Source organism: Rhinatrema bivittatum, chromosome 3 (genome assembly GCF_901001135.1).
Source record: "Rhinatrema bivittatum chromosome 3, aRhiBiv1.1, whole genome shotgun sequence".
NCBI lineage: Eukaryota > Metazoa > Chordata > Amphibia > Gymnophiona > Rhinatrematidae > Rhinatrema > Rhinatrema bivittatum.
This window is the reverse complement of record NC_042617.1, coordinates 572,886,387-573,030,565: the sequence shown is the minus strand read 5'-3', so window position 1 is coordinate 573,030,565 and position 144,179 is coordinate 572,886,387. Positions and strand designations below refer to the sequence as shown.

At 44.5% G+C, this 144,179-nt stretch overlaps 1 protein-coding gene across 1 annotated transcript; it reads right to left on the bottom strand.

The window, feature by feature from the left end:
• Nucleotides 1-40,506: 40,506 nt before the first annotated feature.
• Nucleotides 40,507-103,130, bottom strand: MYCT1 (MYC target 1). The gene is made up of 2 exons (XM_029596562.1): nt 102,944-103,130; nt 40,507-44,143 (listed from the first exon to the last, which is right to left on the bottom strand). Exons 1-2 carry the CDS (start codon nt 103,005-103,007, stop codon nt 43,617-43,619), a joined length of 591 nt encoding a protein of 196 aa, XP_029452422.1. The 5' UTR covers nt 103,008-103,130; the 3' UTR covers nt 40,507-43,616.
• Between the last annotated feature and the right edge of the window lie 41,049 nt (nt 103,131-144,179).

The window sequence follows — 144,179 nt, the reverse complement described above, 5'->3', positions numbered from 1 at the left end:
AGCCTTTCCTCATAGGGGAGCTGTTCCATCCCCTTTATCATTTTGGTTGCCCTTCTCTGGACCTTCTCCCTCGCAACTATATCTTTTTTGAGATGCGGCGACCAGAATTGTACACAGTATTCAAGGTGCAGTCTCACCATGGAGCGATACCGAGGCATTATGACATTTTCTGTTCTATTAACCATTCCCTTCCTAATAATTCCTAACATTCTATTTGCTTTTTTGACTGCTGCAGCACACTGAGCCGACGATTTTAAAGTATTATCCACTATGATGCCTAGAACTTTTTCCTGGGTGGTAGCTCCTAATATGGAACCTAACATCGTGTAACTACAGCAAGGGTTATTTTTCCCTATATGCAACACCTTGCACTTGTCCACATTAAATTTCATCTGCCATTTGGGTGCCCAATCTTCCAGTCTTGCAAGGTTCTCCTGTAATGTATCACAGTCTGCTTGTGATTTAACTACTCTGAATAATTTTGTATCATCCGCAAATTTTATAACCTCACTCGTCGTAAACCTTTCCAGATCATTTATATATAATATTGAAAAGCACCGGTCCAAGTACAGATCCCTGAGGCACTCCACTGTTTACCCTTTTCCACTGAGAAAATTGACCATTTAATCCTACTCTCTGTTTCCTGTCTTTTAACCAGTTTTTAATCCACGAAAGGATATCGCCTCCTATTCCATGACTTTTTAGTTTTCGTAGAAGCCTCTCATGAGGGATTTTGTCAAATGCCTTATGAAAATCCAAATACACTACATCTACCGGTTCACCTTTATCCACATGTTTATTAACACCTTAAAAAAAATGAAGCAGATTTGTTAGGCAAGACTTCCCTTGGGTAAATCCATGTTGACTGTGTCCCATTAAATAATTTCTTTCTATATGCTCTACGATTTTGATCTTGAGAATAGTTTTCACTATTTTTCCTGGCACTGAAGTCAGGCTCACTGGTCTATAGTTACCCGGATTGCCCCTGAAGCCTTTTTTAAATATTGGGGTTACCATGGCCACCCTCCAGTCTTCAGGTACAATGGATGATTTTAATGATAGGTTACAAATTTTAACTAATAGATCAGAAATTTCATTTTTGAGTTCCTTCAGAACCCTAGGATGCATACCATCCGGTCCAGGTGATTTCCTACTCTTTAGTTTGTCAATCTGGCCTACTACATCATCCAGGTTCACAGTGATTTTGTTCATTTTGTCTGACTCATCACCCCTGAAAACCATCTCTGGAACTGGTATCTCCCCAACATCCTCATTAGTAAACACGGAGGCAAAGAATTCACATTTATTTTATACAGAACAGGATTTCAGATGCTGAAATCCATGGAAATCCCAAGCCATTCAGGTCAGATTATTAGAGTTACTGAGGTTAAAGATCTACTAGACTATCAAACAAATGTGCATGCTTTGGTGATTGACGAATCTGGGAGTTTCTTTTATCACTGCAGCCTCCCACATATTGTGGCAGCAATGGGATTCAACTGTTGCGCTGCCTTGGAAGGGAGCGCTACGGGGCGCTCCCCATAGCAGGACAAGGGAAGTGTGCCCTTGTGGTGAGATGAAGCCTTGTCTAGGAATGGAGCTAGAAAGTCCGGAGACAAGACGTGGAGCTTGGAACTCTGAATAAAGATGTGGAGCTTGGAACACAGGGGATGAGACATGGCGAGCAAGGTCCCTCCAGCGCCTTAAACAGCCCGTAGGCTGGTCACAGACCACACTGTCCTCTGCGTGCCCTAAACAACCTGATGGCTGGTCATGGACCATGAGTGGAGCGGGCAAGCTCTGGACATAGACACAGGTCAGGACAAGTTACCCCTTGGATCCTCCGCAGTTGGAACAGGATACAGTCTTTAAAACATGGAACTTGGAAACCAGAAGCTCGGATCATGTAAAAACAAGGAACCTCCAAAAGCACGGGTACTCAGGACCTGAGACATCAAGATGAGGACATCAGGATGAGGACATCAGGAACTTGGACATCAGGAACTCAGATGCCAGGCAGGAGCAAGATGCAGCAAAGTCCATGAAGAAGAAGCTCCCAAAAGGACTGGCTCCTTGCCAAGGCCAGGAGCAGTATGCAGATGAGCCTTCCGGTCCTCCTCTACTGCAAAGGGGGCGGGGCCTCTGGAAGCTGGGGCTATGGATGTCAATCCCTGGATCACTTGCAGTGACTTCTGGACTCCTCTCCCGGGAGATGCTGGAAGCAGTATGCAGATGAGCCTTCCGGTCCTCCTCTACTGCAAAGGGAGCGGGGCCTCTGGAAGCTGGGGCTATGGACGTCAATCCCTGGATCACTTGCGGTGACTTCTGGACTCCTCTCCCGGGGGATGCTGGGAGCAGTATGCAGATGAGCCTTCCGGTTCCCCTCTACTGCAAAGGGGGCAGGGCCTCTGGAAGCTGGGGCTATGGACGTCAATCCCTGGATCGCTTGCAGTGACTTCTGGACTCCTCTCCCAGGGGATGCTGGGAGCAGTATTCAGATGAGCCTTCCAGTCCTCCTCTACTGCAAAGGGGCAGGGCCTCTGGAAGCTGGGGCTACAGATGTCAATCCATGGATCGCTTGCGGTGACTTCTGGACTCCTCTCCAGGGGGATGCTGGGAGCAGTATGCAGATGAGCCTTCCAGTCCTCCTCTACTGCAAAGGGGGTGGGGCCTCTGGAAGCTGGGGTTATGGACGTCAATCCCTGGATCACAGCAGGCCAGGGTCTTCAACTAATCAGCCTCCTCCCCCTTGGGTTGAGCATACAGGTTCTGGTGACTGGTAGGACTTCTCTAACAGGATACTAAAGACAGAGGTGAAGGCCAACTGTGGTCAGGACTGAGAAGTCCGAGGCAAGAAGTTGTAAAATAAGCAGGAACCGGTACAGGCAAATAGTCAGGGGCAGTGCTATACAGGAAACAGGGCAGACCAGGGGACAGGACCCAGAACAAGGCAAAATAGGGCAGTAGAGGGGAGGAAAGGAAGGAATGGAATACTATGTATATGTAATAGCTTTCTCTCTTCTACCTCCCTCCCCACACCAAATAATCCACACTTTCTTTTTCTCCCACCCATCACCTGTCCCTCCTCCTGAGATGACTCAGCATACTTCCCCCTCTTCTCTCCCTCACTCTAGCACTCTCTTTGCTCCTCCCCACCCCCAATTAGTCTCAGCTCCATGACTTATGCATCCTCACTCTACCCTTAGCTGAGTGATTCCCAAGTCCTGGAATCACAGCTGCAGACTGAGTTTTGTGTCTATTGCAGCCCCTCTCCAGTTTCTCCCCACATGCTGCCTGCACTGTCTACTCTGCCTGCAGTGTCTACAGAGAATCCCTGACATTTTCTAGTGTTTTTCCTGAGATCCTACAATTGATGCAAATTCCCTGAGTCTCAGGATTAAATCCTGAGAGTTTCCAGGTATGGACAGGTCAGCACAGAGCAACACATGGACAAGGAAGGCCACTGAGAAGCCCAAATAAAGGATAAGGGCAAGCAAGGGGTATACTAACTTTAAGGACTACTGAGGGGCCCACAGGGAACAGGAAGGCCACTGGGAGACTCATACGGTCAGAAGGGCCACTCGGAGGCCCCCAGGGAGCAGGAGGGTCACTGGGATACCCACAGGGAACAGAATGTCTACTGGGAAGCCCATAGGAACAAGGGAAACAGATAAACAAACAGGGACAAGACAAGACAACACAAGAAGACCTCTAACAAGCTACACTAGGAACAAGGACAAGGCAAGGGACACACAGGCAAGGAAGGCTACTGGGAGACCTAGAGAGGACAGAAACATGGCATGGAACACAAGAAGAAGAAAGGTATACACATAGGCAAGCTAGGCCACCAGGATACCTAGACAGGACGAGGAACATAGGAGCAAGGCAAGGAAAACAGGAACCATTGGCCAGGCAGAGCCAAAACAAGGAACCAAAGCAGCTCAATGATGAGGCCCTGAACTAAGAGTGAGGGAGGTTATATAGGACTGGCTTTATTTCGTAATGCAGCCTTCAAGGCAGAGGATAGAGCAGGTTTGAGGGCAGCTCACTGAGGGCCCCTGCTGGCAGGGAGCCACCTAGCAGCCAGTATTGTTGCAATATATCTTGTTATCTTTCCAGGAAAGTAGAATACCAAGGCCTATCTCATTTCTGGGGAAGGCATGAAGATTTGGACTTTTTCAAGTATCCTGAACCATCTTTAAAGGGAATTCTGTAGCAACTTTTAACAAACTACATACAGTAGGATTGATACAGACCTGATTTTCAGACGTATCCCCTTCTCTGCTTCGGCATACTCCCAAAGCCATTCTTCCCTATGTCGTTCAACATGATTGATGATGTAGACCAGTGTGAATGGATATCTCAGTGCAATTAATGCCCATGTCTTCCTCAGGACAAGATGATCAGCTTGTGAAAGCCTGTTAAGTGTGTGAAATCTCGAAAACATGCTGGGCACCACCCAGGATGACTGAGAAACTCCCACGAAATAGGATGGTCAAGTACATCCGTTGACACCAAACTACCAGTCCCATTAGAATCCAATATAACATAGTAACAGTAATGACAGTAAAAAAAAGGACCAGACGGCCTATCCTATCTACCCAGCAAGATAACATCTGCCGCTCCTTGCAGGTTATCCCCATGCAACCTCTTCAGGGGTGGCTGAAGGCAATCTGCTGCCTTGAGGCGAAGAATGAAATGGTGACCCCCTACCACCACCACCATGACCCAGTACAGGTGAAATCACAGACGGCCAGGGCAGGGGGAAGACAATTGAGGGTGAAGTGATTTGCCCAAGGTCACAAGGAATGGCAATAGGATTTGCGCCCTGGCTTCCTTTGTTTGCAGCTCACTGCTCTAACCACTCAGTTTTTGGGCCTGTTATTTTTTTGTTCTCAATCTTTGGCATCTACACTAGAGGACACTGGAGAAATGTTTAATGGGGCGGGGCGGCCTTTGGCCACCCCACCCCCCGGGTCTAGAAATAGGCCTCCTCCATTCCCTATTGCCCGCCTCCCACCCTTCTCCAGGATCTGCCCCCTGGGGGTGTGAGAGGTTGGTGAATGGTGAGAGTCTGTGTGTGAGAGACACTCTCTCTTAGGGCTGATACAAGGGTGTTAGATGCCCCAGACAAACCTTACAGCCTTTCATTCCCCCTCCTGACATAATTAAAACTTAATCAATCAACAGAAGCTTAATGTCCTCACCACCAATTTACTCAATACAAAAAAGGAGGATGTGTTATGATCTTTTTTTATACATATTTTTTAAAATGCTAAATAAAGTGCTCATAAACTAATTATTTGTTCCTACTTAATTAGTTTATGAGCACTTTATTTAGCATTTTAAAAAATATATATAAAAAAAGATCATAACATAATTAAAACTTATGCATTCTTCTCCATTTTAAAATGTATTAACTACCCCAACCTAAAAAGGCAGATTTCATATGGAAAATAGACATTCAAAGTACAATCTTCTGAAGTAAAAATATCACTTATAACAACATTAATATTATATAGGCATACACTGCAAAAAATCACACTTTCAATAATAATAGTTTAATAGACTTAATAAAGTACCTTTCTCAGAGTAATCAAGGCAGTTTACTGGATCCCATATGGTATTAGGCCTATGGTAAAGTGCACTGGGTGTGGACTTGGCCCACAGAAAGCCAGGAATAAACTGAACTACAATTCCAATATAGTAAGCCTTCCATATCATAACTGCCAGCACTCAGCCTATGAAAAAGTCATACTGCAAATATTACATCAGGCCCTAAACACCAATACACCTCCTATCAGGAAAACAGATTAAAGCCAGGTTGTTGTAAATCCCTACACAGAAACTACATGCTAGCAGAATACCTAAAGCCTCAGTCACACAAGCAGAACACAGATAGACTCTCAGGAAATACAGAATAAAGAGATCATAAAATATAAATTGAAACGTGCAGAGAAAAACTGAACTGGAAATCACAAAAAGCCAAACTCTGTAAGCAATGCAAACACAATCAAGAAATATAAACATTAAACGTACCAATAAAAAGAATGTCAAATCTGCTGATAAATAGAACAGCCAATTAAAAACACATATAAAAATGTTTAAAATATTACCAAACAGTAATAAAATATTTCAAACAGCAGATACCTCACATCCAATAATTAAAACTAACAAGGATAATAAAAAAAATCTCCCACTCTCCATTCCTGGGAACTTTAGATTTCCAGTCCTCCTGAGATTGGTGTAGATTGGAGGAGAGTGAACAAACTTTAACCTCTCTCACACACATATATACAGGTACTCTCATATACACACACACACACACACACACACACACACAAATGTATACACAGGTACTCGCCCTCATAGACACACACATATACATATACACCCCACAACCCTCTCGTACACACACACCATCCCACCACCCTCTTATACACACACACACACACACACACACAAAAAAAAATTGTGCCTTTTCCCATTCTTCTGCCACCACTGACCTAGACTCTGGCAGTGGCCCATGGCCTTCTTTAACTTTTCTTTGAGCGCCACTGGCTTGGATTCTGGCGGCAGCTTGCAGCCTCTTTTTTCCTCTCGGCCGTCACTCTCCCGGGTTCCAGCAGCAACACTTGGGCTTCTCTTTCATTTCTTCAGCCAGATCTGTAGCTCGGCAATTTGGTGCCTATGTCCATGGTGTCATGTGTTGTGTAAACACATGACACCACGAATTGGTAAGATTCTGTTCAACATTTGTACAGCGATGCCCATGGCCAGTGCAAGGGGATTAGAGGCCCTAGGAAAACTTTACAGCCTTGTACCCCCCCACCCCATCACACCCTCCTCACACACAATTAAAAACTATGCATTTATAATAACAGATTTTACATGAAAAAGAACATTCAAAGCACAGTCTTCTGAGGTAAAAATATCACTTACAATTAGGAATGTGCATTCGTTTGCAATAAAATAGGAAATAAAGATGATATTTCCTATTTCGTTGCATTTCGGGGGCCTGACGAACTGATAGGAAAACCCACAAAATTTTGTGTGGTTTTCTTATCATTTTTTTGGGGGGAGGGGGGGGGAGAAAGGGCACATAAAAAAAAAAAAACCAAACCCACCCCAACCCTTCAAATTCAATTAACTACAAACCTCCCACGTTCCCTACCTCCCCAAAACTTGCCGAAAGTCCCTCGTGGTCCAGCACCCCCAACCCCCTTCTTCATTCCCATCCTGACGTTAGTTCTGAGTCGTCCCCCCGGAGTTTCATTTCATGACCCCTAGTTCCATTGTTTCCTTTCTGACAGAAAAGTTCAAAGTTTGTGCATCATTAAAACCTTTCAAGTATCTAAAGGTGTGCATCCTATCTCCCTTGCACCTCCTCTTCCAAGATTTACCTGATGCTCTTCAAATTAATCAGTGGTGATACCTCCCCCGGATCAAATGCTCTGCTTCACTTATATTGTTAAATTCAAGCATTGATATCTTCACAGAGGGGTTTACAGGATATCCCCTCAGTTAAACAAGGTCGCTTGTCTTATACAAGATTTTATGGATTCTCAGTAGTTGCACCTATGCTGTGGAATTCTCTTCCTACAAAGACAGACTCTGTAAAATTATTTAAAACTATGTTGAAACATACTTTATTATACAAGCCTTTTTATGCACAAGTTTTGTTATGTAGGCCTTGAGTCAGATCTTCATTATGGCAACTAGTGATATATCAAGTGATGAGTCTATTGATGTTTTTGTTTTATTTTGCTTTTATTTGCTTTTATTTTGATGGATTTTGATGGATTTCATTTTATGTATCGTTTGACTTTCTATTTTATGTAAATGGTATTTATGTATGTTCTTTTGTACATCGCTTAGAGTTTTTGCATTAGCAATTTAAAAATTCTAATAAAGATAAAGAAAGGCCTACGTAAAATGGCGTGACCCTGAGGCACATCTTCGTAGCCTTTGCCTCTCCCAATGCAAATTCTTGCATGTGGAATTTAAGGGCTGGGCTGGCAGACATCTGTATCTTCATCGATGGCTCAAACCTCCTCCTCATCCCTCAGCAGAGTTTGACTAGTGCTCATGTCCTCTCTACTGATAATTCTTACCCAATCTCAGCATTGCCGAGTCCGACCACCGTAATTATGGGCTCCGACATATCTAGGGTGGAACAGGCCTCTGGCAGAGTCTCAGCAAACCAGAGGTATGACTTTCCACACTGCAACTTTCAATGCTAAGACTCTACAAACCATCTCATCAATTACATTCAATAGAAAAATGCATTCTTGAAGTGCCCACAATAAAGACAGCAAGATTGGATCTGACAAGTAAGTGTGCATTTTCAGTCGCTGGTTTTATGGAACTCTTTACCAGAAGACATCCGTCTCATATCCAACATCAAGGAATTTAAAAAAGCTTTAAAAACCTATTTATCCACAATTGCTTACAACATCACATAGTTACAGATTTCATGTCCTCATACTCTTATTGTTATTGGAATATCTTAATTTTAAGGCTGATTTTATGTACCCTATTTATGTTTTAACTATTTAATCTGCTTGTTTATCATTTTTTCCGCTTTTTACTAAATTGTTTCACTTTGAATTTTATGTATGTTTTAAATTGTAAACCGCATAGATCAATTAACCAATTGTATAAGCGGTATATAAGAATTTTTAAATAAATAAATGTTCTCGTCCGACTCAATAGCGACAGGCATACTAGAGCCCCTCCAGATCATCATATGGGTCCTAGCCCTTACCACCGCTTATTCGGTTCACACTAGTCCAGCACTGGCATCTGATTCAAAGAACATTGGGGAAGCACATCTGCAGCACTGCAGTGCCACGGGGTGCAGTCATTGAAATGTGTGGCATTCCGCACACTTGGCTGCTCCCATCTTGCCACAACCCACCAGGACCAACTGTAAATGGCCCCAAGGGTAGAACAGTTGCATGCCCACCGTGCTTGCTGTGAACATCATGCTGCCCCTCGCCCCAGCCACACCCAGATGGGGTACACTGCTTGCTGCTTCACGAGTCTCCCAGCACCAGTGACTTGACCGGACTCCTGGCACAATGGCTGGGCATCATCTCTCTCTCGGGAGGCAGATAGATCCAAAATCACTCTCCGAAAGCTCGGTCAATTTATTGCTGCACTCAGCTCTTCTAATTCCAACACTCTTTGCTTGAAGTTCACGAGCTGGGCCACCATGCACACTCTTTCTGCTCTTGACCTCATGCTGGCCAGGATCTGCAACCTTCCCAGAAAAATTGGAGCTCACAGAGTGGCTGGTTGGCAATGATTCTTGAATTGATGGCATGGCATTGGGCACCAGCAGCTTTTTCTCCAGATGGTGGCACAAATTCAACATTTCGCCTTTCCCAGGGCAGGAAAGACACCATCTTGCCAGTCTTTGTGGTTTCGGATTAAAAACCACCAAATCCAAAAAAAAATGGTCAAAAATAGATAAATCTTCCTCGCATTCTATTCCATTACACAAACACCTTCGGGTCTCTGTTTGGACACCATCCTTAACCCTTCTCTTGGTTTTGGGCCACCAAATCGAAAGGTCACAACAGAAGCTCCCATATCTACAAAACACTCTTTCGCTGCACTTTAGCCCCGGGGGGGCCAGGGTTCTCCAGCAGGGAGAAGGCCTAAGCCTCTGGGACCCTAAATGCTATAGTGGGGAAACCCGAATTCACAGTCACTCTCACCTGTAGCCCATTACTCATGGTGAGGGGGGTCTGATGATCCAAAGACACACGTGAATAAAGAGGCTCAGAGTCTACAGGTGGTGTTCAAATAATAAAAATGTTTACTTGAGCTTGGAAAATGAAATACAGGCAATGACTCCCAAAATCATAAAGAGAAAAATAGAAATCAAGAAAAAGTAAGTTTCTCTATCCATAGAGCCTCTTTTGTTGACCCTCTGCTGTTAGCTGTGTCCTGGGCCAAAATGCCTTCTCCAATGAAGGTAAATAAAATTTTCCCCCCAGCTTCAAAAATAGATTTCAATTTCAAGCTATTTCTCAAAAGGATCCAAATTTCAGAAAAACTTTCTTTCAGAAACTTCATTCTGTCTTCCACCTTACTGTTTGCTGGATGCAAAAACAGGGATCTAGTAATTTCCTCCAGGCGGTCCTCTTTCTCTCTCTCAGGAGCTGATCCAAATTTCCAAAAATCCTGTCCCGAAATCTGAAAACTCTCAGTATTAAAAATTCTTCACTGGATTAGGCCTCGAGGACCCTACCCAAGTCTTCTCCTACACTGTTAGATCCAAGGATGATCTCTTTACTCGCTTCTGTATCTCCTAACCCTCTGCTTTCTGCAGGCTTTGCCTTCTCTTTGCCTACTACACATGCTCGCAGTCAATTTATAGTACTGAGGCTCATCCCAAAAAGAGGATGGCCCAAAACGAGGGAGGTGCAAAATAGGCAAAACCCTATCTAAAAACTCTTACCATGACCATTGGGAAAATATTAGAGCCGGTTCTAATCCTCGCTGCACATGGAAAACCTGCCGTGCTGATCCTGGAAGATCTTACAGCTGCCGAGACTTCAGGTAGCACCAGATTAGCTGCTGAAAGAAAGGCTGAGATAACAAACCTGACAGCAAAAGGACATGGTGCCAGTTCCTTTAAATTCCTACTCCAAGGAACACTAAATGCTGCTTCTTTCTGTTATAATTCTGTTCATCTGACTGCTGAAGAATGTGATTTTCCTTTATGATCTACTTAACTGCTGGAAGTAAGTCATTTTGTGTGCTGAACTCTTTAAAAACTGCTTATGGTGAACGGACTGACTACTTCTCACACCATATCATCCTTCTACAGAGATCAAGTCATTGTTATGACTGGCAGGCGCGGACAGAGAAAATGTCATCACAGGACCTGCTGGTGGTTAAAAAAGCAGTGTGGCTGGGGAGGATCTCCAGGCCCTGACAGCTGAGTGCTAGGATGTACTACTTGGGGCATTTGCAGTCCTTCTGCTGCCTCTCCTGCTGTCCCAAAACCACTCCTCCATTTGCTGACTCCACTGTCTGCTGTGCAGGCGGCAGCACAGAGGCAAGGCAAGGATGCAGGGCTGGTGCTTCCATTAAGCAAACCCGGCAGTCCCCTGGAGTGCCAAGATTTTTGGGGAGGAAAATCCTGTCCGCATGAGGTTCAGCCTGGAGCCAATACCACCAGAGAAGGAAGCACCGCGCTGGAGCCACTACCACCAGCAGGAGGGAGCGCTGTGCCGGAGTTGCCTCCAATAATTAAGCTGGAGGAAGGGGAGGTAAATGGCCAAAGGTTTGGCTAGGGCACCAAACATTCTTGCACCCGCCCTGCAAGGATGAGAGCCTGGGGGAAAATGGAAGGAAGGAGGAGTTACAGGGAGGGCATGGACAGGGTGAAGGGAGAAAAAGAGAGAGGAGAAAGCATAGGAAGCAGAGATGATGTAAGAGCATGGAGCAGTGGAAGGGGGGAGAAATGAGAGCAAGAGAGTGCAAGGTGGGTAGAAAGACGGTGAGGAGTGGAGTAGAGAGAGTTTGGGTCCTTCTATAATATCAACTTTCCACCCCGAGCAACTCTAAGACACCCCCCCCCCCCCATCCCACAAAACCACATACAGAGAGCAACTGTAGCACTACCTACATCCCCACGCACGCCCTCCAACCTCCCACCACCCTCAGTCACTGCTGCCATGCACCCAATCTTCCCCACAGCTACCACCACCATCACCACCACCCCCCACCCCTCTTCCTGGGAGAAACTGCAAGATAGACACAGTCAGAGCAACGGTAGCACACACACATGCAGGTCATGGAGTTATAAAACACATGTTTAATTATAGTCTTGGTTATTTAAAAAGTACATATTCATTTTGATGATACCTATGCAATGGAGGTGATAATTGTATGCTGAATAATGAATGGGTAGATTGCATTTCCAAATGCAAGGGTGCAATTAGAAAACACATTAGGGACAGAAAGCAAAAGACCTAAGGTGGGCAGGCAGATTAATGTATTCATTATTGTCCACCCCAATTTCCATTAACACATAATTACTGCAAGAAAATCAAGTCACCTTTACGGGATTTTAACCTCATGCTTAAAACATTTTTTATTTATCAAAATTCGGATTTAGCTTAAAGTTAATTGGACACTCTTTGCCTCATACCAATGTCCTTTTCAGCATCCTAATGAAACAAAATGAGCTTGTATCTGAAAGGTTAAAAGTTTCACAGACGTCCTTTTGAAAACTTTACTTGACTTTTGAATGAGAGAATGGCCTAAATTATTATTTTAAAAAATAGACCCACATGCGAAAGAACTAAATTGGAGGGGATTCACTTTTATTATTTATTTATTTTAAATTATTTCTCCAACGTACGGGGCAGGGTGCAATATAAACATACATAGAACCAAGTCATAATTTACAGACAGAGTGTTACAATTCTGACAAAACAAATCATGTAGGGCTCTTAACAGGGACTCTTACTAAGAGTGTAATTCAACCACTGCAGTCACATAGGAAGAAAGGTTCTTCAACGATGACCTTCATTACTAGGCGGAGAATTCCCTTTCGTGACTGTAACTGCTATACCAACCCTTCATTCAGACCCCAGTTAAGGCCAAAATGAAGTCTATCTTGGGACAATCTGAGGGAATATATTTCAAGCATTAGCAGATGGCAAATCCATTTAGAAGCAGTATTTCAAGTGCTTCATGGAAATGTTTTGCCCTGATGTAGTTCAGTGAGGAGCACCACAAGATGAGGGGGATCTGAGTCTCCCTTTTCATGTAATACTGCATTTTACTACTGCAGAAACAAGTGCCCTGGATTATCAAACACCACATAGTCATAGACAGTGGTTTTACAAGGGAGGAAAAAGACTTCAAATGCCAAATATAAAAGCTCTAGGCTTATAATTTGGTGTATAAAAGAAAAATCATCAGCCGGAAAAAACTCAAATTTTTTGGAATTTTAAAAGCTTAAATTGTGACAAGAGCGCCCACCATACGTAAAATCATTTCAAGTGATCAAAACTTAATAACAAATACTTAACTTACAGGCATGAGAAATTCAGCAGATGGATGCATGGGAATTTGAAAAGTTCAGGGGGGAAGCAATCTTAGCTATACTTGATTCTAACAAGCTCCAAGCATCAAGTCACAAATGTTCTGAAGTTGGCCAGCATTTCGCCGAAAGGCTTCGTCAGGAAGAAATTCTAATGTTTCTAATCGTACCTACATAATAAACATATATGCTATGATATTGTATGCCTATTCAACAAATTTAAAAGGAGTATAAAACACTTACTACAGACAATGTGTTTACTCCTCATATCCTGCAGTTCTGAAGTGACTTAAAGTCTACATGGTTTAAATTCAAAATGGCTGACAGGCAAAACCGGGGAGTTTTTATACAAACTTTCAAAACCAATCATATGCCTCTTACAGGCAGACCTATCCCAATTGTTAAACAAGATGCCAATCATAGCAATGCTCTCTAATGAAATGTTCCTTATATCAATGGACATTCAAAAGAATGTCAAAAGATAAAAATGTTGTAGAAAAATATAATGCAAAACTGATTCCCAGTTTTACTGCCAACTGGAAACTGAAGAAGCACTGTGTTTTATGTGACTTCATATAACTTAGACTGAAATTGCTTTCCCTTGGGAAGTTTTCTCTCCCACTAAGAGATTATAATTTGATTGTAAAAGGTCCATGAATTATTCAACATATATGCTGTTTCTAATGATTTCTGTACCAGTCAATATATTTTGCATGATGATGACTGACTTTACTTACACATTGTAGGTTTTCTTTGAAATTTCATTTAATATTTCAATTCTATCTTTCACGGCTGATTGATTACTTCAAGGCAGATTACTGTGTGGTGTTGCACGTGTGGACCCTTGGACTGAGCTGGAGTTGGAGCAACCTGTCCTATAGGTCCCCACTGTCAGCTGGCGGAGCTGACTGTGGCAGAAGCCCATCTGGAGCTTCACCCTTAGGTTGAGCCCTCGTGTACTGGGGCCAGCAGGTCTTAAGCGGAGGCCTCTGCTGAAAAGTTGAATGTCTGTGGAGACGGTTAGGTCATAATTCAGGGTCCAAGGCAGGTTGAGTTCAGGCGTAGTCAGAAACATGCAGTGGTCAAGGCAAACAATGTTCAGATGTGGTCAGGAGTCAGATAGTGGTCAGTGGCAGGCAGCATTCAAGCGTAGATGTGAGTCAAACCGTAGTCAGTGGCAGGCGGAGTTCATGTATATTTATTTATTTATTTTATTTATTTAAAATCTTTTCTATACCATCGTTTAGTAGTGCACCATCACAACCGTATAGTTAAGTATCAACCAGAGATTCGTGCAAGGGAAGGTGTGATGGGTAGGCAGGCAGGGAGACAAGGAGCAGCACTGGCAGGCAGGCAGGACACAGAAGACACTGAAGAACTGAAGACTGACCACAAGACAAAGACATGACGAAGAGCTGAAGACTGATCATAGGATGAAGATGACCAGAAACTGGGGAACAAGGACCAGGAACTGAAGAGATGATGACCAGGAACACAGAAACCAAGACTAGGAACACAGGCAGAAACACTAAGGCAACTTGCTCTTCTTCGCAGTAGTGGACCTATTGCCGAAGTGTTTACTGCAAGGAGAGAGGCCCTTTTATAGGGCAAGGGCTGTAATGTCATCTGTGGATGCCGCAGGGAATTTTCCACTGCGGGCCCTTTGAATCTGGAAAGGTTGCACGCACACTCGCCTTAGGAATGGCATCGGGGTGAGTCAGTAGCGTCCTTTCACAAGTGGCATTGGCTTTGCTTGAGCATAGCGGCCTGTCACATCACAGCCTTGGGGGGGGGGGGGGGGGTCTGTGTCAGCATCAGGGCTTGAGGTAAGAACAGCGGTCCACAGGGTGGACCTGTGGACCGCTGAATGCAACAGTGATAGACTATAGTGGTGTGCTGGGCGAACAAGCCAGCACTACTGTTGCCCTTGTAATTTGAAAATTCAGTAGCTCTAGGAAGAGTTTGTATTCCTTCCTATGTGAAACCTACACTTTTATGGGAGTATAGCATCTGGAGTATATATTGCCTAGAAGCATGCTCAGAACTTCAGAGAGTTAGGCGTAGCTTCTCCTATGGACATTTTGGTATCTTTATGAGGTCTTCTACCTCTAGTATGAGCAGTGAGAGTGAAGAGTGGAAAGATACGTCAAGGACCCCAGAAGATTATTCTTCCTTCCCATCCGGACTGAACCTGGACCAGTACCACCCCAAAGCAACAGATAAAGCACCAAACTTGGGGACCAGTTACAGTGGTATATGAGGCCAAAAGATAGGGGGTATTACCTTACAAGGATGCTTATTGTGAATTACAATCTGTTAGGTTAAGTCAAAAGTTAGGGGGTAAGGTAGATTATAGAGAGGTGTCTTATAATAAGATAGTATTAGGGAAGTGGTTGTTGGGGACTCACTTCTGAGGAACACAGAGACATCTATCTGCCCACCAGACATGTTGTCCTGGGAAGTGTGCTGTCTGCTGAGTGCCAAAATCCAAGAAATTACAAACAAAATGTCGAGAATCTTCAAGCCTACTGACCACTGTCTGATAATGCTCATCCATGTTGGCACAAATGTTACTGCGAGGTACCACACGGATCATGTCAAAAGTGACTTCATGGCTCTGGGAGAGAGGGTAAAGCAGATAGGTAAATAGATAATATTCTCATTAATCTTCCCAATTAAGCATAAAGGTCCAGGCAGGGAAGCTCACATTCTGGAAATAAATGAATGACTGCGTAGATAGTGAAAGCAGATATTTTAGCCTTAAGGTCTTCATTCAAAAATTGGAAGAAAGATCCATCAGAGGAAAACAGGATAAAGCATAATCATTGGCAATTTAAATGTAAGACATTGATAAGACAGGCTAAGAAAGAATTTGAAAATAATTTAGCCATAGAGGCAAAAACTCATAATAAAAACTTTTTAAAATACATCTGAAGCAGAAAGCCTGCAAGTGAGTTGATTGGACTATTAGATGATCAAAGGGTTAAAGGGGCACTTAGGGAAGATAAGGCCCGTGTGGAAAGACTAAACAAACTCTTTGTTTCAGTGTTGACTGAAGAGGATGTTGGGGAGGTACCCATTCCAGAAACAGTTTTCAAGGGTGATGATTCAGATGAACTGAACCAAATTATGGTGAATCTAGAAGATGTACTAGGCAAGATTGACAAACTGAAGAGTAGTAAATCACCTAGACCGGATGGTATACACACCAGGGTTCTGAAAGAACTCAATGAAATTTCAGACCTATTAGTAAAAATTTGTAACCTATCATTAAAATTGTCCATTGTACCTGAAGACTGGAGGGTGGCCAATGTAACTCCACTATTTAAAAAGGGCTCCAGGAGAGATCTGGGAAACTATAGACCGGTGAGCCTGACTTCAATGCTGGGAAAAATCGTGGAAACTGTTATAAAGAATAAAATCACAGAACAGTTAGAAAGACATGATTTAATGGGACACAGCCAGCATGGATTTATCCAAGGGAAGTCTTGCCTCACAAATCTCCTACATTTTTATGAAGGGGTGAATAAACGTATGGACAAAGGTGAACTGGTAGATGTGGTATATTTGGATTTTCAGAAGGCGTTCGACAAAGTCCCTCATAAGAGGCTTCTAAGAAAATTAAAAAGTCATGGAATAGGAGGCAATATCCTTTTGTGGATAGCAAATTGGTTAAAGACAGGAAACAGAGAGTAGGATTAAATGGCCAGTTTTCTCAGTGGAAAAGGGTAAACAGTAGAGAGCCTCAGGGATCTGTACTTGGACCGGTGCTTTTTAATATATTTCTAAATGATCTGGAAAGGGGCACTTGGACCGGTGCTTTTTAATATATTTCTAAATGATCTGGAAAGGGGCATGATGAGTGACATGCTTAAATTGGTGGATGACACAAAATTATGCAGAGTAGTTAAATCTCAAGTGGATTGTGAAAAATTGCAGGACGACCTTGTGAGACTGGAAAATTGGGCATCCAAATGGCAGATGAAATTTAATGTGGACAAGTGCAAGGTGCTGCATATAGGGAAAAATAACCCTTGTTATGGTTACACAATGTTAGGTTCCAAATTAGGAACTACCAACCAGGAAAAAGATCTAGGTATCATAGTGGATAATACATAGAAATCGTCAGCACAGTGTGCTGGGGCAGTCAAAAAAGCAAACAAAATGTTAGGAATTATTAGAAAGGGAATGGTGAATAAAATGGTGGATGTCATAATTCTTCTGCATCGCTCCATGGTGAGACCACACCTTGAATACTGTGTATAGTTCTAGTCACTGCATCTCAAAAAAGATATAGTTGCAGTGGAGAAAGTACAGAGAAGGTAGACCAAAATGAAAAGTGAATGGAATGGCTCCCCTTTCAGGAAAGGCTAAAGAGGTTAGGGCTGTTCAGCTTGGAGAAGAGTTGGCTGAGGGGGGGGGGGGGGGGGGGGGGGATATGATAGAGGTGTTTAAAATCATGAGAGGTCTAGAACGGGTAAATGTGAATCGGCTATTTACTCTTTCAGACAATACAAGGACTAGAGAGTAGTCCATGAAGTTAGCAAGTAGCTTATTTAAAACAAATCGGAGAAAACTCTTTTTCACTCAGCATGTAATTAAGCTCTGGAATTCATTGCCAGAGGATATGGTTACTAATCAGCAACTAACCTCGTTCTCTTTGGGCAGGCAGATCCGAACTCATAAGAAGCAGTAATGGCGGCAGCCTAGATAAGTATAACAAAAGAAAAAACGCTGGAAGGGTCGGATAGACCACCGGGGAGAAGTAAAGTAAAAAAATGGACATATAAAAAGCATTCAAAAATACTGAGTAACTAATAAAGAGTAAAATACGGGGCTATCAAGAGGGACAATCACAAAGTGATTGTCCTTAAATATAGCCACCGCACATTACCACAGAGCAAGGGGTTCCCTTGAAGTGTGGGTGTTGTAGAGAGGATATGGTTATGGCAGTTAGTTTAACTGGGTTTAAAAAGGGTTTGGATAAGTTCCTAGAGCAGAAGTCCATAAACTGCTATTAATCAATAAGGATTAGTAGTTTGGGATCTATTCATTTAGAGGTAGATCTTCAAAAGATACATGAGTGCGTACTTTTGTTCGCGCAGCAGGCGCGAACAAAAGTACGCTGGATTTTATAAGATACGCAGGTAGCTGCGCGTATCTTATAAAATCCGGGGTCGGCGCGCACAAGGGGGTGCACATTTGTGCAACCTGCACGCGCCGAGCCCAGCGCGCGCTGCCTGTTCCCTCCGAGGCCGCTCCGATTTTGGAGCGGCCTCGGAGGGAACTTTCCTTCACCTTCCCCCCAACTTCCCCTCCCTTCCCCCTACCTAACCCACCCCCCGGCCCTATCTAAACCCCCCCCCCCCTTAACTTTGCGCGCGTCGGCCGGCTGCCCCGCTCCGTGGTCCGGTCCCGGGGCCTGTTCCGGAGGCCATGGCCATGCCCCCGGAACGCCCCCGGGCCGAAACCACGCCCACGTCGCCGCCCCCTAAATGCCACGCCCTGCTCCCTAAACGCTGCATCATCCCGCCACGCCCCCGACAGGAAGCCCCAGGACTTTCGCGCGTCCCGGGGCTCTGCGCGCCGGCGGCCTATGCAAAATAGGCCGCCGGCGCGCGAGGGCCCTGCGCGCGTAAATCCGGAAGGATTTACGCGCGCAAGGGTTTTAAAATCCGCCCCTTAATGTTTGGGTACTTGCCAATGTGACTTGGATTGGCCACTGTTGGAGACAGGATACTGGGCTTGATGGACCTTTGGTCTGACCCGGTATGGCATATCTTATGTTCTTTTGTTCTTATGTGTTGATATAAGTGTTTTGGCTTCCTGGATCATGGGATGATATTTCAAGGATTGTGGATGGTAAGTCTGTAAAAAGCTTTCAGACATGTGAATTTGCCACATTTAAAGCCTTCTTGAGAGGTTGTCAGATATTGGGAGAGTAATTTTGAAAGCTTTTTATGTAAAAAGCCCTACTGAAAATTACCCTCCCCCTCCCGTCCACAGACACACAGACACACACACTCATACACATACACATGGGGGTGGAGAAATGGCAGAGAGAGGGAACATACGCAAAGGGGCTTTCATTTGAAAACCCTGTGTTTGAGAGGATCGACCGCAGCCGGCTGGATTTTCAGAGGGAAATCTTGTGTTGAGATTCTATTTGAAAATATGCTTGCAGTCCCGCAGATACAACTGCAAGCCCCTTCTATTATTTCAAGTGTTTGATTGTTTTCCAGGTTTGTGGTCCATGCAGTAGGCGGCTACATAAAGCTCCATAAAGTTCTACAGATGCATGAAGATCTTTTTAGACCCCGGGCAGAGAAAAGTGTATTATGTAATGATACCCTGGTGGAATAAAAGCATTAAAAAGACAAACACAATTACAGAAGTAGTGTGCATAACTTATGCATTCATGCACTAAAGTTACGCCTGTACTTTCTAAACAGTGCAGTGGGAGCCACACAGTTTATAAATTGCCATGTATTCCTGTCCTAAATATACTTGCACATTTTTTTATGCACTTGTCTTATAAATGTGTATGCATCTAGTTTATGTATTAAATAATTGTAATGTGTATGTAATAATCTTCAATTTATGTGCAGAGCCAGGCATTTTATAAAGCTGGCTGATGTGTACTTTGCTTATGAAAATATTATTGGTGGAGGTCTCACTTGGCGCATGGAAGTATGTGCAAAAGTACATTTTCCATAAGCAGGAATTTCTTAAATCTGATCATGCAGAACGATGACTCCAGACTCCAGCGAATCTCCGGGCAGATCAAAAGTTGAGACAACCACCTTGTCCAGAGAAATTCCTGCTACTTATTTTATTTGATTTTATATTTTGCTGTTTATGATTATGTATATATTTTTTTATGTAAATCACTTAGATCTTTTGTAAAGGTGGTGTATTCAGTATTAATAAACAATCATAAATGTACCCTTTGCTGAGGTAAAAAAAAAATTTTTTTAAAGCAGCAGAGCATACTAGTGCTACTGGATCACAACTTCTTCAGAGCATATCAAAGGCAAATGAGCCATCAGTGCTGTGACAGCTGTATTCCATCACAGTCTTCCCATAATGTTATGAAGTGTCCAGAAGTCTGTGGTCTGGCATGTGTCATTTCCTTACTGTGCACAGATATTGCCAGGAAAAGCAAGTTTATACTAAAGTATGGATGTCTGCATGGCACAGATGCATGTTAAATGAAGAACAAATTTTCCTTATTAGATTTAGCCCAGAAACAGCACACAGAACAGAAAAATTGAAAGCAGTGAAAGAGTAAGCGGTGAAGGATTTCACAATAGAAAAATGTCAAGGAGTTTCACTAGAATCTAAGAATATGGATGAACTGAATAAAAAATGCAATTAACACAACTGATCCCTCCCTTAAGAGAAACATGGGGGTAACCTGCATGGAGCGGCAGTTACTACCTTGGGAAGCTTGCTGGGCAGACTAGATGGTCCATTTTGGTCTTTTTCTGCCGTCATTACTATGTTACTATGTTATATGATAGCAATAATAAAAATATGTGTTCTTTTATAGCATTTCCATCCAACGCATGCAATATTTCTATTTACCACTTTTTACCCATATGTTCCTAGGAAATTGACTTATTTAATATGGTGATATTTTTTTGTTTTGTTTTTTGTCTTCTTTTTGCAAAGCCAATATGTTGCACTGGAGGTGGACCCTTGGCCTGGTGCAGAGTTGGTACAGCCCTCTGGTCGGACCCGGAGAGCGCCTGCTACCAGGAGGCGGAGGACACAAGGAGATAGAGGCTAACTGGAACTTCACCAATAACAGTCCGGGGTTTCCGCAGGTTGAGTCCTTGGATACCCGGACTGCCTGAACTTAAGTGGGCCTCGGATGGTCTCCCGGAGAGGTAGCGGAGTAGATAGACAGGCTGTGGTAAGGCTTGGAGAAGATGGCATAGTCGGACAGGCTGAGGCCGGGCTTGGAGAAGATGGCGTAGTCGGACAGGCTGTGGTCGGGCTTGGAGAAGATGGCGTAGTCGGACAGGCTGTGGTCGGGCTTGGAGAAGACGGCATAGTCGGACAGGCTGAGGTCAGGCTTGAAGATGGCGTAGTTGGACGGGCTGTGGTCAGGCTTGGAGAAGACAGCATAGTCAGACAGGCTGTGGTCGGGCTTGGAGAAGACAGCATAGTCAGACAGGCTGTGGTCGGGCTTGGAGAAGGTGGCAATCTGAAACAGAAGAATGCAGGAACTAGAAGACACCTGGAGACAAAGGACACGAGGAACCTTGTTGCAAAGGCAAGCTCTGACAGTCAAAGCTTGCCTTAAGTAGGCCAGGCGAGATGACGTCATCTGGAGGAGCCAGCAGTCTTCGGGTGCCGTGGCCCTTTAAATCAAGGAGGAGGGCGAATGCGTGTCTGAAGAACCTCAGGAAGGAGGAGGGATTGGCAGCGGCGGCTCTGCCGCAGAGAAGATCCGCGGGGAGGACGACGGCGGCAGCGGCGCCACTGCATCGTGAAGACGAGTACTGCGGGCCAGGCCGGCGAGAAAAGCGCAGCGCCGACGGCGCTCCCTTCCTGTCGTGGGAGCCGAAGGTGAGCGAGGCCGGCCGCGGGACCCGTGGCCAGCCGCCGCAACACAATGATTTAAAAAGCAATGTGCTTCAATACAGAATAATAACCCAGAGACTGATTCATCACTCCCACCCCCTCCCTCCTTCCAGCAAGACGTTTGGGCCTTTATGTAGCTTCTAGTGGGCAAATATCAGATTTCCTGGACATATCTTCTAATAAAAAGGGATATTTGAACAATATCTGGTGTGTTTTTAAAGAAGCAAATAGTTAGTTGGGATAAGTCAAAAAATAAATATTGGGAGCACCCGGGAGACTGATCCACCTGCACTCCATGATCACGCCTCATGTCGCCCATGGCCTTATGAAGTCCTTTTGTGTTTGTTTCAATCCTAATTTCAAATGTTTCCCATCCTTGTGTGCTCCTAAAGCTCTTAATAAGGACTTTGCCTTTCTCAGAAATGATCAAATATAGTCCCTTTCAATTGCAAAGGTTTACTGTCTTATCCGGAGGCGTAGTCAGACAATTTGGCGCCCATGGTCAAGTGAAAAACTGCGCCCTCACCCATTACTCAACACATGACACCATGAGTTGGGAGACTCTGTTCAATGTTTGTACAGCGATGCCCATGGCCAGTGCAAGGATACTAAGGTCCATAGGAAAACTTTACAGCCTTCCAGCCCCCCACCCCCCCCCCCCCACCCAACACACCATCACACCCTCCTCACACACAATTAAAAATTATGCATTTATAATAATAGATTTTACATGAGAAAGAACATTCAAAGCAAAGTCTTCTGAGATAAAAATATCACAATACGTCAGATTTTATAATTCCTTGCATGTAAGGAATTATAAAGTAAGGAGCGGACTGGGAGGGAACTTCCCTACCCCCAACCTAAACTCCCTCTTCCCCTCTCCTTCCCACCCCCTAAACCCTACCTTTTTTTTTTTTGTTTTTGTTTTAAAGCTTATTTCAGGTCCCAAGGTTAAAGTAAGTTGCGCACACCAGCCGGCTGCCAGCGTGCAAGTCTTCAGGACAGAGATCAATGGTGCTGTCCCAGCCCATGCTCCGCCCCTCCCTGCCCAGACCCCCCCCCCCCCCCCCGCCTGCCCCTTTGAAGACACCCGGCATTAACTGCCCGACTACGCCATCTTCTCCAAGCCTGACCACAGCCTGCCTGACTACTCCGCTACCTCTCCGGGAGACCATCCAAGGCCCACCTAATGTTTTGAAATATTTTATTGATAATTGGAATATTTTTATGTTTTTAATTATTGAATGTTATTCTCTTCATTAACGGGTAGATTTTCAGGGGTTTACGCACGTGGTGGGCCTTGCGCGCACCAGGTGACTTTTCAAAGAGGCCCGGCCACGCGCATAAACCCCGGGATTTCCGTGCGTAAACCCCTGAAAATCTACCCATTGATGAATAGACTAGCACTCAATAATTAAAAACATAAAAATATTCCAAATGTCAATAAAATATTTCAAAAAAGACATTTTACATCAAATAACACCCAGCAATTAAAATAAAGATTTTAAAAATTTTTCTGTTATCCATACTTTTGATTTCCAGATGTCCTTCAATTGTCATGGATTAGCAGGCAGAGAGTAACTGTGATAGTTGTGCACACACACATGCTCCCTCTCATACATGCACATGGCCTCTCTCACTTCCCCACATACGTACACATACACATGCTCTCTCTCACTCTCCCATACACAAGCACACGTTCTCTCTCTCACTCTCCCACACACATGCACATTCTCTCTCACTCTCCCACACACACGCACACATGCTCTCTCTCTCACTTTCCCACACATAAACACACATGCTTTCTATCACTCTCCTGCACACATGCACACAAGCTCTGTCTCACTCTCCCATACACATGCACACATCATCTCTCTCACTTTCTCCTTGATGTAGCAGGCAGCAGCAGGCTTCTTTATCCCCGTGGTCAAGGGAATGACTCCCAGCCACAGGGCCGAGCCAGCTCTAACATTGGACTACTTCCAGCAGGACAGAGTGCGCTCCTCCTTCTCCGACGAAGGAGTGCAGCCCCGCCGAAATTGACGGCATGGTAAGCATGGCCTTATTAAGTGGAAAAGCACTGCGGCTCCACCAGAATCTGCAGCGTTGCCAGTGGGGCCGTGCCAACCACACTGTCAATTTTGACAGGGCTGTGCTGCTTTTTCTCTTGTTGCAGAGCCACCAGCCGCACTGCTCTCGTCGGAACATGGCAGTGATATGGCGCATTTTGGTAGCAGCACCTATGGACATGACCATATTGGCCATAGACAAGCTACGACTCTGGTCTTATACCCTCTGGCATTGGTCCCCTCCCCCTTCCCTTTACTGAGCTGCAAGATAGGCTCGGCGAGCGCAGGGGGAGGCAGGGGTAGGTTTTCGGGGGTTGCGCACGTATCTTACGCGCGCAACCCTTTGAAAATCTACCCCATAAGGTATTAGGACTATTGTAAAGCATGTTGGGTGTGGGCTTGGTCCTCAGAAAGCCATGAGCAAACTAAATTACAATTACAATATTATCTACCTATTTATTTATTTATTTACAATTGTTATATTCCGTTAGTTTAACAAAGTCATTCCAAGCGGATTATATACAAATACAATTCTTTATAATATAACATATAAATTAAATACAGCTAAAACAATAAACCTCCCATTCCAAAACAGCACTTATTGTAAGCATGCAAACAGTTACCTCCCTATGAAAAGGTGACCCAGCAAACAGGCCATAAAACACAAATACCCCTCCTATTAGGAAAAACAAAACAAACCACGCTTCTGTAGATCACTGCAGAGAAATGACACATTCGCAGAATACTTAACCTCAATCACACGTGCAGAACAACTGCCCCTATTCAAATACAGAATAAAGTCACCATAATGTATAAATGAAAAAAGTACAGACATAAACTGAACTGGAAACCGACGATAAGCCAGACTCCATATGCAGTGCACAATGGAAAAACAGAAACATCACCATTACTCAGAAAACATCAAATACTAAAATCAAGAAATTAAAGCATCAATCATAATAGCAAAGCCATATTAATAAAAAGAATTAATATTTCAAAACAGTGCATGAAAAGAATAACATCCAATAATTTAAAACTCATAATATATTTTTAAATTTCCCAAATACCAATACAATATTTCAAAACAGCACACACATCGAATATCACCTGATTAATTAAAATCAATAAGGATTTTAAAAAAACATTCACTCTCTATTCCTGCCGACGTTTGACTTCCATTCACCCTGAGATTGTCATGGAGTAATGGGAGGAGAAAGGAAGCACATAAACATTCTCCTATCTCATACAAACACACATATTCATCCTCATGCTCACACAGACACACACAAAACTTTTTAAACTCACACGCTCACACCACTGGCTCCCTCTCTCTCAGGCACATACTCACATACACATTGGCTCGGCTCCCTCTCTATCAGTCATATACACACAAATTGGCCCCCTCTCTGAGGCTCACACATACACTGGTACACTCTCTCTCTATCACACTTATGGTGGCTCCATTCCCTCTCTTCCACACCCACACACATGCTAACTCCGGTCCCTTTCCTGCATACACAAACGCACACACACACACACGCCAGTTCCAAGCCCTCTCCTCCACATATATACACACATGCTGACTCTATTTCATAGTAATATAGTAAAGACGGCAGAAAAAGACCAAAATGGTCTATCTAGTCTGCCCAGCAAGCTTCCCAAGGTACTAACTGCCGCTCCATGCAGGTTACCCCCCAAGTTTCCCTTAAGGGTAGTAACTGCCGCTCCGTACCGTTTAGCTTTTTTATTGATTCCCATCCTCTAGCCTTTTAGGGATCCACAGTGTTTATCCCATGCCCCTTTGAAATCCTTCACAGTTTTAGTCCACCACTTCCTCCAGAAGGGCATTCCAGGCATCCACCACCCTCTCAGTGAAGAAATATTTCCTGAAATTGGTTCTAAGTCTTCCTCCCTGGAGTTTCAAATCATGACCCCTAGTTCTACTAAATTGTTTCCAATGGAAAAGGTTTGTTGACAACCATGGATCATTAAAACGTTTCAAGTATCTGAATGTCTGTATTATATCACCCCTGCTCCTCCTCTCCTCCAGGGTATACATATTCAGGTTCTTCAACCTCTCCTCAAAAGTCATTTGATGAAGACCACCCACCATTTTGGTCGCTCTTCTCTGGACCGCCTCCATCCTGTCTCTGTCTCCTCTGAGATATGGTCTCCAGAACTGAACACAGTACACCAGGTGAGGCCTCAACAAGGACCTGTACAAGGGGACTATCACTTCCCATTTCTTACTAGATATTCCTCTCTCTATGCAGCCCAGCATTCTTCTGGCTTTGGCTATTGCCATGTCACATTACTTCATTGACTTCAGGTTGTTAGACACTATCACCCCAAGGTTTCTCTCCTGCTCTGTGCACATCATCCCTTCAACCCCAATGCATGTAGTTCTTTTGGATTACCACGTCCCAGATTCATGACTGCATTTCTTGGCATTGAATCCCAGCTGCCATATGTTCAATCACTCTTCCAGCTTCCTTAAATCCCGTCTCATTCTCTGTACTACTTCCGGTGTGTCCATTCTGTTGTAGATCTTAGTATAATCCACAAATAGACAAACTTTACCTTCTATCCCTTCTTCAATGTCGCTCACAAAGATGTTGAACAGAACCGGTCCCAACACCGATCCCTGTGGCACTCCACTTAACACCATTCTCTCTTCAGAGTAGGTTCCATTTACCATCACCCATTGTCTTCTATCCATCAACCAGTTTGTAATCCTCGCCACACCTTGGATCTGACTCCCAATCATCTCATTTTGTTGATGAGTCTTCTGTGTGGGACCATATCAAAAGCTTTACTAAAATCCAAGTAAATTACATCGAGCGCTCTTCCCTGATCCAGTTCTCTAGTCACCCCATCAAAGAAATCAATTAGATTCATCTGACAGGACCTTCCCCTGGTGAATCCATGCTGCTTCTGATCGAGCAACCCACCGGATTGTAGATAGTTCACTATCCTTTCCTTCAGCAGAGTCTCCATTAATTTTCCCACCACTGAGGTGATGCTAACTAGCCTGTAGTTTCCAGAGTCGTCTCTGCTCCACTTTTGTGAAGTGCGACCACCGTCACTCTTCTCCAATCACTTGGCACCACTCCCGTTTCTAGGGATCTATTGAACAGGTCACATAATGGACCCACCAGCAGATCTCTGAGTTCCCTCAGTATTCTGGGGTGAACCTCATCAGGACCCATGGCTTTGTCCACTTTCAGTTTTCTTAGCTCTTACCATACATTATCATCCATAAATGGAGTTTCGTCTACTCCACCCCCTTCTTTAGTCTTGATAACAAGTGACGGCCCTTCTCCAGGGTCTTCTTTTGTGAACACTGGACAGAAGTATTTGTTAATATTTTTGCTAATTCATCATCTCTCTCCACCCATTGATCCTTATCCCCTTCCAATTTCACTATACCAGTATGTACCTTTCTCCTTTCTCTGATGTATCTGAAAAATGTTTTGTCACCTCACTTTATCTCCTTGGCAATCCTTTCCTCTGCCTGACCTTTTGCTTTCTTGATTACTTTTTTCATCTCCCTCAGTTTTGCCAGATAATCCTCCCTGTGTTCCACTTTTTGGGATTCTTTATATTTCTTAAAAGCTGCTTTTTTTTACTTTTATTACATCAGCCACCTCCTTTGAGAACCAGATAGATTTCTTATTTCTCTTGCTTTTGTTTACTTTTCTAACATATAGATTTGTTGCTTTTGTAATTGCTCCTTTTAGTTTGGCCCACAGTTGTTCGACCTCTCCCATTTTCTCCCAGTCTTCAAGTTCTGCCTCCAGATATTTCCCCATTTCTACAAAGTCTGTTTTTTTTGAAGTTCAAAACCCGGGGCTTTGTGACACTTCTCCAGATCGTATTTGCAATATCAAACCATACTGTTTGATGATCACTGGTGCTGAGGCGAGCACCCACCCGGACATTAGAGACATTATCCCCGTTAGTGAGCACTAGGTCGGGTATAGCTCCCTCCCTTGTGGGTTCTGTTACCATTTGTTTGAACAGAGCGCCTTGCAGGGCATCCACTATCTCTCTACTTCTGTTAGATTCTGCAGAAGGGATTCTCCAGTCCATGTCCGGCAGATTTTTTTTTTTTTTTACATTTTTTATTTATCTGCATTTTAAAATCCACAGGTAAATCTTGTTGAGAAATTACAGTGCTACATGGCAAAAAGAAAATAAAGAAATATTAGATTGATATTCAACATATTAGTAAAGCACTGAAAAAAAAAAAAAAGAAAAATAGGAGGGCTCGGAATCCTGAGCGCTATATTTAGGAAAGAAAAAATAAACATCAATAATGGCAGCCTGACGAGACTCTCAACATTTCCTTAAAACACACACACACACATACAGAGAAACATTCACAGGCTGATTCCACTTCCTTTCCTCCACACACACACAAATGCTGGCTCAAGTCCACGGCCGGTGCTAGCTTTTCTGCTGCCCTGTGCAAACATTTACTGTCCTGCCCCCCCCTCACACACACACACACACACACACACACACACTCACGATTCATTCAGTCTCTGTCCCGGGCTCATCAGTAAAGCCCAACTCCATCCAGCAATCTATATGTTTAATAACTGATACCCACCCAACCCCCTCATGGAACCCATGGTGAAGGGAAGGATATTAGGTACACTAGGCAAACCCCTATCCCCATCCCACACACAATCAGCCTCTACACACACACACAATTAAATTATGCATTTATAACAAATTGTAGATGAAAAAGAACATTCAAAATACAATCTTCTGAGGCAAAAATATCACTTACAACATGCATATTTTATTTACATGAACTGCTGTGGTGTCAACCAGAAAACTCTTATGGAATCAGACTTTTTGTAATGAGTGTTGGGTATGGACTTGGCCCTCAGAAAGCCATGAATAAATTGAATTAACATCACAATTTAATAAACCTTCCATACTAAAACAACCCTAACTGCCAGCACTCAAAAAGTAACAACCTTATCTCTGAAAAGGCAATACTGCATTTATTACACCAGGCCCTAGAACACCAATATACCTCCTATTAGGGAAACAGAACAAATCAGACTGTTATAGATCCTTACACAGAAACCTGCATACCAGAAAAATACCTCACCTTGGTTACACATGCAGTACACAGACAGAACCTGACCAAATACAGAATAAAGAGACCATACCATATAAATAGAAATGTGCAGAGAAGAACTGTTCTGGAACCCACAACAAGCAAGCCTCTACATGGAGAACAATGGAAAAACAGAATACCATTCTTCATAAAACATGAAATAATAAAATCAAGAAATATAAAACATCAATCATAATAATATATTCATAAAAAGAATAAATATTTCAAACCATTTAATGAACAGAATATCCAAAATTTCCCAAATACCTCATAAAATATTTCAAAACATGTAAAGAATAAAAAATCCAATAATTAAAAAATGTTCTATTTCCCCAAAAAAGCAATAAAATATTTCTAAACAGTAGAAACATTAAATTATACCCAATAATTAAATCTAACAATTAAAAAAATCTCCTGCTCACCATATCTAGGATCTTTTGATTTCCAGTCACCCTGAGATTGTCGTGGACTGGAGAGATAGGGTGGCACAAGCTTTATCTCTCTCTCTCTTATCCACACTCAGCAACATATTCATTCTCTCACATACTCCCTTTCTCATATATATTCCTATGCTCTCACACCCATTCCCCTCTCTCACACATACATAGACTCTCTTTCCATCACAGACACATTATAGGCCGGATTTTAAAACCCCGGCGCGTGCAAATCCCGAGGTTTACTCACGTGGCCTGGTCTTACGCGGGCCAGGCCAATTTTCAAATGGGCTCAGCCACGCACGTAAACCCCGGGACGTGTGTAAGTGCTGGGGCCTTAAAAGGGGGCGGGCAGGTCGGGCCCTGAAGTAACTTGCAAAATAAAAGGTAATAACATTTTAGAAAGGGTTTTAGAGGGTGGGGAGGAGAGGGGAAGGGAAAGGGAAGTTAGGCTAGGGGGTAGGAAAGTTCCCTCCCAGGAGCGGACTTGGAGGGAACTGGGGAAGGCCCCGATGTGTCGACCCTCCCTTGTGTGCACCGCCACTGATTTTATAACATGCGTGCACTGGCGCGCGTGTGTGTTATAAAATCACGCATCCATGTGTGCGCGTAGGGTAGCGCGTGGACATGGACCCGCACGCACATCTTTTTAAAATCTACCCCATGTGTGTGTGTGTGTGCGTGCCTGTGAGAGCCTATGTGTGGCACATAGGATCTCAAATGCAAACACACACACACATGGACATACACACAGAAACACAGGCACAACACATGCACATAGGCAATCACAGACACACACATAGGCTGTCACACAGACACGCACACATTCACACAGGATGTCACACAGACAAACACACAGAAGCACCCAGGCTCTCACACAGACACCCCATAGGCTCTCACACATGCACACAGGCTCTCACACAGACACACATACAAACACACACAGGCTCTAATACAGACACACCCAAGCTCTCACATAGAAAGACACATACACAGGCTCTCACACAGACACACATACATACACATGCACACACGGCCTTCTCCTGACTTCGAGCTGTGTTGGGATGAGCTCCACCATGGCACATCAGCCTTTCTACACCGGGGGGTTAGGGGGGGGGGGGCAGTGAATGTGGAGCGGAAGCTGTGCGCGCCTGCAGGAAAAGTTGTGCACGGGCACAAACGTACATAAGAGGGAACACCACGGCCTCCTTATTTTAGGCTGCTGGCAGGTTGGGCTCCACTGGCAGCCCCGTGGCCTCGTTTGCTGCCACTGCCACCCTCAGGTGTGCCGCCCCATGTAAATGCACGGTGTGCACATCCAGTTTGCCAGGACTACTCCACTCCTTCTCCTTCAGTTGGGCTGCTGAGCTGGATGGGATCAACCAATGGCCGCAGGCCTCCTACATTTCTGCCAGCAGATGGGATGGGATCTCCCAGCGGCCACAGGGCCTTTTCTTGGCTGAGCAAAATAGGATCCCCTGCCCTCGGACACCCGCAACAACCTGATGCCTGGGGGGGGACGACCTTGACCCCCTCAACCCCCTTGCTACATCACTGGGTTGTAGTGAAGGAGTGAGGGGATTATGGAGAGCTGGGATGAAGGAGGTGGGGGATTGTAGGGGATAGGAGGAAGGAAATTGAGTGAGGAGATTGTGGATGGAGGGCATGAATGAGTGAGGGGGGACTGTAGGGGTTTCATAGTGAGTGGATTGTAGGGAGATGGAATGAAGGGTGTGAGTGTATTAAGGGGGGTTGTAGTGAAGGAGTGAGGGAATTGAGGGAGGTGGGATGAAGGAGGTGAGAAGATTGTGGGGTGTGGGAGTGAAGGAGGTGAGTGAGGGAGCAAACGATTGTATTGGGAGAGAGTAAATGAGGGTGAGTGAGGGGATTGGGGAAGGGCAGTAAATCTAGGAGGATGGGGGGGATCAGGTAGATGGAGGGGTATGAAGGAGATAACAGGAAGTGAATGAGGGACAGTGAGGGGAATTATTCTTCCTGCACAAAGTTTTAATTTGAAATTAATATTATATGGTTTACCTAAAGACTATATGTAGGAGAATGACATTGGAGGGTTAAGTTAGAAGCAATTTGCAAGCCCCCCCCCACCATAAATGTATTCTGCAGCTCCTGCCCTTGGTGATGTTCTTGTTTTCCTGACTTCCCTGGATAATAGGGAGGTGCGTTTGTTTCAAACAAATGGGTCATCTAAACTGAATTGACTCATTTGTATTTCAGTTTGGATTACCCCAAATGAAAGCTCCAGACATTTTTTGGGTGTTTTCATTTCAGGGAATAGTGAACACTATTTCCCAAGCAAAACACTAACTGGGCAGGGACCTTCCCAGCTGGGACCTCCATGGGCCTCTCTAGCCCCCACCCCTCATCAATAAGACGAATGTTTATATGGTGCCGCATAAGAAAGTGGCCACTTTCTTATGCCGCACTTTGGAGACTCTCAGGGCAGGGCTCTGTTTTTATTTATTAATTTTATTCATTTAAAATTTCTTGTTACCTGCCTCCCTGATTCCAAAGAATAATTACAAACCGAAACAAAAAAAATTGTGGCCTGCACATCCCTCCTGTAGAAGTTGTTCCCACCCTTCTCACAAGTTATTGTCGAGTTCAGCAATATCTCAGGGTTTAAGGTTAATTTAAGCAAATCTTGCTGGTCTAATGGCCCTTAGCTCCTATTCTACATTTCTGTATCTCTGTTTCTTATGAATTATGAACTGGTAACAGAGAGGCCCTTAAAAATCATAAATCTCCTTTGATAGTTACTGAGAGTTCCATTAAATATCTTGTTGTCCCTGTTAGCTCAGACCCTGACATTTTTATTTAAATGAAATTACCATAAGATCAAGCAACAAATTACTAAACATTTGAAGCTGCATTAGCAAGCGGGGTTGAATGTCTACCATTAAGATGAATATTCTCCCTTGGTTATTTTATCTATTTTCTATGATTCCCACCAAGTTTTTTAATTTATAATTTGAACAGTTTGAACAGCTCCAAAGTACGAGAGTAGCCTGGGCTTTCCAGATCTTAAGATGTATTACTGGCTAGCTGCTTTTCATAAGATTTTGTGCTGATATAATTGCCATATTGCAAGTCCTGATCTTCAGGCCCAGGCTAATTCCTCACATTAATACAAATTGCTCATTACTACTAAAGCAGGTAGACTCATGCAGCATTCGCCTTTGCACAGCGGCGTCTATGTCTGGAAAATGTTAAAAAGCTTTTGAATATTCCTGCTGACATCTCTCCTTGTACCATATAGTATTGTTCTACATTGTTTTATTGTAGCTTTTATGTGTACGTTTTTTATTGTTTATGTAACTTTAATCAGAAATTTACCTTTAAGAACTTTTAAAGCATGTTGAAAGCCAAACAATTTCTATTAGTATTATGTGTTGTCACAGAGTATTTTCTTTTTTTTCAATCATAAGGAATCTTTGGCTGGCAGGTGAGGTTTCGTCAGCAGCTACACAGCTTCTGCTCTCTTCAGGATCCTATCACAAGCTGTCAATAAGAGATGTATTTTTTTTCTAATTTCCTAATCTTCCTGAGATCTATTCATCCCATAAATTCAATAAAATAGTCACAATTTTGTATGCTCCTAACTCTCTTCACGGGTATGCCTATAAATTTCCCAAGTAATCCTCTTGATGTAGTGACTATCTCTACATCACTTTTATCAACTGGAAAGTAATTCCCCTCAGGAGCAAATACCATCACTCATAAGAACATAAGAACATGTCATACTGGGTCAGACCAAGGGTCCATCAAGCTCAGCATCCTGTCTCCAACAGTGGCCAATCCAGGCCATAAGAAACTGACAAGTACCCAAAAACTAAGTCTATTCCATGTTACCATTGCTAATGGCAGTGGCTATTCTCTAAGTGAACTTAATAGCAGGTAATGGACTTCTCCTCCAAGAACTTATCCAATCCTTTTTTAAATCCAGCTACACTAACTGCACTTCCTCTGAAGTCCTTCCACTTTAATTTTTCTAATAGTCCCATGGCACAAGGCACTGGTTAGCTGGCAGAGCTGCCCTTCTCTGCCCATGCTGCCAGGTTTCAAAGCTTCCATTTTTCCACCTTTAAGCAGAACTTATAAGTTGGGCCCATTTATTGCATAGCATTTTGTACATTTAAAAAGCACGGATATTAAAACCCGTGCAGGTGCGCATGTATCTCCCACTACGTGCACAAATCATAAAAATCAAAAAGAGGTGGGATTATGGGCGGCCCAAATCTGTAAAATGAAGTCAGCGCGTGAGTATTTACATGCACAAACGCGTGCCGGGGTCCCCTACCACGTAACTTTACTTCTGCTATAGATGGTGCGTAAGCCACGTAACAAAAAATATAGGGTAGTAGGCGGGGTCTTAAGGGTTAGGGCTAATAGGGTAAAAGTGAGGCAAGTTAGCTAGGGAGATTAGGAAGTCCTCTCCTTTACTGGGGCAAACTGGAAACGAACTGGGGCTATTGTGTCAGCACGCGTAACTACGGTACTAAAACCCCCCCCCCCCCACTTATACGCTCAAGGCTGCATTTGTGTGCACATGCCCGCGTCAATATAAAATCGTGGGCACATGTATGCATGTATAGCTGATTCTACAACACGCGTGCGTATATCCGCATATAGTCACATATGTTATTAAATTGCCGTGTCCATATGCTTGCGCCGGAAAATGCGCCCATATATGTGGCCACGCACGGGTCTTAAGATTCATCTGTAAGTGTGTAAATTGTGGCTTTTAAAATCCATGTTGCTCACGTGTAGCCCACATACACATGTATGTGGGCATTTTTGCATGAGCAATGCTTTTAAAATCAACCTCATAGCTCTTTAAAAATAAGAAGTGAGAAGTGAGATAATCAAATTTGCAGATGATACAAAATTGTTCAGAGTAGTTAAATCATAAGCAGATTGTGATAAATTGCAGGAAGACCTTGTGAGACTGGAAAATTGGGCATCAAAATGTCAGATGAAATTTAATGTGGATAAGTGCAAGGTGATGCATATAGGGAAAAATAACCCATGCTATAGTTACAGAATGCTAGGTTCCATATTAGGTGCTACAACCCAAGAAAGAGATCTAGGCGTCATAGTGGATAACACATTGAAATCGTCGGTTCAGTGTGCTGCGGCAGTCAAAAAACAAACAGAATTATTAGAAAGGGAATGGTGAATAAAACGGAAAATGTCATAATGCCTGTGTATCACTCCATGGTGAGACCGCACCCTGAATACTGTGTACAATTCTGGTCACCGCATCTCAAAAAAGATATAATTGCGATGGAGAAGGTACAGAGAAGGGCTACCAAAATGATAAGGGGAATGGAACAGCTCCCCTATGAGGAAAGACTAAAGAGGTTAGGACTTTTCAGCTTGGAGAAGAGACGGTTGCGGGGGAATATGATAGAGGTGTTTAAAATCATGAGAGGTCTAGAACAGGTAGATGTGAATCGGTTATTTACTCTTTCGGATAATAGAAAGACTAGGGAGCACTCCGTGAAGTTAGCATGCGGCACATTTAAAACTAATCGGAGAAAGTTCTTTTTTACTCAGCGCACAATTAAACTCTGGAATTTGTTGCCAGAGGATGTGGTTAGTGCAATTAGTGTAGCTGTGTTTAAAAAAGGATTGGATAAGGTCTTGGAGGAGAAGTCCATTACCTGCTATTAATTAAGTTGACTTAGAAAATAGCCACTGCTATTACTAGCAATGGTAACATGGAATAGACTTAGTTTTTAGGTACTTGCCAGGTTCTTATGGCCTGGATTGGCTACTGTTGGAAACAGGATGCTGGGCTTGATGGACCCTTGGTCTGACCCAGTATGGCATGTTCTTATGTTCTTATGTTCTTACTTATAGTAGCAGTGTAGACAGTCACAGAATCTATTACAGTAGTAGAATAATACAGCAGATAAATCAGACAGACTAGATGGACCTTATTTACTTAAACAATGCCTTAGACCACAGATATTCTCTGGATTTCCCTTTAGCTTACACATCTCCAATGGGAAGTTTACCTGTTCATTAGTCACACTTTCAGTGAAGAAAGCTCTCCTGATGTTGCTCCTGAGTCTATCCACTTTTAGCCTCTAGGATTCTCTTTCTACTGAAAAATGTTTTGTGCTTTATTTTTGTCTATTAGTTAAATGACTAGCTTTTTCATGCTCCCTTCTCTATCCTCTTCTCTAGGATATACCTATTTAGGTCCTTAAGTCCCATTGCATGGAATCTCTGCAGATCTGGCACTTTCATGGTAGCTTTCATTAGATTGTCTGTCTTCAGTAACTGAATAATTATCTGACCACCTTGGGACCTGGGGTAAGACCCATGTGGTTACAGACTTTGCCTATGACCTTCCTCTCTCTGGCAGCAACACCACCATATAGTTGGTTGAAGACAGATTTTCAAAGATAGCCTATTTCATTCCTCTTCCTGGTTTTCCATCTGCTCCTAAACTGGCCAAACTATTCATCCAGAACATCTTATGTCAACATGGACTACCTTGCCACATACTTTCAAATCGTGGGGTCCAGTTCATGGCCCATTATTGGAGAGCGTTGTGCCATAAATTTGGGATTACCAGACTGTATTTCCACGTATCACCCAGCAAGCTTCCCATGGTAGTACTGCTGTGCAGGTTACCCCTATATGTAGCACGTCAAGCAGCACTGAATGGGGGTGACCTACACGGCAGATACTACCATGAGAAGCTTGCTGGGCAGACTGGATGGACTATTGGTCCTTTTCTGCTGTGATTTTTATGTTTCAGAGCAACGATGAGACCAAATGGGTAAACTAAGAGCTCAAGACATTCGTGCGAGCTTATGTCAATTTGAGACAAGATAACTGGTCTTCTCTACTCTCCTGCACTGAGTTTGCGCATAACAATTACATCCATTCTACCCTGTCTTTGGACACCACCCTTGGATACCCAAGCCTCTCCCCACCATGGATACCTGTCCAGCAGTTATCCTAATGGGGCAATAGCTGCATACTTTATGGCAAAAGCCTTTTCCTGTAGTGAGGCAGTTGGGTACAATCACGTATTAACTTCGCTTACCACCATCCCTCGGAGTCACAATTCATTTTATGTCTCCTTACTTAAAACAGTCTCATTCTCATGGCCAAGGAACCATTGCTCCTGGATTCACAGATTATAACAGAAGATTCACAATACGAGGTAGAGGAAATACTAGATGCAAGATGGGTCCAAAACAAACGTCAGTATTTTCTTTCATGGAAAGGATACGGCCCAGAGGAAAATTTGTGGAAGCCGACCTCCAATCTCCAAGCACCCCAATTGATTCAAGAATTTCACCAGACGTTCCCCAAAAAACCTAGGCCCAGAGTTCGGGGGGGGGGGACGGGGGGACTTTGAAGAGGGGGTATTGTCAAGTCTGGTGGCTTCTGGGACAGCACCTCAAGCCGCCACACCTAGCACTGAAGCCTCCGTGCTGGCCTCCCAGTCCCAGATGCTGCCATCATGATCAGAGCCGCTTCCGGTAACAGAGGACGCTGCCAGCTGTCGTAGCTCCTGGGCCTTCCTACGTCACGCGCGTGCACTCAAGCCCTGCTCTTATAGGTGCCGCAGTGGGAAAATCCCCACGATGCCCTCGGATGACGACAGCCAGCCCTGTTACTTAAGGACACTATAGATGCCTCTTCAGTGCCTCAGAAACAGATTCCCTGGTCCTTGTGTTCCAGTGCGTGTTGCTGTTCCATTGTGCTTGTCTCTTGCTTTGTCTGTTTCCTCATCCATGCCTTGCCTTGTTTGTTCCTTGTTTTGCCTTGCCTTGCCTGTCCCTTGTTCTCCTGGTCATCTGTCCTTGTTTGTTTCATCCGTTGTTCATTGCTCCCTCAGTTGACTTCCTGGACTTTGCCCTTGGCTTTGGACTTGACTCTGCTCTGTCTGCTGCCTGCCCCCTGACCATATCTGGGAAATGTTGAGTTCTGCTTACCCTGAGATTTCTTAAGATTAAGCAAGGTGGGGAGAGCAGGGGAGAGAGCAGGGGGGGAGAGTGGGGGCAGCAGAGAGATGGGGGAGAACGGAGGGAGGAGAATAGGTATTAATTATTATTCAGTCATCATTTAAAATTAATTACTGAGTACTGAGTGACCGCTACCTCTTCTCTCTGACTGTCACTAAGGCTACATGGTATGCAAAGCATGGGGAGCTTGGCTGTCTGAGTGTGCAGGGCCACAGGCACTTCTCTGTCTCTGGCCTCGAAAACCTTTACCACGGGTCCCTGCAAGCCTGCAGGCACAGAGCTGGTGCACAGGTCTGTAGCGCCTGAGGGAGGCCAATATAACACTACCCCCATCCCACCCTGAGTTTAAAGTGCCTCTTTTACAGTGGTATATATATATATATATATATATATATATATATATATAGTCATGTTATCTCTCTCTCTCTCTCTCACTCATATGTCTCATCCACGCCCTGCTTCACAATGTTGCCAGCTGCGCTGCTCATGCGGGTGAGAGCAGCAAGAGGAAACAGAGTGGTGCACTGCAAAAATAAGAAATAGCGGCCCTGTGCCACCTGCAGAATTGTCTAAATTTCTGGAGAATCCAGGCTAAATCCAAAGAGTCCTCAGGTATGCCCCTGACCTCTAGCCTGTCTTCCATTACTGTTGTCTGCCGCCTGCCCAGACCTGTCACAGGGATCCACCTAAGACCTGCCAGCCACCAGAACCCAAAGGCTCAACCTGCGGGGAAGGCAGTTGGTATAGGCGAACCTCAAGCCAGTCCTATCTGCAGACTTCTCTGCCAGCTGCCGGTGTAAGCTTAGTGGGCTTGCCCACAAGGCAGTGCCAACCACACCTCAGCACTAAGGGTCAACATCCCTAACAAGTCTTTGCTATTGAAAGTGAATTGATACCTCCCCTGAATAGAGAATTTGAGAGTCACCCCTGACACCTTGGAACCAGGAGGTGTATTCCCACCCCCCACCCCCCTTGCCAGTAAGAACCTGACTCCTGGGGCCTACAGTCTATGATAGAAAGGGAGAGAGAAGCCAGGAGTTGGCCCCGGGACCTCATGTGATCCCTGCCTTCAAGCTAAACCACTGAGACGGGGCTACACACTGGTTTAGGAGCAATGTTGTACTATCCCCTGTGTTCAGTAGTGGTTGGAGGATCTGTATGTTTTTGGCATAAATGTATACTTTGTTTACAAAGCTTCTGGTGTTAGCAGCAAGGGACTGAAGATATACATGGAAGAGGATGAGGGATAGCAAAGAGCCTTGTAATACAAACCAATGCAGAGGTCAAGGTCCTGAAGATGAAGTATGAATGATTCTTACCTGAGATCTATCAATCCGAAAGGATTTGAACTAGTTTGGAACATTGTCTGGGACACCAAAGTTTGAAAAATCTGTTCATTAAAATTTGGAAATTCACAATGTCAAATGGGCTGACAGATTGAGAAGAATCAGTAGACCAAATCCACCAGATCCTCTTTGATCCATCGTTAGCTGCATGTGAATATGTGTGAGATGACTTTACATGTGCTGGACCTCCAATGCATACACATTTATATTATGCATATTCATTGTGGATATCCTGAAAACTCGAATAGTGGTTTGAAAAGTCCTGCCATATAAGCTGATCATTGTGTTGAAGCTTAGTGTGCACTGCCATCTAGTGAGAAGAAGGAGAAGTACAACTTTACCTTAACAGCAAAAAATGGAATGTAGCATAGTTATAAATACAAGGAGGGTAATGTTAGAATGCCTGTTACCTCACCTAAACACACCCACACCCCAAGCAACACACCCACTCACACCTCACAGACTCCTATAACATATCCTGTACCCACAGACACCCACACACCATATAACCACTACTACTCACTCCCACAACTCTCACATCCTGCATCCCCTGCACCAATTCACCCCATAAACATGTACCTGTCATATATGCAATCCCACACACATGCTCATTCTACTCTGCCCCCACACACACACACAACATTTCATCTTAGTAATGACTGAGTAAAATGAATTCTGGTGGAAGGACAGGAATTTATAACCTCTGGGTTTGTCTGAGGGACTTGAAAGCTACCCAGAAAAAAAAAACACTTTGAGCATTGACTTCATACTTGTCTTCCAACCTTGCTTGTGTCAGAATAATTCATTTTCTTTTTATTAGGGGAGTAAAAGGGATCTTGAGTATTAGTACAGGAAGGAGATTTTAGGGACAGGGAGAAGACAAGGAGCAGGTGAGAGGACCAGAGATAGGGAAAGGAAGGGAGGAAGACTAGGACTGGACTGAAGAAGAGAGGACTAGTAGAAAAGGGAGGGTAATGGAAGGAAAGAGGATTGTGGGTGGGAGACAGAGAGGAAAGGGAGAAGAGGGGGAGGTGACTGAAGATGAGGAGGATGAGATATGGGGAAGTCAAAGCAAAGGGAGGAGGTCAAGAATATGGGATATGGGAAAAAAAGGGGAAGGGAGGGACCTACTGGGATTGAGGAAGGGAAGGATGATGTAGGAGAGGTTGGGGGTGGATTCCAGGATCTGGGAAGAATGGAGAGATAAGAAGGAAGGGAGATTCCAGGATCTGTGGATAGGGAGAAAGGGAGAATGGCAGGGTCCCTACTGTGCTCCAGTCCTGCTCCCCCTTGCATCCCCTAACTTTCCTCCCAATCTTGTATCTAGATATAGATCCACACACATACACACACAGCCTTCTCTCTCAGATACACACACACTACCCCCTCCCCAGATACATACCCCTTCCCTCTGCTTCCTTCTCACCTTCCCCCTCCCAATTCCCCCAAATGATCCCCTTTGTTCTGCCTGTTCCAAACTCAACTCTCCCTTCCTGTTCTTCAGTGACAGGGGAGGAGAGGATGGATTAAGGACCAGAGCAGGCTCAACCTCCTCTCCTCCTGTTCCCTGCAGGCTTCCTGGGATGGGAAGAGAGGGCCTGGATCAGGAAGCAGAAGGCTGTTCTTTGTTGAGTGAGATTCAGTACAGCTGGAAGGCAGTAAATCTTCATCCAATCTACTGCTCTAGACACAGGCCTAATATGCCTGTTGAGATATCTGAGCCTGCATTTTCTAAATATTTATACATTTTGCATTTTCCAGTTTTTCCAAATGAAAATTGAGCATTTGGGATTCAAACAAAAGTAATTCACTCATACTGCAATTAAAGAAAGTACGCACGTTCTTTCTGTGATATATATTTTATCCATCAGATTTAATTCTTACAATGAACAAATGTTGCACATAAAATAAGAGGTCAGTTTTATAAAATAGAAATAACGATTTCCTTAAAGCAGCAGTACTAGTTAGTTGTCTCAAAATCTGAACTTGCCCATTCTTGGTTTTGTTGCTTTTTGGTTTGGTCTTGCTTCTAAGTTCCCTTTCTTTTTAGCCTTAGTATATTTTATTTCTTGTGTTTTTGCACTTTTTTAGAATAAAATATATCCATCTTTCATTATGGTCAAAACAATTTTTAAACATCTCCTCTCCTAAATCTGTTCCTGAAATATCAGGCCTGCTCTTACAAATTACATATAGGGATGCCAACTCACCCCATATTGACCAAACAGCTAGATCCAGTCCTGGTTTTGCCTATTGCATGAAGGGAGTTATAGTTCTGATTGTCCCATTAGATGATCAGAACTACAACTCCATGCATACAGTGGGGCAAAACCAGGACTGGATTAACCTGTTCAGTAAAGCTGGTGTGAGCTGGCAAGCCCTAATTACATGTTGTGTGAAGAGACTTTCAAAAATGTTAAATATTAGCATTTCTTGAGATAAAAAAAAAAACAAACTGAACTGAGAGATCTTTATGATTGTAACTGACTGCTGAATTCTCTAAGAGAAAGTGTTGTCAGTGCTGCTGCTTTAAAAAACTGGAGGTTGTATTACCTAGTAATATATTCACAGATAAAGTGGTAAACTTAAACACTGTAGTGAAAGAATCAGTAGTGTAGCTAATGTTGAATTTAAAGAAATATCCCTATAAGACTATATATAAAATAATCACATTATGGAAACGGAACAATACGGCAGAAAAGGGCCATAAGGTCTTATTAGGCTACCCTGTTTGCTTCCTTTTACAAAAAAAAAAAAAAAAATTAGGCCACAGTTGATCACAAGCCTCCCTTCACTCTTTCACAACTTAAGGATTTTCAGCACCTATTCCAAGCTTGTTTGAAATTTATTACAGTTTCTCTGTTCCAGGCTTCCACTACCCATTCTATGAAGTAATGTTTTCTAATATTGTTCCTTAGTCTACGCAGTTTGAGCCACAGATCATGAACCCTTGTTCTAGAACTTTCTTGTCACTAAAAAACATTTGCCTCTTCTGCATTATTTATACCTTTGAGGAGCATACATGTCTCCATCATGTTCCTTCTTTCTTTCCTTTCCTCTGGGGTATGATCCTTAAGTCTCATTTTATAGGCTTTTGCTGCATATTCTGTACCATTTTGTAGTCCTTTTCTGGACCATCTCCACTCTGTCCGTATCCCTTTGGCGTTACGATCTCTAAAACTGGGCACAATAAGCCAGGTGTCTTCTGCCTAGGTCTACTTTTTTGAGCTCCTTTGTTTATCATCTGTCTTCTTACTACTGCCTGATTACATACCTACCATTAAAAGAAAGTCTAGCACAGGTAAATGAATATCAAATGAGATGTGATTGTTACCATCCCTGCCACCTTCACAGGAAACATATAGCATAGAATTCTTGCAAGAAGTCACATTTTAGGGGAAATTGATATCTAGCAGCTGTCTCTAAGCTGTCACTCTCAATGGTGCCCCATCCAAAAATATTCAGGAAGGTCAATGGATGGTCATCACTTGATACTGATGTGCTGCAAGCTGGTTTATACTGGCATTGTGCGGATCCTAAGTCATTGGCCTTCAGCCTTCATGTGTAGCCATCCTTCAGTGTCATGTTGCCAAGTTGTCAGTTTGTGGTCTTCTGCTGCTGAAAGTATAAAACCCAGTTTTGGCCCGGCTTACCTCATGCTCTGCAGTCCCTCAGAATATAGGGCGTTGGGTGGAGTGGGGCGGACAGCACGTGTCTTAATGATATAAGGTCAGGAAGCAGGAGAGGCACACCATGAATGTTAATCACAAGTGGAAGCAGAAGAGAGAGAATCTTTCTGCGCGTGTGAAGATTGTGCAAATGACTGGCTAGACCAGGGGTGAGAGGGTGCTTGCCCTGGTTGTGGGTGTTAATAGAATGATCATCTGCGAAAGAAACTCTTTTCTCGCTTTTTGGTGTTGCCTCTTATTTTGGGGGTATTCAAGATTGCCAATTAACCTTCCCTATGAAAAATGCCCAATGTCAGAATGTGATCATAGGATGTCAATGCTTTATACCACATATTTTTGACAAATATATATATTTTTTTTTTTTTGCTTATGCATGAATCAAATTGGGTTGATGATTTTCTATATTTTACAGGTCCTATACCTAATTGTAATGTATATAAACAGATCTAAATCTTTGTAAAACAAACAAAAAAAAATAATTTGTTAAAAAGGAGGTCTAAACAGGTTGGATAATTTATGTCTGATGTGATTTGATTGATTCCCCAAGAATAATGAAGGGCTAAACGTAAATAGTTTGCTAAGAGGAATTAATGTTTTCCATGGAACATATGTTTTCTTCCCTAAAATAATATTCTATGACATATTGAGTTACATTAATAAATATTTTTACTCATAATGACTTTTGGAAGCAATGAACTCAATGTATCAATCTCAAAACTATTAATGTAGCAATACTTAGTTGTTTGTTCTTCATTTTATTCAACGTGTCCCAAATAAATCCAAAATATAAAAATAACGTATAATCCTAAAGAAATAGGATTTGTCCACAAATGTAGAATTATACGTAAAGAAGATGAATAGAATCGACAGGTGTCTCAGTGGACGTGGTGATGTTAATTCAGTCTTTAAAATATATATGGTGGCAGTTTTAATGAGATACTGTATGTCTTTTTTCAGGTAAGTTTCTTACCTCTTATCAAACTAGTTACTTTAAAAAAAAAAAAAAAAAGCAACACTGCTATAAATGCAGAGGAGCAGTGGAGAGTGGAGGAGAAACCCACCGTAGGGTTCATTATATTGCAGCCCACCGCACTCTGCCGTGGCAAATCTGTGCAACCTGCATGACAGAGGCAAGATGGTGCAAATACTATAGAATACTGCAGCAACAGGGAGTTTCCTAGTCACCTGCCCCGTGCACAAACAAACCTGCTTTATCATAGTTAATGTTCCTATTTAAAAAATAACAACAACAAAGAAAGACTTGTTCAGGAGCAGGAGTCAGGGAAAGCTTTGATGATGGTCTCATAGGCGGGAGGTGGAGTTTGCGTTGAATGGCAGACGCGGAGGCTGTTGGCCCACTGGAATTCGGGCCTGGGGGAGCCGCCACCGGCGGGGGAGGCGCTGCTGTTGCTGCGGGGAAGGCTCACCAGCTGGCTGTCGGCTTCCACGGCCAGCGGGGGGCACTGCAGGAAGGGGTGGAACGTGGAGGCCCGGAAGCTCGGCTTGCGCGGGAAGGAGTCCGCCTGCTCCTGAGAGCTTTGTCTCTGAAAGGTGAGGCTGGCCAAGCTGAGGTTGCTGCGCCGCTCGCAGCCGCTGTTCCGGTAGAAGCCGGTCCGGTTGGGAGCCTGGTTGTTGGAGGAGGCCCGGCGGCGCTGCCTGGAGGTCAAGAGGACCCGGTGAGAGATATGAGCACTTGCTCTGCGACGGGACAGACACATGAACAAAATCCATATTATTCCTCCAATCACCAGCCCAATCACAATGGACACAGTAAAGGAGAGTACCACGCCACCTGGGAAGACAGAAAATAAGCAGCCGGGTTAGATGTACTGTGAGCGTGGACATCTGCAGAACCTGATGGGCAACTCTACTCTCCATTTGCAAATGCAGCATTAAATGGAAAGCAAGCAACGCCGCCCGTAGATCCTAATACATGTCAAGGCAAAACGTGTCTGCATCCAGTGCATTACAATTGCGAAACAGTCCAAAGAAAAGGCATTTAAGACATTCTTTTGAATCTGCTTATTCATCACCAAGTCTAACTTTATGATTTGTGTCTTTGCCAGGCTCTTCATGTGAAATTCCTCATTTTCAAGCATAATCTATTTGTAAATAATGTGCCCTTAGGTTTCAGGCTTGATCGCCAAACCACCATTTATAAAGATGGGACAAATCAGGCATTTTGTCCACTCCGTGTAATTAGTCTGCTCCCTATTTTCCAAATTTCAGGAAGTGCATTCAGGTGTTCATTTCCAAACCTAGAGGGGGTGATCCGGAGAAAGCTGATTCTGAGGGTGCGTTAGAGAGAGACAGCTGTACTGTGCGGCATGTTAACTGTGCAGCGAGCAAAACTAATAACATAAACTTCCACTAATCATCAGAGGAAAAGGAAATATACATTTTCACAAAGTTTCTTGTGCAGAAACATTTTCCTTTTGAAACTCAAACAGGGGGATAAAGAAGTTGAAAAAGGCTGAAACAAACTATAGTACAGAATTAATGTAAAAGACAAAAATAAGCCTTTTCCGGTTTGACCTTTTAACTCTTTAAAATGAGTGTTGTCTTCCCTCAGCTTCCTTGTTTAATAATCATTCATTTTGTTAAGTTTACTGTAACTGAGCCAAAGTTAGACATTTCATAAGACTTGCATTTTTGGGATGATGCACAAATAGGGGAATACAGGGAACACAATGGGCTCAGTTTGCCCAGATTCAAGGCTCAGAAAGATAATAATCATCAGGGGTGGTGTATACCATATTCAAGCCCTAAGCTTAGAGACATGGCTCTGAGGTCCAGAATGTCTAGATAGAGGCAAATCAACCTCCTTAATTAAGCAGGGTTTACAGCTTCCCCCATTTTGCATTGCACAGCTTCATTATGACATTCAAAATCCCTTTCATAACTTTCAGCGTCACTCCTCGCCAACATCTTACCCATTTGAAAATGTTCAAAACCATTGTACATGGCCCACCTTCATAGAATCCAACGGCAAAGCAAGAATAAATAAATAAAAAAAGAATATAGAAATATTTCATTTCTTTGTGTAAAAGTCTTTTTTCTATTAATAAAAAAAAATAGCACAGCATGTTATGAGGAAGTTTAGAAGTGTCTCATGATGCACTCAGAAATAAACATCAAAACAGTCTCGGGTACATTGCACATTTTAGTGAGGCAGAAAGCCTCAAGAGATTTTCCAGGAGGGCAGATATGTGTTGAATAACCGCCCTCCTATGCCAAATGGCAATATTGGAGCACACTTCTGAGACAGCAGATGGATGTAAGAATGGAGTTAACAGCCAGGTCAAGGGGAGATATCTATAATTACCTATAATATAGAAAAGAGGAGCATATCACTTTCAATATTTATATCATGCTTCTCTCACCACGCTACTTAGATGAATTCATTCTCTTCTATGCTCATGCAGCAGAATTCTGTCCTAAGAATCAGACTTACACTGCGGATTCTGACTTAATACATGGGCACTGAGACAGGATTCAGGGAACACGGCCACTACATGCGTCACCTTTTCTATGTCTTATATGAAGGAGAGGTAGGAGTGACAAATGTGTGCATTAGCTTGTCAAAATGGCTATGTAGTAGAGCAGTAGCTATTAATGCTATAAGAAGTTAGTATGAAGCCATCCTGCTTGCCAAAGGTGCAGGACTGTATGTTTCTTTTAATATCTCTACTGAGGATTCATAGTCCCTATGCGCATGTTGCATGAATAGACAATAGGTACAGTATGCATGCATTAAAGTATTTACAGATTTATAATAACTGTGTAAGTTTGCAATGTGTGAATGAATGATTGAGAAAGAAGAAGGAAAGCTATAAATACAAATAAGTCTAGACTAAAAAATATGTGAGATAATACACATGGGGCCGGATATTCAGAATTACGCGAGTGCGTAGATATGTGCGCACAACCCAGCGCACACAAATCTGCTCCCTATTTTATAACATGTGCGCGCAGCATGTTATAAAATCCTGGGTCAGAGCATGCAAGGGGGTGCACACTTGTGCACCTTGCGCGGCGACCCCGGCATGCATATATCTACGCACTCGCGTAACTCTGAATATCCGGCCCCATGTGTATTATCTCACTTATCATATTTTTTAGTCTAGGCTTATTTGCATTTATAGCTTTCCTTCTTCTTTCTCAATCACATTATCAGCCACACATTATCACCAGAAGTAGCACCGGGAATAACCACACCTTTGGCAGGGGCGTTATGGGGGAATTAGATTTCGGCACGACTGCAACCATGGCGAGCGAATTATATAGCGGAATGATGAATCCCAGGGATAGATTGTGAGCCCTCTGGGGACAGAGAATTAACTACAGTACCTGAATGCAATCCACTCTGAAGTGCCGACAAGTTAAATAATGTGTGCAAGTAGCCTGTATTTGCATGATTGCTATTTTATAAAAAGTGCCCATGTACATTACATTAAACATGTACATATATGCATGTAAAAAGGGACAGTCTAGGGGCATTCCAGGGTAGGGCCAACAGATTGCATGCATATGTTACAGATTTAGAAGACATATGCACACACGTACATTTGGCAACTTTCACCTGCTAATTATCTTGCATAAGTGATATCAGACTTGTTGATTGGTTACTATTAACCTGGTGGGAGGTCTGGGTGAACTGCAAGGGGGGGGGGGGAATTTAGGATGAAGAACCAGGAGAATCTCAATGACCTGGAGAAGGATTGGGTGAATTGGTGGAGAAATCAGAAAACTGGTATTTTCAATTATTCTCGCATGTTTTAAAATATACCAACTTCCGCAAACAAGTCCTACTTTATTTTGGTGTGTAAAATATACGTATATTTCTAAACTTGGTAGGAAAAGTATGCATGTTCAATGCATTGAAATACTTGCTTTCAATGAGATGCATGGATTCCCACCTAAGCATATATATGTTGTGAGGTAGACACCCACATATTTTATAAACTCGAGCATTGATACACACAGGTTATAAAATACTATTGCAGAACTCCGTGCAGCCATATATGCACCTACAGCAAATGTGGCCACATGGAATTATTTGAAAGTTATCCTCTTAGGGGTAGATTTTAAGAGAAGCGCATGCGGGCTACATTTGTGCACGCTACCCGGTGCGCACAAATGTAAACCCGATTTTATAACATGCGCACGCTGCTGCGCGCACGTTATAAAATCCGGGGTCGGCACGCGCAAGGGGGTGCACACTTGTGCACCTTGCGTGCGCTGAGCCCTAGGGGAGCCCTGATGGCTTTCCCCATTCCCTCCGAGGCCGCTCTGAAATCGGAGCGGCCTCGGAGGGAACTTTCCTTCCGCTCCCCCCCCACCTTCCCCTCCCTTCCCCTATCTAACCCACCCTCCAGTCCTACCTAAATCCCCCCCCCCCCCACCTTTGTTTCAGGAGTTACGCCTGCCTCTGGCTGCCGGCGCCTTCCCCTGGTACAGCCTCTGTGCTAGAGCCCTTGGTCCCGCTCCCGGACCGCCCCTGGACCGGCACCACGCCCATGGCCCCGCCCCCTTCCCGCCCCTTTTTCAGTCCCGGGACATACACGTGTCCTGGGGCTTGCGTGTGCCGCCGAGCCTATGCAAAATAGGCTCGGCACGCGCAGGGGCAGGTTTTCGGAGTTACGCACGCAACCCTTTGAAAATCTACCCCTTAGAGTGCACCCAACAACGGATTTCTAAGTAGTCTGCAACAGCCATCATTCATCATGAATGACACTTTCAAATATTTTAACTCAATAATTTCAAGCACTTACTAGCATGCCTTATCAATTTATATTAATTTATATTTATGCATTTTATAAATACAAAAGAAGAATGTCATGCAAAAAAGCAAAGAGTACTTAAAAGAACATCAGATTCAAACAATCATGTAATAAAACTATGCATTGTTTTATGAATCCTCGACAGAAAAGCAGAGAACATGATAACCTCAATAAAATAGCAATAATCATAATAATTTGTAAAGGGTGCAGAGCAGAACTAAGACAGTTTATATTACAATCCAACATGAAAAGTTATACATTAAAATTCTGACATCACCTCTGTTAACAGCAAAAAAAAATAAAAAACCACCCTCTAGTGCCAAAAACTTTGTGAAGTAAAACAAACCCCTGCAATAAAAGAAAAAAATATCTAGAATCTTGCCATGCCAAATCATCACAGCACTAACTCTCAGGACTCAACTAGCAGCAACCTTATCTATGAAAAGGAAGAAATGTAAATATTATACTAGGCCCTAGAAAACGAATTCATTGCCTGCTGGGATAACAGAAGGAGCCGGCCTGCTATAAATCCCTACCTGCTAGCAGAAATACTGCACCTTAGTCACACATGCAGGACACAGACCCACCCTTACCTAATATAGGATAAGGGATTACAAATTAGGCAAATACAAATATAAAAAAAAAGCACATTCCCAAAGATGTCATAGTCCAACAGTTGAAAACTCAAATCTTTTTTTCTTTTTTATCTTTGTTGTCTGATCAAATTTTTTTAATTGATTGATCCCAGTCTTTTTTTCACTTTCACTTCTTTTGGCAGGGCCTCTTTTCTTTTTCTTTCTTCTCTTTTCTCCTGTCTTCTTTCTATCTTCCCTCAAGTAACCCACCCTTTATATCTTGAGATGATCCCTTCCTCATGCATAATCCTTGTTCATTATACTTCCTGTTACCTTGTTTATGTTTACGCAAAAACAGTAAAGAGCAGAGAACTGAATAGTCCGAGGCTTCATTAATTGGTAAAAAAAGTTCAATGTTTAATTGTTATTTGTGCAATACTTCAAAGCGGCTACCCCAAGAGCTCAAATGAAATATAGAAGTTACAAGCCGTTAAGCCCGTTAAAATGGGCTACATTAAAAAAAGAATTTCGGTCCGTTTTCGGACACTGCACCCGTCTACACTTCTTTTCCCTCACTCCCCCTTCCCCTCGCTCATTCACCGCAGTCACTCATCCTCCTCCCACCCTCGGTCACTCACCCCCCCTTCCCTGCTCCCACTCAAACTCCCTTCCCTCATTCTCACCTCCCCCATCATTCTCTCTCCTACTCCCTCCCCTTCCCTCACTCTCACCTCCCCTCTCATTCTCCCTCCCCTTCCCTCACTCTCCCCTCCCCCCTCATTCTCCCTCCCCTTCCCTCACTCTCCCTCCCCTTCCCTCACCTCCCCCCTCACTCTCACCTCCCCTTCCCTCACTCTCACCTCCCCCCTCATTCTCCCTCCCCTTCCCTCACTCTCGCCTCCCCTTCCTTCACTCTCCCTCCGTCATTCCTCACCCACTCTCAATCCCCACCCCCTTCCCTCTCCCTCTTATGCTCTTCAGCGTGGTCTGCTCATGGAGACGGGAGATCTCCGGGGATCCCTCCCCAGCGCGCACCGCCGCCACATTGCCTCCCGATATCGCTGCTGCCGCCGCTCCTCCCCACCATACCTTGGCCCACCTGACACTCGCATACCGCCGCCGATCCGCCGCTGCTGCTCCTCCCAGCGCCATCTTAGTTCCGCTCTGACCGACGTAGTCTCCCGCCCGCGCATGCGCGGTAGAGCTGCTCTCTACTGCGCATTTGCGGGCTGTCGGTCAGAGCCCATTTATAAGGTAGATTTCACTTGAGCTCTTGGAGAAGCCGCTTTGAAGTATTGCACAAATAACAATTAAACATTGAAGCTTGCATATACACATACACAAGAACATGAGATTTTCCATTCTGGGTCAGACCATAGGTCCATCAAGCCCAGTAAACTATTTCCAACAGTGGCCAATCCAGGACAAAACTATCTGGCAGGATCCCAAAATGTCAATAGATTCTGTTCTGGGTCAGGCAGACATCCGAGTTTGCCATCCAGGCAGCTAAACCTTTCCTCCAATCAGTCCTCAAGACAAAGATTCTTTAAGTTTGAAATTATTTATTGTACAGGTAAATTCTACTTACAATTGTTGCATCTCAAACGCAAGCCCCAGGGCAAAGATCTTTGGTAACTGGAGACAGGGTAGCAGGAGGGAGAAGGAGGTCTCTTGTGTTGCAGGAGTTAGTTTATGGTAGAGGTAGGAAGCTTGAGGGATATGAGGCTGATTTAGTCTTCAGACGAAGGCAGTAAGAGAAAAGGTAAAAAACCTGATCGTTTCACAGGGTTTTACAGAATGCTGCTGGCTCAGAAGCAAGCATGGGCAAGACTGAACTCTCGTCGAGAGCTGCAAGAGGAAACACCTCCACAAGCTGGGGACAGGGGGCAAGGTCCAATGGCAGCGACCCTAGGAATCATGTGACACAGGGTGCCATTAAGGGCAGTCCCTTGAGCCTATAAGGCACTTAGGAAGACTCAAGTTAGATTGAGGGGCATTCAAGCTCTTCCGATAGTGAGCGGGGGGAGGGAGCTTCTCTTAAGGGCAAAGGCTCCTCTTAAAGGCAAAGGCTCACAGACTTTTATCATGGGTTTCAAAAAGTGTTTCAGTATTAAGAATCCTCAGAAGGGAGGACTGCACTAAACACAGTTAAACTACAATACGTACTGATACAAACATGTACCCACTGCTGGGGACAGAACAGACTCCATGCTACTTATCCCAAGGATTAGCAGCGGATTACCCCAAGTCCACCTAATAATGGTTTGTAAACTTTTCTTCTAGGAACCTGCCCAAACCTTTTTTAAACCAGTTAAACTGACAGCTTTCACCATATCCTCTGGCAACGAATTCTAGAGTTTAATTATACATTGAGTAAAAAAATATTTTACCCTATTTGTCTTAAATGTATCACCTGGTAACTTCATTGAATGGCTCCTAGTGTTTGTATTTTTTGAAAGAGTAAATGTTTACCTGTTTCACTCCACTCATCATTTTAAAGACTTCAATCCCCTCAGCAACATCTTCTCCAACCCGAAGAGCCTTAACCTCTTTAGCCTTTCCTCATAGGAGAATCATTCCTTCCCCTTTATTATTTTGGTCGCCCTTCTCTGTACTGTTTCTAATTCCACTATATCTTTTTTTAGATGCAGTGACCAGAACTGCACACAATACTCAAGGTGCAACTGCACCATGGAGTGATACAGAGACATTATGATATTCTCTATTTTATTCTCTATTCCTTTCCTAATAACTCTTAGCATTCTATTTGTTTTCTTGGCTGCCATTGCACACTGAACCCATGCTCTCACTCTCACAGGTTACCATAAAGCATACATACACACATACACACACACACACACACACTCTCTCTCTCTCTCTCTCTCTCTCTCAAAGGCTCTCTCACAAGCACATATACACTCTAGATCTCACAAGCTGCTTCACACACACACACAATCTCTCACTCTCATAGACTTCCACACAGACACACACAAGCTCTCATTCTCACAGGCTTCCTCACACACACACACACACACACACACACGCACACTCTCACTCTCACAGGATCCCTCCCACTTACACACTTTGTCTCGCTCACAGCTCCTTTACACTCACACACACACACACTCTCTCTCTCACAAGCTTCCTGTCACACACACTCATACACATGCTCTCACTCTCACAGGCTTTCTCACACACACACACACACACACACACATGTTCTCATATGCTCTCTCTCATAGACTTCCTCATATACACATATGCTCTCTCACAGATACACATGTTCTCACTATCTCAGGCTCTCTCACATACACACGCTCTCACTCTCACAGGCTTCTTCACACACACATATATATACATACACACATACATAGTTTATAGTATATAGTTTATTAGATTTTTTATACCGCCGTATTGGTGTTAGCCTTCACAGCGGTTTACAATATACACATTTGAAATACAGTAAAACAGTTCAATAAAAGATGACAGCTGAATTAGTTAAAAGCACATAAAAGTATTTTAGCTGTACAAGTAAAGATAAAATTATAGATGGCTATTCCTCAATATGGTATTCAAGGGTAAAGTTAAGACAAATTAAAACAAAATAATAAACATGCATAAAATATCACATTCATAAAACATAAAAGTTAGTTCTGCCTTTAAAATTGAAGTTTTGGAGCGTTTGTTTTAGTACCTGTAACTAGCCATGAGAGGTTTGATTATTTTCCGAATATGCGCATTTAAAAAGCCAAGTTTTTAAATCATCCTTAAATTTATTTTTTTTTAATTTTATTTTTAGTTTTCAAAATTTACAGCAAGCCATCACTTACTTACAGAAAAGAAAAAAAAAGGAATACAATTATCTTGATTAACCCTCCATTACATCGAGGCAAAAGAAACCTTCTTCAACATTCAATTTATGCATTTGTATCCCACACGAAACGAGAGAGGAGGACAAAATTTAAGGAAGAAATTTGCAAGAAAAACAAAAGGAATGCATGTATTGGCCTAACATAGATAAAGGTGTTAACTTCCTTATGATCCACCTTAGATGTTAAATTATGTATTGGTAATATTAATTACTCTCCTTGCATTTAAAAAAGATCTCAGTTGCTCAGGATATTGGAAAGCAAAAGTATCTGTTGCAGATTTTACCATGCATTTACATGGGTATTTTAGAATATATGAAAAACCTAGAGCAAGAACTTGAGGTTTTAATGCAGGAAATTCACGCCTCCTGTTCTGAGTAACAGGGGCGTAATCTGGAAAGACACGTATTTGTGGCCCCTTGAATTGTAATTCTATATTTTTAAAGTAACGTTTCATGGTTTCAGATAAATCTTTTTTTGTAATAAAAGATACCATAAGTGTTACAGTCTCATAATATTCCATTGCAGAATCCTCTAAAAACCTAGTCAAGTTCCCTTCATTAACATTCAACGGCGGAACATTTCTATTTTTATTTGACATAGACAAAAAATGCAATTTATTCACTAATGGAACTTCTCCTTCTTGAAATTTTAAAGTCTCAACGAAGTATTTCTTCAATGTAGTATAGGGAAGCTCTCCAATTATTTTAGGAAAATTCAGGAATCTTAAGTTTAGGTGTCTAGAGAAATTTTCCAAATGCTCCAATCTCTTTGAAAATTTATATCCTTTATAATCTTCAAGTTATATTCTTGGTTTTTTTTTACCTCAGCTTCAACAGTTATCAATTTTGGCTTTATTTCATCCAACTGGTTTTCACATTCCTCCAATTTATGTTCTGCTATCTCCAAATTATCCTGGAAACTGCTGATCGATTTTACCAGCGCGGCCATAATATCCCATATTGTTTCTAAAGTAATTTTATCTGGTTTTGCAGGCATTGAAAAACGGGGTCTTAGCACTGACTCACCTGTTTTCAAAACTGGAGATATTCCATCCAGTCGAGTTCCTCCTGATGTAATCGGCGCCGTTGCTCCGTCCAGGGCCTCAGTGAACCCCTCCTGAGTCGGGGTAGATGCTGGGGGCACCGAAAAAGAATTTTCTGCCCCTGTTGTTCCAGAGTCCACGGATTCCCTCTGCGGACGCTCGGCGTCTTCCGCCCTCTGACCCCCCTCTGCTGAGCCAATCGCATTGGCCTCATGGGTCTGCGCCTCAGCTGTCGTCAGGCGTTCAGGAGGAGCAACAATATCGGGCTTACGAGGATCCGGGGGGCTTAGAGTGACTTCTCCTGGGGAAACCGACGCTTCCTCGAAGGTTCCCTCAATGGAGCCTGCTCCTCCCGTCTCAAACACCTTTGCTGTCGCATACGAGGTGATCAATCGCTGTGCTGCCATTAACTCTGCTTCAGAGGGGTAAGAACAGAGTTTACCTTTCCGTTTAGCTGGCATCTTTTGCATGAAAAAATCTGCGATACCGGAGCTCAGGAGTATGTGACCGCCTATGCCGTCATCTTGCCTCCCCTCTGTCCTTAAATTTTTTTTTATCGATCATTAGTCTCAGATCTGTTGGTAACTCGTTCCACAGTTTGGATCCTGCGATAGGCAATGCGCATTCTCTCACTTGGCTTAATCTTGCCGAGCGGATAGTTGGTATAGATAACAAAGCCTTGTTTGCCGATCTTAGATTTTTTTGCGGTACGTGCAATTTTAGAGATAAATTCAACCTTTCAGTTTGTTCTCCATATAACAAATTATGTATGAGGCAGGCGGCTTTATATTTTATTCTGTAGTTGATGGGTAACCAGTGGAGAGAGATCAACACTGGCATAATGTGATCAAACTTCTTTTTTCCCGTCAGCACTCTAGCCGCTGCGTTCTGCAGCACCTGAAGCGGTCTAATGGTTGATGCAGGCAAACCAAGGAACAAGGTATTACAATAGTCGATGTTCGTAAATATAAGAGATTGCAATACAGTTCTAAAGTTTTGTTGATCCAAAAGTGTTTTTAATCTTCTCAATGTTAGTAGTTTGCAGTATCCATCTCTCAACTTCAAAGCAATATGTTTCTTCTTATTCAATTCGGTGTCGATAATTACTCCCAAATCACGAGCAAAATATAATGGAGATATACAGATATTGTTTTCAAGGTTTAGAACTGGAATATCTTTATACATGTTTCTCACTCTCTCAGGCTTCCTCACACATACACACATTCTCTCATATGTTCTCTCACAGGCTTCCTCACATAAATATACACATATTCTTACATGCTCTCTCTCACAGGCTCCCTCACATACACACACACACACACACACACAAGCATGCTCTCATTCTCAGAGTTTCTCATATACATACACACACACACACATGCTCTCACTCTCACATGCTATCTCGCACATACACAAACACATACACATGCATGGGCTCTCTCTCTCACAAACCCACACACACACACACACACATGGGCTCTAATTCTCATATACTCTCTCACACACACACACACACACACACACAGGTTCCTGTGTGCTGGAAGTCTAAGGGGAGAGTCCCACAGGAACTATCTCAAATCCATATACCACAGCTTTCTGTGCCAATCTGGAGCAACCAAGCGTACCATCCCTCCAGGGCGCTCGATCTTTCAAATCAATCTGCCCAACATGGGTCATGGAGGAAAGTCTTACAGAAACTTGTCTTCTGGACACTCCTGCACTAGGGTATCGATTCCCTAGTGCAGGAGTGGCCTGCTCTAGGCAATCGATCTTTCCTACAACTGAAGTATCGTGGAACTTTCGCATTGCAAGAAGTTGTCTGGAGGTCTAGGAACGGGGGATCCCAGCATTTCAGAATCATCTGAAATACCTAGTCTGTTAAGGCCCATTCTGCTGAGAAAGTCTGCTCTTACATTGCCTTTTCCTTCTATGTGTGAGATTGAGATCATCAGGAGATGCACTTCTGCCCATTCCATAAGCTGATCTATTTCCTGCGACACTTGCTGGCTCTTGATTCTTCCCTGCCAATTGATGTAAGCCACAGTGGTTGCATTGTCCAACATTATCCATACCGATCAACCCTGCAGCCTGTAGCTGAATTGCAAGCATGCCAACCGGACCACCCTGACTTCCAGATGATAGATGTTCCAGAAAGACTTCTCTGTATTCCAGCGCCCTTTCCCTATCAGCTCCTGAAAGTGAGCTTCCCAACCAAGGAGGCTCACATGTGTTGTCAGTACTAGCCAGTCTGGTGGTGCTAGGAAAACTCCCTTCCTTAGATGATCTGCCCACAGTCACTACTGCAGTTGGGAGGAGACTTCCATAGACAGGAGGAGCTGAATCGAATTATCTTGAGATTGTATGTTCCATCAAGACAGCAGGGAGCGCTGAAGAGGATGCATATGTGCCCTCACCCACAAGACCACTTCCAGGGTTGCTGCCATTAAGTCCAGTAATTGCAGGTAGGACCATACGGTTATGGTTAATGGCCAGGGAGGGAACATGTACAGTAAAATGTCATGGGGCCAGGGAAGGACCATGGCATCCACCCCTTCCGCGCAATGTTCCCGTCTGCGGCTGAAGAACCGAGGAGCTTTCGCATTGGTCATGGTGGCCATCAGACCCAAGTGAGGGGGACCCCACCTGCGGATGATCAGGTTCATCACTGCATCTGACAATTCCCACTCGCCTGGGTCTAACCTCTGGCGACTGAGGAAATCCACTTGAATGTTCTCCTTCCCTGCAATATGGGACACTGCTAAGCGCTCTAAGTGATGTTCCGCCCATGTGAAGAGCCTGCTGGCTTCCAGAGCTACTAGGCGACGCCTGGTACCCCCTTGTCGATTGATGTACGCTACAGTGGTGGAATTGTCCGACGGACCCGCACCGCCTTGTGGAGGAGTAGGGGAAGGAAAGCCTTGAGAGCCAGTCGGACCGCTTGAGCTTCCAGTCGATTGATGTGCCAGCGAGATTGGTTTGGAGACCAATACCCCTGAGCAGACTGGGTCTGGCATACAGCTCCCCAGCCGGAGAGGCTGGCGTCCGTTGTTACCATGATCTACTGCGGTATCAGTAGGGACATCCCCTTCTGAAGATGGGCAGGCGATAGCCACCACTGCAGTTCTGCGACGGTACACTCGTAGAGTGGCAGGGGCATCTGAAACTGTTCTGATACCGATTCCTAGCGGGATAGCATGGATTTCTGTAACGGACGCATTTGCTGCGGATCCGGAGGCGGCAGGACCCCCAGGACCACCGTAACCCTAACCGAGCCCTGGCCCTCCGGCGCTTTTGAAGGTTGCGGAGGAGAAATTTGCGGGTTTTTTGGTGAGGGGGGGGTGGGTCCAGGGATGGATCTTCCTCCTGCTGTAAGCTGGCTAAATAGGACTTGTGCATAAGAAGCACAAACTCCACGGAGAAACAAGACATAGACTTCCCGGGGGGGGGGGGGGGGGGGAGTAGGGGGGAGGGAAAGATCAGGCACCCCCTCCGGGGCATGATGGGGATTCAAATCTGGAGGAGAAACAAAAAAATTGGGCTCACCTTCCTCCTGCACATCCGATTCTGCATTTGAGCCTGCTTCCAAGATGGCCGCCATTCACGTGGTTTTCTGTGCCGGGAACGGCCTGGCCATGTGGCGGGGAACTCGCCCCCGGGTCGCTGTGGGCAAGGGGACCAATGAGGGACCCTCCCCACCCAGTAGGCACCATGAACAGAGGCCTCCATGGGAAAACCGTGTGGCAGACTCTCCACATGCTTTACAGGCGCTGGAATGTGGCATCAGCGCTGAAGAAAAAAAAATCGTTAAAAAAGTAAAAACAGCTGAGCTGTGCAGGGCTGAAGTCGGTTTTCAGAGGCAGCAACTAAACTCTGCACGCTGCCGGAGCAGTCCACAGTTCTTAAAAAGTAACAAATCCAAGTAACAAATAAAAATACAGCCCTGCTTGTACCCTTTTTTTTTTTAAACTGCTCAGCTAAGCCAGGGGAAAAACACTCCCTGAGAGGGTACAATTTTACAGTGGACAGCTAGATAATGGGGGAGGGACTGGACCAACAGTATCACCCCAGATGGCCACCGGGAAAAAGGGGCCTAGGATGGGCAAACTCCCCCCCCCCCCCCCCCAGGCTCCCAGCAGAGCATAGAGACTGAACTGTTTCTGTGAGGAAAAAAAGGGAGAAAACTTTCAAAGTCCTCTTTTTTTTTAAAACAAGAATTTAATATTTGCTTGATCCAGACCGAAAGTAATCCCCTCTGGGAAACTAAGGGAAGAAGAAGGGGAACTGTAGGTTCAGCTGCCTGCACCTGCTGGAGACAGACAAATACTGAAGAGGTGTAGGGTAGGCTCTGTCCTGATATAGGATACCCTCACAGTTTTGGTCTGTCTACACCTGCTGGACAGGAGGCTCAACCCAAGGTCTGAACTAATCCGGGTACGTACAGGGAATGTAACTTGGGCGCTGCTTAACTTAAACGCATGGAAAACAAGGCCCCACTAAGTGTACAAAAACTGGATGCACAAACTGGACACACAGCTAGATGCACACGCCAAATTGACAATCCTGTAGAGGGCAGCCTAAGAAAAGCACGTGAAATGACGATGCAACCTACCATGCAGCACCAACAAAAAAGCTTCAGAAGCTGCTCAACCCACCAGGCTGCCAATGTCCCTTTTCCTCCCATGGAGCGGGACGAACATTAGAACGGCGCACCAAGCATGGAGACCGAGGGGAAAAATAAAAGGAAGCCCTACGCTACAAAAGCCTCCTTTTATGTCTTTTTTTTTTTTTTTTTTTTTTATTTACCTGAGCTCAGCCTTACCTGGCTGAGTACAGAGACAGTCTCCGGCTGTGGGGGGAGAGAGAGCATATGCTATCACCGCCATGCTCGGCTTCCTGCACTCCTTCCTTTCAGCCGCTTAAGCTGATAAGTCCATGCTAGCTGAGAGAACAGCTACCAGATCAAACCACTTATCTGAGGGACTAAGGAAATCACCTTAGGAATTCTCAAATGGGGGAGGGATCTTTTGCTATCAGTACAGGAGGGTGGAGCAATGTAATATCCTTAATATTCCTTTTACAAAATGAAGCAATCCCCAGTAGGGAGATGTATGTCCACCATCTGCTGGAGACAGAGAATACTGGCAAGCTATCACTTCAGGGGTATATATACTGTGACCAGTTTGCTCCATCTCCATTTGCTGGAAGAGGTGCATAACCCACTTGTTCTGAATTCATCTGACTTGCCAATATGAAGCACAATTTTTTTCTCTGCACATCCCTACTGCAGGGTCTTTTTTCTCATGAAGGCCACCAGCAGTGCTGATTGCATAATATTGAGCCCAAAGTGGGTGTGTTGGGCCCACCTTTGTCCAATGGTGGCTATACCACAAAGCAGAAGTAAATATATTTGGGTCTGAGGGCTGCCAGGAACAAAACATCATGTGTGCATCATTGGATGGATTCATGTTTGTTTTTGGTGGAGTGGAGGATATTCATGGAGCAACTATAGTGTCTTCTCTTCCCGCACATTGCAAATATCCTTTGTCAGATCATGACAAGTATCTTTATTTGGAGGAATATCATCTGATTATCCACTTTTCTGTTAGTTACTATTCAAGTTTTTCTGCTATTCATCTTCCAGAGGCCATAAATATTTTAGGTAAATCTAACCCAATGTGATTGTGGTATACGTCTCCTAACCTGCATATATTTATTTATTTATTTATTTATTTTTAACTTTTATATACTGACATTCTTGTATCAGATACAAATCATACCGGTTTACATTAAAACAGAGTATGCAGGAAAAAAGTTTCCTTAGTCAAATACATTTAACATTTATAACAAGGAAATTGTTAAAGGATAAAACTAAAAAAAACTTGGAAAAGGTTAATTAACAGAGGAAAAATTAAGGGAATTAAAATAAAATAGCACAAAGGATTGCACGAAGGGGTGCACAAAGAAGAGTGCCCCTTTGTTGCGCCCCTTCGGCGCGCGATGCCTGGTGGAATGGCGCCGTTTAACGGCTCGATGCTGAGCGTGATGACGTCAGGGGGGTGGATCTCTTAATCTCAGATGTCTCAGTTTCAGAGTGATATATTGGACCAAAAACAGGGAGGGAAGATTTTTAATCTGCATCCTTATTTTTAAAAAATGGTGACTTTACCTGTAGAAATTGGGGGTTTTTTTAATTGCCTACCCTCTATGAAGGTCAAATTATGCACATTAAGATGAATTTTCATAGGGATTCTGTGCATAAAAATAGCATATACACACATAAGTAACATGTATGTGTATATATATCCTACCTAATAAACGAAGGATGACCGACGTGCCGCAAATGCGCAGTAGAGACCAGCTCTACCGCGCATGTGCGGGCGAGCACGTCGGTCTGAGCCAAAAAAAAATGGCGGCGTCCAGTGGCAGTGGCGTCCAGTGGCAGCAGCGGCGTCGGGAGGCGGCGGCGGCGGCGGCGTTGGCGTTGAGTGGCAGCGGCGGCGGCGGCGGCATCCGGTGGTAGTGGCGGCGGCGTCGGATGGCAGCGGCGGCGTCGGGTGGCAGCGGCGGCGGCAGCGGCGGCGTCGGCGTCGGATGGCAGCGGCGGTGGCAGCGGCGGCGGCGTCGGGTGGCAGCGGCGGCGGCGGCAGGGAGGGACTGACAGAGAGAGGGAGGGACTGAGTGAGAGGGGAGGAGAGAGAGGGAGTGGGACTGAGTGAGAGGGAGGGAGTGGGACTGAGTGAGAGGGAGGGAGGGAGTGGGACTGAGTGAGAGGGGGGACTGAGTGAGGGGGAGAGGGAGAGAGAGGGAGGGAGTGGGACAGAGAGGGAGGGAGTGGGACAGAGAGAGAGGGAGGGAGGGAGTGGGACTGAGAGAGGGAGGGAGTGGGACTGAGGGGGAGGGGGAGGGAGTGGGACTGAGGGGGAGGGAGAGGGAGGGAGAGAGGAGGGAGGGAGTGAGACTGAGGGGGAGGGGGAGGGAGTGAGACTGAGGGAGAGGGGGAGGGGAAGGGAGTGAGACTGAGGGGGAGGGGGAGGGGGAGGGGGAGGGAGTGAGACTGAGACTGAGGGGGAGGGGGAGGGAGTGAGACTGAGGGGGAGGGGGAGGGAGTGGGACTGAGGGAGAGTGAGTGGGACTGAGTGTGAGTGAGAGGGAGGGAGAGAGGGGGGAGGGAGGGAGTGAGAGGAGAGGGAGGAGTGGGTGAGAGGGAGGGAGGTAGGGGGTGGTGAAGAGTGAGGGGGAGTGGGACTGAGGGAGAGGGGGAGGGAGTGGGACTGAGGGGGAGTGAGAGGGAGGGAGAGAGGAGGGAGGGAGTGAGACTGAAGGGGAGGGGGAGGGAGTGAGACTGAGGGGGAGGGAGAGTGAGTGGGACTGAGTGTGAGTGAGAGGGAGGGAGAGAGGGGGGAGTGAGTGAGAGGAGAGGGAGGAGTGGGTGAGAGGGAGGGAGGTAGGGGGTGGTGAAGAGTGAGGGGAGAGAGAATGAGGGGGAGGTGAGAGACAGAGGGATGTAGCCCGTTTTAACGGGCTTAACGGCTTGTATATATATATATATTATTATCTAAACGTTGAGAGTACATATATATCTTCAGTTTTGCGCATACATTTTACCGGGGGGAAAGGGACAATCTAGCATTTGTTCCAGGGCAGGGTTCAGAAGTATACATGGTAGCTGCTATTTTGTAAGAGATATACCCCACTCCTAAAAATGCTGCACTGACTCCCAACATCCCATCGCTCTATTTTCAATGACCTTATCAAGGTACTCAAGGGCCTTGTGCCGCCCTACATCAATAACCAACTCATCCCATGCACACTGTCCTGCCCACTGCAACCATTGAGCCATTCTCAACAGGTAGTACCAGCCCCCAAGGAAATGTAGCTCCCCAGCACAAAAACCTTTGTGGGATTGGTCTCCACCCTCTGGAACACTTTACCTTTGGATATCAGGCTTACGCCTGACCTCTCTCACCTTCACAAAAACACTCAAAACACCTGGTTATTTTTAGATACCCTCAGCAGCACACCACTTGAATCTCTGATCTCCTGACTTCTGCTACTTAATCCTCACTTTGCCCTGCTCTAGCTCGGTGATCTCTTTATCCTAAGCCTACCTCAGCATTTGCCCCATTGTACTTTGCACTAGTAGTTCCTAATAAGCCTACTACCTTCTTCCTATCCCTCTACTTATTATGATCCAGTAGTGGATTATTGTTATACCCCTACCTCATCTATCCCCTGTTATTAATTATCTGACTTTTTATTCATTGATAAACCCTATGCTTTTTTAGATGTGCAAGATATTTTTATTGATATTCTCTTTGACTCTTGTGTTCCCCACACTATACAGCTCCCCATCATTAGTGATGATGTTCACTATGACTAATGTGTTAATTCTCATTTCAGCTTATAACATGCTCTGAATTTTCTGCTGGAAGCATGTGAGGTAAAAAAAACAATGATGATGAGATACATTACAGTACTTATTCATAAACCTTTACACCTACTCATTGACTGGCACAAGTGAAATCAGACTGGTCTGTTGTCCGCAGTTTTTGGGTGGGAGATCTGGCTGAACTGGTAGGACATCGAGGTGACATGAACTCACCATGAATATGGAAAGAAGTAAGTGGCACATTGTGTGGTTTCTGAGCTTTGAAGATTAATCTAACTCTCCACTGATTTTGAAGTAATAAAAGGCTAAATATAGTAAATGGCTTCACGAACCTTATAGGACCATTGCTTAGCCCAGAGAAATTAGTGAAGATGACCATTATGGAGGAAATACAGCAGCCACACAGAAGGCACAGTGCACAGGAGGCACCTGTGTCCTAGACAAAATGAAGCCAGGAGTGGGAAGAACAGGTCATCCAGAAGCAGAAGTCTGGTGCGTGACCTTGAGTGACTCAATGAAAACACAGTCCTAGAGTCCTAAGCAACAGCATTCCAGAGCTTAGAATGCCCTCCGTGCAGCGCATCCTGTTTTACAGCAGTACCACTGAAAGCAGTAGCATTTTTGTTTTTATTAGATTTGTTTCCAGTAGATCAACAGGGCTACGCAGCTTAGGAAATGATTATGAATATTCTATGCAGCATTTTATGAAAAAGAGGGTCCAGAATGATGAGAGAAGGGTAAAGCCTGAATTGGTCTGGAATGTCAAACAGAAAGCGTAACTATAGGTTGGCCATAGTATATTTCAGAGGAGGAGCTTTCATAGGTTTTATATTGCTTTTTATTATTTTCTCTATTGATTTATTAATGAAATCAATACAGTTTCCTCATTTATGTTATGTTCAGTGTCTAGCACCTCTTGTACAACCTGTATAATCTCCAAGGGAGATCTCGACTTACTTTCTGGAACGGACACGTCTTCCTCTGTACCTCTCCAGTCCAATTGTCAAATATATATGCATGAACATATCCGTGGTCTTTGGTATTGTACATTTGCTTTAGGAAGTGCAATAATGAAGTACAATGGAAATGTCTACCAAACCCCAGCAGCCCTATTGTCTCTGCGCGACTCCCAGCGATGTTTCCCTTGAAATTACAGTCTGAAACTTGAAATCTGGTTTCGGACTCAACAATAGGGTGTTTGGAAAGTAACGTTTTCAGTTTATGAAATTATGATGCTAAGTTTTGACTTTTTTCATAAAATATTTTCTATAGAATTTCATGCAAAAATTAAAATTAAATTAAAAATATTTGGCATAGAATGCCAAATCAGGAAAAGTATTTCAGGAAAATCAAATTGAATTTCAATTTGATTGGCTATCGCTGGGAAAACTGTTTCTGCAAGTATACTTAAAAGACAAGTTACCTTCATGATGAAGCAATCCAATATAATTTCCATTTTACCCAAGAGAAATGTGAAGAAAGTGCCTGTGAGAGAGTGTACAGGAAACTCCTTCAAACCGCCTTAAGGGACTGGCCAAGGTCTTTCTTAAGGATCAGCCCCGAAGGGGCTCCCTTCCACATATTATAAGGAGCCAGGGCCCAGAAGGGGTAGGAATACCTAGGAAAGCAGGAAGGAAGCCAACGAAGGCAAAGACCAGCTACATTTAAATTTGTCTATACTCAGCACTGCAAGGTGAGCAGTTTCCTTTCTGTCTTGTTTAGCACTGTAAATACATTTGCACCTAAGGAAACAGCTGACGTCTGCTTCCTTATTCCTCTTGGCTGTTTCCTAAGCCACGACCGGCCCACGTTACCACAGTGCCTTTTGGTCCCTGATCTACTTTAGGATCCCTCTGCGTACCTGTTCATAAATGCAATGTCCATAAAATGCTTTCAACTAATCTTTTTCATTGAAATAGTAACACTCTCTTTCTTGCATACAGAATGAGCTCATCATGCCCTTCCACCCCTTCAAAAATGTATAGAAAACCAAAATGATACCTGCTGCTGCCTCAAAGAACCTAACAGTATATGGTTTAACCTGTAATGTCCCCTTTCTACGGAATGAGAGGTGACCTATAAATTAATTCACACAGTTTTAGCATGCATGCTAAAAATACACTACATTATTTTATGTGCCCTCTTAAATGAAGCCTCTTTTCAAAAGCATGCACACTAACTCAGAAAGTATAACATGCATTGTCCAAATTCCCCACACTAACCAGCCCACAATGAAAGAGTCAGTAAGTTTCTATTTCATTCCCCAACCCCTCCATCTTCAAAAGGCCACCCCCTCCCAAAATATGCAACAGAATCGACAGCCAGGAAGGTGTGCAGAACATGAAGAGGGATCTTGAGGCATGGTCTAGAGTCTGACAGCCAAGATTTAGTACTAACAAATGCAGAGTATGCATTTAATCTGAAAAACCCAAGCAACAGGCACAGTATTGGAGATGAAATTTTTCTAAGCATGAAAGAACGGGATTTGGAGGAGATTGTGTCTGATGATCTTAAGGTGGCAAAAGCCAGAAAGACGCTTGACTGCACAGAAAGAGGAATGGTCAGCAGAAAAGGGGAGGTGATATTGCCCCTGTATAGGTCCCTGGTGAGAGAGACCTCATTTAGAATACTGTGTACATATCTGGAGAGCAGACCTTCAAATGAATTTAGGGGCAGACTTAAAGATCTAAACATATATACCCTAGAGGAAAAGTGAAATAGGGAGTTATAGTAGAAACATTTCAATACCTCCAGGGTTTCCTTGCACAGGAGGTGAATCACTTTCAGCGGAACGGATACTCCTAGAAGACAGGATTATAGGATAAGGGGGAAAGGGGGTAGACTCAGGAGTTATCTTAGGAAATATTTCTTTACAGAGAGGGTGGTGGATGCATGGAACGGCCTCCCAGTGCAGATGATAGGGACAAAAACAGTATCTGAACTGAAGAAAGCAGGGGATAAACACAGGGGATCTCTGAAGGAGTGATGGGAATTGTAGAAGCTACATTATTTGGGTAGATGGGCAGACTAGATAGGACATATGGTCTTTTTCTGCCATCGAGTTTTTCTATTTCTGTGTAAGGCCTGGAACTGCTGATAAAGACTGTGACTCCAGGAACAGCAAGGACTTCTTGCAAAAAGGCAGGAAGTCCCCCAAAAAGAAGTTCTGACCCCCAAATTATTTCTCATCCCTCCACTCTCCAAAATGCAGTTTTACCATTTGGGAGGGAGGAGCTCAAGTGCAGGTCTTCACCAGCAGAAAAGACTTGAGAACCCTCCTGCCGGCATCACTACGGTCACCCCTGGAGCCCTTTTTAAATATTGGGGCAACATTGGCCACCCTCCAGTCTTCAGGTACACCAACGATTGTAACGATTGCTTTTAATTGCATCCCCAATGTTTCCAGGGGTGATCCAGGAAACTATAGACTGGTGAGCCTGACTTCAGTGCCAGGAAAAACAGTGTAAACTATTCTAAAGATCAAAATTGTAGAGCATATAGAAAGACATGATTTAATGGAACACAGTTAACATGGATTTACCCAAGGGAAGTCTTGCCTAAGAAATCTGCTTCATTTTTTTGAAGGGGATAATAAACATGTGGATAAAGGTGAACCGGTAGATGTAGTGTATTTGGATTTTCAGAAGGCGTTTGACAAAGTCCCTCATGAGAGGCTTCTACGAAAACTAAAAAGTCATGGGATAGGTGGTGATGTCTTTTTGTGGATTACAAGCTGGTTAAAAGACAGGAAACTGTAGGATTAAATGGTCAATTTTCTCAGTGGAAAAGGGTAAAACAGTGGAGTGCCTCTGGGATCTGTACTTGACCCGGTGCTTTTCAATATATTTATATATGATCTGGAAAGGAATACGACAAGAGAGGTTATAAAATTTGCAGATGATACAAAACTATTCAGAGTAGTTAATTCACAAGCGGATTGTAATACATTGCAGAAGGACCTTATGAAACTGGAAGATAGAGCATCCAAATAGCAGATGAAATTTAATGTGGACAAGAGCAAGGTGTTGCATATAGGGAAAAATAACCCTTGCTGTAATTACACGATGTTAGGTTCCATATTAGGAGCTACCACCCAGGAGAAAGATCTAGGCATCATAGTGGATAATACTTTAAAATCATCAACTCAGTGTGCTGCAGCAGTCAAAAGAGCAAATAGAATGTTAGGAATTATTAGGAAGGGAATGGTTAACAAAACGGAAAATATCATAATGCCTCTGTATAATTCTGGTCGCCGCATCTCAAAAAAGATATAGTTGCGATGGAAAAGGTACAGAGAAGGGCAACCAAAATGATAAAAGGGATGGAACTGCTCCCCTATGAGGAAGGGCTGAAGGGGTTAGGGCTGTTCAGACTAGAGAAGAAACGGCTGAGGGGGGATATGATAGAGGTCTTTAAAATAAAGAGAGATCTTGAACAAGTAGATGTAACTCAGTTATTTACACTTTCGGATAATAGAAGGACTAGGGAACATTCCATAAAGTTAGCAAGTAGCACATTTAAGAGTAATCAGAGAAAATTCTTTTTCACTCAATGCACAATTAAGCTCTGGAATTTGTTGCCAGAGGATGTGGTTAGTGCAGTTAGTGTAGCTGGGTTCAAAAAAGGTTTGGATAAGTTCTTGGAGGAGAAGTCCATTAACTGCTATTAATCAAATTGACTTAGGGAATAGCCACTGCTATTAATTTCATCAGTCGCATGGGATCTTCCTAGTGTTGGACACTTGCCAGGTTTGCCAGGTTCTTGTGGCCTGGTTTGGCGTCTGTTGGAAACAGGATGCTGGGCTTGATGGACCCTTGGTCTGACCCAGCATGGCAATTTCTTATGTTCTTGAACTATATCCAGAGAGAACAGGCAACAGGGAATATCCTTGAGCAGCGTTTCTCTATCAGTGTGTCGCCAAGCACATGCAGGTGTGTCACCACACTTCCCGGACTCCCGCTGGCCCAGCTGCTCCCCCTGCCCCAGCGAGATACAAACTCTTCCTTCGCCTGGACTTGAAATGCTGATAGCCTGGGCAGAACATGGCAGGAAAGCTCAAATCAGCAGCACCAGCAACATGCTCTCTACCTCCCACCATCACGGCCCAGAAGAGGAAGTGATATGCAGTGGCCACGCGTGCGGGAAGAAGTGACCAAGCTAAGGTACAAGTATGTGAAGCAGCGGTCCAAAGGAGAAGAGTAGCATGGCCCGGAGCCACATCAGCTCCCGCGGCCGATGGGACTCCTTTCTTGAGGCCACGAGGGTTGTAAGAAGAGGAGGCTGCTGCTGCCACTAGTTGCTCTTCAGTAGGGGGAGAGAGAGAGTGAGTGAGTGAGTGAGCGAGGAAGTGAGCATATGCATTTGAGATCCTGTGTGTGTGTGTGTGTCTGTGTGTTTCTGTGTGTTTGTGTGAGACAGCATGTATGTATGTGTGTGATTGAGAGTCTGTGTATATGAGAGAAAGAGAGCAAATGTGTGTAAGTGTGTGATTGAGAACCTGTTTGTGTGAAAGAGAGCATGTGTGTGATTGAGATCCTTTGTATGTGAGAGAGACAGTATGTAGGTAGGTGTGTGATTGAGAACCTGTATGTGTGAGAGAGAGCATGTGTATATGTGATTGAGAGCTTGTGTGTATAAGTGAGAGAGAGAGAGAGAGCGCATGTGTGCCTGTGTGTAATTGAGAGTCTGTGTGAGAGAGAGACCTTATGTGTGTGACTGAAAAAGAAGAAAAGATTGCTAGCAACCCCCCCACCCCGCCCCCCCCCCCCCCCCCCCCCCACACACACACACACACACACACACACACTCCATCCTCCTGGTTATTCACAACAATCTCAGGGCGCCTAGAAATCCAATGTTCCCAGGTATTGAGACCAGAACACTTTTTTTTTCCTTATTAATTATTCCATTCATCAGCGGTGTTGAAATAATCTGTACTTTTTGTTAGTATGTTTTACTGCTAGTGATTTTATATTTCTTGATTTATTTTGAGGACTGGTGATGTTTCTCTTTTTCCTTTGTTGCACTTCATACAGAGATTCTGGCTTGTGGCAGTTTCCAGTTCAGTTTTTGTCTGCATGCTTCTATTTAAGCTTTAAGGTCTCTATTCTTTGTTAAATGAGGGTCTGCACATATGCTCGTGAGGTATTCTGCTGCATCTAGTTTCTGTGTAGGGCTCTAAAGCAGCCTTGGCTTGTTCTGTTTTCCTAATAGGAGATGTATTGGAGTTTTATGGCCTGGTGTAATATTTTCAGTGTTGGCTTTTCTTAGGTAAGGTAGTTACTGACTGAGTGCTGGAAGTTAGTGCTGTTCTGGTTTACTATTTATCAGGCCGATACAGTAAGGTGCGGTAGAAAGAGGTGTGTTAGTGCTGGGCGCACCCACATTTGCCGCACGCACAGTTTGGATCACCTACCGCTCGATACAGTATTTAAATGGCATGCAAATGCAAGCCGCGTCCAACGCGCGTCCATGAAGCGCGATCCATTTTACTGTATAGGCGCTATACAGCGCCTATACAGTATCCTGGGTGCGCTGGTACCTGTCATTTCAAATGACGTTTGAAATGACAGGTACCAGGAAGTGGATGGTTCTCCTACAGACCCTGCTGCCTTGAGCGCCCGGCGCCAAGCAAGCCCCAGCAGCCGGCGATCGGAGGCAGGGAGCGCAACAAAGCATCCTCCTTCAGACGGACAAGAGAGACGAAATTTCACAGTCCCAAACTAAACCAACTCTGACCCTGCTTTTCTCCTTCCATGGCATTTCAAATTACCGAAAGGTCCAGACTACAAGGGTACCACATTCTTGGCCCTCGTGATGATTTGCCCTATGCCGTGCCATGCCTTGTGGGGGATGGGGAAGGAAGAACCATCTCATCCCTTCTCACACTTAGCTGCCCAGTCCCAAACCAAACCAACCCAATCCACAGAAAAAACATGCTTCTCGCACTTAGCCGCCCAGTCCCAAACCAAACCAACCCAAGCCAAGCCCCAGCAGAGAAAGACGAAATTTCACAGTCCCAAACTTTCCCCCAGTCCCCGCTCACCTGCCCTGGCCGCAGCCACGCAAGCCCCCAGCAGCAGTAGAAGTAGAAGGGCGTCGAGAGAGAGCGGCTTCAGAAGCCCCGCCGGCGAAGGTGAATACATGCACGCCTGTAGGTCCAATATGGGCGCTGAAGGCAGCGAAGGCGCATGCGCACACGCCGTGACCTCCGACGTCCAGCCAGTCACGGCGTGGGCACATGCGCCTTCGCTGCCTTCAGCGCCCATATTGGACCTACAGGCATGCGTGTATTCACCTTCGCCGGTGGGGCTGCTGAAGCCGCTCTCTCGCAGCCCTTCTACTTCTACTGCTGCTGCTGGGGGCTTGCGTGGCCGCGGCCAGGGCAGGTGAGCGGGGGCTGGGGAAAGTTTGGGACTGTGAAATGTCGTCTTTCTCTGCTGGGGCTTGGATTGGATTGGGTTGGTTTGGCTTGGGACTGGACGGCTAAGTGCGAGAAGCATTTTTTTTTCTGTGGGTTGGTTTGGAACTGGACGGCTAAGTGCAAGAAGCATTTTTTTTTCTGTGGGTTGGTTTGGGACTGGGCGGCTAAGTGCGAGAAGCATTTTTTTTCTGTGGATTGGGTTGGTTTGGGACTGGGCGGCTAATTTCACCACACTAACGCCAGGGTCAGGGTAGGCGGTAAATTAGCAGGTTAAACGCGTGGCAAAACTGCAGGTTAAAAAGGCGATAGTCGGGGCGCACTTTACTGTATGGGAGGGAATAGCTAATCGGATCGTTTACATACATGTACATGCCGCGGGCGGAAAGGGATATGTGTCGAGTTAAAGAAGCGGTAAGGATTGGTAAAAACAGATAATGAATCGCGGGTTAGACTTACACTGCCGAATAAAAAAATTCCAGTCCAAGGGATGCCCTCCAAATGTGTTGAACAATCCCCAAGTTGTTTCAACCCACATCATGCTAGAGGTAAGAAAAGATTGAGCCTTACCACATCCTTGGTTATTCACATGTAAAATCTCTAATAACTATTAGGTGAGGTAACTTAATAGTCACTTCTAAAATTAGCTTTAACCGCTCCTCTAGCCCCTCTCTCTCTCTCTCTCTCTCTATCTATCTATCTATCTATCTCCTGCTGGGGTTAAATAAATAAGAAAAATCCCCATCCCTCCATGGAGTACTGTGTTCAGTTCTGGAGACCGTATCTACAAAAAGACAAAGACAAGATGGAAGCGGTACAGAGAAGGGCGACCAGGAAGGTGGAGGATCTTCATCGGATGACGTACGAGGAGAGATTGAAGAATCTAAATATGTACACCCTGGAGGAAAGGAGGAGCAGAGGTGATATGATACAGACTTTCAGATACTTGAAAGGTTTTAATGATCCAAAAACAACGACAAACCTCTTCCGTAGGAAAATAATCAGCAGAACCAGGGGTCACGATTTGAGGCTCCAGGGAGGAAGATTCAGAACCAATGTCAGGAAGTATTTCTTCACGGAGAGGGTGGTGGATGCCTGGAATGCCCTTCCGGAGGAAGTGGTGAAGACCAGAACTGTGAAAGACTTCAAAGGGGCGTGGGATAAACACTGCGGATCCATAAAGTCAAGAGGCCGCCAATGAAGAGTGGGTGACTCGCCAGAATGATGGCTATTGACACAATACCCTTATTAAATAAACATACACATGCTTACTGTGACTCCTACATCGCTCTAAGCTTCAACAGCAAGAGGTAATGGAAAAAAGGATTTGCACTCACAAAGAGGGGAGTAGCTGGCTTGTTACGGCGGTTACTACCCCAAACCAAATATGCCTGATACTTCACTTTCAATGCATATACAGCATAGCTCTCTGCTTCAATGACAGGGGAGAAGAATAACTGATACTTCACACATCCAGCAGAGCTCTCTGCTACAACGGCAAGGGAGAAGAAAAAGGGTTCGCACTCAAAAAGCGGGGAGTAGCTGGCTTGTTACGGCGGTTACTACCCCAAACCAAATATGCCTGATACTTCACTTTCCATGCATATCCAGCATGGTTCTCTGCTTCATCGGCATGGGAGAAAGACTGATACATCACGCATTTCCAGCATAGCTCTCTGCTTCAACGGCAGGGGAAAAAAAAACAAACCAAAAACAAAAAACTGATGCTTCACGCATATCCTGCATAGCTTCAACGACAGGGGTGAAGAAAAAAAGGATTCGCAATCACAAAGCGAGGAGTAGCTGGCTTGTTACGGCGGTTACTACCCCAAACCAAATGTGCCTGATACTTCACTTTCAATGCATATCCAGCATGGCTCTCTGCTTCAACGGCAGGGGAGAAGAAAAAAAAACCAACAAGGGCTGTACAACATAGTCTAGGTAAAACAAATAAGCATGGGTGTAGCTTGCTTATCGCGGCGGTTACTGCCCCTACTACCCCTAACTAATCAAGCTAGATATTTCACTTGGATGCAGCTCCATCACTGCTCTCTACATTAATGGTGGGGGTGGAAGGGGAATAGAACAAGGAGCTAAGAGAAAAAGATAAGAATGAGAGAAAAAATGTGTGAGGCTTGCTGGGCAGACTGGATGGGCCATTCGGTCTTCTTCTGCCGTCATTTCTATGTTTCTATGTTTCTATGTTTCACCCCGTAAAAGCATGTAGTCACACCCTAGAAAAACAGGAGTCTGAGCTTGAAAAAACAAAATAGACTCCTTAAAAATTATTGCCGCCTCACCCCTCCACCTTTCCATAATTGTCTAGGCCACAAATTGTAAACCAATGGACAAGCTTGACGACCGACAAAGCCAGCATCTTCCAGGTCCGCAACAAATATAGAATCTGAGCTCAGCCTTTGAACAAACTCCTTAAGAATCAACAACTTATTGTTGGAGGGAGAGGGGAAGGTCATGAGTAAAAGAAGGGACAAACCGTAGTGTAATTGGTGATCAGATATATTTAGGGACCTGCATTTTTTTGTTTTTTGGGGTTTTTTTTTTATTTTTCCCAGGAATTTATCAGGGTTTATTATGACAAGAATAAAACCAGGGGAAAGTCAGAGGAAAAATGTGACTCGTTATTTTACTGGGTAAATATCGGAGTTTATTTGTTGGACAGAAGCCAGGACAATCAAACAAATTAAGCAGATTCTCCCCCCCCCATCTCTACTCCCATCCCCTAGCATGTTCCTTTCTCTCCCCACCCCCCTGAGAATCTCCCTCTTCCCCCCACACCCACAACTGCAAGAGCATTCATCCTTAGTACTGGTGGCTCCAGGCTTCTCCTCTCTCCATCGGCTGCAGGCTGCTCTGCAGCCCTTCACACCTGTTTTTGGGCACGGCCATGGGGGTCCTAATGGTCATGGTCCCACCTCAAATGCTCTACGGGCAGTACCAAGCTGCAGGCACTTTGACTGCCTGAGGGGAGGGGGAGGCGGGACATCAGCGGCACTGGAGGGCGAGTTGCTTTTGTTGATTGAGGGTGGGGCCTTGATACATTGTATCTGCAGCTCTGGGGCTACCTTTTAATCAGCCTAAAATCTGGGTGAAAATCAATTTAAAATGATCATTACTTTTGGAAAAATCCAGGAATTTTTGAGTGAAAATAGATTTAAACTGAAAACAAGGAACCCTAGATATATTTTAATTGGTAGGATATAATTTGTGTTAGTTCGCATAGGAATATTTATATATTAGATTGTGTTTTATTTGAATAATGTTAAATAAAGCTGCAGCCATTTGTACCCACTACCCGCTCCGGTGCACTTGATTTGTTGCTAGGGCAGCAGCTGACTGCCCGTGCTACCGCAGGGCATTTGTGTTAAATTCTCAATTTTAATGTTTTCATATATTTCACAAAGCTATGTTTTTTTACCATTATAGTATGCATAGTATAATGGGTATTTAAAAAAAAAAATTATACATCTTATATACAGAGCAACACGCTCATCATTTCCCATATGCTTCCCATGTATTAATGATCACTTCCTATCGTCTATCCAGCTGTCTAAATATTTGCCTACATACATATTTCTTATTAGAGATATAATCAAATGATCTTCTCAACCTGACCTACGGGTGCAGCAGAAGTTCCAGTTTAATTTCTTACCATGCCTTTACGTATTTCCTCTTTACTGTTCTCATCCTGACAGGCTCAGGACATGTGGCACCTTCCAACTTAAACTTCCATGGGAGGCTACTTTTCATACTGCTTCTGACACAAACAAATTACAAGAAAGGAAAGCCAATTCAAAATAGCTTAACACAGTATGGAAAATGCCCAAGGAGAAAGTTTATCGAAGAGCGCTCCACTCTGTTTATAAAAGGGCCTCCCAAACCTGTCCTGGTGACTCCAGTCAGTCGGATTTTCAGGATATACACAATGAATACGCATGGGATTAATGTGCACATACCGAGTCTTCAGTGTATAGATATTTATTCATTGAAGATATCCTAAAAACTCGACTGGCTGTGAAGTCCCTAGGACAGGTTTGGGAAGCCCCTCGGTTGCAGGGTGCAGGACTCCAAAGGTACAAACAACAAGCAGTGAAACTCAATTGCAAATTCAAATACAGCATCAAAACGTCTTAACATTATTCACTCCTAAAGCCTTTGAAAGCCTGGAAGTAGCCATTTTTAAAGATGTGCGGGTAAAAAAATGTTGTTTCTTTTTTTATATTTTGTTTTTGGAGTGGGGAGGTTCCCCTAGGTATCATTTCATATAATGTTAATTTCATTTCTACCATTTGCAGACAAAAATAAACTTTAAAAAACAGAAAGAAAAATGAAAATGGGCCTGATATCAACACTGGGGCCCGACCTGGAGGCCAGGTCCATTCACCAATACCTCAGCACAGGACCAAAACCAGAGTTCAGCTTGGAGGCCAGGTCCCACTGCCTCAACTTCAACCTCAGTTTAGACCCAAACCCAGGCCTAACACCAGAACCTGGACAAGATGTTGTGTCACATCGCCCTAGCCTCAGCCTAACGTGGGGGTTCAGCTTGGAAACCAGATTAGCCTCGGCCTAACATGGGGGCGCAGCCTTGTCACCGAGCCTGAGGCCTTGGCCTAGGCCTAGGCCCAGGCCAGTCCTGGAGGCCTAGAACCAGGCCCAACCATATCCTCTTCTGTTCAATATCCTCTTCAAATGATACCATCTGTTTGGAAGACGTGCTCTAGTGATATCACTGTGGCGCCTTTTTCCTGAATGGAGAGTGCCATTATGATGTGCAGCCAATTGAAATCTACAATTGTACATGAAAAAGGGTGCATTATCCAAGCAAATGGTGTCATTTGAAGAGGTCTTCAGACACAAGAGGATATCATGAGGTCTGTGTCTCTGTGAAGGAACCTAGTCTCTGGGCCAGGACCCATGTTGGGCCTGAGCCTCGGCCTGTGCTTGGGTCTAGGCCAAACCTTCAGTGATGGGACATGGGCTCTGGGCTGGTTCCCAGCATCGTGCTAGAGCCTGGGCCAGGGCCTAGGTAGAAGCCTCAGTGGCACGACTTGGCCAACAGACTGGGCCCTGCCATTGAACCTGGGCCTGGGCCTAGGCAGGGGCCCAAGCATCAGGACCCAGCCTCCAGGCCAGGCTCCAGCATCGGGCCTGGTCCTCAGCTTCGGGACCCAACCTTAGGCCAGGCCCCAGTGATGGGCCTAAGCCTTGGCAATGAGACTTGGCCTCAGGCTGGGCTCTGCCACTAGGCCTAGTCCTAGGCCTCAGGACTGGTGAAGCCTCAGATCAGCCCGAGGGATTTTTTTCCTTTTATTATTTGAAAACAGGCCAAGGAAATGTTATTGGGTTTTTTTTTTTAATTAAGTTTTGAAAATGTCATGAAACAAAATAGAAAATATCATTGACATTTCTGTTTTTTGTTTCAAAAAAAAGCACAACTCTAGTCATGTATCACACAGCGCTATATAATCATCCTCAGCTGCCATGAAATCTGATTCATTCAATCACTAAATATGAGGGCTTTTATTGAGAAACAGTAAAAATACACAAGGGGGAATGGAGAAGGAGGGAGCAGAAGAAAAACAACAAAAGGGGCTGGTATTATTTGTTTTCATTCATTGCTTACTTTCAAAGATAACTGAATTAAAACTTAAAGGACAGAACTCATGGGCGTTTTGATTGTATAAAAGCTTTCATTTGCTTGAATGAAAGCTGGTGTACATCATTGTTTTTATTGGTTGTTATGTGATTTGCAGGCCCCCTTTGTACATTTATTTATTTATTTATTTATTTATTTATTTAAAATTTTTATAGACCGACATTCATCAGGGATATCACATCGGTTCACATTGTAACGCAAACAGACGCCTGGGGAGGCGTTTTACATCGAACAGAGTTATATCAACAATTTATAACAAATTAACAAAAGAACAATTGAGGGGGGGGTAAGAGGGGGAATATAAGGAGGGAAAGTAACATTGAATGTTAAATGTTAAGAATAGGCTTTACTAATATATATAAAATAAAATAATATTATAACAGTATATACATATCCAATATGAGGCGATGACATATTAAATAAATTTGAGTATAGTTTGAGAGGAGAGGGGGGTAGAGGAACCTAGGGGGGGGGGGGGGGGGGGAGAGGGAAGGAGGGTAGAATGTGTAGGGATTAAATGAAACGTAGGGGTAGAGAGATGGGGGAGGGGGGAGGGGAAAGAAGCGAGGGTGGAGTGAAGTGGAAGGTGGGGAAAAAGGGAAATGAGGAAGAAGGGAAAATAAGCGAACTGAACAGTAAGGAGAGAGAGGAGAGGGTGGGAAAAAAGAATGGAGAGAATGATTGAGAAATTAGGTGTAGGCTTTAGTAAAGAGCCAAGTCTTCAGCTTCCGTTTAAAGGTTTTTGAGCATTCTTCTTGCCGTAATTCAACTGGCATTGTGTTCCAAAGGGTCGGCCCGGCGATCGAGAGCGCTCGGGCTCTCGTGGAGGTAAGTTTATAGAGTTTGGGAGAGGGGGTAGGCATGGTGGCGAGATGTTGGTGTCTGGTGGGCCTGTTAGATTGGTGGAGGCAGAAGGATTCATTAAACCAGTTCATTTCGGGATTGTATAAGGCCTTGTGGACAAGAGAGAGAGCCTTATATTGGATGCGGGATGTAATAGGGAGCCAGTGTAAATCTTTTAATACAGGTGTGATATGATCATTTCTGCGTGAGTTAGTCAAGATCCGGGCTGTTGTGTTTTGCAGTATTTGAATGGGGTGGATGGAGTTGTTCGGAAGGCCGAGGAGAAGGGCATTACAGTAATCGGTTTTGGCAAAGATGGTGGTTTGTAGGACTGTACGGAAGTCGGGGGGATGTAATAGGGGTTTCAGTTTTTTTAAGGAGTGGAGTTTAAAGAAACTGTCTTTTAGTATATTACTGATGAATTTCTTCAGCGTGAAATGACCATCAAGGATGACGCCAAGATCACGGACTTGTTGGGCAAATGGAATATAACTAAGGGGGGGGTTAGGATGGTTTTGAGGTGAGATGAGCATGATTTCAGTTTTGGTAGTGTTAAGTGCTAAATGGATGGAAGATAAGAGTTTGTTAATGGAGTGGAGCGTATCATTCCAGATTTCAATTGCTTTTGATGGGGAGTCAGTGATTGGAATGAGTAACTGAACATCGTCAGCGTAGACATAATGATGCAGGTTAAGATTAGAGAGGAGGTCACAGAGGGGAAGCATGTAAATATTGAAAAGGGTAGAAGAGAGGGATGAGCCTTGTGGGACACCCTGATTGAGGGGGATGGCCTTGGATTTGTGATTTCCTAGTTGGATTTTGCAGTTTCTGTTACTGAGGTAAGAGTTGAACCAGTTGTGAGCAACACCCGTAACACCGATTTCTGTTAATCGTTGTAAGAGAATGGAATGGCTGATGGTATCGAATGCAGAGGAGATGTCGAGAAAGGCCAGAATATAGGATTGCCCTTTATCAAATCCTTTAAGGATATGGTCTGACAGGGAGAGTAGAAGTGTCTCTGTGCTGTGGGATTTCCGGAAACCATATTGAGTAGGTGCAAGGATATGGTTATCTTCGAGGAATTCTGAGAGTTGTTTGTTGACAGTTTTTTCGAGGAGTTTAGAAATAAATGGGAGATTAGAGATAGGGCGGTAGTTGGTGAGATCGGAGGGGTCAAGTTTAGGTTTCTTTAAGATAGGTTTGACGATGGCCTGTTTAAGGGGGACAGGTACCTGTCCCGAGGTAATGGACAAGTTAATGATTTTTGTTAATGGTTTGGCGATAATGGTGGGGATGGTAAGAAGATGTTTGGTGGGTATTGTGTCAGAGGGGTGGGTGGAAGGTTTGGCTTTCTTGATGAAGGATTCGATTTCAAGTGTAGAAGTGCAGTCTAGGGAGGAAAGCGCTTTAGTGTAATTACTGGAGATTGTTCGGTTGAAGTCAAGTTTAGCGTGATTGATGGGAGTTGTGGATGGAGTGGTAAAGTTGGCCAGCAACTTGTCTATTTTGGCTTGGAAGAATGTGGCAAGTTCTTCACATTTGGGTTTAGCTACTTCATCTGGAATGTCGGGGGCTGCTGACTTGGTCAGGGAGGCAACGTAGTCATATAGCACTCTGGGGTTGAATTGGAATTGATGTATTTTGGTTGCGTAAAAGTCTCGTTTTGTCTTGTTGAGTTTATCGCTGTACAGATGTAGGGCGGATTTAAATTGAGCAAGGTGTGTGGGCGTGGGGACGTTACGCCAGATCTTTTCAAATTTTCGAAGATGTTGCTTTAGGTTCTTTAGTTCTTGGGAATACCACGGTTTCCTTTTTTCTTTGTGTATCTGAGAGATGAGTTTTGATTGCAGGGGGCAAGTAGTGTTGGCTATGTTGTTGGTTATGTCATGCCACGAGGCAAGCGCTGTGTCTGCATTGGTGAGATCTATTTGGTCTAGTTTGTTGGAGATCGCTGAGATGAGGTCATCTCTAGTACAGTTTTTCCTGTATTGAATGGTTTTGTTGGTGTTGGAATGGTGGATGGATGTTTGTAAAGTGAGAGAGGCTTCGATAAGATAGTGATCTGACCAGGGAATAGGTGTGTGGGAGGGGGGGTCAACCTGAATGAGGGCATTAGTGAATAGGAGGTCAAGGGTATGACCAGCCTTATGAGTAGGGCAGTGGATGGACTGCTTGTAGCCTAATGCATTTAGTGAGTCAAGAATCGCGTCACATGTTGGGGTACGGGGGGAGTTGTCAACGTGGAGGTTAAAATCTCCTAATATGGAGGGAGAGAGAGAGGAGAGCAGAGGAATACAGCGACGCAGTTTGGCTTGTTTTACCATCTTCAGCTGGTCCCGGCAGGGCTCCCTCAGGCCAGCTGCTTTGCCTCGTGACGTCGGCTGTGGAGAGGGGCGGACCCGGAAGCGGCAATAAAATCGGCCGTGCTGCTCTCCTGGCTGAGGGAGAGAGAGAGGAGAGCAGAGGAATACAGCGACGCAGTTTGGCTTGTTTTACCATCTTCAGCTGGTCCCGGCAGGGCTCCCTCAGGCCAGCTGCTTTGCCTCGTGACGTCGGCTGTGGAGAGGGGCGGACCCGGAAGCGGCAATAAAATCGGCCGTGCTGCTCTCCTGGCTGAGGGAGAGAGAGAGGAGAGCAGAGGAATACAGCGACGCAGTTTGGCTTGTTTTACCATCTTCAGCTGGTCCCGGCAGGGCTCCCTCAGGCCAGCTGCTTTGCCTCGTGACGTCGGCTGTGGAGAGGGGCGGACCCGGAAGCGGCAATAAAATCGGCCGTGCTGCTCTCCTGGCTGAGGGAGAGAGAGAGGAGAGCAGAGGAATACAGCGACGCAGTTTGGCTTGTTTTACCATCTTCAGCTGGTCCCGGCAGGGCTCCCTCAGGCCAGCTGCTTTGCCTCGTGACGTCGGCTGTGGAGAGGGGCGGACCCGGAAGCGGCAATAAAATCCGCCGTCCTGCGGCGCGAAGCAAAGCCGGCGCGTCGCACAAGCCGCGCGCTCTCAAGGGGCGCGCACTTAAGCAACGGACTTTGCCGGACTTCGCCGGAATCGCCCAAAGTAAGATCAATTTATTACTCCTCTCTCTCGGGGTCAACTATTCCAAAAAAAAAATTGCATAAAAAGTGAAGTTGGGTTGTATCCTGTTTGCAGTTTGTTGTTTTGTTTCCTTTTTAAATTATGCCTCCAAAACGTAAAGGCAGAGTAAGAGTATTTCCTACTCTTCCTATGCCGACTTTGCTGCAACAAGATATTACCAGCTTCATGGCTTCTCCTATTCCAATAGATGGAGAGGCCAGGGACTTTGATGTGCCAGTGGGTCAGGGAGGGCCCACTGTGCCTACAGAGGAGGCCTCTCTTAGCCCCAACATCGGGCTACCACCGGAGCAAAGGGAAAAGGGAATTGCCCCTGGATTAACTGTGAAAGACCAAGAAGATCTTGGGCTTACTGTGGGGAATGTTCAACCCCACATTAATAGTTCAAATGGGAAAAAAGACATCTTAACTACCCCCCCACTTGCTGTAGGGGGGAAAGAAAGTTTGTCCTTGGCAACTCCAGAAATGGAGGGGAAAATCATTGCGCCAAATGTCCAGTTACCAGGTACTCCAACCCGCCCAGCGCAAGTGACGCTAGAAACATTGTGGGACTTGATGGTAGGCATGTCAACTAATATTAAAGATTTGGAAAGGAAAATGGATTTGTTAAATGGAAAACATGAACAGGAACATCTAGAGACCCAAAAGCAAATAAAAGATACCAATGAAAGAGTAAAACAATTGGAAGATCAGGGAAAAAAGTTATTGGAGTTCAATGTAGCTGTGGTGAAGGATAGGATTGCTATTAATAGGAGACTAGAAATGTTGGAAAATAATACAAAAAGGTTCAACTTAAGATTCTTAAACTTCCCCAGAATTGTTGGGGAAGAACCAATAATATCCTTAAAGAAGTTTTTTGTTGAACAATTAGGATTTACCTTGGAGAGGTCCCCTACTATTAACAATTGTTATTTTCTCCCCACAAGAAATGAATTGCCTAGAGTTGAGAATTTCCAAGGTGACCTTACCAATTTTTTGGAGGACTCCACAGCAAATATAATAAGTTGGGGAACTTTGTTGGTTACCTTTTATGCCACCACAGATATTAACATTATAATGAAGAAATATTTTAGTAAGTATCCAATTACTTATTATGAAAAATTTATTAAAATTTTCCCTGATCTAGCTCCTTCTACTCAATCGAGACGCAAAGCTTTCTTGGTGTTTAGGCAAGAAGTAATTTCGCTAGGTTATTCCTATACATTACGCTATCCGTGTAAATGTATAATACAAAAACAAGAGAATACATATATATTTTTTGTTCCTGACCAATTAAAAATGTTCTTAGATCAAGCTAGGGTGCAAACCTCTACCCCACTTTCTAGTTAAACTAAGGTTAAAAAAGGAAAAAAGGTATAGGATATGCAAATATTCTTATAAATTTGTTGCTTGATATGCTCCCAATTTACATAGGAATAATAACCCTCCATTATGGTTGATAATAAAAATGTGGTGGTTAAATTTCTTTTTTTTCCTCATTAGTAATAAGTATTAATGCATTGCATTAACCATACATTGTCATTTCTATAATTATGTAATGAGAAACGTGTATTGTAATATATAGTGAAACTTGATAAATAAAGAATTCAAAAAAAAAAAAAAAAAAAAAAAAAAAAAATCTCCTAATATGATAGCTGGGGTGTCAATAGATATATTCATAGCAATGTATTCTATGAGGGTTGATGGGTTGTTGTGTAGGGTTCCTGGGGGGGGCGTAGACAAGACAGATTTGCAGAGTGGGGGATTTGAAAAGGCCTATTTCAATTTTGGGAGGTGGGGGGATGGGGTGGAGTGTCATGTTGAATTTTTTCTTTGTGGCTAAAAGTAGACCTCCTCCTTTCTTTTTTGGCCTAGGTATTGAGAAGATATCATATATTGTGGAAGGTAACTGGTTTAGGAGAACAGTATCCGAATCCTTAAGCCAGGACTCTGTTATGGCACAGATGTCTGGGTCTTGGTCTGTGAGAAGGTCAGAGAGGAGAGGGGTTTTTTTGTTTAATGATTGTGCATTTAGGAGGATAAGAGAGAGAGCAGAAAGACCGATAATTTGGGTAAAGGGGGGGGAGATCATAGAGGGGAGAAGCGTTTTAAGATGCGAGTGGTGCCGTGGGTGTGGGGGAGAATTAGGTCTTCGTTTATTATATTTAAGAATGGTGATCGGGTGTTGATACATGTTGTAAGGGTGGGGTGTTGGAAGAGGTTGTGTGAATGGTGTGTGAGAAGGTGTTGACAAAGGGAGGGAAAATAGGAGGGTTCTTGTCTGATAGGTTGTGGAAGGTGCCTGGGTAGAAGTGAGGCTTTGAGCTTGTGTATGGGTGGTAGGAAGGGGGGGGGGGGTAGAAGAGGGATCAAACTCTCGGGGGATGGGTAGAAAGAGTATGTAAATATGCACAGTAGGTACAGAGAGAAAAGGTGCACAGAAAATATCATGAGGTCTTGTTTGATAGTGAAGAAACAGAGCAGTGGCAAAGTAACATCAGCAGTGTTAAGTTCCTTTATTTCTTCCTGCTACATCCATCTAGCGGCCCACCTCTATGGGTGGGCCGCTAGATGGATGTAGCAGGATGGATGAAGCAGCACTATCTATCACTCTATGGATGTAGCAGGATGGATGTAGCAGCACTATCTATCACTCCCAGCTATGGGAGTGATAGATAGTGGTAGGGAAGTAGGGACGATGAGGTAGGTCAGAGCAGACCCTCAGGGCAGTCCGAAGGTGCAGCCCGAGGGGGCGCACAAAGGGGCAGGCCCCTTTGTCGCGCTCCTTCGGCGCGCAACGCCCGGCGCGCAACGCCGGGGAGTGGAGTGCCTTTTAAGTCCTGCAGGCCCGTGTTGATGACGTCACCCCTGCGCCCGGCGGGGCGGAACTCGGTGCGGCGGCTCTGGTGGGGGTGGGGGGCTCACGGCCCCGGCGGCTGGAAGCAGCAGGATCGGCTGGAAGCGGCAGGATCGAGGACGCAGGCCGGATCGGAGCGGGCGTTCAGGCGCTTTAAGGTAGGACAGGCCGGGATAAAGAAAGGCTGGCGGCCGGCGTGGGAGCCCGATTGGGGAAGGCGGAACAGAGAGGCCTTACCCCGACGGGTTTTCAGCGCCGGCTGCGCGGGCCCAGTTCACCGCTGATCCCGCGTGGATCGGCGGTGTACATGTGTTTCAGTGTACATGTGTTTCAGTGTATACTGATTGTGTGTTCATGTCTTTAAGTAATTAGATTTCTAAACTCAGCTCATTAAGGAATTAAGATTTCTAAACTCAGCTCATTAAGGGGAAATTCTAATTTCTTGCTTTTGCTGGGCGCTAATCTCCAGTACGTGCTACCTAACACCGGGGCCGATACGAAAAGCTGAGTGTTAAGACCGGGCACTGAAATTCAGTGCAAGGTTCACTAACATGCAAGCTAATCTTTTTTAACTTCCACTGTAGTAAACTAACGGTGTGCTAATGCATTGGGCTTAACAAGTACACGCAGATCAGAAAAAGTGACAAAGAAAAGGCTTAGTGCACAGCAAAGCATGATTTATGCACAACGTTTGTGCACCTAACTTGAGTTAGGAGCATAGCTTTGGAACTCCTAACTCATGTTATGCTCTCTTAACTTGAATGCCAGAACCTGTAGTTGGGATTTTATGTGCAGAAAGCATGCTTTGTGCACACAAAAGAAAAATGTTGTCTGCACAGAAAATATGATTTTTGCATACAAAAAATGCTTTCAGTCCAGAAAATCCCAACTATAGGTTCTGGGCGTGGAACTCCAGCTGCTGCCTGTAGACTAACTTCAGCCCTGGAAACTTTACTCCAGCTCAGACTAGGAGATAAGTTTCCAGTGGTAAGAAAACACCATGTAAGCCAGCACCCCTCTCTATGTTGGGGGTAATAGCTAATGCATGGGATTTGCATGTGAGGGTGCTGAGGGTGCTAAGCACACCTTAGTGCATCGGCCCAAGAGTTAGCAGGCAGAATATGCTGGCTGGGCTGTAAGAGTGAGGTTCAGGTGCTTCCTAGTTCCACCTAAACACACAGTTCAAATTCACAGTTTGCAGAAACAGCATGCAGTATCAGTTCTCAATATGAACAAACTGCAAATTGTTTTTTTTAACAGCCTAATAGGAATGAATGCTTTGGAATGTCCAAGATGTGACTGGCAGGAAGAGAAACAAACAGAAGGTAATTACATTAGGAAGTAAATGAGCATTAGTTTTCTTTTATAGTGTTTCCTCCAGATGGGTAAGATATTAAGACAAAGGCAATGACTTATAAGCAATGTTGGACCACCTTACATAAAATCAATAACTAGTACAGGGCTCCCCAAACTATGGCCCATGGGCTACATATGGATCATGGGCACATTTTAACCTGCCTACGATGTTCCACTGGAATCCATTTACCTGCGGCCCCTAATGCACCTCTGATCACAAACCAGATTTGTGGCAGTTGCTATCCCCTGGCAAATTCCAGCTCAGGTCCATGGTCTTCCTCCTTCTCCTTTCCCAACTGGTTCCACTTCATCTGCACCAGTGACGTCATGAAGGAGAGACGCTGAAGGCGGGAGGAGTCGGAAAGGTACAGACAGGAACTGAGAGGCGTGTGCAGCAGGAGGACCCGGAAAGGGTCTGAAAGGAGAAGCCATCTCTAGCATCACTGCTACCAGGAGGTGCTACTACCAGTGCCACCTCCCCTCCAAGAGGAGCCGTCGTCTTAAGAGGTGCCACCACTGCCCCCGAGAAGAGCAGAGGCTGCAGCTAAAGAGGAAGGAAAGGGGGGAAAAACACACAGTCTGTGGGAGAAACTGAGGAGGACCACAGGTGAGAGAAGTGCAGAAGGAGGGAGAGAAGTGCGGCAGGAGCTACTGCAGGTAGAAGAAGGGCAAACATTAGGCTACTGGGGATGGGATGAAAAGGGGGATGCCACTACTGCTGGTAGGGCCCCATGACAGGGTGATTTTGAAAACCTTTTATTAGAAAGAGAACAAAAGTGGATTCATTTTTTTCACACGGTAGCCCCGGGTGGATTAAACAAAGAGATCGATTGGTCGGTGTTCTAGTTTAGACTCCTGGGTCTTTAAATGCATCAGCTGTTTATTTGATTGTGATTGACAAGCAGAGCTTCCGGTGCATTACGTAGATATAAGGTTCAGAGGAAGAGAAGGGGCTGTTTGAACGCTGCGGCACCATTGATGTGACCGGATGCAACGGATGTGAATGGAATTTATTAAATAGCTTATACCTAAGTAAGTAAGGAACCAGCAATAGTTATGGGACAAAGATTTTGGAAAAGTGTCACATTTGTACTATGTTCTTGGCGTGAGTAGATGTGAGTTTGTTTTTAATATGGTTTTTTTTTAATATGTTTTGTCTATTTGTAGGATATGTGATGGTATACAAGGCGTCTTGATGCTTTGTTCATGCGAGGTGTCCCCTGATGAAGGCTGGTGACAGCTGAAACATGGTCCATGTTGGGCATTGTCCGAACGCTACAGTGGGAGCTAAGTAATTTTAGTAATAAGACAAGATATGGGAACAAAAATGTACAAATAGCAAAATTATAAAATTCATAAAAAAATATATTTTTTGGATATAATAAAGTTTTTGATTATAGGTGATAAAAACAAAAATATTTACACAAAACAACATCAAATGATTACAGTGAAGTGCTAAAACGGCCCATTGGGTGGCGAGAGACAGTGGATTAAAACCTTTATGCACTGGTGTCTGATGACGTTGTTCGTATAGCTAATAATAATTTCATTGCTTTATAACAATTGCATTGTTTCCTCTCTTTTTGGGACGTTATTATTATTGAGGGGAGTTTGGCTTCTGTGTTTTGACTCTACTATGCACTCCATTTCCCTAGGTACCAACTTAGGGAGTCATTTACTAAACTGTGTTAACATGTTGCCCTGCAGTAAAAATGTTAGCACACGGATAATGCACAGAATCTGCAATTCTGCACATTATCACTAATGCAGCAAACCCAAGACAATACAGATATGTTAATGCATGCAGAGCAGCTTGTTATTATATAAATAAAATAGTGTGGCTTGCATTAAAGTCAGCAAGCTGCATTATTCAATAGAAAATTAAGTACATCTCAAAAAGGTGTAATCAACTTTCCCCTGGGAGCGTCAGAACATTAACACATATCCCATTGCTTCTTGGACTGCCACTTAAAAGGTCCACTGGCCCCATAAATCCCCAGTGCTGAGTTAATGGTATCCCTGGTGATCTAATGGGCTGCCACCCTGCCATCCCTGCCTCAGCCCTTGTGGTCAAAAATAGTGAAAAGTTCTGGAGCCATTTAGGCCCCGCCCCCAAATTAGAAGCCCAACCTCTTTAAACAGAATCTCCCCAGACCATTCCTTCTCACTCTTAAAACTCTCCCCCCACAAACACCTTATTTCAAATCCCAGGGATCTTGTGGGGGCAGGAGCAACATGCTTTTGCTCCTGACCTGCCAGCTCCTTTTCTTAAAATAATGCCAGTTGACCCCTGATGCTCCTTTGCCTCTCTGCACAGGGAGGCCAAGGAGTGCCAGGGTCAACCAGTGCTATTTTTGACAATGGCACCAGTGGGATAGCGTGAAGGATGGAAAGGGTGTGAGCTCTTTGTGCTGCGGTGTAGTTGATGCAGTCTTGTAGGCGAACCTATGAGGCCTATGCTGGCAGCTGGCAGATGTGCCCTGTAGCAGGACAGACTTGGTTTACACCTATACCAGCCATCTCCCCTGCAGGTTGAGCCCTTGGGTTCTGGTGGCCGGCAGGTCTTAGGCAGGTCCCTAGAGTGGTGAAGAGAACTAGAATCCAAAGTTGTGCTGGGATCAGGGCAGGCAGCAGAGTAATGGAGTTGGAGACAGGCCAAGGTCGTGTCAGGCAGCTAACAAGAATGGTCAGATCCAGGCAAGAGGTCAGATCCAAGTGGCAGGCAATAATGCTCAGGTCCAAGCAAGACGTCAAGATCTGGAGAGTCAGGTCAAGAGTGGATGAAGACACACAGAAGACACTGGACAAGACGAGCAGGGCAAGGCAAGGCTGGACAAGGCAAGGCTGGATGAGACAAGGCTGGAAGACAAGGCAAGGCAAGGCTGGCTGAGGAAAGGCTAGAGAGAAGGCTGGAAGACAAGGCTGGATGAAGCACAGGCATGCACGACACAGGAACCAGGAATACTAGGCAACACGCACTATAGGCAAAAGACCCATTGCTGAGGCCCTGCTGTTAGTCTAAGGCTGCCTTAAGTAGTATGCATGGTTGACGTCATTGGAAGGCACTGGGTTCAGGTTTCCCATGCTGGGCCCTTTAAACAGGCATGTATCCAGAGTGAGGTCTGGGAGGAAGAGGAGCATGGTGGGCCTGAATGCCACATTGGTGTATGAGCCACATGGCACAACCCCAGTAGGCTGGAGCAGCATTTCTGTCACATGTGGATTGAAGAGGTGTTGGGGGTAAGTGAGACATCATAACAGACAGGATTGAATGGATGTTGCTTTTGCCCCCACTAGACCACAGGGACTTGAAGTAAGCTTTGGGGGGGTTCTGGTGGTGGGTTAGGAAGCAAAGGATGTTTGGGGTATTCTGCTTAAAGGGGTGGGGCTTCTATTCTGTGGGCATGGCCTAAGGAGCCCAGGGCCTTTAACTTCTTTTGGTCACAAGGGCCGAGGAGGTGGTGGTAGGGGTGACGGGTATCTACTATTCACCAGGAATACTGTCACTCAGAGCTCAGGGGAAGGTTCAAGGGGCTGGCCAGTCCCCTTCAAAGATGGTAGCCCCAGGATGTGAGGCCACCATCATGCTTTGCTGCAGCCAGGTATGCGCCAACCAAGATCCCAGCTGTAGCAACGTGTGGAATATTTCCGTGAGATTTACTAACTTGTGGTACTCCATAGTACGATAAAACACAGCAGCTTAATAAATATGCCCCTTAAATTGGAAGTCATTGAGCATGAACTTGTAAAGGTGAGTAATTAAATCCAAAATCTAAATCCAGTATGGGATTGATTCAACCAAAGCCAGGACTTAGATAAATATCCAGGAAAGGAAAGTTCAGCGAGTTTGGGAACTATAAGCAATCACATCCTGTATCTAAAAAACACAACTTGGAGGCCCTGCCTATCATCGAAAAGCTGCGTGAACAAACTTCATGTCTTCTAAGACATGCTTTACCTTGGATCACATAATGCATTGACAACTTCATGACAATATGCATAAACTCCATTATTCTTTTTTAGATAAGTGGATTTAGTCTAATTTTGTTACAAACATATGGAAGCCAGTAGAATAAGCTCTTCAAGCTGCATATTCATGCCTGCATAACAGCTTGAGCTAAGAGGAACAAGTCGCATCAAAATCTCAATTAAATATGCTCAAAACTACTTTCATGGCCTTACTTCATAGGATTTTCTAGGGAAAGAAGATGAAGTAAAGAATACACTTTCACTTCTGGTCATAAAAGCAGTTCTAATTGCAGGAATGTAACAACAAATGTTCTGTAGGTATGGCCATGTGGATCTTTCTCCTCAATCTCTTTCATTATTTATTTATTTATTTATTTATTTATTTATTTATACATTTTTATATACCAACATTAGATCAATGATATCACATCGGTTTACAGATAACAAAAAAGAAATAAGCGGGAGGGGTACTTATTTCTTACAGTGAAACATATCTTTAACAATGCAACGAAATGAAACTTAAAGTTTCGCAACAAGATAAGGAAAAAATGGGAATTTAAAAAGAATAAACGTTGATATGCAAACTCTTCTAACGCAACTTAAAGGGATTGGTTAGCCTTAAAATGACACGTGGTGAAAGTGAGCAGCATGCAACCAGGAACGGGGGTCGGACAACATGATAACAGGGGCAGGGCTAACAAGGTAGGGTGGTTGGGAGTATGATCATTGGGGGAAGGCTAGCCTGAAAAGCCAGGTTTTTAGGTGTTTTTTGAAGAGCTGTGTTGAGGGTTCGGATCTTAGTTGTGCTGGAAGGCTGTTCCAGAGGGAAGGTCCGGCTATGGAGAGTGCGTGTTCTCTTGTCATGGTTAGATGTGCTTCCTTTGGGGTGGGGATGTGGAGAAGACCAGTGTTAGAGAATCGGCGAGTTCGTTGCAGTGTGTGGTATCGTAGGGGCATATTTAACCAGTCAAATTTGTCATTGTGGAGGGACTTATGAATGACGGATAGAACTTTGTGTTGTGTCTGAAAGGCGATGGGTAGCCAGTGGAGATCCTTGAGGATGGGAGTGATGTGGTCCGATTTCTTTTGGTTTGCGAGGGATCTGGCTGCTGCATTTTGTAGTAGCTGCAATGGTCTGATTGTGGCTGCGGGAGGCCAAGCAGAAAGGAGTTACAGAAGTCAAGTTTTGAGACTAGTATGGTCTGGAGGACGGTTCTGTAGTCGCGTGGGAAGAGCAACGGTTTGAGACTTTTGAGTGTCTGGAACTTGAAGAATCCGTCTTTGATGTTGGTGTTGATTTGCTTTTTCAGGTTGATTTCTGTATCAAGAATGACTCTGAGGTTTCTAGCTGTAAGGGATAGTTGATGGTTCGGAAGGGTTGTTGGGCTTTGATGTTTGAGATGGCAGTTGGGGGTGTTGGAGATGTGAAGGATTCCAGTTTTTGTTAGGTTGAGGGAGAGAGAGACCTGAGCGAGGAGTTGTGTTATGTCCAACAGGTGGGTGTCCCAGGTTTTTAGTGTGCTTTCGAGGGAGGATTTGAGGGGGGAACAGAATCTGTACATTATCCACCAACAGCTTTTCGGGAGTTACGCTCGTAACCCCCGAAAAGCTGCCCCTGCCTGCCCCTGCGCGCACCAAGCCTATCTTGCATAGGCTCGGTGGCACACGCAAGCCCCGGGACACGCGTATGTCCCAGTGCTTGCAAAAAGGGGCGGGTCATAGGCGGTCCAGGGTGGTCCGGGGGTGGGGCGGGGCCCGGGATTGGCCGGCAGGCGTAATTTCTTCAACAAAGGTAAGGGGGGGTTCTATATAGGGCTGGGGTTAGGTTAGGAAGAGGAAGGGAGGGGAAGGTGCGGGGGGGGGGTGGTGGAAGGAAAGTTCCCTCTGAGGCAGGCTGCGCAGCTCGGCGCACGCAAGTTGCACAATTGTGCACCCCCTTGCACGTGCCGACCCTGGATGTTTTAAAATCTGGTTTTAAAATCTGCCCCAAAAGGTTTGGAATTTTTTTTTTAGTCTGTGAAGTTGATATTCCAAGGCATTTTTTCTGGATAACTGTTTTTTATTTTTATTTTAAAATTTTTATATCACTAAGTTGGGGGATTCAAAGCAATTATCCAGATAAACACCTGCTCTTGAATATCTCCAGCACTTATCTGGATAAATTTGTGACCAATTATTCCTTTACAAACTCAAAAAAGATCGATTTATCAGTGGTGGTTTGTATCTCTTTTCGCAAATATCATCCAAATAGTGTTTTTTTGCTGAATATCAAGTGGCCAATAATTGGTTGCTATTCAGGCAGTTTTGAAAGCTGCATAAAAGATACTTTCGAGGCACTGTAAAAAGATCTTTGGAGTGCAAGAAGATTGATCAGACAATTCACGCACCCAGATATGCGGCTGTCATTCCGCAAGGCCTTTTCCTTGAAAATGTTACTCCTGCTTAAAAGATTTGGTAGCCAGTAAGATTTTCTAGTTGCAAGCTAAAATAGAATATCAAAAGCATCTCATTTAGAGATGTAGAGCAGGTCACTTATCAATTATTACACATAGGGGCCGATTTTAAAAGTTACGCGCGCAGGGTACATTTGTGCGCGCCACCTGGTGCGTACAAATGTACCCCCGATTTTATAACATGCGCACGCTGCCGCGCGCATGTTATAAAATCCAGGGTCAGCGCGCACAAGGGGGTGCACACTTGTGCACCTTGCGCGTGCAGAGCCCTAGGGGAGGCCCGATGGATTTCCCCGTTCCCTCCAAGGCCGCTCCGAAATTGGGGTGGTGTAGTGAAGGTTTTGTGTCACTGGCAGATTAACACCAATCACACCGCTTAACTGTTTTACGTGTGGAAATGGGGCTCTTTTATGTATTTCCTTCTTTTTACTGATACTCCGCTTTCCGGCACTTCAAAGCAAATTGCATTCGGGTACTGAGGGAATTTCCCTAAATTGCCTGCCCTCTGGGTGGGTAAAAAAAAATCGCCCAGCGATCCCCGCGCGCTGTAGTATGTGCGCGTACACTCGCACTTTGAAAAGTGGTGCAAAGGCCACAGATTGAAAAAGGTACCCCCTGGACTTTGCGGCCTCGCGGGCAGAATGAAAGCTCTTCACCAGCGTTCAGTGTGGAAAGCGCGAGCTCGCTTCCACCTTGAGAGTTCAGGAGGAAAAGTGCCCGCAGAGATCGCACCTGCTTTTTTCCCATCGAAGCAATCCACGCACTTTTGAAAATACCAAAGCACCCAGTTTCCCCCCCCCCGACCTGACCCTGCCCCAGTACAAAGTGTACGGTGACCAAGCACAGACTGGGCAATTTCATCCTCAGTAAAGGCTTTGAAAATTGCCTCTGTAAAGACTCCGCATGAGCAGCAGCAGCAGCAGCCTCGCTATACAGGAATCTCAAAATGGATTTTTTTATTTTTTTTTAAATAGCAATTTCTATTTTGTTACTCAAAAAAAAATGTAAGGTAGTAGGCCCTGAAGCGTGTTCTTCCCAAAGAGGTACAGATATAACCCGCCTAAGATCAGGAAAAGCTCTTTCCTAAGGTCTTCCCCTGGCTGTGAACCTTAATCTGAATTTGTTTTCAATAGGACGTGGTTCTCTCTCATCGCTTCCTTTGGCTACTTTGGAGTCTGTTTTCCTTGCGTGCACGCGGATGTTTTTCGCATTCTTTCACAGTGAAGCATTTCTCAGCAGACGAAACATTTCTACACATATATAGGACCTTCTGTGGAAAAACGTGTAAGCTATAGGCTGAAGTGGGGAGCCCAGCAATCGTGCTGGGAGCAACTGCAAGTTGTTTATTTTTTGGGTTGTTTTTTTTTAATTAATTGTATTACCTAATAAGTAGGGCGAAGAAAAGGATCAGGAGAGGAGAGGGATCTCCTTGTCAGAGATGAATACTTCTTTTTGGAGAAAAAGGTGACTTTTGGAACTGGGGGGAACATTCTTTAAGCTGACTAGTGAAGTCTGAATGTTGCTCTGGTGATTGCCAGAGAGGTAAGTGATGTCATTGAATCCTGTTGGAACGCACAGCAGCTCAAAACCAGTTACAATATGGTTACAGTTTCTTTATTTTTATTTTATTTTATTTTATTTTGGGGGGGGGGGGGGAGGGTGCGGAGTGGGGATTTGCTGTTTAAAAGGCCAGAGCACTGTTGTAAAACTTCTGAACTGATAAGCAAAAACGAGTAAATAAAAAAAAAAGCAAGCATTCAGGCACCATGCAATGCATTGCAAACTACCTTGATTATTATTTGGAAAGACTTTATATTAAAAGTGCTGCAATCTACTATAAACCAGGTTCCTGCCCCCACGAGCTTATCATGTGTTGGAGCTTTACAAGGTGGTCCGAGGTGCGACTGGATCTGAGTGATGTATTTTGGACCTGTCAAAAAGTGGTTTTCAACCCTGCAGAGACTGCAAGCTGCCACAGCCAAGGTGAAGGAATATAAAATACGTCAAAACCCTCTGTGTGCTCTCCTGTGAATGACAAACGTTCTGCAAGAACCAGCATCCAGCAATCACAGTGTTAACAAATTGGGAAAAGGGCTGTCCTATTTAGCCTGCCCAGAGAACAGCACTACACAGCCATCAGAAGAAGTAGCCAAAAGGAATGCTGGGAGACCATTTAAGGTAGAAGAGGCGCAATTTGTTGGCTCTGTGTGTGCGGGCGGGGCCAGCCAGGATTTGGAGTCAGGAGCCAGGAAGAGAGAAGTGCAGCTGACAACTCTGCAATCAGTTCTTCTCCTGAACAGCTAACTATCAAGAGGGAGAGCGAGAAGTCACTCTGCACTCTGAGGAAATAGAGAGACAGACAGCTGCTCCTGCTTCATATCAGAGCTACATGTAAAATCCCAACAAGAAACAGAGGAAGTCTCTCAGCAGGAGCTGAGAGACTTCCTTTCCAGATAGCCAGGAGCTCATTCATGGCTGGATCCCTCTCTAAGAGTCTGATAGTTAGATTTATCAAAATGTGATCATTTTCACATGAATAATGCCCATGATAAGGAACTGGGGTGGCTAAGATAATTTTAGAGTTATCACATCATTTGCTATATTGCACCCTATTTTACTTTTGGAGAGAGAGAGAGAGAGACTCTTTATACCACTATAGGAGGGCCAGCTAGTATCTCAAGGTGAGGTTTTGATGGTGGTCTAAGGTTTTGGGGCAAGTTTTACAAGCGCTGTGAGATGCACGAACAGCACAGTACATGTCAGTGAAGATTTGACGTCATTTGGAGTGAGGAAAATCACACAAAGATGAGGTTTCTACAGTGTTCTCTCGCCCTAGCTTGATGGAGTCTCTACCAGGGTACTATCAGGTTAGGTTGAGAAAACATTGTAGAAATCTCATCTTTGTGTGACTTTCCTCACTCCAAAATCTTGTCAAATCTTCACTGACATGTACTGTGCTGTTCGTGCGTCTCACTATGCTTGTAAACCTTGCTCCAATACCCTACACCACCACCAAAACCTCACCTCGAGCTACTAGCTGGCCCTCCTATAGTGGTATAAAGAGTTCTCTCTCTCTCTCTCTCTCTCATAAAAAATGTGCATTAGCCTAACACATAATGCCCCTCATTTTCAACAATCCAATCTCTATGAATAAAATCTAAAAATTTGCATTCACACCATGCTAAATATCACATGCATTATGGCACTTTCGTGGGTGATAGGGCCCTAATGCCATAACACATTTTGATAAATGACCCTGTGAATTAAGTCATGAAAACTTTGCACAGAGAGTATCCTAGCAGAGGAGGAAGAAGGTAATTTCCTTGCCTTTGGTCACAAATTCAGTATCTCATCTAAACTGCTTCAGCCTTTCAGCGAAGTCAAGCATAAATCTTTGCTGGCAGGTACGGCCACAGGAGACAAGGCAGGTAAGGAGAAGCTGATGGACCGTGGTCTTTCTATAAGAGATGTTACCAGACCAGCTTTCTGTTTAGCACCAAGTAAACCATTTGGGGAAGATCCCCAGGAGAGAGAGAGAGAGAGAGAGAGAGACCTTTCTCACACTGCAGTGCTCATCTGTTTGGTTTGTCCTTTAGCCAGCTCCACCATCAAGAGGGAATCCTTCATTTTCTTGATTGTTTTTTCCCACACAATGTTGTGTTTGGGACAGGGTGCACCCTTTACAAACTGGTGACATTGGGGTGGATCTATTCCCTTCCTCCCCTTTTGAGTACTCGGGGGGGGGGGGGGGGGAGCTGTGCACTTTATATTATTCTTCACTAATGTACTTTTCCCATTTAATGTTCTGGTTGGGTTTACTGTCTACTTACACAATACTAGTAAAAGGGTTAATTACCGTTTTAGTCAGGTGCGATGATTTTATCTGGTCTGTGGTGCCACAAGTGAGAGGTTGTGTGGGAAGGACACAGAATTGTGGTATCGGGGTGACTGGGACCCTGTCTCATCCCTCACTCAGGCTACGAGCCCAAAGATAATTCATATTAGTGAATTTAATTTCTCATGTGGATGGACCTCCCCATCCCAAGCATAGGGGGAATTCATAGTCTGGACCAAGGAGGGGCCAAAAAAGAAAGAAACATTAAACTAAATCAGACTCCTGATTGTGAACTGCTCCTTGGCTGCTTCTAATGACCAGAGGAAAGGGGGATTAACAGAGCGTGAGAAGCGTCCTCACCAGTCTTCTTTGCATGGAGGTGGAAGAGTATTCTCGTGGTTAGCGAAACAGGCTGCCTGAGGCAGGGTTCAAATCCCCGGGCTGCTCCTTGTGACCTGGGCAAGTCACCTTACCCTCCATTTCCTCAGGTACAAACGTGGGGCCTGATTAGCTAAGCATTTTCCACAGATACAGAATGGGAGACAAATCTTAATAAATCAGATTGTGAGCCCTCTAGAGACTGGGAATATAATTTGCTTTGGAGTTCCCCAAAAAAGCAGAAAATAAATAGTATGGAAGCACTGAATTGAAAGTATGGGTTGGGGGTTGTAACATTCTGGCAACTGCACTGGTCCTGGAAAAAAACGGGTGCCTCTCTAGATTATTTTTATCTGCAAATAGAAAAAAAATAAAAAATAACAAGTACAAGAAGTACGAATCGTAAGAACTTGTGATTGGAAATTTGGGAATTCAATGATATCTTAACCGATAAATCCTTTTTATATGAGGTTGCATCTTGTTTGTAAAGATGTTATTACTGCTCATTTAATTTTGTGTTAGAAACACAACCAAGATACTGTTTGCAGGGATACCTTTTAAAGGACCAGCATGAAAGACTGTGCGTGGGATTTTGACTTTGCCCAAGCCTCTTCTTCTTCCTCTGATCTCAAAAGCTCCTGCACAATAATCCCTTTTCTTGGCTTTTTACAGGTTATCACAAGCTACGCAGACTCCAGGTACAGTTTTGAACAAATGCGTCTAGCCCACATTAATAGAACAAACTGGTAACCAAGGCAAAAAGGTAACCCGTTCCAGGAGGGTGCTAATTTATTTTGTGTCCCTAAATGAATGCCCCTGCCTGAAGGGCATGGACTCACGGAGCACCGTTTGCGCCTCACTTCTACAAGCTACTGGAATCCCTGGAAAGTATAATCCTGGGGTTCCCGTTCACTATCAAAGGAAAAAATACTGCACTAAAACTTGTTTTGTTGCAGTACAATACAGTATTATAGTGGATGCTATATATATGCGTATATTTATATTACATTTGTAATCATTTATTATGTGGTCTATTGCTTTAATAGTAGTAAAATGTTTGTCCAGACAACACAGAAAATGTACTTTGTAAGATAATATATATTACTGTTAGTATGTCACTGAAGTACAGCATAGTTTGTTTTAATATGGGCATACACCAGGGTCATCAAAATAATATTCCTATAGGCAAACTGTTCTTATAAGCTTTGCCTCCATAACAAGGAATCTTTAGAGATTTTTTACCTTTCTTAATTGTAGTGTTGCGGTCGCTACCGCTTCCCTCCGCCTAAGGCCCAAACCCGCCTACCTCCGCTTCAGGAATCACCGCGTTCCGCCCACTCCGGACCCCGGGGGCTTCTCTCACTCCAAGTGGCGGCCGCCATTACGTGCCTGCTTCTCTTCAGTCTCGCGCGCGCGAGGACGCCCGTCTTGAGCGCTCAACCCCAGGAAGCCTGGCCCCGCCCATGCGGCTGACGTCACGCCCAAGTCCCGATATAACTGGCGCTCAAACTCTCTCTCATCGCCTTGCAACGAGGTTCACAACTCCATAGTTGTTCTTAGTTGCGTTCCTGGTGATCTCCACGTTGCCTGCTTCTGACTCCGGTTTGCTTCCGACTTCGCTTCAGCCTGCTGCCTGCCTCTGACCCCAGTTTGCTTCTGACTTCGCTTCAGCCTGCTGCCTGCCTCTGACTCCGGTTTGCTTCTGACTTCGCTTCAGCCTGCTGCCTGCCTCTGACTCCGGTTTGCTTCTGACTTCCGCTTCAGCCTGCTGCCTGCCTCCGACTCTGATTTGCCTCTGACTCCGCTTCTGCCTGCTGCCTGCCTCCGACTTCGGTTTGCCTCCGACTCCGCTTCAGTCTGCAGCCAGCCTCTGACCTCGGCCTGCGTCCGCTTCAGCCTACAGCCTGCTTCAGCCTCCGGTTTGCTACCGATTCTGCTTCAGCCTACAGCCTGCTTCCGCCTCCGGTTTGCTACAGACTCCGCTGCTGCCCGCTGCCCTGCCTTCAGCCGGCCCTCGGCCCTGTACAGCCGGTCCTTGTCTCCCGGGTACCTTGGACTTCCTATCCTTCCTGCTTGCTCTGGTCCCGGTCTAGCCTATCTGTGTTCCTGGACTTTCTGTCTCATTACCGAGTCCCGAGGACCCGGTGCCCTACGGGCTCCTCCCGGGGGGTTCCTGGTCCCTGGGTGAACACCATCTGCTTGTGGCTCCGCCCCCCAGCCTACCCTGTCACCCTAGGTAGGCCAGCCCAAGGGTCCACTACCTCGCCAGCAGTGTCCAACTGCAACAGTTTGCAAGGCCATGGACTCGGCGGAGGCCCCAAGCCTGCAGGCCATCCCGGGGATGGCACAACACCTCCAGCAGCAACAGCACTGTATTGACATGCTTGCTGCTACTGTGGAACAGCTGGTCTCCCGCCTGGAGGCCTCTCCTCCGGAACCGCCTCCAGCCCCTCCTCCAGCTCCAGCACCCAGTTCAGCTTCAGTGACTCAGCTACCCACGCCGACCCGGTATGCCGGGGATATCAAGACATGCCGTGGTTTTTTAAATCAGTGCTACATGCCTTTTGCCCTTCTGCCTGCACAGTTCCCCTCAGACGCAGTTAAAGTAGCATACATATTCTCGCAACTGGATGGTAAGGCCCTTGACTGGGCTTCACCCATGTGGGAGCGTCAGGACCCTTTGCTACAGAATCTGAAGGAATTTGTCCTCAACTTTCGCCTCGCTTTTGATGACCCTGCACGCCAGACCACCGCTGCCTCGGAGCTCTTGCACCTCAGATAAGGGGCACGCTCGGTGGCCGATTACACCATAGACTTTCGCACGCTGGCCATGGAAGTTGGCTGGCGGGATGATTGCCTTAGGGGAATCTTCCTGGAGGGACTTGCTAGTTGCATCAAGGATGAGTTAGCAGGCCGGGACCTCCCGGACGACTTAAATGACTTAATTGATGTCGCCAGCAGGGTGGATCGTCGCCTGCAGCTGCGGGATAAGGAGACCCGCTCCTACCGGAAAGCATCACCACAGTCGTCCTCTGCCTCCAGAATCCCGGCTCCTAAGGTTCTTCCGGCCTCTGTCAGCAGTGGAGAACCCATGCAGTTGGGTAGATCTCCACTAACTCCCGAAGAAAGGAGGCGCCGCTCGCTAGGCCTCTGTCTCTACTGCGGAGGCAAGGGGCACTTCCTCGTCAATTGCCCGGAACGTCCGGGAAACGACCATGCCTAGGTTATACTGAGGAGCTACACCTAGGCGCTACTGGATCAGCTCCTCTATGTACCTTGCCAGTGACTCTGAAATACCCCGGTGGGGAACTCCAGATCCGGGCGTTCATCGATTCTGGCGCTGAGGGGAATTTCATTGTGGCCGATCTGGTGAATCAGCTGTCTCTCCCCACACAACAGAAGGTTCCTCCGCTACGGATTTCCTCTATCCTGGGCACGCTGCTCCGGGTACCATCACCTGCTCCACAACACCCTTGACTCTCCAGACAGGCCTGTTCCATTCGGAGGAGATCTCCCTGCTAGTCTTGGAGCGAGCTGTGCACCCCCTGGTTCTTGGACTACCATGGTTGCGCCAGCATTCACCCATTATTCAGTGGGACAACTTTCAGCTAACCCGATGGAGTCCCTATTGTTTTGAACATTGTTTACGTCTCCCACGTCCACTGAAAACCTTGCACCTCTGCTCCTCGCTTCTGCTGCCTGAACCAATAGAGACTTCGCTGACGTCTTCTCCAAAGAGATGGCTGAGATACTCCCTCAGCACCGGCCTTTTGATTGCCCAATTGACTTGCTGCCGGGCACCACACCTCCCCGTGGCCGGGTGTACCCTTTGTCTTTGCCAGAAACTGCTGCTATGTCTCAGTATGTGACTGAGAACCTTGCCAAGGGCTTCATTCGTCCCTCTCGTTCACCTGCCGGAGCCGGCTTCTTCTTCGTGGCCAAGAAGGACGGCTCCCTCCGTCCATGTATAGACTATCGTGGCTTGAATGCCATCACCAAACGAGACCGGTATCCGCTTCCCCTGATTCCAGAGCTTTTGGACCGCCTTCAGGGAGCATGCATCTTCACCAAGCTGGACCTCCGAGGGGCCTATAACCTCGTCCGTATTCGCCCCAGGGATGAGTGGAAGACGGCCTTTAATACCAGGGATGGGCATTACAAGTACCTAGTGATGCCCTTCGGACTCTGCAACGCCCCAGCCATCTTCCAGAACCTTATGAACGAGGTCCTACGCGACATGGTCCACTCCCATGTGATTGTCTACCTTGATGATGTGCTCATCTTCTCCAAAGACCTGAATACCCACCGTCACCACGTCGCAGAAGTCCTGCAAGCTCTCCGAGACAACCACCTCTACGCCAAGCTTGAAAAATGTGTTTTCGAAGCTGAGGCCCTGCCCTTCTTGGGGTATATCATTTCCTCTACAGGATTCCGAATGGACCCCGAAAAAGTAGCTGCCATAACTAGATGGCCTCAACCCAAGGGTCTCAAGGCCCTTCAGAGATTCTTGGGCTTCGCTAACTTTTACAGACATTTTATTCCACAGTACTCGCATCGGGTCGCTCCCCTTACTGCTCTGACCCGCAAGGGAGCCGACGCCAAGAACTGGCCTGACGCTGCGGTCGCAGCCTTCACCGACCTGAAAGAGGCATTCTTCATGGACACCTGTCTCTGTCATCCCGATCCTGCCAGACCTTTCATCGTCGAGGTCGACACCTCCAGTATTGCCGTCGGAACGGTCCTCAGTCAACACTCCGAGTCCGGACAACTCTTGCCATGCTCTTACTTCTCCAGGAAGTTCTCCCCCACCGAGACTAATTACTCCATCGGTGACAAAGAGCTGCTGGCGATCAAACTCGCGTTTGAAGAATGGAGGCAATGGCTCGAGGGGGCCCGTCACACGACCACCATATATACGGATCACAAAAACTTAGAGTTTTTGTCCCAGGCTCAACGCCTAAACCCTCGCCAAGCCCACTGGGCCCTGTTCTTCAGTCGCTTTGATTTTGTCTTACAGTACCGGCCGGCGTCCAAGAATCTCCAAGCTGATGCTCTCTCTCGGACCTCCTTATCCGAGGAAGACCAAGAACCTCCACAGTACATTCTCGATCCTAGTAAGGTTCGCCTGTCCGCCCTGACGGTCCTCTCCCAAGATAGGACCGTGGTCTCCCGACGAGACCGTTTAAAGACTCTACGCTGGGCTCATGACTCCCACACTGGAGGGCACGCAGGACATAAAAGAACCTTGGAACTCCTTAACCGTTTCTACTGGTGGCCCAACATGCGACAGGATGTGCACACGTATGTTAGTTCCTGCCCCACCTGTGCTCGTCAAAAGCCCAGTCCTGAACCCCCGTGTGGTCTTCTACAGCCTCTGCCAGTCCCCACAGAGCCCTGGACCCATCTCGCTACAGACTTCATGGTGGACTTGCCCCCATCCTGCGGTCAAACGGTTATCTGGGTTACCGTCGACCGCTTCTCAAAGATGGTACACCTTGTTCCTTTGACTAAATTACCCTCTGCACCCGAATTAGCCCTCCTCTTTGCCCAGCATATTTTCAGGCTACACGGCCTCCCGCAAGACATCGTTTCCGACCGGGGGCCCCAGTTTGTCGCACGCTACTGGAGAGCTCTCTGCAAGTGTTTCAAGGTAAAGCTCAGCTTCTCTACAGCTTTCCACCCACAGAGTAACAGATAGTCCGAAAGGATGAATTGGTCTCTGAAAGCTTACCTTCGAGTCTTCGCCAATGAGAAGTAAGACAACTGGTCAGAACTACTGCCCTGGGCCGAGTTTGCCTATAACAATCAAGCTCATGCCGCCACCGGGCTCTCTCCGTTTCAGCTAGTCTACGGGAAACCGCTGAGACCTCCACTTCCCATTGCTACCCCCAGCGCGTCTCCAGCCGCCCAGCTGACGGTGCGTCAGCTACAGACTTTGTGGCAGAAGACCCAGAACAAACTGATCCGCTCAGCCTCTTCTGCCAAACAGGTGGCTGACCGCCACCGACGACCGGCTCCTACCTATCAGCCAGGAGACCTGGTCTGGCTTAGCACCAAAAACATTCGACTCCACCTCCCCTCACGAAGATTTGCACCCAGATTCTGTGGTCCATTCCAGGTCGCCGAGAGAGTGGGCTCAGTCTCATATCGGCTGAGGTTGCTGTCCTCTCTTCGAGTCCACAATGTTTTCCACGTATCCTTGCTAAAGCCCGTAGTCCTCTCTCGCTATCACCGAAAACCTCCGGATCCTTCTTCTACTACCATCGACGATGATCCCACTTACCAGGTACGAGAGGTCCTGGATGTTCGCTTCTACAACCGCAGGTGGGAATATCTACTCACATGGGAGGGTTGCGGTGATGAGGACAACACCTGGGAACCCAGCCGCAACATCGTGGACAAGTCCTTGTTGCAACAGTTCCACCGTGACCATCTGGAGAAACCTGGTCCTCTCAAGAGGGGCCGTAAAGGGGGGGGGTACTGTTGCAGTCGCTACCGCTTCCCTCCGCCTAAGGCCCAAACCTGCCTACCTCCGCTTCAGGAATCACCGCGTTCCGCCCGCTCCAGACCCCGGGGGCTTCTCTCACTCCACGTGGCGGCCGCCATTACGTGCCTGCTTCTCTTCTGTCTTTAGTTTTTATTTTAACTTATTTTATTGTAACTACTGTATTGTTTTACTTTTAATTAAATATTTATGTTTTATAACATCACGAGTCTTTAAGTTGTTATCCACCATGAATATTTGGATACATTCAGAGTACAAATTTTAAAAACAAACAAATAAATAAATGAAAGAAGTTTGGTTTTAGGAATCCATGTCATCTGCCTGATTAGTGTTACCACTGGATGTTTCCATCAAATCCCCAAAATAGAAAAGCTACAGCATTCTACTTGTATCTGACAAACAAATCAAGAGAAATCCTTTCAGAATTTATTCTGATAAGAAAGAACCAAGGCCTGAGAGTACAAAATAGAAATGCATTCATCTATCTAAAACTCTTTATTTTTATCAATTCTGGGAGAGAGACGGCCAATCACAACTGTTAGCCCCAGAGATTCATGTCATCAGCACCTAATCTACTGATCTAGGGTCAGGTAACAACCAAAAGTCAGATTCCAGTAACAGAAAAGACGCTAAACCTTAGTCCTTCCTCTAATCTGAAGAGGAACTGACACATAATAAATAGCAGACAGCAAGTGAAATATTCCAAGACTTCAGCAAAGTTCTCGTCCTTCTGTGAGGAAGGTGGAGCTCAAAATAGAGTAACGAAGGACCTGAGGAGGAAAGTAGTGTCTGCTGAGAGGAGACAGCCCGATAGGAGGTAGTTTGTATGAGAAAGAGAGGGAAGGAGGAAAGAAAGAAAGTATTAAGCAATTTGGGAAAGAGGCAGAACGAAGCCCAGTGAGAGAGATGAATTAGCTGATCAGGAGTCTGAAAAGGAATCCCAAGTTGGGGCATTGGTGGAGAGGAAAACGTAAAGCTGAGGGGGAGGTGGGGGGAAGGGAACTGCAGTTTGGTAGAGGGAAAGGATTTGGGCAGAGAGAAAGTGGTGCTGGAGAGAAGAGGAAATGAAAGAACGCAGATACGGTATGTGATCTGGGTGACTTAAGAAACTGGTGCCAGAATATGATAAGATTTTATTAGAAAGAGTAGATTGGTAGTAGGATGATCTGAAAGTCATGAGAAAAACTCAGGTAAAATATTTCTAGAGAAGCCAGGATAGAATTAGGGATGCCACCCAATTTTAGTTTTGCTTCATTGAACCTATGGACTTGTAGTCCTTCCTTTCTTACAGAAATTGGAACTACAAATCTTTAGAGGCTATGGAGCAAAACCGGCGCTAGATCCAGCTGTCAACTCAAGACTGACCTGGATCAGGTGGCAATTCTATGTAGAAGATGACTTCTGGCAAGATGGATTAATTTCATAAACACTTGTAAACAGAGACATCATCTCTTAAGCCAAAAGTTCCTAAACATCTTAATCTGGACCTGCGTGGGTCAGGGAACCACTTGTCAATACTAGGAGACCACTATGGCAAGGCTTCCCAATCCTGGCCTGGTAGCCCGACACCTAGCTGGATATTTGGATATCTACCATGAATATCTATGAGATAAATTTGCACATGCTGGGTTTCCAGTGTAAGAAGATTTAGCTCTGGTATATTTATTGTGGATATCCTGAGAACCCAATTAACTAGGTGGGTCACTATTTCAGGTCTGGGAAGCCTTATTTGAACTCCACATCTCACTTCATTATTCTTATTCAAGTATTTCTATGATTTCATGAAACAAAGACATACTGTAGATGTTCCAACTTTGAGATCAAGCATAATAGCTTCACTAACAATTGACAAGTTCCGTGTGCAACTCTTGACAATTAATTTCTCTATGGCTTTAGTAAATCATTGGCATTTATCTGATTAGGTTTAGCTCAGCACCTACACTCCTACTTTTTTTTTTTTACGAATACTAATTTGGCTTTCAAAAAACTGCAAGGAATCTAAATGCCATTGAAAAGAGTTAGCGTCTTAAAATGCATTGTTTGGCCTTCTGATGATCTTGTCCACAATTATTAAAATAATAAAATATGGTGCAATACAATGAAAAATAAAACACAGCATTAATGAAGACCTATTTTGATCTGGGTGAACGATCTAGGGAAAGAAGACTCAGTTTAGTTGGACTGCAGCCTCCTAGCAGAAAGTCGCAGTAGCTGGAGTAGAAGTAAAACCCATTAGTAGTCAGAAACATGAATAGATGGATGCTCTATTCTTACATTTCAGACAGTTCAATCTTTGCTTATATTTGCTAAGAACAAAATACGAAGCTTGTTATCCACCCAAATGCCAATAAATGTTTGCTAATAATCAGGGCAGCAGTATAAAGTGTATTTCTGCCCATTACAAGTTTAAAACCAGGAAAGTGGTATTCAGTATGGACTGCATCAAAAGGAGTGGAATGGATAATATCCCATATTACAAATGACCCTAGTGAATACTGTAGCTCCCACTTTGACAGCAGCTAACCATCCAAATGTATACATTATTAAAATAATTGGAAAAGATGTCTTACCCCAAAAGTTTTCCGGCAAGGATTGTGAGAACTGAAAAGTGTTGTTCACAGCTTTTTCAGCCATAATACCCACACCAGAAGGAGGTCAAAATAATAATATCCAGAGAGTGCATGCAAGGAGCTCTGGAGTTCTGTATGCCTCAGCAGCTGAAGTAAAACTGCTTTACATGGAACCTTACTGCTCCTTTGTTTGGCCGAAGGGAAACAGGAGTATTCTGCTTCCTGCTTTTATACTCAAATTAGCAACTGGCTTCTTATCTTGGAGCACCACACAGTTTCCGAGACACGGAATAATAATTTCCTTCTCGTCATTTCCTTAGCGAGAGTGAACTGAATCTAAACAATAGAGAATTCCCTTGTCTTCTGCAGCTCACTGCTGCACACCTTCAGACTCTCCCTCATCGGGGAGGTAGGTCAGACGCTTCCCTTCCTCTCCTTATTTCCCTTGCCCTAGTACTTCTGAAAACAAACAGTTAATAGACGTTTGAGGAGTGTGTATGGTAGGCCAAGTTGATAGAGTTTCTCTTTATCACCTTTTGGACACATTTTTTTCCATCCAGCTCCCTTCTGCAACTAATAAAAAAGATAGATAAATAAATAAATAAGGTTCCTAGAAAGCCTGCACTCCTCTGCTTTAATTAGATTCTTATGTTCTTTTCAAAACTAATTTGCATTTCTTTTGGTTTATAATATTTTTCAATTAATTATCTTACTAATTGCCAGTCCCCCCTCCCTCTGATTTTTAATAATAGAGTATATACCAGTGGTATGCAACCTGTTTTAAAGTAGTGTTTCAGTACACTGATCCGCCAGATTGCTTTCATATATCTCTTGAATATTAACTTTAATTGCTTTTTTTCAGTTAAAATATTCAAGAGTTATGTAAAAATATGATTGAAGTAGATATGTTTTTCCTCCTGTAAAAATAAAAATATAAAAAAAGAGCAGCGGAAAATTTCTCTCACTCCCTGCCCTCCTCCTTACCAATACACCTCCAATTAGGAAAACTGAACAAGCCAGGCTGCTATAGATCCCTACAAACAAACTATACAGTACACTAGCTAGAATAACTCACTTCGGACACGCATGCAGAACCTCAGACTACAAGGAACAAAGTGACCATAAAAAAATAGAAATAGAAACATGCAGCCAAAAACTGAACAGGAAACTGCAACAAGCCAGACTCTGTATGCAGTGCAACAATGGAAAAACAGAAACATCACCATTCCTCATAAAATATCAAACAACAAAATTAAGAAATATAAATATCAAGCATAATAGTAAAACCATACAATAAAAAAAATATTTCAAAACAGTTGACAAATAGAATAACATTCAATAATTAAACATTCATACACAAATTTTTAAAAATGTTCGAAACACCAATAAAATATTTAAAAAAACAGACACATCAACCACCCAATAATTAAAACATATAAGGATAAAAAAAATGCTCTCCATACCTGGGAAATTTTGATTTCCAGTCACTCTGAGATTGTTATAAATGATTTGGGGTGGGGGAAGGTGCACACAAATGTTTTTCTCTCTTTCTCACATACACACACTATCAAATACACAAATACATATGCGCGCTCTCTCTCTTCCACCTGCAATTACACAACACACACACACGCGCTCTCTCTCTCCCACATGCAGTCACACACACAGACACATGATATCTCTCTCACACACATGCAATCATATACACACACACTCTCTTTCGCACACATGCACACATACACATGCTTTCTCTCTCTGTCTCCCACAAGAAATCACATATACACACAGTCTTACGCTCGGCAATCTGCAGGACACACCCATGGACCGCCACTCTTACCTCCAGCCCCAAACCATCTGCAGGCGATTCTGATGCCCCCAGATGAGCGCACGCATAATTGCTGCACTTGAACAGGCCCAAAGTGGTGACTGGGAGGAAGATGTCAATGCCGACCAAGGCCTTCCCCTAGGAGCGTTCGTGCCCAAATTGTCGTGATTTAAAGAGCCTGTGGTCAGAACTTCCCTACTGTGCCTCTAATGACATCAAGGTTTCCCCTCTATAAAAGGCTCGCTCCCCTTCCACTCCCCTCCTTAGCAAAAGGTTGACTTCCTTGAAGTAGTGCATTGCTTCAACGTGTTCCTCGTTTTGGCTTCATATTCCTGAGTTCCTTTTTTCTGTTCCTGGTTCCTGTGTTGACAGTCTGGGCCTGTTCCTGAGTTCTTGTCTGCTTCATTGTCAGTCTTCATTGCTTCATCTTCAGTCTTCAGCGATTCCGATTCTCCTTGTACTATTCCTTGCCTCTGAACCTCTTCTCAGTCCCTCGCTACCCCTAGGATGGATTTCTAGTTTGACCTTGGCTTGGACACTAGCTCTAATTGTACTCTGCCTGCCTCTGACCACTGCCTGGACACCGTCTCTGATAGTAAGCCGCCTGCCCTGACTGCTGCCAGACTCTGACCTTGCTCATATTCCTTCTGTGCTAGACCCTGGCCTGCAGCTTTAACTACTTGATGGATCTTCACCTCACCAGCAGAGGCCCTTGCCTAAGACCTATCAGCCCCCGGCACCTGAAGGCTCAACCTAAGGGGAACGTGGACTCGTATAAGTGAAGCTCCAGTTGGGCCTCTGCCACAGTCAGCTCCGCCAACCGATAATGGGGACCTGCAGGACTCTTCTCTGCTGGCTGCACCAGCTACACCTCAGTCCGCGAGTCCATGTCCGCAACACACACATATGCTCTCTTTTTTACTCTCACATGATATCACATACACACACATGTTCTCTTTCTCACTGACATGCAATCACGCACACATTTACACAGAGCTGTCGCTCTTTCACATATGAAATCACACACATATACACACACATATAGAAACATAGAAACGTAGAAATGACGGCTTAAAAAGACCAATCGGCCCATCCAGTCTGCCCAGCAAGCTCCCACACTTATTTTCCCATACTTATCTGTTTCACCGACCACCAAGTTCAGGGCCCTTGTTGGTAACTGTTTGATTCAAATTTCCTGCCACCCCCTGCCATTGATGCAGAGAGTAATGTTGCAGTTGCATCAAAGGTGAGCAAAAGGATTAATTGTTACGGGTAGTAACTGCCGCATCAAGCAAGTTACCCTGATGCTTGGTTACCCAGACTGCACAGATCCAAGCTTTGTTGGATGTTGTCTGAATGTAAATCCTCTTTGCCACATTTCTCCCTCCCGTTGAAGCAGAGAGCAATGCTGTATATGCATTCAAAGTGAAGTATCAGGCTTAATTGGTTTAGGGTAGTAACCGCCGCAATAAGCAAGCTACCCCCATGCTTATTTGTTTACCCAGACTGTGTAGTTGTCTTTGTTGGTTGTTGTCTGAATGCAAATCCTCTTTTCCACATTTCTCCCTCCCGTTGAAGCAGAGAGCAATGCTGTATATGCATTCAAAGTGAAGTATCAGGCTTAATTGGTTTATGGTAGTAACCGCCGCAATAAGCAAGCTACCCCCATGCTTATTTGTTTACCCAGACTGTGTAGTTGTCTTTGTTGGTTGTTGTCTGAATGCAAATCCTCTTTTCCACATTTCCTCTTGCCATTGAAGCAGAGAGCAATGTTGGAGTTGCATTAACCGTGTGAAGGCTTTCTGAGTAAGGGTAGTAATTACCAGATAGTTGCTTCCATTCCAGCAAGCCACCCCCATCGCTCTTCTCTTCATTCCCATCTTCTAGCCTTTATGGATCCACAGTGTTTATCCCTTGCCCCTTTGAAATCCTTCACAGTTTTAGTCTTCACCACTTCCTCCGGAAGGGCATTCAGGCATCCACCACCCTCTCCGTGAAGAAACATTTCCTGACATTGGTTCTGAGTCTTCCTCCCTGGAGTTTCAAATCATGGCCCCTAGTTCTACTGATTTTTTTCCTACAGAAAAGGTTTGTTGTTGACCATGGATCATTAAAACCTTTCAAGTATCTGAAAGGCTGTATCATATCACCCCTGCTCCTCCTCTTCTCCAGGGTATACATATTAAGGTTCTTCAATATCTCCTCATAAGTCATTTTATGAAGATCATCTACCTTTTTGGTCGCCCTTCTCTGGACCGCCTCCATCCTGTATCTGTCTCTTCGGAGATACGGTCTCCAGAACTGAACACAGTACTCCAGGTGAGGCCTCAGCAAGGCCCTGTACAAGGGGATCATCACTTCCTTTCTCTTACTAGATAATCCTCTCTCTATGCAGCCCAGCATTCTTCTGGCTTTAGCTATCACCTTGTCACATTGTTTCGCTGACTTTATTGTTAGACACTATCACCCCAAGATCTCTCTCCTGCTCCATGCACATCAGCCCTTCACCCCCATCAATACAGTTCCTTCGGATTTCCACACCCCCATATGCATGACTCTGCACTTCTTGGCATTGAATCTCAGCTGTCATATCTTCGACCACTCTTCCAGCTTCCTTAAATCCCATCTCATTCTCTCCACTCATTCCGGCGTGTCTACTCTGTTGCAGATCTTAGTATCATCTGCAAAAAGACAAACCTTACCTTCTATCCCGTCCGCAATGTCACTCACAAAGATATTGAACAGGACTGGTCCCAACACTGATCCTTGTGGCACTCCGCTTCACACCACTCTCTCTTCAGAGTAAGTTCCATTTACCATCACACATTGTCTTCTGTCCATCAACCAGTTTGCAATCCAGGCCACCACCTCGGCACTCACTCCTAAGCTTCTCATTTTAATCACCAGCCTCCTGTGCGGGACTGTATCAAAAGCCTTGCCAAAATCCAAGTAGATGACATCGAGCGCTCTTCTTTGATCCAATTCCCTAGTCACCCAGTCGAAAAAGTCAATTAGATTTGTCTGACAGGATCTTTCCCTGGTGAATCCATGCTGCCTCTGGTCCAGCAATTCTCCCGACTGTAGATAGTTCACTATTCTTTCTTTCAGCAGCAACTCCATCACTTTTCCCACCACTGAGGTGAGGCTAACCGGCCTGTAGTTACCAGCCTCCTCTCTGCTCCCACTCTTGTGAAGCGGCACCACTACCACTCTTCTCTGATCACTCGGCACCACTCCCGTTTCTAGGGATCTATTGAACAGGTCACACAGCGGACCCGCCAGCACATCTCTGAGCTCCCTCAGTATCCTGGGATGGACCTGATCAGGCCCCATGGCTTTTTCCACTTTCAGTTTCCCCAGCTCTTCCCACACATTCTTCACTGTAAACGGAGTTACATCTACTCCACTCCCCTCCAGTTTCTTGTTAACTAGCGACAGTCCTTCTCCAGGGTCCTCTTTAATGAACACTGAACTGAAGTATTTGTTTAATATTTCTGCCATTTCTTTGTCTCTCTCCACACATTGATCCTTTTCACCTTTCAATTTCACTATACCACTTTGGACTTTTCTCCTTTCTCTGATGTATCTGAAAAATGTTTTATCGCCTCGCTTTACCTCTTTGGCAATCCTTTCTTCCGCTTGACTTTTTGCTGTCTTGATTACTTTCTTCGTCTCCCTCAGTTCCACCAGATATTCTTCCTTGTGATCCTACCATATGCTTTCTTATCAATCACTCTCCTTGACTGGAGTCCCATGGACACCAATGCTGTCTAGCGCCGACCTTCCACCGTGTGGCATAGACTTCTTATGCAACTTGAACCAGAGTAGTTCTTGGGTTTGCAGCCTTCTTCTAGTGCTAAAACCTCCTTTATCAACAGCGAACAGGACAATTGACTCCTTACTACCTACTTCCGCATCTGCCTCCTCATTATTGGCCCTGTAAGGCCACTACTGAAGCTTGTTAGGCCTGAAGCCAGGGCCAGGACCCAGAGACAGCGATGGGTATGAGGAAGGGCTATGGCTGCCGCACCATGCCCGACAGCTCGGGGCTGCCAGCTGCTTGCTCGCATCAGTAGCAGTGGCAGCAAGAGTCTCCGCTCAGCTGCTATTTGGTGCTGTACTGCTGCTGTCGTGCCACTAAAAATGGCCTCTCGTACCACTCACGGCATGCAAGCCATAGGTTGCTGACCCCTGTTCTGTACTGTGACTTTTTCCTCTGAGGTTTTGTCATTTGAGCAATGATATCCTCATTTTCACACAGATCTAAGGAATAACATTTAATGAGAAATGATGCTAGTCACAACTCTTTTTTTTTTTAGTCCCATAGTTGGAATCAGTTCTGGGATTTTGGCACCATGATCTTTCATTCACAGCCTTGTGGGGATTTTTCCCATTTTTTTTAATAGAACCACCCTCCCACTATCTGTTCCTTTAGAGCAATGAAAAAAACCTCATCTTTTTCGCGTGGCAGATTTGATATGACATGGCTAACTTGAACTGGTGAAACTTGAGGATGTATTGATTTTGAGCAGCTTTGTCGTGTTATTTTGCAGCTATTTACATATTAATTTATTTTCATTTGACCTCTTTGTTTTAATTATGTATGTTGTTCTGCTGTACACTAGCTAAGACCTTGGTATGGGTGGTTTATAAATACAAATAAATACAAATGTATTGCAGCAACATTCCTGAGGTTGAAGCCATGTATCCGGCTAGCTTTGCTATACAGACATTTGCTGAATATGGACCTCTGTAAGTCTGAAAATCTTAAAACTATGATCTGCATCTATATGTGTTATTGCATGTCTGTAGAGAATTAAAGGATTCAGTTTATCTAAACTGAGCAGATGTTTCTTTGATTAAACCACAAAATCCTTTAACATTTCAAATATTTCTCTAGGAGTAAAAACTACTTCTTGCTCCTGCATCTATTTCATTAACATTTACATTATACCTTTATATAGAATTATACTCTCAAAGTAACAAGAACTGAAGCCTGGAAGATTTATTTATTTATTTAAACATTTTTATATACCGGCATTAGTTGTGGACATCATGCCGGTTTACAGCAAAAATGGTAAAGTTTGGAAATTACATTTTAACAGGGAATTAAAAACTGGGAGGAGGGTAACAAGAAATAGGATAGAAAATGGAAGATGGTATTACTGTACTGTTTACTAGTTTCACGTAAGTGCTAAGTTGAGCATTTGTGTTTCCACTTTGCTAAATATATGTTATAACCTATTTTTGTAGCACTGCAGACTTGCCCATTACACATAGACAGCTGCAATCATTGCGCTTTTTAGGGTTTGTTTTGTTTTTTATATCAGAGGCTGGCCTAGACTTTGCAGACTTTCCTGGATACTGTTTTGCTGTAAAGAAAAGATTATTTCTTATTTTCACGGTGAACATTAGTGGGAGTGCTGCAGTCTGCCAGCAGAGCCTGACACCCAAATAAGGCGCACGGTGGAAAGTGACAGGGACTGCAGAGCAAGCCGGGGGAACATTCTTCCAGCTGCAGAATTATAATTTCGGCTGGAATTTCCTTTCATTGTTTCATGTTGTTCAGCCACCTCAAATTCTTCCTCTCTTAGTCCACGGCCCTGCAAACGCGCCTGCAGAAAAGACTTTGGGAAATTAAAACGCTTTCTTCACTCTTCCTAAAATGAATCAAGGGCTCATGAAAGGCACTGGATTTGTAGCCCTGAAAACCAAAGGCTTCCAAGCATCCATGGCCAGTGTCAGTATATATGAGCCTCCCTATACTGCCCTGCCAGCATGCCTCGACCTGATTCTGGAGGAAGCTGCTCTAGAAGTGAGAGGGAATCTCCGTTTGAATACTTGGGAAGCCTTTGGTCTCTGCTCAGACTGCAAACAGTGACGACTATTGGAACCATCTTCTGACAGAGGGTTTTAGTGAGGTGGACCCTTATTTACTGGGAGGTGCATTGACGTCACCAACTTAAAGGCCTTCAAATGGATACTTTTAGTCACCTCCATTCTGTGTCAGATTTGAACCAGACACTGATTTTAATTGAGTAGTGTATACATAGCAGCTTTAGTAATAACCCTCTCCCTACATTGCTGATTGTCAAATGTAGCCCATTGGGCTGTCTTTTGGGATTAGGAAGATGGTAAATCAATATAAACAAAGAAGTAAAACCAGGTTGCAACAGCCAAAGAGAGAGAGAGAAGCTAATTGGAAAAACAAAGGAAGTGTGTTGGAGCTCCCATCAAGGAACCTTATCCATCTCTAAAGAGAGCCTGAAACCATTCTAGGTGGGGAAGGGCTGTCCGGGATGTTTCCGTAGAGTGTGACAAAGCTGCAGAAAAGCAAACATTACCTTTTCATGCTGAAATTCAAATGTGTGATATGATGAATGACCACTAGATGAGCTGAGAAATTTAAATTTCAATAAATATTAATTTTTTTTAAAGTATGAACTTGAGCAGATCAAGAAAGACCACCTGTGGTAGCCTCACCCAGGGCTGTGGCCTGTGAAGTGATGCTATCCCTCTGCGAATAGACTTCTGAGGGGAAATGTCCCTGTGAATCAGCATACACACTGAATTAAAACAATACTGCGTTTATTGTGTCAGGAACCAGGACTGCATTGAAAAGTTGTGCATAAAAGGTTAAACACATATACATGGTGCAAACATCCATAATCAGTATGAAGAGTTTGACTGCCCTTTGAATAATTAATCATGGATATTGTATATCTTTGTATATTACTAGCAAGAGTAACATGGAATAGACTTAGTTTTTGGGAACTTGCCAGGTTCTTATGGCCTTTATTGGCCACTGTTGGAAACAGGATGCTGGGCTTGATGGACCCTTGGTCTGACCCAGTATGGCATTTCTTACATTCTTATGTTCTTAATGCCTTGTATGCCTTAAAATTATCACAGAACTCACATATCTCTAAATTTACACACCAATGGGTTAGTCAGTTTGCATAACATTATCCAACTGGTTGATATTTATAATTTTATCTCATATAAGTTGGTAAGACTGCATTATTGTAAGTCATATGGGGCCAATTTTCATAGATTTTTGGTGCCTAACTTTTGAAGTTAGGCTCCTAAATTGGCCCTTTTGAAAATGTATTAGGACTAAGTTCCTAACTTTAGACTCCTAGTTTCACTAGGTTCTTAAATTTAGGAGCCTTAAAAATGGGTGGCTAGAGGGGCAGCCTTACTTTTAGACTCCTAAATTTATATTAATTTTCAGCTGAAAAAGTAGGCACTTAAGTTTGGCTGAAAATAGGTACCTAACTTAGGGGGTTATTTTCCATGTCGCATTATAGTGTTTTCACATGCGTTAAGGTATTTTTGATGTACTCTCTACCTGGGTAACATCAAGCTAGGTTGAGAGAACATTGTACAAATCTCATCTTTGTGTGAGTTTCCTCACTCCGAAGGACATCAAATCTTCACAAGAGAGCACTGTTCTGTTCATACGTCTCACTCTGAATGTAAAAGTTGCCCCTAACCCCTACATTACTACCTAAACCTCACCTCAAGTTACTAGGTGGGCCTCTATAGAGATATAAATAGCTAACTACTAGAAGGGCCTTATAGCTAGTCAGTCTCTCTCTCTCTCTCTCTCTCTCTCTCTCTCGCTCAAACTTGTCTGGCTTCATCCCTGGGGTACTCTGATTTATTTGTAATCCATAGGCTTACAGGTGATGCAGATGAATAACTTTTACCTAAAGTCTTCTCCCTATATGTGTCTGAGAAAAGTACTTATGCTCTTTACTCCAAAAGCCTTTAACTCTGAGAGCCAGCAGGAGTCATACATAGAAACATACATAGAAACATAGAAATGACGGCAGAAGAAGACCAAATGGCCCATCCAGTCTGCCCAGCAAGCTTCCCTCATTTTTTCTCTCATACTTATCTGTTTCTCTTAGCTCTTGGTTCTAATTCCCTTCCACCCCCACCATTAATGTAGAGAGCGGTGATGGAGCTGCATCCAAGTGAAATATCTAGCTTGATTAGTTAGAGGTAGTAGGGGTAGTAACCGCCGCAATAAGCAAGCTACACCCATGCTTATTTGTTTTTACCCAGATTATGTTATACAGCCCTTATTGGTTGTTTATCTTCTCCCCTGCCGTTGAAGCAGGGAGCTATGCTGGATATGCGTGAGGTATCAGTTTTTTTCTTCTCCCCTGCCGTTGAAGCAGAGAGCTATGCTGGATATGCATCGAAAGTGAAGTATCAGGCACATTTGGTTTGGGGTAGTAACCGCCGTAACAAGCCAGCTACTCCCCGCTTTGTGAGTGTGAATCCTTTTTTCTTCTCCCCTGTCGTTGAAGTTATGCTGGATATGCGTGAATTATCAGTTTTTCTTTTCCCCTGCCGTTGAAGCAGAGAGCTATGCTGGAAATTCGTGATGTATCAGTCTTTCTCCCATGCCCCGATTGTTCATGATGTATCAGTCTTTCTCCCATGCCCCGATTGTTACTAAATCCTCGATCCAGTTCAGGAAACCCTGTCCCATGGACACTCTCAACAACAGCCTGGCCAAAGAACTAATTAAACTGGACTTCTCAGATGCGGATACCGCTATGAACTCCTGGCAAACTATTACACACTCAGTAGCTAACAGAATTTGCCCTGTAACAACAAAAGTTATCAACCCAGCCCGCACGAACAAGAAACCCTGGTTCTCAACCGAACTAAGGAAACTCAAACAGGATCTACAACACAAAGAACAACGCTGGCGGAAAGATTCCTCCCCTTCCTCACTTGCTTCATACAAAACTGCAATGAGCTACTATAGGACATCCATTACCCGCACCAAACGAGATTTCTACGCCAAAAAAATACACGGCTTCTTATATGACCCAAAAACTCTGTTCTCATATGTAGCTGCCCTTACCACACCTATGCCCCTCACCATCCCAGAAGAAGAAGCCCAGAACAAATCCACAGAGTTGGCTATCTTTTTTGATAACAAAATCAAAAACCTACTTGCCCCCCTGGCATCAACTAACACTTCCCCAAACCCTTCGCAACCATTAAGCCTCGCAACCAATAACCCTCCACCAACTATCTACAGACCGTCACTAGAAATTCTTGAACAGACATCCTCCCTGGAAATTGAATCAATAATCAAGAAAATGAAACCTTCCACTCATCCATTGGACCAAATACCAACCAAACTACTTCTCACCATCCCTAACACCATTGCTAAACCGCTGGCAGACATCATAAATTGCTCCCTCAATCAAGGATCGGTCCCGGACTCCTTAAAAATTGCTTCACTTAAACCCTTACTTAAAAAACCCAACCTGGACCCAGCCAACCCTGCAAACTTCCGCCCCATTGCAAACCTACCTTTTATAGCCAAGCTAATGGAAAAGCTTGTCAACATCCGACTCACAGACTACCTTGACTCCCACAATATTCTCTACCCCTCTCAATTCGGATTCAGGAAACGCCTAAACACAGAATCCCTCCTTCTTTCTCTAACGGACAACATCCTGATGGGCCTTGACAAGGGACAATCTTACCTGCTAGCCCTTCTCGACATCTCTGCCGCGTTCGACACGGTAAACCACACTATCCTCTTAAACCGTTTAATGGAAATAGGCATATCCGGCTCTGCACTGCTCTGGTTCACATCCTTTCTGAACAACAGACACTACAAAGTCAAAATAAATGACAAAGAATCTCACTCCATTCCATCAAACCAAGGCGTACCTCAGGGTTCGTCACTTTCCCCTACCCTGTTCAATATATATCTACTCCCTTTATGCCAGCTACTCAATAGTCTCAATCTCACCCACTTTATATACGCGGACGATGTTCAAATCATAATCCCCATCTCGGACCCCATCTCTACTCTAAATTTCTGGAACAACTGCTTACAAGCCATCAACCTTCTGCTCTCTAGTCTCAACCTGGTCCTAAATACTTCCAAAACGGAACTACTGGTTATCTCCCCTAGTGACAACAACCCCCTCGCAAATAATGCTAGCACCCCATTAGCAAACCAGGTCAGAGATCTTGGGGCCACCCTTGACTCTAGAATGAATTTCAAAAAATTCATTAACGCCACAACCAAAGAATGCTTCTTCAAGCTACAGGTCCTGAAGCAACTTAGACCGCTCTTACACTTCAAGGATTTCCGTTCGGTGCTTCAAGCCATACTGTTTTCAAAGATCGACTATTGTAACGCTCTATTACTTGGTCTCCCCGCTTCGTCCACCAAACCTCTTCAGATGCTGCAAAACGCAGCGGCTAGGATCCTTACAAACACTCGTCGCAAGGACCATATCACACCAATCCTAAAAATCCTACACTGGCTGCCCATCCAATATAGAATACTTTTCAAGGCTCTCACCATCATCCACAAATCCGTCTACCAGCAATCCACTCTCCAACTCACCTTCCCACTCGAATTACATACTTCAGCAAGACCGATCAGAACTGCCTACAAAGGTTCGCTCAAGGCCCCCCCCCAACAAATCATCTGTCCACAACTCTATTCACAAGCGTGCTCTTTCAACAGCAGGTCCACTACATTGGAATTCACTTCCCCAAGACTTACGCCAAGAACAATGCCATTCAACATTCAGAAAGAAATTGAAAACCTGGCTGTTCGCAGAAGCCTACCGCTGAAGGATCTCCTCAACCATCACTGTCTCTCATTCTCCCACCCCTCCTTAATCCCTACCCCCCCCCCTCTTTTCCCTCTCCCCTTCCCCCCCACCCAACCTCACCCTTTCCTTCTCCCTCTGGACATACCATGCTAATAACTGCCTAGGATAAATCTATGTTTACGTATCTTATAGTTTTTGTTGATTATATATATATATTTATCTCTCTCTAATTGTTTCTTAGTTTAAATTCTGTACTGTCTTCCATTGCCCAGGTTTTACGCTCCCTGTTTAATGTAACTTTACTTTCTACCTTGATGTTAATTGGTTTCCCCTCAGTTACATTGTAAACCGGTACGATAAGACCTAGTCTTGAGCATCGGTATAGTAAAAGAAATTAAATAAATAAATAAATAAATGCCGTTGAAGCAGAGAGCCATGCTGGATATGCGTCGAGAGTGAAGTATCAGGTACATTTGGTTTGGGGTAGTAACCGCCGTAACAAGCCAGATTCATTGTGCACAGCTAGGAGCCAAACTGTTTTCCAGTGCAGATAAGATACAACTGCTTTATTAATTTATTATATTGTAGAAGGTTTCTGTGTACAATATATTGCTCTGTGCTTTCATTTCATTATCTCTTTCTCTTCAAGTTATTGATATTGTATATTAATTTGTTTGGTTTCTTGCTATTGGTTTGCTTTAAGATTCAAGAGAAAAAAACAAACACCAAAAAAACCATTCTAGCATTTCATTAGTATCCCTCTCTTATTTGTATTTAGCTGTTTAATATTGGGGCATAAAGTGCTGTGGGATCATTTAATAGCTAAGAACAAGTAAAGTTCCAGAAAGTGTCCTGCTCTACCCAGCTTGACCAAGGTTTAACTGTTTAACTCCCTCCCACCCTATCCCTCTGCCCACCCACCCCCTAGGTTTGTTTATCTGATATAGTCTGCCGAAATTCATAATTGGCAACAAGATAAATTAGTAAATTGGTATTTCCTTAGGTGTTAACCATCAAATAAATTACCAAAATGAGGACTATCCAATGTAGCTATTGTAAAGCCTTTATTCTGAGGGAAATCATCTGGAAACTTAGAGCTTGCCCCATTTGTGCAGAACTCTCTTCCTTGAAAAAGGAGCTGGCTGAAGTTAAAGCTGAATTAGCTTCAATAAAGAAAGTATCCCCCACTTTACATTATTCAGGAATTAATTCCCCATTACCACAGAAAAACCAAAAGTCAAGAATAAAGAGATAAACAGTGGGCTCAGGTAGGATAAGACCTGTGCAATCAGTGGAGGAAGATGCTCAGCAGTGGAGGAAGATGCTCAGCAGTGCACCTAGAGAGGTCATATGAGGGGTTCCTCAGGGATCTTCATTGTCACTTTTACGGTTTCGCCTGCTGCACAGCCTCCCCCTCCACTAGGGGTCCTCAGCTTTATCTTTATTAATATTTATATACCTTCTTCTACTATAGCTCAGATGGTATATAAATGAGGGGAAGGCTTACTCACTGATAACTCAGATATTCGTAAACAATTTCTCCAATTCTATACAAATCTCTATGCATCAGAGGTTAATATCTCATTGGATTTGATAGAGAGCTATCTTGAGGAGGTCCCTTCCTTGACTGAGGGTGTGAGGGAAGAGCTGGATAAGGAAATTACGACTGTGGAGATCCTAAGTACAATTAAAATGCTTAAGATGGGTAAATCACCTGGCCCAGACGGCCTTACAGCTCAATTTTATAAACAATTTGGCCCTTATATTGTAACATGCTTGTAAAAGGTATACAACTATTTGAGGAATGAGAGGTCATTATATTACAATTCAAATATTGCCGGAATAACTGTATTATTGAAACCAGTTAGACACCCTGCATTGTGCAGGTCATACAGACCTATTTCATTAATAAATATTGACCTAGAAAAACTGACCAAAATCTTGGCAGGACATCTAAATACATTTATCACAACCCTCATTCACCAAGACCAAGCAGTTTTTATCCCAAGGAGATTTGTAGAGGACAATATCCATAAATTAGTCGACCTTAAATGGTGGGCTCATAGGAACAATACAGATTCCATATTTCTCTACATTGTTGCTGAAAAGGCCTTTGATATGGTTCACTGGCCTTTCCTGTTCAGTGTTTTGTCAAAGATGGGATTTGGGACTTTTTCACACTTGGATAGCTAAACTATATGAACATCCCAGAGCATGCATTAAAGTTAATGGGGGTTACTCTGACTACTTCCCAGTAGAAAGGGGAACCCGACAAGGATGTCCTCTATCCCCTATTTTGTTTGCCTTGTTTTTGGAACCCCTGGCCACCATTATCCGCAACCATCCTGGTATAATTGGGTTTACTTTAGATAATGGCTCCTTTAAACTTCCATTCTTCGCCTATGATATGTTTACTATTAAGAACCCACACAATTCCCTGATGGCAATTGAGCAAGCCTTATGCACCTTTATCCAAGTCTCGGGGTTCAAGGTGAATTGGAAAAAATCTGAAATTCTCAACCTTACCTGTAAACCAGACTTAGTCAAATTTCTGCGGGAGGCTCATTCATTCCGATGATTAAATATTTGGGGATTCAACTCTCTGCCCACAAAAAAGACTTATTTACATTAAACTATATACCTTTATTACAAAAAGCTGAACAAGACCTGGAGAAATGGTGCAATCTCCCGCTTTCCTGGCTTGGCCACTTTGCGACAGTTAAGATGAATTTCTTACCCTGCTTGCTTTATCTGTTTCAAACATTGCCTATCCCTATCACTAATGACATTTTGAGGAGCTGGCAAAAAAAGGTCTTTCATTTTATTTGGAAACGGCATCCTCCCAGGGTCAGTAAATTTACTCTGTATCAAGCTAAGGAAGAGAGTGGCCTTGGTATCCCCAACCTCATGTAGTACTGTGTAGCTGCGAGTTGAGACCTTTGATTTTATGACATCATGTAGTAGAAGCTAAGCATTGGGCAATAATAGAACAATCACAAATGTCTGGGATTCCTCTGGCTGCAACCCCATGGCAAGCTAAAAAAAACATGGCAGGCCTGCTTCCAACTACCCGACACACTCTGAGTTTATGGGAGAAGTGGAAATCGAAATTAGTCAGATATAAATCTTTTTACCACCTCACCAATCTATTCCACAACAGCAACTTTCCGCCTTGCTGTCCTATGCATTCATTTGCTGCATGAAAAGTCCGAGGTATTTGGTGTCTTGACCATTTTTGGGAGGGAGATCATATAATATCCTTTGAATCCCTATGTTCAAAACACCAACTGCCTACCTTGGAGTTCTTCACATATCAACAGGTTTACCATTTCTGTAAGAGTAATACAGTAGGTGAAGGTTTGAGCATGGGTAAGTCTCTATTCGAGGGTTTCTGTTGTGCCCCCTACAATTTCAAAGACTTATCTAAAATATCTACAAACTCTTGAATGTGAGACTTAAGGCTAAAGCAGCCTATATTCATGCTTCGGACAGGGATCTTTCTAGGGAAATTTCTTCTGATGAATGGTTGGATGTCTCTTAGGAATGTGGATTTTTCCTGGTTCAGGGAGCCTGAAACCTGAAGGAACTTTTCCCGAAATTTCAGGAAAAATTTGTTTTCAGGGTTAGTGCGCGCTAACGAAAAAATGTTAGCGTGCACTAATGGGAGGTAGCGCACACTAAAATGAAATTCGGGTCTCCCCGAATTTTAAAGGCCCAAACTGTGGGAAATACGAAATTTTCCACAGCGGGCCGAAAACGAAGCCCAAACTGATAGGTTTGGGTTCGCACATCCCTAATGTCTATGAACAGATAGGCAGGTCTTCTATTTCTTCCTCCTCAGTCGAAAATAGCTATAAACTATTTTATAGATGGTATTTATCCACTGACAGATTAATGAAAATATCGCCTAAGTTTGATGGGATATACTGGAGGAGCTGTGTGTCTGCATTGTGGAATCAAATCGAAGTTATTCTCTCCAATATATTATCTGAATCTGTGTATTTACAGATGGATGTGGTGCTTTTAAATAATTTGTGTCATGGTAATCAGGCAAATTCATCTCTCTTTACCACGCAGGTGTGCATAACAACCCGCTTTGAGATTGCCAAAGCTTGGAAGCAGACCTTCATTCCAACATTGGCAAGTGTCTTGATGAGATTAGATAATGTTTGCACTATGAACAAACCAACTGCAGAAAAACATCACAGTCTGAATCGCATTCATTCAGTTTGGCACCGTTGTCTAGAATGGTGTAAATCCCATTCATTTTATGACTGACAGTCATCACGTTGAAATGTATCACTTAGTTTTATGGAAGTGTGGAATAAGGGCTATCCATGGATTATGTTATCTATTTGGAGACCTGACGGTTGGAAGGCAGTGCCTGTTGCTTTGTCCTATTGATATTCTGTTTTTTTGCTTCTTATGTTTCCATATTCCGGAGTCCAGTAATAGCCAATGCTATGATGTGCATAGGGGGAGGGTTAATGTAATGTATTGGTACGTTTAACAAACTGTTGGTATGATATATGTAAACCTGCCTGAGTTGTTTGTATGTATGGTTTTTGAAGGACACCAATAAAATGTTTATTCCAAAAAAAAAAAAAGAAAAATCATTATTGACCAATCACTGATATGCTTTCTTGGATCTACTTTAGATCCAATTCCAGATTTTAACCTGCTATGCCTGGGAGTCAAGTAATGCCTGTCTGAAAAACTATTCTGGACTCTTGTCACTGGAGGTCGGTGTAGTCAGTTAGTAAAAATAGCCTAGAGTAGAAAAAGAAGCTTTGTCTCCAACTCAAAACCAGTTTCATTTTCTCTTTCGAGTGCTTCTTGAAAGAAATGGCTGCTTATCTAGCCTAGGAATAAAGAACTTCAGTGTTCACTTTCATGCCTCGGGCTGTTCTTGATTGAACCTAAAAGCAATCCCCCCACCCTTTGCATATTATTTCTGAGACTGACCGTTACCGTGGTAACACATACAGCAGCAAATGACTAATCATGGTGGCATTTTGAAAGTGTGAAAGGAGACCTTGCACTTGAACCCCCATTGTGTTATTGTTTGCAGAAAAGTAAAGCCTCTCTTTTTCCTTCAGAACAGGAAGTTATTTCAAGAGCGCCAGAAGTGGATAAGATGCAAGAACAAAGAGCAACGGAACGAGAGTATTTCTAAATTTACGGGGGCCTTCTGTAATCATTGGTGATCAAACAGAGGTGATATGCAGAGGTCCGGAGTTATCTACTTCATGTTGAACAAAGCAGGCGTAGAGCACCAACCAATTAGAGACCGCCAACCAACTTGTATGCGTGAACTCGGCAGCACAGTAATAATTATACGTGGTGTCCAGAGCTGCCAAGGGCAAGCAAAGTTTAAGCAGGAGCTTTTTAGGACAGCCTCTTTCCTGCCCCCACTGCCAATTCCCAACTGTGCTTTCCACCTTGCTGGGCTGTACATCGGGAAGAGACTTTCTGAGTTGGTGCATCGTAATCCCTCTCTGGCCTTATTCCAAGTCAGTCTAAAACCCCACATCTTTCATAGGCTGTTTTTAATTCTTACCCCCAATTTATAATGCAACCTGAGCTCTAGATAAGTAATAAAATGCTGTCGAATTGGTAGGCTCCTGCCCTAGAGGAATTTTAATCTTGGTTTATTCCTGAAGCAATGATGAGTAAAGTAAAGTAGTTAGTAAAACCAACTGACACCCATTCCTCCAGCTCAAGCACTCAAGCCCAACCCAAGCACACATACCGACACCTCCCCTTGGAGTGACAGACCTTCTTCCCCATCAAGGAACTCACATGCACACATACCCCCTATTTTACACACCTTCATCCTTCTGCCTAAGAGCAATCTTACGCTCGCCGGCTGCGACATTCGCAGCCGCTCTCACTCACCCGGCACAGCCCCGGCTCAGTCCCAACCTCTCTTGCAGCGCTGCTGGCGACGAACTTCTTCACGGCTCGGAGCTGCTGCTCACGCCGCCGACGCTCAACCTCACCGGTGACTTCCAAGGCGCGCACGCGAGCATCTCCACTGTTCTAAAACGGACTGCAGTGGGAAAGCGCCTCTTTTGTCTCTCACTTCCCTCCTTTGTGTCCCGTACCTCCCCTCCTCTCCTCCAAGTCCCCTCTGTCTCTTTCCCCCTCCATGTGTATATCTATCCCATCCCATTTCTCTTTTGTGTGTGTCACCCCTCTTCCCCGTACCCTCTAATCTTTTTCCACTCCTATGTGCCACCTCTGTGTCTCTCTCCTCTCACTCTGTGCCCCTTAAGAACATAAGAACTTAAGAAATTGCCATGCTGGGTCAGACCAAGGGTCCATCAAGCCCAGCATCCTGCTTCCAACAGAGGCCAAAACCAGGCCACAAGAACCTGTCCCCCTCCCCTGGCTCTTCCCTGTATCCTATTCTCCCCAGCCTCTCTGTATCTCTCTCCCCTTTTCCTCTGTCTGTCTGTCTGTCTGTCTCTCTCTCACTCTCTCCCCTCCTTGCCTGTTACTTTCTCCCTGCTCAGCTCACTTCAGCAGTTTTGGGTCTTCCTGCACACCTGGCACACAGTCAGGGGAGGGGACTGACTCTTAAGTAGGCCCTTGCTGCTATCTGGTAGAAGCCACAAGCTGTATCAGAGGGGCTATGCTATGGCCCATCTCCTCTCCCCAAAGCTTCCAGTTGTAAGAAGAGGTTAAAATATAGGAATAAGGTGGTAAAGATTTTTTTTTACTGACCTGAAACCTGGGCTCTTAAGAAAACATTGCTGGGATGTGGCATTTATTTTTCCCCCAGTTCTCTCACTGGGTATGTTGCTGCATGGAGCAGATGTGCAGGCAGCTGTGGGAACAATAGAGTTGCTGGAGATTTGACATGTGAGTCATCAACCTGGAAGTGACCTGAAGGAGGTACTTCCTGGTTTTACAGAGGTCAGAAGAACTTTTAAAAGTTTATAAAAATGGATCTGAGCAATGATTTTTTTTTTTTTTTTTAAAGAAGCAGATTCTAGGTGAGGAAAGCCTGCCTGAGCTCCCACCTTGGATTTATAGTATTAATTGGATTTTGCCAAAATCGATTTTGGGATGGTCCCAGAGCTCTTTTTAAAGTTAAAATTGTGACAAAATAAGCACTGAGGCCAATTTGGAGGAGCTTCTCCTGGCAGCCAAAGATGGTCTGGGGTCTTAGAAAGTGTCAAAAATACCCCCGAGTGTCAAAGATGGGCCTGAAGATCCATACTGGCCAGGGCAGAGAAGCCTAACTAAATATGTCCTGTATTTTGAAGGGGTTTTGTGAGGTTTCAGAGGCTATGCCCTGGAGATGAGCAGGGCTATGCTCCGGAGATAAGCAGAAATGGAGAAAGAGGACCCTCTATATATTTTATTTTAATGAAAGTTTGAGTGGGAATTTTTAAATATATTATTGTGTTATAGGAAGTAGCTTTTATGGTAAAGAGGGAATCTGAAACACTGGAAAATGCTGTGAATCAATTCAAAATCCTTTCCAAATTATTTGGAAGAAAAATTTTGGATTCCCAAACAAATTTTCTCAGTAAAAGAGAAAAAAAAAATCAAACTCCATTTTATCACTGCAATCCTGAGGAAAGTGTTTGTGTCTATGCAAATGAGCTGGTGACACCATTTGTGAGCCAGTGTTGGAGGGAAAATTATGTGAAGGGGCTAGTGGACTGATACATATAGGTTTCTCACTGAGAAAGAAATTCAGATTCCTCAAACTATGAGCCTTATTTTCTAAGGCTATCGCACACTTGTGCTACCAGCACAAGCGTGCGATAGCTGGAAAGCTTAGAGCAGGCCTGTGCTAGCTGCATTGGGGCAGAGTCGGCCCCGGAAGAGGAGGAGTCGGGGAGTCACCGGGGGCCGACTCCGCGAAGATGGCGCCAACAGCGAAAAGATAAGGAGCCTTTTCGCTGCCTATTTCGTGCCGAATAACTACACCTTTTATGGTGTAGTTATTCTGCCAGATGCCGGCCGCGCAGGACTGCCCCCCGCTTCGCCTCCTTGCCCCCGTTAGCAAAGATGGGGGCTGTCCATAGGTCAAACGTAGATGAAAACTGGTCCTAAATGCCTCTTAGAACTATTTTTTGCTGAGGTCGGCACAGGAGCACTGATCTTCCTGGGGGTAAGTTGGAGATTTCAGTTAGTCCAGGTTTCGCTAAGTGAGAAAGCAGAAGACACCTGGAAAAGTTATCTTCAGAGACTGCTGTGACATGCACAACAGTAGAGAACAGAGAGGAAGGCACAGATCTTCAGCATGGTTGTTTGAAGTATGTGTGACTGTGTTAGTGTGATATTTGTTCAAAAATAAGGTAAATTCCAGGTAAGGTTCAGGGTAGGCAGTTTAATTGTTAATATTAAATTAACCTGGCTATATCACGGTGAAATTTCATCAGCCATTGATAGCATTATTAGAATTGCCTGCAAATTTTGGCAAATGTAATGTGGATAAAGTGAGTGATTTTCCAATCACTATACCTACAGGTGACTGTATATGCTACTGTTATGGCTTGTTTTGAAGAAATATATAATAATACGTGATCTTGGCTTTCTCTAACAAGGAGAGGACTACAGCTTTTGTAATATAGGAGATTACACATATCTTCTAAAAAGTGTGTTTTCTCCAATTGAACTGACCTAGGAGAACCAGAGTCTGTCACAGGAGAAGGTCTGATTTACAGTAGTGGGGTGCTGCAGTGAGAGACAAGCTGGAGATATGAAACCATAAGCTTGCTTATAGCAAAACTGATAACAGAACCCACTGAGAAAGTAAAGAGAAAAGAAAGGGGTGACAAACAGCAGAGCTGCTTCTAAAGTGAGAGGAACCATTTTCTTATTTATCTTTGGTGGAAACAGTCTGACACTGTGCATCATCAATGTGCACCAGGCTGAGAATATAGGCAGAGTACACTGAAGTACAGATAATAGTTCTTTAATATTTATAACATCCCCAATATGAAAATACTTGCTGGCACCTTCTCAAATTATTATGTATATAAATATACAGCCACTGGTGGTGGCTATATATTGATGAGCAACTGAACCTTTACTCAGTGCATTGTGGTATTAGTGTGAGAGGTGAGTGAAAGAAAGTGTAAAAATTAATCCTCACCATATACGAGCGAGCATCTAAATTTAATTCTTCTGTGCTAGCTAGTGTTGAGAATGGGTGTTTTAGTGTGCCCTTGGGCTTCAGCCCGACCCCAGACGGATCCAGGACTGAACCGAGGGTTGACGGCGTGTTCCAGCATGGCAGACGGTCTTACCCTCTGCCAGGCCTGCAAGCTCCCAAGGCCAACAACATGATGTTGGAAGTTGAATGGTCCTCCGACCATTCCGAGTGCTTTCGGACCTGCCGCTTGGATCGGCATTGAGCAGCAGGCCTGGCCTGAGGATGAGGGCAGACGGGCCTTGACACGAAGACATGACACCAAGGTTGATGCAACAGCATCACAGACGAGGGTTGAAGACATGACACCAGGGTTGTTGAAGACATGACACCAAGGCTGATGCGGATGGCATCAGAGACAAGGGCTGGAACAAGACATGACACCAAGGCTGATGCAAAGACATCACGGACCAGGGTCGATGCAACCGCATCCCGGACCAGGGTCGATGCGACGACATCAGAGACAAGGAACTTGACGAAGTCCAGACGAGACGAGAAATTGGGCGGAAGGACATTGGCACTGTCTCTCAGGGCGCCCTATTCAGTCCACCTTCACGGGCAGACCCAATGGGCTGGTTGCGAGCCACCCTGTCCCACTGCACGCCCTACACAGCCCGAGGAGGCTGGTCATGGAGCACGCGGAGAGCGGAACAAGCGCAGGGAAGAGTCCAGCCGAGGCAGAACTTCGACGATGGAGCCATAAGTCATCTGGAGCTCCATAAAGGCTGGCAGGACATGACGGCTCAGGAGCACTGGAACGAATTTCACCTGCAGGCCACTCCACGCTCAGGAAAGACGTCATCCGAGGGAGCAAAGCCTAACAGGACCAGAAGGCTCAGGAGCGCCGAAGACACAGGAGCAAGACACCAAGGAACTTCCGACATCAGGAAGCAGACGATCAAGACGAGACACCAGGACACCAGGACACCTGGACAAGGACCTCAGGCACGAGGACATGACATGAAGACGAAACGATGAGGAGCTCCACGAAGAAGACCTGACGGAGCTCTGGCAGGCAGGAGCCTCCAGAGGGAAGTAACTCTGATGCAAGGCCAAGACATAGTACGAAGACAGCCCTTTTATAGGGCTCAAGCAGGAAATCAGTCCATAGGTGGGGCCAGCAACACTTCCTGTGGCTGGCCCTTTAAATATAGAAGAAAGACGCGGCTGCGCACCTAGAGGAATAGGAAGCTGGCTGTGCAGGACCGTGGACAGCGGTCCTGCACCGAGGTTACTGACACAGACGCAGGGCTGGGCCTGGAGGCAGTCCCCGAAGACGGCAGCGGCTCCAGCCGCTGCAGGAAGCCCCGGGGTTGGCTCCAGCTGCCAATCCAGGCCAGGGCTTGCGGCCTCCTGCTCCAGGGGTCCTGAGGATGTCGGCGATGGCTCCATGCTGCGTGATGGTAGGCAGAAGTCCGCGGCTCCGGCTGCGGTGAAGACCAGGGCTAGATGGGTGGCCTCCGGGCCGCGAAGATAACTGAGGCCGTGGCTCCAGCCACGCGGGAAGGCCCGACTTCGGTGGCGTCCATGCCGCATCGGGTGAAGAAGTAGCAAGGTGAGCAGTGCCTGCTCGCGGGGGTTAGCTCCGCGGCAGGTTCCTAACAGCTAGAATAAGGATATTTAATTATCTTTTGTTTTCCACAATCAGCTAGCCAAGTTCCTGTTAGTTGCCACGAATAATCACAGAGGGAACACTCCTAGTACACGCCGGAAGATAAAAGAGGTTAGCGTAGTGAAGGAACACACTATTTTGTTATTTAAAACGTATAGCTAGGTTTCTGACTGTTCCAGAGACAATGAACCCAATACAGCCCGAGGATCACAGTCGGGGAGTGATATCCGGGACCCACTGGCACTCAAGCCACACCCACGAGCAGCGTTGCAGCAAGCCTCGCCCCCTATCAGCGGCAGAAGGTACGAAGATGCATCCTAAATGAAAGTCAGCTAAGTGTATACTTGCCACAGAGTCTAGCTAGACTGAAACTTTTCCAACACCACAAAGAAAGAGAGGACAGAATCACTGCAGCAGCCTTCCTAAGTAATTGTGCCAGAGACTTAAATGAAGGACACTGAGTACAAAAGCCTCAAAATTCACAGGGACTGGAGAGTTCACTGGAAAGAGACAGAAAGAAAAAACGGATTAAATAGACATTACTTACAGAGTCAAACAACACCGAAAAGAAACAACACAAAACACTTATCTACCTACCTGCAATTAGAGTGTTGATCATTTTATCCTGCTGCTCCTGAAAGACAGAATTGGGACCCAAAGATTCACTTTCTTCATAGTAGCATCAATTACTCAATTCTTACTTAAATACTCAAACCATACTTATCTGTTTAAACTTGTGATAATAAATCTGAGTCATAGCTCAGAATTTGTAAAATTTTTATCTGCGTACATTCAAGTTCCTTTCTATTTGGGTTCTGCCCTATTTCTCTCTTCCCCGGGAGACTCGCTGGGTGGGTTCAGGACCCCTATTCCTAATATTGGGAGACCCGGTAAGAAGGAGAATTCCTTTTCTATGCTTTCCCCCCTCTGGGCAATTACAATTTGTGACTCCTCTGATACCTCCTGAAACCCCATTGCTGTTCCAACGCTGCCTCTGCCACAGCATCGGGAGGGTCACTACGAATTCCCCCAGAGAGGTGGGGGGGGGGGTAGACAATCAAAGCACAGGAGAGGAGGTGGGGCCACTAGGAAGCACTGCAGAGGGGAGAAGGAGCCCTCAGGCACAGTGAGTTTTCTGCCTTAACTGGATTTTCAGTGTCCAGTTATAATCAGGCTCAAGTGAGGATCGGGTGGGAGTTTGGGCTGGAGTGCAGGAGCTAGACCATGAAAGCAGGAGACTCCCAGTGAACGCTGGAGACTTGGCCGGTCTGGAAGACCTTGTAATTTTGGCACGTTTGCATGTTTTATGAATTATGTACGTGGCCCTGTTCCGCTGACTAATAGCACTTTGGGGCACATTAGGGATCAGTGTGGCTGGTGGACTCCATCCCCCATGGTCTCTTGGGTTCCTTCCTGATGAGGTGAGTGGCGATAACGATTTTCAGGCCCCTCAGGCTGTTGAAAGTCTTCTGATACCTTCCAACAAATATAACACAGCGCCAAACAGGTGTTCAAAAAGTAAATCATTTATTGGAATAACTGATATCTATGAATAAAAATAGTAGTGGGCACTGGAGAACGATGCAATCCATACAGCAAAAAAAAAAAAAAACCCAGACAGTAGACACCCCAAAAAGTTACAGTCACTACAACATCTTCACACATTAGGGGTTTTCTTCCTTCGCTACCCACTAGCTCTGAGGTACCCTTAAGAGAATGGGACCTTTCCCCTGTTTGGCGCAAGCTTTCTGGCACGCAGATCTCTGTAGTCCAGCAGGAGCGTCACTAGCCATGGGCACCTGCCCTGTCTCTATTGGCCAGTGAACCAAATGTCATTTGTTTTTCTGCTCAAAGCCCCTTCTCTTGAGGCAGCCTGCAGGGGAACAGGAAGAGAGAGAGGCTGGAAAATGGAGCAGAGCAATTGTTTTTTCTCTGCAGAGTCTGATCCATGGTCAACCCCTCCCCCCTCTTGTCACCCCTATAAAGGGGAGGGGGTGAGATTGGAGAGGACAGTGGAGGCAGCACCCGTGAGGAGAAACAGGAGAGCAAAGCGATTTGTTTTCTGTTCTGCTGGATCCCTTTCAGTCTCAACCCTTCCCGCCCCGTCCCCCAGTTTCAACAGGAAGGGAAGGCCTGGACCAGTCAGCTGCAGGCTTTGATTCCAGGGGGAAGGAGGCACAATCAGGAAGCTGGAAGTGATTGATAGGCAGGGGGAGGAAACAAATGCTGAAAGGGGGGACGTTGACTGCCTGTTGTGTGAGAGGGAGGGGTGGTAGGAGAGGGAATGAATGTTGGGGGGTGAAGAGGAGGGAGTGAATGCTTGATGTGGTGATGTGAGAGGGGGGTTAATGTTAGGGAGGTACAGAGTGGGGCCAAAATGGGGGTGAATATTGGTGAGGGGAGGAGGAGGTTGAATGCTGGGGGGGGGGGAGAGCAGGAAGAGAGCTAAATGTTGGGGGTTGAAGGAGGTGAGATGGTTTCTTCGTGTAGGAGAGTGTAAGGGCCCAATATCTGGGTGTGGGGTGCAAAAGAGAGGAACCACCTGCTTTGTGTGAAGGGATCGTGCACACACAAGAGCTTTGTGTGAGAGGGGGGTCTGGGTGACAGATTCCTACAGATGTTATCAAATATAGGAACCTGCTCTGCTGCTTTCAGGCAAAATGAAGTGACTAATTACTGCAATGCAGTTCCCTTCAAAACGCAGAAACAGGAGACTCGCTATGAAAGATACCTTCAATAGATAAGTCTTTTATTTCAATTTTTTTGCATGCAAAGAAAATTTCTAAAAAAAAACAAACAAACAGAAGGGCTGGTGTCCAATGATTACAACTGAGACATACTAAAAGACGTAAGACATAGAAAGTATGTGTGCGGTCAGCATCTCTATTATGATGGTCACCAGGATCAATATGAATTCATGAGTATTTCTTATAGACTGCGTGTTGGAAAGCCAGAAGTGGTGATGGGGATTGAAGAAAGCCAGAGATGGAGCAGAGATGGAGATGAGGGATATATGAGTGAGAGAGAGAGACAGCCTGAGGTGGTGAGGGGGAAGGAAGGATGACAGAAGCAGAGGTGGTAAAGTGGGGGGTGGTGACAGAAAACTAGACGTGGTGATAGGGGGTAGGTGAGCCAGATGGGTAATGGGGGTGAACAAAAGGAAGTGAGAGAGCGAGAGGTAATAATTGGGAGGAGAAGGGATTTGAGAGGCAGAGAGAAAGAGGGGTGATGTGGGGTAAGTGTGTGAGAGTTGAGCGGGGTGATGGGGAAGTAGGAATGACAGAGACACAGAGAGAATATTAGGGGGAAATGAGAGTATGCAACTGGAGCAGGATAAGAGTGAATAAGAGAGACAATGCTGGAGAGAAGTGAGGATGATTGCGTTAGAGAGACAAACTAGAAGGGATGGCAGAACATGAGAGAAGTTGAGTGGAAATAAATGGATGACGGGGGTAAGAAAGTCAGTGTGGAGACGGCGAATGATGTTAGATGCTAAGCCACTAGGACCAAAAGACTGAGGCCTCCCAGCTTGGTTATAAAACTTTTCAAGGCAGCGAGGCAGGATTCTGGGTCTGGGAGGGGGGATCAGAGGACCTTTGCATTACTACAATTTATCGTTAGGTGGACGGGTGGGGGATTGGCATAGCAGTCAATCCCGCGACCCTTTTTTATATTTTGGCCAGGCAGGAAGGGAGTTAACCTCCTGAAAAACCAGGCTTGCTTGTAGCCCTTAAAGGACACAGCTGAGCCTTCTTGTTCTACAAACCATTCATACATCTCTATTGTGCTAATCTAAGCCTGTTTCCTTTCATTCAAAACTTTACTCCTCTCACACAATCCTAGTTGCTCTTCACATACTTTCTCACATACAGCTTTCATCTTCTCCAGTTCTTTTTTTCTGGAAATAAAGATGCCAGAGCCATGGGGCGGGGGGAAGGGAATTGGGGGGATCACCCAGAGCTCCACATTTGGCAGACCCCATACCCATGCGATAACCTGACCCCCTGCAGCTGGCCATTGAGTTCTATCATCGTGCAATCCCCCTTATTCCTGTCCTCCCCCCGCTGTTAGGAGGCATAAGAGAGCTGCGCGTCTTACCTGCTGGTGTCATGGCAGAGAAGAAGGGGAGAGAGGCAGGAAAGCACGAGTGGGTGGAGGAGAAAAAGCACCAATGTGGGGATGAAATGGAGAAAATGGTGGGGGGGGGGGGGGGGGGGAGGGAAGGCTAAGAGAAAGGCTTCTCCCCCAACACATACTGATGCCTTGAACTGTGGTTTGTATTTTATTTTATGCTATTTGTTGTATAAAGGTGATGTGCCATTCTACTATTTTATTAGCTCTGCACACCGTTATAAAAGTATTCTGAAACATGGTTAATCAAAATAAGTATTACCATTACCTTCCCACCAGCACGCATGATTTTTCTATCTCTATTAGCCCCAACCTCCACACTGGTGCATCTCTCTCTCTCTCTCTCTCTCTCACAATGTGCCACCTCCCCAAGCATTCACCCTGTCCTCACCTCCCCTCCCCCCTTATCACCTTAATCCCCTGCTGGCAGCCGAGAACTCAATCCCAGCAGTACAGAGAGCTGTGGGCCTGCTACTGTGTCTGGTCCAGCCACTCTGCCCCTCCCCCAAAACAAAAGGCAACATATAGTGGAGGAGAGGAGATGACAGGAGTAGAAGATCTGGACTGGGAGAAGAGGGCTGTCCTCTTTTGAGTAAGAGTTGGAGGCAATGACCAATCAAGTTGGGGCACAAGCCCTTTGTGCCATGGAAAGACAGGTCTCAAGCCCCAAGTCTATTATTAACCAGTTCCCCAGTTCTCCTTCAGCAGGGCATAACCCTCCAGTTCCAGCTCCTCCCCTCCCAGGTACCTGAACAGGAGGAGAGGGGGTGAGGCTGGAGGAGATAGAAGAGTTACTTAGCTCCCTTCCCTTCCTGTCATTTGCAGGGGCTGATGCAGGTAAAAAAAAAAAGAAAAAAAAACCGGTGCTGATACTCAGTATCAAAAAGAAACATCAGGAAAAATAAAAGCCCTGATCTCATCTATCATAGCACACATATATGGCACAGAGGGCCAGCGGGAAGCATTCGGCTGGTAGGCTGTAGCCTAGGGCTCCTGAAGTGGGGCAGGGTAGCAGAGCTGCCAGTAAGGGCAGCAGTTTTAAAAGGACAGATGAGATGAGGTGAGACACAGAGCTGGAGGGCATTTTCCATTTTTTTGGGTATGTATTGTTTGTTGTGTGCGATTAGATGGAGAGAGAGAGAGAACATGATTTGAGTGAGAAAGAGAGTGAAAGATCACGTAACAACATCACCACCTAGGGCAGCTATTAGACTGATGGCACTATGTATCCTCATGACTGTAGGATGATCAGAAACAGAAACACTGTTTCTGATCTTCTTATATACCGTAGACACTATCATACAGCAGTGCTACATGAGCAGACATTAATCAGTCACCCTGACTAGTTATAGCACCACACAGTACTATTATATACTGTCAATGTTCTAGTTACACAAGTTAATGTATACACATCACACATATCTTTCCTTTACACAATACCCACAACATCCATATCTTTTCTGCCATATACATATGGCATATACATATGCCATATACATATGCCATATACATATGTATATGCATATACATATACATATGTATATGCATATACATATGTATATCCATATACATATGTATATGTATATGCATATACATATGTATATGCATATATATATGCATATACATATGCCATATACATATGCCATATACATATGAGTATATCCACAAATCCCTCCTCCAGGTCTATGCCATATAATACCTCTTAGCTCAACAACTAAAGAATTAATTTTCCAATCCATCTAGTCTATTTTGCAGATATCTTATTCATACTGATTCTTTTAAATTGCCTGTATATAACATGTCTATTACTACTGTTGTTTTTAATGTTATTTGTTATTAGTATTTATTCAATTTTCTCCAAGTTCATTTTCCTGTTCCATGTAAGACTCGCATGTTAAGTCACTCCAATGTTATATGTAAACCGAAATGATTAGCAACATTGTTGCTAGAATTTCGGTATATAAAAAATGTTAAATAAATAAATAAATAAAATATACAGTGCTTCCACGCTGCACACAAAAAGTAAGTGACATGGGAAAAAAATACAAAATTAGAAGATTTCTTCACAGAAAAAACAACAACATTTAAACAAAACATTTTGACTACAAACATTTCTTCATGGTATGTCTGTAATGTGCCTTTTTTGTGTTATTGTGTTATAGGCTGTGAAGTGCTGTCAATGTATCGTTTTGTGCAAGTCAGATGCAACCATTTGGTCAGACCTGCCACTAGATGGCAGCAAGAGATTCAAGATGAAATTGTAAATCTTCAGGGCATGCTAGGGGGAGATGAGATTTCTGACAGGGATATTATTTTCTGGATCCACACATAGCTGCAGGCCACGGACACATGTACACCTGCACCCCAGAAAGTAGGCTCCTTCAATTCTGGCTGGGACTTCTTGTTTTCCAGTAAGCAAATTCAATGTTGTCTTTATTTTTTACATTTTCTCTTTATTTATTTATTTATTTATTTATTTATTTATTTATTTAGGATTTTTATATACCGACATTCTCAATACAAGTATCGAATCAGGTCGGTTTACATAGAACAATAACTGTCGCAATAAAGGCGTTACATTAAACAGCGTTTCTTAACATATGAGTAACATATAACATATAACATATAAATATAAATATAAATAATACAACTTAAATATTACCTAGACAATAATAATAATAATAATAAATAAAAATAAATAAAAATAATTATTGCAAGGTTATATAATGGTGTAAGGCAGGCATCATTCAAAAGTTGCAAGGCACTTATGATTTCATATAAATATGAGGAAAACTGTCAGTTTTCAAAGTTACATTCAACTAGTCATTAAGCACCTGAACAAGACCGTGTCATACTATTAATGTGACAGGCATAATGGGCATAATGATATGAAACAGTCTGGTTCCAAATAAAATTCCTTCATAACATATGAAACGATATTAAGCTTGTTGATCTTCCTAACTTTCCTTCTGACCTTCTACATAATCCGAATAAGGATTCCATTTAATCCCTCTTTTATTCAACAATTCTCCAACAAACACTGCAGATTACAATTAACATGCACAATAAAAGCAAGTTAATACAATATAGAAAAAAACATGCATAAAAAAAAAAACAGAACAAAACTGCAAAAGTAAAAAAAGCTCATATTTATGACCGGTCTCATATGTAGCGTATGTTCATTTCTCCATTGAGAGAATGTCCCACAGTAACCACACGCTGGAATACAGCAACTCACTGCACAGGGACCTAATCGATAATGCCCTCAACAAACTCCAGACGATACAAAACTCTGCTCTGCTGCACAAATGATAGAAGGATGTAAAAAAAAAAAAACAAAAAAAACATACTTGTCCAACGAAAACTCCACTGGTTACCAAAATCATACAGAACAAACTTTAGAACATTGTCCCTGACGTACAAGGCTCTAAGAAGAGCTGGGCCCAAGTGAAAAGCTGCCTGAATACGTGACTTCTAGACCACTAAGAGCCTCACTCGGATCCTTGATATCAATTCATCCTAAAAAAAAATAAAAATAAAAATAAAAAGAACAGACACCCGCAACAGATCATTCTCATGAGCAGCACCTCCCTCTGGAACTCCCTCCCTGAAGAGCTCCAAAAAATTATTCCTAGCGGAATTCTGTGCAAATAATGTAAAATTCTGCACCAAAAAATGTAAAATTCTGTGCACAAAAATGTAAAATGCTGTGTACTTTATATTAGTCAAAATAACACAATACACATCACAGTTTTTGACTAATTAACTTAAAATGTAATGTAGAAAAGTTGCTACTCAAAGATAGAGTTTTAAATATTTTGAGCAGAACTCCCCTAGAAGTACACTGGAAGAGTGTCCCTTCCACTCACTCTCCTTACTCTCTGGCCAGACCTCTTTCACTCTGCCCTCTCAAGCCCCAACTTCTCTGCTTTCCAATATCTCGCCCCTTCCCCTTCAGGCTTAACTCCTTTCACTCTATCTTCACTCCCCAGCCCTCCACTTCCAGAGTTTGACCTCTCTCTCATACTGCCCCTCACATAGGCTCCATCCCTCCCTCTCTCATACTCCCCCCCCCAATCATACAGGATCCCTCTCTCTCTCTTGCACACACACCCGTACCCTCACACAGACTCCCTCTCGCACACACCCCCACACACACCTCATACAGTCTCCCTCTCTCTCTTGCACATCTACCCACCCAGGTTTCCTCTGTCTTTCGCGCGCACACCCTCACACAAGCTATGGTTCTCTCTCTCTCTCTTACACACTCCTACACACAGGCTCCCTCTACTTCTTGCACATAAACACACACACACACCCTGGCACAGTCTCCTTCTATCACAAGCAAACATGCACCCTCACTCCCTCGAGCACACACACAGGTGCCCAATCTCTCACTCATTCACACATATCCATGCACCCCCACACAGGCTCCCCCTCTCTCTCTAGCACACACACCCATGCACCCTCACATAGGCTCTCTCTCACACACACATACACCCTTGCACACTGGCTCCCTCCTTCTCACTGGGCCTGTCAGATCTTCCTGTACTCATCCCCCAACCCCCTCCCCAATTCACTTCCTTCGCCTCCCCTCTGCACATACACCTGTGCTGTTTCTCCTCTTCTGGCAAAAGCAGCTCTTCAGGGGTTGGGGTCTGCTCACGGCAGCCGGGCTTCAGTCATCTTCACCGTGAGCAGGATGGGTTCCGCTCGTGGCCGCTGGGCCTCCCTCACCTTCGTTGTGAGCAAAACGCGCTCTGCTTGCGGCTGCTGGGTCTGTGAAAGTCTTTGTTGTGGGTGGGACAGGCTCCGCTCGCAACCCGCTGTGCCTCTCTTCAAATTCTGCGCCAAAAATTGAAATTCTGCGCAGGAGGGGAATTCTGCACAAATTCCCTCAGGAGTAAGAAATACAGAACTACTCCCATTTCTGGAAGCAAATAAAAGCCTGGCTCTTTTGTAAGGCTTCAATGCCAAACCTGAAACACAAAGATAAAACTGCATGATTAAGGGACGCTGTCCGGCCTCACCTCGACTACCATAAACTCGTTGCGAGGAAGAAACATTTTGATGCAATGCTATTTATTTTCTGAATTAAATCACTGGTATTTCACCTGTGTTGTTTATAGGACTTAGTATTTGTTGTGCATCTTTATTATTGCCAAAATGAAATTGATGTTTACTACTATTTTATGTTTGTCACTTCCCATTTGTAAAGGGGCAAATGATCTTTGCTCATCTGCTGCTATTCCAATGGAGTGTAAACTGCTTTGGGTGAATTGCATATTCAAAAAGGCAGATAATAAACCCAAATAAATAAATAAATAAATAAATACTTCTATAGCCATTTGCAATTCCACATGTGTTATTTCATTTTATCTGTAATTATTTCCCCAAATTTTTGTATTTCAGGACATTTTCACCACAATCTGTCCACAGTCCTTTCAAAGGGTTTGCCCTTCCCGATTTTTGCAGTCCTCACAGAGGATAACTTTATGATACAGACTTTCAGATACTTGAAAGGTTTTAATGATCCAAAGACAACGACAAACGTTTTCCATAGGAAAAAAATCAGCAGAACCAGGGGTCACGATTTGAAGCTCCATGAGGAAGACTCAGAACCAATGTCAGGAAGTATTTCTTCACGGAGAGGGTGGTGGATGCCTGGAATGCCCTTCCGGAGGAAGGGGTGAAAACCAGAACTGTGAAGGACTTCAAAGGGGCGTGGGATAAACACTATGGATCCATAAAGTCTAGAGGACATGAATGAAGACTGGGTGGCTCACGGGAATGACAGCTACTGCCTGGAGATAATACCCTTATTCAATAAATATACACACAGTTAAGGTGACTCCAACATTGCTCTAAGACTCCAACATTGCTATAAGCTTCAACGGCAAGAGGAAATGTGGAAAAAAGGATTTGCATTCACAAAAAGCAGGGAGTAGCTTGCTTGTTACGGCGGTTACTACCCCGAACCAAATAAGCCTGATACTTCACTTTCAATGCATAACCAGCATAGCTCTCTCCTTCATCGGGAGGGGAGAAAGACTGATACTTCACACACATCCAGCATAGCTCTCTGCTTCAACGGCAGGGGAGTAAATCTGATACTTCACTTTCAGTGCATATCCAGCATAGCGCTCTGCTTCAACAGGAGGGGAGAAAATCGGATACTTCAACAGGAGGGGAGAAAGTCTGATACTTCACAGACATCCAGCATAGCTCTCTGCTTCAATGGCAGGGTAGTAAGTCTGATACTTCACTTTCAGTGCATATCCAGCATAGCTCTCTGCTTCAACGGCAGGGGAGAAAGTCTGATACTTCATGCATATCCAGCATAACTCTCTGCTTCAACGGCAGGGGAGAAAGTCTGATACTTCACTTTCAATGCATATCCAGCATAACTCTGCTTCAACGGCAGGGGGAATGAAGAAAAATGGATCTATATACAGACAGCAACCAGCAAGGACTAAATTACATAGTCTGGGTAAACAAATAAGCATGGGTGTAGTTACTTATTGCGGCGGTTACTACCCCTAGCTAATCAAGCTAGATATTTCACGTAGATGCAGCTCTAACACTGCTCTCTACATTAATGGTGGGGGTGGAAGGGAAATAGAACCAAAAGGTTACTAAGAGCTAAGAGTAACAGATAAGTATGAAAAAAAAAAGTGCTAAGCTTGCTGGGCAGACTGGATGGGCCGTTTGGTCTTCTTCTGCCGTCATTTCTATGTTTCTATGTTTTCTATATTTATAACAGCCTGCATAAACTTGCGGGCCGATATCTGTCCCGGTTACACTAATTTTAAATTGAACTTATATGCATAACTTTTATTTTAAAATTATCCCACAGATACCACCCACACAAAGTTTCCCCTACTACTTTTTGTAGGTAAAGTTTTCTGGGAAATGTATGCGTGGAAATGCAAACTTCACCCAGACTCTGCCTCAGCCGGAACCCCTCTCCCTGATGCTCTTCAAATGACTTGGCTACAGGGTGTATGCATTCAATTTTACACATAGATTTGTGAGGCGATTTCTATCTGCAGAAATGGCCCTGTAAAAAAATGTTTGAATTCCACCTGCCTAAGATTCTGCACCTGTACTTAAGGAGAGGCATTCCAAGGGGCGGAGTCTGGGCAGGTTTAGGATTTATGCGCATAATTATTGATTTGAGAAACTATGGGGGCCGGTTTTCAAAGCATTGAAATTCCTGACCTTTGGAGTTAGGCTCCTAAATTGGCCATTTTTATTTAATTTACTAGGGCGGAGTGCCTAAATGTAGGCTCCTAGTTTCATTAGGGTACTAAATTTTGTGATCCTAAAAAGTGGGTGGCTACAGGGGCAGAGTTAGGGCTGGAAGACAAAGTTAGGAGCTTAGCACTGATTTTCAGAATTAGGCACAAATTTAGGGAAAAATGAATAGCAGATGTGAAATGTAGGAGGCTAACTTTTAGACCCCTAAGTTTATGTAAATTTTCAGCTGAAATCATAGACTCCTATCTTTGGCTGAAAATAGGTGCCTAACTTAGGGGGTCATTTTCTATGCGGATTGCACGTGAAAAGTCCCTTTTCGTGTGCGATAACTAAATCGGGGCAGGTTCTGGGCGACATCCGCACCGGAAGGGGAGGAGCCGGGGCGGCCCTGGGGCGGACGCCGCGAAGACACCACTGACAGCGAAAAGACACCGCTGTCGGCGAAAAGGCAGCCCAGGACCCATTTCGCCGCCAGGTTCCTGCCCAATAGTACCACTTTTTACGATGGCGCTATTGGGTGCGAAAGCCGGAGCTGCGATCGCTGCCGGCTTTCGCAGGCCCGCCCCCCGTTACCGCCGGATTTTCTAAGGTCTGTGGGGAGGGGAGACAGCAGAAATCTTACAGCAATATGATGATGTCAGAAGGGGCAGAAAGTGTCACTATTAGGGTAGGTCAAGGGTTAGCTGTGGGATATTCAAAAGTTAGAGCTGGAGTATCTGTCTGCCTGGAAAAGAGGGAGGTAATGGTATCATGTAGATGTGCAAGCTGGAGCTCTTTTCAACAGAAGCTCTCTGCATCAAGTTCTAATCATCCACCTCTATCTTCCAAAAGCTGGTAATGTCAATGAAATTAATAGGGCCCACATTTTGTTTTATCCATACATAGAAACATAGAAATGATGGCAGAAGAAGACCAATGGCCCATCTAGTCTGCCCAGCAAGCTTCACACATTATTCTCACACTTATCTGTTACTCTGACCACTGAGGTCAGAGCCCTTATTGGTAACTTTTAGTTTCTAATTTCCTTCCACCCCCCACCATTGACGTAGAGAGCAGTGCTGGAGCTGCATCAATGTGATGTATCAAGCCTAATTGGTTAGGGGTAGTAGTAGTAGTAACTGACGACCAGCCAGCGGCGACCTGATTAACAGCGCGATTCCACCAGGCATTTTTCTCCTTTGTGCTAACCTTTGTGCTCCTTCTAATATAATTATATTTATGTTTATGTTAATAATTTAACTTTTATTAATGTTATTTAGCTTTTTGCTTTGTTTAAAATTATTTCATTATTGACGTTTAAATGTATTAGACTAAGGAATTTTACTTCCTGCTTATTCTGTTTCATTGTAAACCGGTTTGATATGCATTTTATGCAGGAAAATCGGTATAAAAAAACTAAAAATAAATAAAATAAATAAATAACTGCCGCAATAAGCAAGCTACTCCCATGCTTATTTGTTTACCCAGCCTTTGTAATTCAGTCCTTGTTGGTTGTTGCCTGAATATAAATCCTCTTTTCTTCATTCCCTCCTGCCGTTGAAGCAGTGAGCTACGCTGTATATGTATTCAAAGTGAAGTATCAAGCATGATCGGTTCAAGGTAGTAGCCGCCACAACAAGCAAGCTACTCCCACGCTTATTTGTTTTTCCAGCCTGTGCAGATTAGCCCTTGTTGGTTGTTTGAATATAAATCCTCTTTACTTCATTCTTCCCGCCATTGAAGCAGAGAGCTGCTTGGATATGCATTGAAAGTGAAGTATCAGGCTAATTTGGGTTGGGGTAGTAACCGCTGCAACAAGCAAGCTACTCCCATGCTTATCTGTGAATGCAGATCCTTTTCCCCACATTTCCTCTTGCAGTTGAAGCATAGAGCAATGTTGGAGTCACATTAACCGTGTGTATGCTTATTGAGTAAGGGTAGTAGCCATCATTCCCGCAAGCAACCCCCATTGCCTCTTCTCTTCATTTCATTCACATCCTCAAGACTTTACTTCATTTCCCCCACTGCCGTCGAAGCAGAGCTGTGCTGGATATGCATGAAGTATCAGACTTTCTTCCTTGCCGTTGAAGCAGAGAGCTATGCTGGATAGGCATTGAAAGTGAAGTATCAAGCTTATTTGGTTAGGAGTAGTAACCGCCATAACCAGCAAGCTACTCCCCACATTTTTTGTGATTGGAAATCCTTTTTTATTTTTTTCCCACATTATCTCTTGCCGTTGAAGCTTAGAGTAATGTTGGACATGCTTAACTGTGTGTATGTTTACTGAATAAGGGTATTATCTCCAGGTAGTAGCCGTCTTTCCCACGAGCCACCCATTCTTCATTCACATTCTCTAGGCTTTATAGATCCACAGTGTTTATCCCATGCCCCTTTGAAGTCCTTCACAGTTCTAGATATGGCTAACATGGAGTTAAACAGATGGCAGATGTTACTAAAGGCCCAATCCTCACCTTCTTTTTCTATACACTCTCTCACCTCCCAAGTAGGGGGCCAGTTATCCATCACAAGAGTCTCAGCTCCCATCTAGAAATTCCTTCATCCCTGCTCCAAGACTAACATCTCAGGGAGCTCCACATGTCTTTCGCCGTCTGCTTGTCTGGGCAGAATATCCTCCAAGGCCCCTGCCTTCTACCTGACATGTAGCCAAATGGCGTATTTGAGGGCTTTCTCGTTAAAGCACACGGCTGTGATTTATCAGAGACTCCCATATGTTACCATTACCCGCCACCTCCCTCATCTGACTCCTCTGTAATGGAGAGGAACCCACAAAGAGCAACCCTTTAGAGTGAGCGACATCATCTGCTTTCCATCCAGACGTAATCATTAAATAAAAATGGAACACATTGGCTTCAAAGAGCAAAAATTATCCAATGGACCCAAATACTGTAAATTCTAAACCAGGGGTAAGCAAACGTTTTACATTCATGCAACGTTTTACATTCATGCAATTGGTTGGGAGCCCACCAAAGTGGGTTACGATAGGGATGTGCAGACAAAAAGTTTATGTTCATAAGTCCATAAGTCGAAAAGGGGGGTCAATTTCGGTCAATATGGACATATGGAGAATTCCATAAGTTGAGTCTATGTCCATACGTGCACCGGTTCCCTAAATAAAAATTTAAACCCCTCACCCTCCTTAATCCCCCCCCAAGACTTACCAAAATTCCCTGGTGGTCCAGCGGGGAGTCAGGAAGCCATTCCTCTATTCCTTTGCGAGGAGCACGTGACGTCCGCGTCACGTCGGAGTGACGCGGCCGTCACGTGGTCCACCGCGGTTCCGCTCCCGGACCCCTCCTTGGACACAAACTGAACTTTTGGCCAGCTTGGGGGGGCCCCCTGACCTCCCCAAGCTGGCCAAAAGTTCCGTTTGTCTCCAAGGAGGGGTCCGGGAGCGGAACCACGGTGGACCACGTGACGGCCGCGTCATCGACGTGATGCGGCCGTCAACTTATTTCCAACTTATTCAACATAGCTATGTTGAATAAGTTGGAAATCCGATCGTTTTCGCCTCATCACTTTTTTAAGTTAAAAAAAAAAAAAAGTAGCGTTTTACATATAAGTTCAAAACGAATGCACACCCCTAGGTTACGATATATATGGGTATGTATATCTATTCACAAACAGACCCATACATATATGAGGAGAATCCACCAGGCAGCCGCACTGCCAGCCAGTAGCTCAAAACCCACTTTATGTTTCTCTTCTTGCTGAAAGGAGCAAGAACACACACACAAGAACATTTGGGCACAGGGATGTAGACGGTCCACACCCAGACAGACACAGAAACATATTCCTCATATCCAGACAGACACAGAGACCCCCCACTCACAGAGAGACACAGACATCCAGACACAGAGAGACACAGACACAGCTGCCCCATACCCAGACCTCACAGCTAGATACAGACACCTACGGAGAGACAGAAAACCCAGACAGGCAGAGAGACACGGGAATAGCATGCCTAGATATAAAAACATACCCAGACACACCACACCCAGACGGAGAGAGGCAGAGAAATGGACCACACACACATATAAGGGTCGATTTTAAGACCTGCGCGCGTATGTCCATGTGTGGGCTGCCTGCAACTCGTGCGTGTGTGTGGGGGGGGGGATTTTCTAATTATGCGCGGTGACGCAATCGGCCTTTTTCCCAGTTTCCTCCCAGTTTGTTCCAGTTAAGGAGCAGATTGAGAGGGAACTTCCCTAACCCCCTATCTAACCTTCTTCCCTCTTCCCCTCTCCTCCCCGCCCCCTAAACCTAACCTAGCTATCCCCCAATTTTTTATTTTAGTACTTATTGCTCCTCTGGAGCAGAGGTAATCTCTGCACACCGGCCAGCCACCAGCACACGCTTCCTCGGGACAGCGTCAAATGGTGCTATCCTGGCCTGCCCCGCCCCCTCCTGCTCCTTCGGAGAGGCCTGGCACTTCGGCGCATGCCGGGGTTTATGCCCATGGCTGGACCCGCTGTGAAATGTGAGCAGTGTGCGCAAGGCCCATCAACGCACGAAAACTCCGAAATTTACACACGTAGCCCCTTTAAAATATACTCGATAGAGCAATAGCAAACCTGACAAATTCAGAGACATATACTCCACTCACAGAGATTTGTAGAACCTCTGAGCCACCTTAAATATCATATATATATATTTATATATGGTGGCAGTAACTCAAACTGACGTGCGGACGCACACGTGCGCACATGTGTTAGCCCGCACCCAGGTATGTAGCGTGTTATAAAGTGTGTAGCATGTTAAAGTGTGCACACCCATGTGTGCGCAAATGCCGCTTCCACCGCGTAAATCTGTGGATTTTAAAAAGTTTGCACACTGACACTGTTCCCAGTTTTACCAGTTTGTCCCCAGCTCACCTGGTTAAGAGAGAGGTCCTCAAAAAAACCCCCTAGTTTAATAGCCTTCACACACACCCCCAATTAGCCTTGACCCTTAAAATCCCACAGATCTTCCTAATTTTCTCTTTTTTTAACTTCCATTTCATCCACAGCAGAAGTAAAGTTACGCAGCAGGGGGCCCCCGGCGCACGCCACATCGCGTAAGTCTTTACACGCACGTCTCGGGTTCACGCCCGGAAACGCCCTCGCCCCTTTTGAAAAACTTCCGAGATGTGCACGCTCCTGTAACTAGGCGGCTTTTAAAATCCGCTCGGCACAGGCAAGTCCAACATCTCCGCGCATCCCCTAATGAATGCGCCCAGCGGGCTTTTCAAAATCACCTTAAGATTTTTAAAGATCACCTTAAGAGGAACAGAGAAAATAGATAAAACTATCTTAGAAAATATGATCTTTTACTAATTATTCAACTCTCAACATTTGCTGGGCAGAAGAGATTGACCAGTTTGGTCTTTATCTGCTATCATTTACTGTGTTACTATGATTTATTTTTAAATCTTGAATTTGAGTAAACTGAGCCCTTTCCTTGGTATCCAGCAGGTGGTAGTAGATGACTTTCCTTGCATTCGTGGTGCTGAAATAAAAGCTTGCAATAAAGCAAACCACAACAAACAATGTGTCGGGTATTGCATAACTTCACTTTCCTGTGAAACAGCTTCTCCAGTTCCTCTCGCAGGCAGCATATTGATAAACGTGGGCCAAAAGCAGCACATATATGAAGATGCTATATGTCAAGAGGTAGGAATATCCATATCGTTTTAAATCGTCATCCCCATTTATGTTGTAAGATACCACAATAAGAGGGCAATTTTCGGATGCCATTTTCCCAGGCAAATTGGCCTGAGGCAGTTTGCTATCTGAAAAAGGTTTCACTCTTCACCCAGGTAAAAACGTGCACAGGGATCAATAACACACGCACTATTACCCATGGGAAAGATAGGTAGGCTCAAAGGCAGGGTTGGTTGGGAGAGGCAGCAATGGGTGTAGCTCTGCATTTTCAGAACTATGCCTGTTGTTTTCACCAGAAAAAGTGGTGAATAAAAAGCAGATGCAAACATAAAAAGCAGATGCAAACCTCTGCGGGCCCTTCCTCCTAGAGAGTTTTGAAAGGCAAAGTATGCGCAGACTTCCCCTTTGAGAATCGGCGCCAAATCCATGGGTAAAAGTGCCCATGAACCTTTTATGTTCAGACCCTTTTTATGATCAGCAACACATCAACATCTAGGTAAGCAACTGTTTCTGTTACACACCAGCAAATCATCAATGAAACTTGCAGCATGCCATTATCTGCCATGCACCCCCGCCCCTGCGCATCAACTACTCCACTCTCCCCCCTCCAGCCTGCCCTTCCTTTGTCAGGAGCATTCAAAGAAAATTCCACACTAATTCATTTACTCAACACCTCTGGAAAGCTCATTGGTTAGTTTATAAGTTGACTTCTGCGCTTAAACATTTTACCCTTTACAGCTATTCTCTCCATCTCCATTAATGAAAGCATTGCGTTTCTCCATTATTCATAAGATATCTCTGGGGGAATACAGCTTTGGAAGAATACATTTCTTCACTGTTAAAAATGCCTTTCCCAAAAAAACTTTATCCCATCTTAAAGATGCAAAATGGATATTAAAAAAAAGTATCTGGAGAAATGGGGATGTTCACACCTGCAGCAGCCGATAAGAAATGTACAATATGAGTCCAAAGTTTCTGGAT

Coding starts and splice junctions, on each gene's coding strand:
- MYCT1 (XM_029596562.1), bottom strand. CDS start 103,007: ATGGCTGAAAAAGCTGTGAACAACACTTTTCAGTTCTCACAATCCTTG. Junction 44,144..102,943: donor CTTGCCGGAAAACTTTTGGG/GTAAGACATCTT, acceptor CTGTCTTCCCAG/GTGGCGTGGTACTCTCCTTT.